At 42.7% G+C, this 144,179-nt stretch overlaps 2 protein-coding genes across 6 annotated transcripts; one reads left to right on the top strand and one right to left on the bottom strand.

Annotated features, from left to right (window-relative positions):
• Positions 1 to 2,958: 2,958 nt before the first annotated feature.
• Positions 2,959 to 57,006, bottom strand: ELMOD1 (ELMO domain containing 1). 3 transcript variants are annotated; one of them, XM_081952016.1, is made up of 12 exons: positions 56,874 to 57,006; positions 37,287 to 37,383; positions 24,450 to 24,595; positions 23,660 to 23,688; positions 22,823 to 22,920; positions 20,403 to 20,532; positions 17,524 to 17,657; positions 15,860 to 15,928; positions 15,584 to 15,607; positions 10,488 to 10,538; positions 9,592 to 9,725; positions 2,959 to 4,978 (listed from the first exon to the last, which is right to left on the bottom strand). In XM_081952016.1, the coding sequence occupies exons 2-12, from the start codon at positions 37,301 to 37,303 to the stop codon at positions 4,806 to 4,808; spliced, it is 1,005 nt and encodes a 334-aa protein (XP_081808142.1). In that variant the 5' UTR covers positions 37,304 to 37,383; positions 56,874 to 57,006; the 3' UTR covers positions 2,959 to 4,805. The 3 variants fall into 3 exon arrangements, with proteins under 3 accessions (XP_081808142.1, XP_081808143.1, XP_081808141.1); XM_081952017.1 differs by lacking the exon at positions 56,874 to 57,006 and adding an exon at positions 56,131 to 56,241; XM_081952015.1 differs by lacking the exons at positions 15,584 to 15,607; positions 37,287 to 37,383; positions 56,874 to 57,006 and having other exon boundaries at positions 24,450 to 26,297.
• Positions 57,007 to 67,111: 10,105 nt separating this feature from the next.
• On the top strand, positions 67,112 to 143,924 carry ALKBH8 (alkB homolog 8, tRNA methyltransferase). 3 transcript variants are annotated; one of them, XM_081952014.1, is made up of 12 exons: positions 67,112 to 67,186; positions 70,411 to 70,546; positions 72,562 to 72,802; positions 74,057 to 74,188; positions 75,857 to 75,952; positions 79,709 to 79,813; positions 81,868 to 81,938; positions 112,406 to 112,512; positions 117,072 to 117,223; positions 122,552 to 122,808; positions 141,603 to 141,752; positions 142,729 to 143,924. In XM_081952014.1, the coding sequence occupies exons 2-12, from the start codon at positions 70,412 to 70,414 to the stop codon at positions 143,281 to 143,283; spliced, it is 2,001 nt and encodes a 666-aa protein (XP_081808140.1). In that variant the 5' UTR covers positions 67,112 to 67,186; position 70,411; the 3' UTR covers positions 143,284 to 143,924. The 3 variants fall into 3 exon arrangements, with proteins under 3 accessions (XP_081808140.1, XP_081808139.1, XP_081808138.1); XM_081952013.1 differs by having other exon boundaries at positions 67,168 to 67,186; positions 70,359 to 70,546; XM_081952012.1 differs by lacking the exon at positions 67,112 to 67,186 and adding an exon at positions 67,913 to 68,022.
• Positions 143,925 to 144,179: the final 255 nt, after the last annotated feature.

The following is a 144,179-nucleotide window of genomic DNA, read 5'->3' as shown; positions in this document are numbered from 1 at the left end:
ATTCAATATTGCAATAATAAAGAATACAGACATGAAATGGGGACTTTCTCTACACCGCATTGCTTGGTAATCCTTAAAGATAACAAAATCCCATCCGCCTCCAATAAGGAAAGACTGGAAGGACTTCGTAAGGCATGACTTGTTTTCCCCATGAAAGGACAGTGAAGAAGAGATGAACACATACTGGTACAACTCCAAAATTTGAAGACTCAATAAATCAGTCCTCACTTTAGCAGCTGTGATGGGTCAGCTCTGCCTTAGGTTAACTTTAGTATGTTTTGCAAAGCCATTCAGCAGAGGTCAAGGATACAAGCCAGCCAGCTCTTTCTCCACAGCTTCAAATATTTTTATCTTCAGAAATCTCAGCAGGCACAAATCTTCACACAGGCTTAGTTTGTCTTTCTCATCCTCATGTATTCATTTTAATTATTTCCACTGAGAAATGTCCAAAAGGGCTCAGTTCTAAGTAAATATGGCATGTTACAACTGGAAGGAGCTAGTTGGGCTGAAGACATGCATAACTATCGTTGATGACTCATAGATGAATGAATGAACAGAATCTGTAAGGGCATATCATAGCTGAAGTGCCCTCGGTGATGTGAAAGTTCTTTCTATGGACCTAATTCTTCAACAGTTCCTTTTCAGGTTGTTGTAATTGTCAAGGTCCATGTAGAATTCTTGGTTTAGAACAGGGGTGTCAAAACTCAATTTCATTGAGGGCCGCATCAGGATTGTGTTTGACCTCGGGTGGCCAGGGTGGATGTGGCCAGGATGGGTGTGGCCAGCCCGACATCACTTGTGTTGGGGGTACCTGTGGTGCAGGCATGAAATGCTCCAATCTTCACTATCGGTTTGCATGCACAGAGCATCCATGATGCCACCTGGGTGGGTGGGTGGAGACTCCTGACACCACCACTACCGGTTTGGGCTTCCGAACTCCATTTTCGGCTGTGATGGCCTCCTGCAACTCTCTGCCTGTGAAAACAGAATTCGCTGAACTCTTGTTTTCACTGCCAGAGGCACTGTGGGGTGGTCCTTCGCTGTTTCCAAGGCGGCCCCATGGGCCAGATCACTCTAAGCACTCTGAAGGCTGGATTCGGTCCCCAGGCCTTGAGTTTGACACCCCAAATGTGTGAGAATGGTTCACATTTGGAGAAGCAAGAACTTCAAAGACGGAGGGATGATGCAAATGGTCATTGTTAAGATTTTCCTTTATTCGTTTTTTTCCTTCCTTCATTTTGTTTTAACTGTGCTAAACGAACAATTTTCATATGCTTCTTGCAAAACAACAAGAAAACAGGATTTGGGCATGCAAATAGATTTTTCAGAGTGTCGGTGTTGATAACATCTTGATAGTTCTCATAGCATTAAGTCTCTTCATGAGTTTCCAAGATCTTTCAGTTACTAAGGTTTTCAGTTTTGCAATGCAGGGCAGACATTATGAAAGTTAACTTTCTTCTTATCTTGTGCGTCAAAAACCAGAACGGTGAGGAACAGAACTACTTGAGCACTACCGATGATAGCAAATTCAGAGATCAAGATGATAGAGGGGGAAAATTCCCTTGGATATCCCTAAAAGTATTACATAAATTACATCTTGCTTTCTACCTTAGAGATCTTACTTATTCTACATGTCAGTCCAGTCCTTTGAATCTATTTTTCAATGCTTAGCATCAATTATGCTATTTATGGTGAGTTTGAACCACTCACTTCACTGCCACTTAAATCCTACAGATACAAAGGGTTGTGATTTTCAAATGCTAACAACCTGCTAGTGCCTGGCAACCATATCATAAAAGAGGGATTCCCCAGATGTTTAATCCTTAGTGGGAACTCAGATTTCCCTTTATCACTCTGTTCCAGAGGTGATATTCAGCAGGTTCTGACCAGTTCTAGAGAACTGATAGCTGAAATGTTGAGTAGTTCGGAGAACCAGTAAATACCACCTCTGACTGGCCTTGCCCCCACCTATTCTCTGCCTCCCGAGTCTCAGCTGATCAGGTGAATATGGGGATTTTGCAGTAACCTTTCCCTGGAGTGCCATGGGAATGGAGATTTTACAGTATGCTTCACCTGCCATGCCCACCAAGCCATGCCCATAGAACCAGTAGTAAAAAAAATTGAATCCCACCACTGCTCTGTTCCAGTTGAACTAAGGACCAACAAGAGACTAGATGGGGTGTTTCCAGACAGAAGACTATTTTTGCATCTACATCAATCTTCATTTCATTGGTTTTTCTCCCTAGGTTAAAAAAGTGGCAATGGGAAATGTAGCAGGAAGATTTACTTATTTAATCCATTGAAATCCTGAAAATATAGGCTCGCTATACCACATCCGAGCTGTAAAATGGGTCAAGCATTAGATGGAAGGACAAAAGAGAAAACTCTCTTTGCTGTCATTCAAAGGAGATCCTTCTGCCTTTAACAACTGCCTGAAATGAACCACATTAAAGCGGGCTACCCAAATTTGGGGGTGGATTTAAAATCAGCTGAATCTGGATTCTACCATATAGTTAGGAAAGAAATTATACACCATTGCTTCTTAGTGAACGGAATTGAATAAGATGGTATCATTTTTCTTCCAAACCTTTCTCTTGAAAATACCTGAGCTAAGATGCTGAGCTTGTCGATCAGAAAGTTTCGAATCCCTAGTGCCTCATAATGGACTGAGCTCCCATTACTTGTCCAGCTTCTGCCGACCTAGCAGTTTGAAAGCATGTAAAAATGCAAGTAGAAAAATAGGGACCACTTTGGTGGGAAAGTAACAACATTCCATGTGCCTTCATCGTTTAATCATGCCGGCCACATGACTATGGAGACGTCCTCAGACAGTGCTGGCTCTTCGGCTTGAAACAGAGATGAGAGTTGAGAACGACTAGCACATATGGGAGAGGGGAACCTTTACATTTGACACTTCACATTGCTTCATTTTAAATAATGAACCACAGGCACTTTTCCTGTTTGGAATGATATCGTTTATTCATATAATTCACAAATAATTAGGCAATACCTCAAATTCAGTCTTGCTATTTAAGCAATTTCATAACCTACCCTATAACAGTCAGAAGGTTTTTTTTTTTAAAAAAAACATAGTACAGTATGAAATACCATGGTAAATACAACTGAGTGTAGATTACCAAGGATGTCAAAGGGAGTTGAAGACAACCGAAATCGACCTGTTCCTCTGAAATCCCACTTTTTTTTATTAAAAAAAAAAGAATATTTGCATGAGCTTCATGGAAAAGGTAATGCATCTAACAGTCATTTCGGTACAATTTCATGAGAATGTTCTATACAGAATGTGCACATTTTCTTCCCTTAAATCACTTTATTGGCTTAATAACGTTTGCTCCTTTCACGCGTCTTTGTTAATTCCTTTCAGCTAGGTAGGAACAAAGCTGATAATCCAAGCCCCAAATTCAGTAATTGAAAAATGAAGAAAATATAGTTTTGTCCCCTTAAAGCAATCAAAAACACACTCGCACACCCAATCCAATTGCAATCAGAGACGCAGAAATACCACCAGTGACTTCTGCACTTTCAAAATTTAGAATAAATCTCCTCTGTTCTTCCTCTCCAAAAGGATACTTTTTTTTTTATAAACATGGTGGTTGGAGATGGGAAGAACAGCACATGTGAATGTCACCAAATGTACATAATGTTGCTGGTCACTTGCTTACATCCATGAATTCTTATCAATTTAATTCAGTGGGACTCAACCTTCCTAATGCCGTGACCCTTTAATACAGTTCCTCGTGTTGTGGTGACCCCCCAACCGTAAAATTATTTTATCTTTTCCGTATTTTTTTGAAAATATGTGTTTTCCAATGGTCTTGGGCGACCCCTGTGAAAGGGTCGTTCGACCCCCAAAGGGGTCCTGACCCACAGGTTGAGAACCACTGGTTTAATTCATTCCCTCAAATTCATTCAACCTCCCTGCCATCATAGCCTCATTATAAATTCTTTATGTATGATAAAATTATTCACACATTTTTTATTACAAATTTTACTATTGTTTTTTTTTTCATGAAGCATGCACGTCTGCATGAGGGAGAAATCGTTACATTTAATTAGGCTGAAGACATGTACACTGCCTTCTAAATAATATTCAAATGCATGAGACCAGTTTAATGCAAGCATTTTTCAGTCCCTTTCACTTCAGTGCCATTCAGTTAAACAGGACTGAAAAAAGTTGGTTTACAACCCATTTTTTAAAAGAAAAGAGTTATCATAAAACAAAATGAATAAGTTAAAAGGTATTCACAGTACAAGTTTCCAACTAAACTATTCTGTCTATAGAAACAAAATAAATATACATCCCCCCCCCCACCCAGCTACAGAATTACAGTTCTTTAATTAAATGAAATATGCAGTAGCAAAGGGAAGAGGCAAGACCTAAAAACTGTGTCCCAATCATGCCAGCTTTCAGATGGGTGAAATCCAACTTCCAGAACTCCCCAAGCGGCAGAGGCAGACTGGGGAATTCTGGGAGTTGAAGTCCACACATCTGAAAGCTGCCAAGGTTGAGACACATTGGCTTAAAAGAAAAGAAAGAAACACAGGACATCAATTCAAAATGTTTTAACACTGCAAGATATTGCAATATGAGCTCTCTTTGACAGTGACCAACCTCTCCATCAGAGCAGTGGGAGGCGGCTCCTGAAAGAGAGCGCGAGAAATGAATACTCCATCAAGAAGCAGGCATGCACTTGCCGTGATCATTCAATGCATTCAGCAATTTATCTCTAGATGGTGGCATAAACACAAGAACCAGGCAGTGTTTCCAAATCAAACCATGGGAATGGCTACAGGTTGATCAAGCTTTCCGAGGCAGCGAAGTGAGGGCATAACGCCATATTCGGATTCTGCAGCTGCCTGATAATCCGTTTGTGGAATTTCTCTCGCACCCGGTTGAACTCCATTATGTCCAGGGGATCCTCTTCAATCCAGAATTTATGAAATTCATGCATCAAGTAGCCTACGGGGACAGAAAGTCAACCGAGTTTTAAATTCAAGTGAATCAGGGTTTTCCTTTGGTGCGTAAACAGTTTTGCTACTCCTCTTCTAAATGTAACCTAATCCAAATGTCATTGAATCAGGGGTGGGCTGCTAGGGGTTTGGGAAAACCTCTAGCTAAGATTCTGTGCAGTTCGGAGAACCGCCAAATCCCACTCCTGGCTGGCCCCGCCCACCCAGCCCCTCCCAGGAGTCCCCACGCGGCCCGTTTTGGATGCAGGTAAGTACAGAGCGTGCGCGGAGGCTTGGGGAGGGCAAAAAAAAAGGCCCTACTGGAAGTTTGTGAAAGCCAATTTCCAGCCTCCAGAGAGCCTCCGGAGCCTGGGGAGGCCGTTTTCGCCCTCTTGGAGGCTCGAGAAAAACCTCCGGAGCCCAGAGAGGGCAAAACTACCCCCCGCTGTGATGCAGGAGGCCAACTAGGCCATGGCCACCCAGCAACTGGGCAGAGAACCCCTTGGTAAAATTTTCGAAGTCCACCCCTGCATTGAATGCTATGACTTTCTTTGGCAATAGTAAGGATGTGGGAGAATGCGAACCACACGGAGAGAAGGAAGCGTGGCTGAAAACAAGTCAGTCCAGGTGGGTTCTCATAAACCAGGGGTGTCCAAACTTGGGAACTTTAAGACTTGTGGACTTCAACTCCCAGAATTCCCCAGCCAGCATAGCTGGCTGGGGAATTCTGGGAGTTGAAGTCCACAAGTCTTAAAGTTCCCAAGTTTGGACACCCCTGTCATAAACCTTTTCTCTCATCCCCACAAGACAGGTGAAAAAGACTAGTTTGGGGAATTTTTTTTTTTTTTAATGCAGGTAGAATTACAGACATGTTAATGATGCCGTATTTTAGTGCACGTAATTACTTTTTCACCTTTTCCAGGTTGCCCCCCCCCTTTTTTTTTTTAAAAAAAAATCAAAGTCCCAAAGGTGCTTTTTTTTCCCCAAAAGGTAACCGGACTTTCTGTTTTTTCTTTGAAGATGTTTCGCTTCTCACCCAAGAAGCTTCTTTTTTTATAAACAGGCACTCTTCTTATACAATAGTAGAGTTGGAAAGGACCTTGGAGGTCTTCTAGTCCAACCCCCTGCCTAGGCAGGAAACCCTATACCGTTTCAGACAAATAGCGATCCAACATCTTCTTAAAGACTTCCAGTGTTGGGGCATTCACAACTTCTGGAGGCAACTTCTGTTCCACTGATTCATTGTTCTAACTGTCAGGAAGTTTCTCCTCAGTTCTAAATTGCTTTTCTCCTTGATTAGTTTCCACCCATTGCTTCTTGTTCTGCTCTCAGGTGCCTTGGAGAATAGTTCGACTCCCTCTTCTTTGTGGCAACCCCTGAGATATTGGAACACTGCTATCAAGTCTTCCCTAGTTCTTCTTTCTTTTAAGCTAGACATACCCAGTTCCTGCAACCGTTCTTCATATGTTTTAGTCTCCAGTCCCCTAATCATCTTTGTTGCTCTTCTCTGCACTCTTTCTAGAGTCTCCACATCTTTTTTACATCGTGGAGACCAAAACTGAATGCAGTATTCCAAGTGTGGCCTTACCAAGGCATTACCAAGACATTTAGCTCTGAAACTCTTTCAGCTTCTTGGATGAGAAGCAAAATTGTCTTCAAAGAAAAACCAGAACGCCCAATTGCCTCTTGAAAAAAAAGAAAGCAACTTTGGGACAATCATGACCTTGGATGACTGAGAACTTCCATAGACTTTTTTTAAAAATCTGAGGTATTGTGTTTCATCCCAAGAAATTTTTTTTTTGGTTATCATTCTTATTATCACTCTTGCTCCAAGAGGCCTTGACTTTTTCTTCAGTGCAATTTTTCCAGGTAAGAACAAAAATCAAAACCAAACAGCAAAGTTATTGTTTTAAACCATTGTTTTAAGCTGTGCATTATAACACTGCATTTGCATGAACCTATAATCCAAGCATATTAATTTGGAAAAAATGAAATACAATACAATACAATACAATAGTAGAGTTAGAAGGGACCTTGGAGGTCTTCTAGTCCAACCCCCTGCCTAGGCAGGAATATATAAGCCTGTGGCTGGAATTCTGAAGGAACAAGCTACGAAGATAATTTAAAAACTTCATTTCTAATAAAATGAGGCTAAGAAAAAACAAAAGCTGCATTCCCCCTCTCAAAGTATGTTTGCAAAGGTATCCCCCAGCTTTATCCAAACAGCATTAAAAAAAACTCTCTAAATTTGAGGCTAACAACATTATCCTTTCAAATTATGTTTCAAGCAGAATCTATATCGAACTAGCAATGTAGGAAGCCTTCAAAAGCAACACAAGAGTCTCGTTTGAATAAACTATATGAAACCAAAGATATGGATGTAAAATGTACATCTCTAGCCAACGGAGAACGGTTGTGCACAGGAATTTTCAATACAGGTATGGCAGCCATTTCAATCGGGGGAAAAGGAAATATAAATGCTGAACCAATAGTTCTTCCAAGAGATCAAGAAGTTCCAAAATATATGATGTATATCGGTGTTTCTCAACCTTGGTAACTTGAAGATGTTTGGACTTCAACTTCCAGAATTTCCCAGCACTGACAGACAGATGGACAGACAGACACACACACACAGAGTCTCTCTCTCTCTCCCTCTCCCTCTCCCTCCCTCCTTTTGGCACATTTATAATTCGTATTTCTTGATTTAGTGACTATTTGAAGTTCTGTCACACCCCCAAAAATCTATTTACAACCCAGATTCAAAGTTCTGATAGCCAGGCCTCCACACAGTCGCATGACCATATTTTGGGTGCTCTGTATCTGGCCCACTTTTGCAGCTATATGCAGGGTCCTGACGTCCCATGACTGTGATTTATGACTTTTTGCTGATGTTTACTTGTGATTTCTGGCAAAAAGCTCCCAGAGTCATTTGGTTAAGATGGGCGACTATAGAAACTGAATGAATGAATGAAAGAATGAAAAACACCCCAGAGTGAGTTATGGGTTCATTTGACAGCAGCTCCATTCATTTAATGACCAAGCCATTTTGCTGCAAAAAAAAAAAAAAAAGATTGCAAACTCAGGTTCAGTCATATGGTGACCTATTTAATGACCGCCATGACTTGCGAGCATAATGGCAGGTTCAATTATAGTCGTTAAGTCAAGGACTACCTATACGCATGTTCCATCTTGAAAGTACTGTATGCATCAACCCTTCGTATCTATCGATTTTAAATACATAGAAACTGGGAGAACCAAAAATTCTTCCTTCAGCTGTTACTGGTGATGGCTAAGCTTCACACAGGAAAACGCAATACAAGCCAGTGGGAATGAATGAATGCAAAATTAATCAGAATTTGACCTGATTACTGCAAAGTAACATTGATGTATTTGGCACTAGTCAAAAGGTACCCAAGGAGACATTTGGAAAAAAAAAGCTCTGAAATGCATGACTTCTTTCTCTTGAAACCTGGCTTTGCTTAGTGAATGGAAGCCATCACAGCTTGGGCTGAAATAACAAAGGAATTATGTGATATGTTGAAATCCTGAGGAAGCCAAAGTCCACGTTATTACAGAAAGAGTAAGGAAGGGGCAGAATTGGAAGACCAGTTAAAAATGAGTGTTTGGTGGTGGCAGAAATAAAACAGCACCATCTGCTGGCCTTGGCAAATCATAACAACGTGTTGTCCCAATGTCACATTTTTATTTATTTCTTTGTTTTGTCAAGCGTGTATAAGATAATAGATATAAGTACTGTATATACAAGATTATGAATACATGAAATGGATACGAATAAATTGGGTTGTTAGGAATGGGACGGTTAGACACGTTGGTGCATTTATGCACGCCCCTTAAATACCTCTTAGGAATGGGGTGAGGTCAACAGTAAACAGTCTAAGGTTAAAGTTATGGGGGTTTGGGGAAGAAACCACAGAGTCCAGTAGTGCATTCCAGGCATTGACCACTCTGTTGCTGAAGTCGTATTTTCTGCAATTGAGTTTGGTACGGTTTTGGTACACAATAGATGCAAACCTTACGTTTGTATCTATTGTGTGGTCGTGTATGGTTGTGGTTGAAGCTGAAGTGGTCATTGACAGGTAGAACACTGTAGTATATAATTTTATGTACTACGCTTAGGTCAGACTGAAGGCGGTGTAGTTCTAAATTGTCTAAGCCCAAAATTTCAAGTCCGGTGGCATAAGGTATTCTGGGCAAGTCGTCCTGAATAATGTTAAAAATTCTCCAACACTCACAAAGGATTTAATCATCAAACAATACACGGAAAAGTGGGATCTGGGGGACATTTCAAAACTGGGCTGGGTTTTTTTTTGAGACAAGTCAACTTTAGCCAACATGGGGAAAATGTTCATTATGAGATTTTGCATAAAACAAATTGGCTTATTTTTGAAACAGATCTACTACTGCCATATATTATTCAGTCTAAGAACTTAATACTAGTTTTAATATAAAGCATATATTTAGTCAATGGAATTCAACGACACTTCATGTAATTAATTCCTTGTGATTGGAAGAAAAATTGTGTGCATGCATGCATACACAAATGCAATCATTCTCTCTTATGCAGAGAAATCCTCCCCCCCCCTCACACACACAAATACTCACAAAATGTTTGCTGGAAATGGGCTAACGTTGGCGCTTCTGGGGCAACATTGTAGAAATGTGTCTTCAGAGCACCACTCACGAGCAGGTTGTATGCAAGTTCTGTTATGTTGATGCCAACAATAGCAAAGGAATATCTGCAAGAAATATAGAAATGGGATTGCAAGGAATGAAACTAAAGCTAAATGGAACTATGACATCTATGAACACTGCAGCATCTCTGCAGTCACAGAGATATGCACACTAGTCTTTTAACCTGGAGGTAGTGTACACAGTTTCCCTTCATTGTATCCCTCCCACAACAGTGGGCTGAGAGTGAGAATAACTAACCCAAAGTCATCCAGTGAATTTCCTTGGTGGAGGATGGACTTGAATTTGTTCTAGTCCATCATGGTAACCACTAGTCCATGGTCACTCCTCAATGGAAGACAGCATGGAGCTTATTAAAATCAACAGCTAAGCAGAGTGTTCTTATCATATTGCACATCTTATCTCATCAATCATCATCATCATCTCCTTTTAACAACACCATAGTCCCTTGTGGGGTGAAGTCTGGCCAGTTGAACGGAGCTGAGTGTTTACTGGCCAGATGCCCTTCCTGCCACCAATGCGGAGTTATATTCAGCAGATATATTCTCAACCCACCCAGAGAGAGAAATATCTGCCTCTATCTAGGATCAAACTCACAACCTCCTGATTGTGAGGTGAGAGCTCCACCTCTAGACCATCATCGTATCTCATCAATGACTTCAAAAAAATGTACTGCACGAAGCAGAGGTATTTCTAGAAGATAAGAAATCTCCCCCTACAATTCTATGAAAAGCAGAGATTTAATTACAAAATTATCAGCAAACAAGGATGATTTCAATGAGATTTCACATTTGGAATGCGGCACTTACCCAATAGCTTTATCAAACTTTTTCTTCTCCCACTCAGACTTGCTATATTTGCTGAAAAAGTTAAATAAAGGAATGGTTTACAAATGAAAAATGGTTTTCTCCCTACAGTATGCCACCACAATGGAAAAGCTAATCAGGTGGTTAGCATTTTATTCTGTCTTTGGAGTTGGGCTTTTAAAATGCTTATCTCTGTAGCCAATTTAACTTGTTTGTCTTATAAACCTATCAGTATAACATACTTCTCCGTGTTAAAATGATTGATCCTCTTTGTGTCAGAGACACTGATCCTTCAGGCAGCCTAAAAATTAGAGTACCCTAAGGAGAGGGGAAAAATGTAAGCTTTCTATATTTCTTTCACATTTTTGCAAGACTGACTGCAGCCTAAGGCAGGTAAGACAAATCATTTGAAAAAGTAAGAGAAAATAACATTTTCTTATTGGAAGGAGAAAAGAGGAAAATGTTTTGCCTTCATGTGGAATAGTTTTTAAATATCTGAAAACTAGTTTACATTTGATGTCCCACATTCCTAATAATGTGTTTATCTGATTTTGAAAAGGTAAAGATTCCCCTCGCACATATGTGTTAGTCGTTTCCGACTCTAGGGGGCGGTGCTCATCTCCGTTTCAAAGCCAAAGAGCCAGCGCTGTCCGAAGACATCTCCGTGGTCATGTGGCCGGCATGGTTAAAAGCCGAAGGCACAAAGGTGGTTCCTATTTTTCTACTTGCATTTTTTATGTGCTTTCGAACTGCTAGGTTGGCAGAAGCTGGGACAAGTAATGGGAGCTCACTCCGTTATGTGGTGCTAGGGATTCGAACTGCCAACCTTTCTGATGGACAAGCTCAGCGTCTTAGCCACTGAGCCACCGCATCCCCTACCTTTTGAAAAGTAAATTCCCCTAAAACTGGATGGGAAATCGCAGTTCTGAGTATCATTAAAAATAGAAAAAAATATGGACAAATAATTATTTGTTTATAATAACCCATAATCCCTTAAATCAGGGGTTTCCAACCCCTGGGGTCACGGCCTACTACCAGGCCATGTCTTATCCACAACTGGGCCATGTGAGCTCAACTATCAATCACACGGCCCGGTTCTCCCCTCCTCCCAGCTGGGTCACTAAACTGCCTTGCGTCCTCAAGCAAGATAGACTACATCTCAGGAGGCTTCTTATGTGAGAAGATTGTTAAAAGAGAAAGGAGTGATTTCGAATCTATTTTACTCCCCCCACCCCATCTTAACCTGCCTAAAAGGAAAATAAACCCAGCTACAGATCTTATAGATTGTAATGTAATGACTTTCTCTCAATTACTACATCTTAGAGGCTGGGCACTAAGATGGAGAATGATGATTATATTATTACAATTTGCATGACAATTATTCAACACCTTCCCGGAAGAAAAAGTAAGTGGGAGTGAATAAAGAAAAGCTTGTCATTGGTGAAATGGTAGAAACACCATTTTAAGACATTTTGGATAGTTAAGAGTTAATATTAGAAATGCTCAGTAGGGCTTCAGCAGGGGGTCGGAGTCCAAAGTCCCTACAACTCTGTTATTCTGTTTCTAGATTACTAAACTTTCAGTTAGAGGAGATGTATTATACAATTTCTTTTAGCTTTTAAACATCAATAACCCCCCAGACTGAAAATAGCTCAGGATTAAACTGTGAGGTCCTTGATGCTCTCTGAACTTGGTTGTTTTCTTTCAGACATTTCATTACCAAACTAGGTAACATCATCAGTAGCTCTGATTGTGTTAAGTCCTCGAGGCTACGACGCCATTGACTATCATTGCCGGCCCCTGATTGGTTGAGATGCGAGCAGCCAGCTGGCGGGAGAATGCAGCCATTCTATTGGTTCAGCGTCTGACAGCTCTAGTATAAAAAGGGCTGTCAGCTGTCAAATGCTGCTGTTTGCCGGGTCGAGGTTTGCCTTACATTTTGCCTTGTTAAGCTGTTAATAAAAGTTGTGTTAGCTTCAAACTGCCTTGCCTCAGTTCTTGTGTGCCTCGTTCTCCCTACAGAACAGATTATATTACTTAGTTTTGTAATGAAATGTCTGCAGGAAAAAAATCAACCTCAGAGAGTACCAAGGACCTCATAGTTCAACCCTGAGCTACATATTTTCTGTCAGTTTGTTTTTAAATCATGAGGTGCCCATAGTCAACTGGAGTTAAATGCTCCACCTAGCTAATCTCTCCTCCCTCCTTCATGGCTGCTTTTTATTGGAGAATCACACACAGGTCTGCAAAACGAATTCCGAGTTAAAATCTCTAGGACAGAGATGTTTAGACAGAATAATAGGAAGATTTGAAGCTCCTATTTGTCTTTTGGAAGATGAAGTATGACTCTGTCTTGTTAGGTGGAAAGGAGTATATTCTGATTTCTAACAAAATCTAATTTGTCCTCTAAAATAGACAAACAGGCCAGCATTTTCCCTTGAAAGCAAAATTAACATTCAATATTCAATATGTTTCTTCAATATAATTTTGGAATCCAGCGTTCTCAGCTATTGCCTTTTTTTTTTTTTTTAACAAAAAAAAGAACTTTATAGTATACTGTGCAAAAGCCATCTTTTGCATTGGGCCTTCAGGACTGCCACATTCAATGCTGTGGGGAAATGGGAGGGTGGATTATATGAAGTATGGGAGATATATAGTCATAATACCATTCCTTTCTCACAGGAGTCAAGGACATCTTGCCCTGCACCTGGAGGGGTATGACTGAGAGGCATCTCCAGTTGGGACAGTGCCTGATTGGGCCATGTGACAGACATGTGGGTGCTGGGCAGGGGATTCGACTTTCACTTGGATGGGGTAAACCTGGAAACTTTCGGATTCAGCTTTTCCCAGATGTGCCAATATGACATCTCTAATAAAATGGAACTTTGAGGAACTTCAAGCCTCGGAGTCTTCTTTCATTGGGGGTGTTACTTGGAACCTTGACAATAGTAGGATTATTAATTGGTATGTTACAATGCAATGTAGTTGTTGTAGGGATATCTGAGGTAGATTCTCTTTCCTGCTTTGAACCTGCTTTATTATTTCTACCAGTAAGAAAGGTACTTTTAAAGATGTCCTCCTGCCCAAAGCTTGCTGATCTAACACATGGAGAAGAGGAGAATCCTTCTCCTGTTTAGCCCTCATCTGATCCTCAGGAAGTGCCCCAGAAGTCAACCCAATGGTAGGAGTTGAAAAAATATATCCCCCCCTTGAGGGGACTTACAAACAGGTATGAGAGGAGACCATGGAATCTACTCAAAACCTCACAGGTGAACAAAATCCTGAAACAGAGAAGAATGTTGAGGCTGTTGAAACTTCCAAGCAGAAGTTTCTCATATGATTAAGGCAAAATGTAGCTTTCCATAACTTAAATCTATTAGAAGAAGACCCTGCCCTCTTAGAAATAAGACTTTGCATTTTTTTTTAAATCTGAGAGATCTTCAGAATATTTACACTTTTAAACTTTTACACTTTTGAGTAGTCTCGCCTGGACTACTGCAATGCTCTCTACATGGGGCTTCCCTTGGGACGCGCCCGAAGACTGCAGCTAGTCCAGAACGCAGCCGCGCGGGCTGTCATGGGGAGTACTAGGTACTCCCACGTAACACCTCTCCTGCGCGAGCTGCACTGGCTGCCTGTGGTTTTTCGGGTGCGTTTCAAGGTTTTGATTACCATCTTTAAAGCGCTCCATGGCACAGGACCTAGCTACTTGCGGGATCGCATCCTCCCACACACATCCCTGCGGCCAATTCGCTCTCACAGGGAGGGACTTCTCCTGGTGCCGTCCACTAGGCAATGCCAACGGGCGGCGCCAAGGAGTAGGGCCTTCTCTGTGATGGGCCCAACCCTCTGGAATGACCTCCCCCCCGACATTAGAACCACCACCGACTTCCGCTCCTGCCGACAAAAATTGAAGACTCACCTGTTCCGATTAGCTGGCCTGGCACAATCATAACTGTTACCTCCTGGCAGACATATTTTTTAACTGGTATTTGAGGGGAATTGCTTTTAAATTTAATTTATGGGATATTTTTTAGGGGTTTTTAAAACTATATTTATATACTTTACTCAGCTGTACAGTTCTTTTTAACCTTCTTTTTAACCTCCTCCACATCCATCTACCTATTTAACAATTTTAACTGTTCAACTATTTAATTATATATATGATGTATTTCTTGTATGGACTGTACACCGCCCCGAGTCCCTTTTGGGAGAGGGGGCGGTCTATAAGCGCAAATAAAAGTAAAGTAAAGTAAAACGCACGCACACACACACACACACACACACCAGAGGTGGGTTGCTACCGGTTTGGGCAAACCGGTAGTGGTAATTAGGTCTGGGTCGCAGAACTGGCAGCGACCCAGGCTGGCCATGCCCCCGAACCGGTTCCCTCAGTGACCACTGCCATTGCTGGCATGTTTTTTAGCTGCACGCATGTGCGCAGTTCACAGTAAATTGTTCTGTGCATGCACACGTGCGCAGCTAAAAAACATGCTGGCAGTCCTAAAAAGTGCGTGCGCAGCGAACCGGCAGAACTGTTGGTAGGAAACACCCCCCCCCCCAGAAACGTCCATCATGTCATCCTCTTCAGCCTTATCTGTGGTAAGGAAAACATATCTCTTTCTTTCAACCGTTCTTTCTTGGTTCTTTTTATTGCTTGACTTTCTTCTTTGTCCTCACTTGCACCCAGAATATGCAATCACTCCTTTCTCCCTCACCAAGGTCTTCTTGCAAGGAAGCCTTTCAGGCTCTCTAATAATATTAACAATAGGCACCTTGGCATTGACATCATTAGTCAATTGCAAAGGCAGCTTTACTTGGAACAGCTTACATCCTGGGATTACACCTTTAACATGATTAAACAAAACGGGAGTGACTCGATAGATGGACAAAAATGGCAAATCCACTCTAAACACCTGGTTGGCTGTGCGACCACCATCACTACCCCCAATAGTAATTAAATTATATAATGTCTGACTTTCAGTGGAGCCCAAGTTCTCGGATTTTGCTTTAGTTTATCCCTCTGGATCTCCTTTATGTCTGTTTCCAAACTTTAGTTCAAAGCTTACAAAATAGAAAAGAAATATATGGATATATACCTTATTTCCTCTTTAGTGATTTCCCTTGATTGTGAAAGATGGGAAAAAAGAAAAGAAAAAAAGTAAAAAAAAAGTCTAAACGTGGATTCATGTTAATGATTTGTTAATGAAATAAATATGTCAACGCAAGGCATTTTATCCCATCCTCGCCCCAACCCCCAAGTAAAAGAATGCAAGAAAAGCAGAGTATTTTACATCAAGGGAAAAAAAGGGATGCAAGCTGATTTTTCAAATGGTTGATTAGATGCTGTTGTTAATTCCAGCTTCAAACATTACCTATATCTGGGCTGAAGAGAGTCTAAGAGAATTTGCTGAGCTGCAGGTCCATCCTGCTCAGCAAAGTATCTAGAAGGGAGAGGGAAAAACATATATACATGACAGGTATATATATATATTTATATATTCAACACCTGGAACATCTGGGTATTCTTAGAATGCACATACAAACCACTCTGGGTGTGTAAGACACTGAGACCTCCTCTTTCCACTGCACCTCACACAATGGAGTAAATAAAGAAACACTCCTGTTAAAAATGATCTAACCGAATGGTTCCCAATCTGTGCTCTGTGGACCTGGAGGGCCACAATGTCGTCACAGTGGTTCTGTGAAGGCTTGAAGAAATGTTATGATTTAAATCTTGGAATTAAATCTTGAGAGTCCATAGCCACAAAAAATGTTAAGAGGATCCATGGTAGTGGTGAGATTCATTTTTTTAAAACTACCAGTTCTGTGGGCGTGGCTTGGTGGGCATGGCAGGAGAAGGATACTGCAAAATACCCATTCCCTCCCCACTCCTGGGGGAAGGATATTGCAACATCTCCATTCCCACCTCACTCTGGGGCCAGCCAGAGGTGGTATTTGCCGGTACTCTGAACTACTCAAAATTTCTGCTACCGGTTTTCCAGAACCTGCTGAATTTCACCCCTGGTCCATGATGAAGAAAAGGCTGAGAACAGCTGATCTAACCAAATATATACCAGGAACTACCCTTAACTGAAGTATCAAATCATTATCTATGAGCACCATGGGTGGAAAAGAGAGATCTGCTATTAAAAAAAACTGCTGACATTGTAATTTGTAAAAAGTTAGCACCCACCCCTCTCCTAGAAAAATGAAATATTTTGAGAAATATTAAAATAGCCAGAATATTATATTTCCATGGATGATAAAAGAATAAACGTATTTTAAAGACAGAAAGCAGATCCCTGCCCCCAACAGATATTTGGTGCCCATTAAGAAAAACCGGGCCAGCCTATCTACAAGGCAAAAGACCTCCAGCTCCAGGGTGATGGGATTAAGACATGACTCATGACATAATAGCATTAATCCGTCTAGCAGCAGAGCTCACCACATGGCACAATCTCCTAAGGACATTGCATCTGCCAATCTTCAACCAAACTGGGAGCTCAGACAACCTCAGCTATGACCTGCATAGCCCCATGGGAATCTGTCAGGAGCCAATAGGATACGTGTTCTTATACAGGAACAGGCAGCTCAAATTCAAAGCCCAAGAGAAGATATAAAAGCCCCTCATTCTCAACTCCATGTGGTCAGCTGCCCAGAACCCATGTGGTTCTGTTTCATTAAACCATCTTTCCCATCAGTCCCCCATGTTTCCAGTGTCTTCCTCCCAGCTTGGAATTGAACCAGATGCATATTTCTCACAACAAATGGTTGTGTTTGAAAACTAAACCCTGTTTTCCTACATTGTAAGCACTATCGTGTTGATTTAAACAAATTATTATCTACATAGGGACAGATAGTTGCAATGAACTGAAGTCAGACTACCCAAGTGTTTGAAGAATAGTTTTCTTGACAAAGGCTGGATTTTTTTTTCCAAAAAAAAAAAAAAAAAGAGAGAGAAAGAAAAAGAGAAAGAAAGAAAAATACAATTTGTACCTTTTAATTCATTATGTGAAAGAAACAAAAATATACTTACAGCAAGTTATACAACCCCAGGAGCCCCATTCCTCTAAAATCTGTTTTAGGATCATCACCTTGGAAACCAATTTCACACCACTGCTTGGAAATCCGAGCTTCCAAAGGAGAATCAGGTTTCAAGCATTTCCATAGCTTTGGAAGTAAAAGAAAAATCACAGGTCTATTATAACACATTGCGTGCAATGATTTTTTTTAATCCACCCTTATTGGCTTTGCCTTCATTGTTATGCGTGGTGTTGCAGGATCCTGGGGCGATGTGCCAGCTAAAAATCAGCAAGGCTTCCTCCTTGACACTGCAAACATTTCAAACATGGCTCCTGGGAAATCTGATTTGCTTTAATACAGAAATGGTGCAAGAATCCTGATCAGGCCTCCATAGTTATTTTCTCTAGCTTGGCACAAACCTCCAGGGCAAAGCTGCAAATCACAGAATGGCTGTAAACACCATTAGCTATAAAGGGAATTTTTGTTTGCTCCCTTATGCTAATTTTGTAAGAGCATATCAGGGCCTGTCATACTGGAGACTCTGCTGTTCAAAAAAAAAAAAAAAGGATATTCATGCTTTAGCCAGGGCTTAAGATTCAGATCTAGAATGTTGCTAGAATACCAGGCAAGTAAATGGCTAGAATGTTTTCAGTTTCAGAGAACTGGTATGAAAAAAAAACAACCATACTTGGTAAGTTTTCATTTACTTTGGAACTTTGTTCAAGCTATTAATTACCAGCATTTGAACTCTGTCCAGGCGCTTGTGGCAACAAATGGACTGGCTGCAAAATAGGTGTTAATCTGCTAAACCAATTAAAGGCAGGCAGGCAGCCACAATCTGTGCCAGTGGGAACCTCTGAGTCATCTTCAAGTCAATCCAGTGCAAGTGGAATTGTAGTTATCTCATTGGGAGACGGCAAGAGTCTCCGCCGTCATCATCTTCCATGCCTTCTTTTGCTTATTTGAAAACTGCCCCGAATAAGCGAGACCCCAGGTAATGTAAAACAAAGTAAGAACAAAACAGAGAAAGCTACATAGCGAAAATAGAATATCATAATAAGGGTTCTCTGTAGTTGTCCAAGGCCAAAGGCACGGTGGGATAAAGGAGATGTAGGAGCTCTCTAGGCTGAGCCTGAGGGCAGGGTCAAATGCATCATCAGCGTCGAATCCCTGAACCCCTGTATGAGAGGTAAATCCAATCCCCCTTGAAATCCGTTGATTCTTATCTGGCACCAATTTGCCTTGATCATTAGTAGATCAGATTCTTGGGTCTAGGTAGCATGACATAAACTTGCAATACTTTTGAACCCTATCCTGGCTCCTGGTTTCTTGCACCTAACAAAAATTCTCTTAATGGCCTTAGGAAATTCAGGGAGGGTTGGGAGCCAAATGTACCCGTGTGGTAGCATGTTCCAAACTGTGGGGCTTACTAATGAAAAGGCCTGCCATTTGACCGTTGCCCTCTCAAAAGGAATGGATCCACAGATGGTCATCTCCAGAAGTTAGAGCTGGACAGGCATTCTAGGTTCTGGTACTGGATATATCCCGGTGCTCTATTGTATAGGGCTGTGATGGCGAACCTACGGCATGCTTGCCGGAAGTGGCATGCAGAGCCATCTCTCCGGGTAAGCCAGCTGTCGCCCGTTCCTCTTCTGGGTTCCAGTACACACATGGTCTTTGCATGTGTGGGAGCATCAGAATCCAGAAGAGCAGATCCCTGGCACGCATGCGCGCCCCGGGAAGCTGAGCTTCCGGTTTCTGGCACGCACATGCGCACCACCCAGCTAATCTTCACGAGTGTATGTGTGCCAGAAACAATGCATGCCATGTGCGCAGATGTGCCTGCCAGAAACCAGAAGCTCAGCTGCTCAACTGCTCTTGCGGTTTCCAGCACTCCCCCCACCCTCCTGTTTCAGCACTTGGTGCCAAAAAGTTTCGCCAACAGTGGTAAAGGGCTTTTCAGGTAATGATCAGCACTCTGGTGAGTAAGGCTACTGGTATTAGAGAAATGACTTTAATATTGGTGTTTTTGTGTGAAAGCAGATTTGATCCATACTAATAAGAGGAATTTAATATACAATACAATACAATACAATAGCAGAGTTGGTAGGGACCTTGGAGGTCTTCTAGTCCAACCCCCTGCCTAGACAGGAAACCCTATATCATTTCAGACAAATGGCTATCCAACATCTTCTTAAAGACTTCCAGTGTTGGGGTATTCACAACTTCTGGAGGCAAGCTGTTCCACTGATTAATTGTTCTAACGGTCAGGAAGTTTCTCCTCAGTTCTAAGTTGCTTCTCTCCTTGATCAGTTTCCACCCATTGCTTCTTGTTCTACACTCAGGTGCCTTGGAGAATAGTTTGATTCCCTCTTCTTTGTGGCAACCCCTGAGATATTGGAACACTGCTTTAAATTAAATTAATCTTTAACTTAAGAGGCAACGTTCTGGCAGTGAAAGTTGATCAGCTGTGGAGTCTCTTTACTATAAAAAGTTGTGTTTTTCTGAGAGATTTTTAAATAAAGGAAGCCAGAATGAATGGAATAGAGTGGAGTGGAATAGAATAGAATAGGTTAGATTAGAATAGAATAGAATAGAATAGAATAGAATGATTTATTGGCCATATTATGCTCTCAAAAATCAGGTTTTCCCCATTTTATCCTTTATTTCCCTATTTCTTATAGTCTTGGTTATACTAATTTTAACAATACCACATCATTGCCTGCAGTCTTTGGAAGCTAAATAAGCAAAATCTTCCCAGTCAGTTTAAAAGCTCTCCTATCACTCAATGAGTTTAGGAAGAACTTTTTATCAATACTCTTGAGTGTGTAACATTATTCAAGGCCTTCTTAAGAGATAAAGCTGGCTTGTAAGCATAGCTCCAGCACATACCTTCAGAAGCATTTCTTCATGCTGACCCTCTTCAGAGTCATACGGCTCTCGACGCAGCTTTTCCACCTCTACAATCAGATTTCTGTAGCCGACAATCTGCAAAAGGCAGGCCTGCAGAGATACACTTAGCCTAAATTGAAAAGATAAGGCGAAGAACATGGCACAGTCAGTAATTTGGCTCTGTGAGATTTGTACTATTTTAGTATAGAATGGTGACCTATTTCTTTTCTTTTTTTCCCTAGATGATCAGCATTTTTTGAGACAATGTGTACTGCTCAAGAATCTGACTTTCTTTGCATTCTGCCTGCTTATTACAGCAGAAAATAAACTTTCCGCGTAAGGAACTTCTGGACATGCCATCCTTCAATTCATCTTTTCTGTTTTCCTTGACGTTTGTTCTCACAGCTACCGTATTGTTTGGTGTATAAGACACACTCCCCCTACTTAAAAGTGGGTGGAAATGTCTTTGTGTCTTATACAGTAAATGTTACTGAAGCCCCGCCCACCTGCTGGCCAACATACACCCTTAGATCTGCCTCCTGGAATACTGTCTGTCAACTGTTCCAGGTTGCAGGGATCACCACTGCCCATCGCAGCCATCACCATCCATTGCTGCCGCCTGGAACAGGCCAAAAATGGGAGGCTTGGAGGTCAAAAATGGAGGTGGCACGGAGGGGGCGATAGGCGGCAATGGCGATGGGTGGTGGCGATGCCGGCAGCCTGGAACAGTTGATAGGTGGTATTCCGGGAGGCTGATCCAATCGCTAATCAGCTGCTCATGCTAATTCAGGCTATGCTGAAACTGACCAGGCTGTTTGCTATTTGCTGCAAGGTGGCAAATTGCTGGGAGGCAGAGGCAGATATTTTTTTTCTTGTTTTCCTCCCCAAAACCTAGGTGCAACTTATAGTCAAAAAAATATGGGTAATTTGTATCCTTCCTGTTTAAGAGGTGGCTTAAAAGAAATATTCTTTTCCTTCTTTTGCTGGGGACAAAAGAATATATTTTGTCTGATTGAAATAAAAACTTACGGCATTGCTTCGCTTCTAAGCGAATAACTAAGAACTGAATGTGCACTCTAAGCATTATATACGAAATGATCATTCAATCGTAAAGTAAAGTGCGATGGTAAAGAATTGGTTCCAGATTAGCACTTGAAATTAAAGACAAGGAATACTTTGAAATATGAAATTTGCTTTATCTATGGTTAAATAACAGAAACAGAAGTTAGAACATTTAAAATTATAAGCGAAGGATTCATTTTATCATGAGAGTTTATTATATGTTTATTATCAATATGATTTAGTATCAACAATTAAGTATTAATATTATGTTGAGAAAATATTGTTATTATATGATCAGGACTAATGAACATGTTGAGGACGACTATTGCTCAAACTAACTGTTGTTACCAGACAACACACTGTTTATAGAGACACTGAAATTGTTGCTCTTTCTTTAAAAATAATATTTTGGGGAAAAAAAATTGGTTCTAGGGAAAGATACAGCTGTGCCCGCTGTTGTGGCGCAATGATTAAAATGCAGTACTGCAGGGCACTTCTGCCGTCTGCCAGCTGTTCGCAGTTCGAGTCTCCCCAGGCTCAAGGTTGACTCATCCTTCCATCCTTCCGAGGTGGGTAAAATGAGGTCCCAGATTGTTGGGGGCAATATGCTGACTCTGTAAAATGCTTAGAGAGGGCTGTAAAGCACTGTGAAGTGGTATATAAGTCTAAGTGCTATTGCTATTGCTGTCCATCAACAACTTTAGTAGAGAAATTATTTACCCAAGATTGTGGTACTAGAGCTCATGAGGGATCATATCAAAGAATTACAGGTAGACTACCTATAATTCTTGTGACTTACAACCACAGTTGGGACCAGAAATCCATTTGCAAGTTGTTGCAGTTGTAAGCAACCAACTTACACGGGACTCCTTTTAGGACATTTTCCATGGTGGTCATTAAGCAAATCACTACTGTGGTCATTAAGTGAATCATCATTTGCTTAAGCAAATGGTTGTTATGAAACCTTCCAAATGGGGTTTTTTTTTTTTTTTACAGAAACTGGCCAAGCCATCAGGATCCAGCAACTGATTGTAAAGGTAGTTTGTTGCTAAACACCCAAAATGCAGTCATAGGACCATAACAGAGGGGAATGACATTTCACAGATCTCGAAAGGATGGAAGGCTGAGTCAACCTTGAGCCTGGTTAGATTTGAACTGCCAAATTGCAGGCAGCCGGCAGTCAGCAGAAGTAGCCTGCAGTACTGTATTCTAACCACCGCGCCTCTTAATACCTGTATGTTTCACAAAATGCTTGTCAAAACCTGCACGGTATTGGGAAATGTGTGGGAAAATCAACTTTAAAAGAAATCCAAGAGCTGAAACATTCTCTCCCCCAATGCCCCTTATTTAAAACTTACTGTGGATTTACATCTGGGTTAATCTTTTTCAAGTCTATGATGGCATCTACTGTTTTTTCAATTGCATCTGGATGAACACTAATGGAATTTTGGAGCAACTGGAACAAAAGAATTTATCATATATCACTTTTCCCATAGTAAGTGAAATGAACCAGAAACAAATGACTGAAACTACTATTAAACGTCGTTAACAGGGATATGACCCTGATTTACTTAGGCTTGTATCATACCAAGTCATGATTAACTCCACACTGAAATATTTGGGGGTGGGGAGAGGCAAGGTAAGTTTTTAAAAAATCAAGATGAGAGCTGTATCATGCAATCAAACTCTCCTGCCCCATTGTAAGCCACGACGGATGTTATAAAAAGGTGGACGCCATTCCTTTTTGTCCTCCTCATCCCTTAGATGCCCATGTACCACGGTGTCCAATAAAGATATCACCTGTGTTTTTTAACTGATTAACATTAAAACAGAATAGTAATGAAAGTCTTTAATGCACAAGGAACTTTCAAATTTCCATCTCATGAATATTTGACAGCTGTCAAAAGGATATGGGTAGAAAGACCGCTATTTGTCAAGGCAAATCAAAGAGCGTTTATTTTAGCAGGCAATCGATTCCTGAACCTCTAAATATGTGAGGTAAATATCTCAAAGCTATTAAGATGTAGAGGTGATATTTTATTTCCTTCCTTTTCACAGTCTCGTGTTTTTCAGTTATCTGAAGGTTTTCCTTCAGTCTTGTTTGCGACTCAGCTTCAATACTGCTTTGGTAATATAGATCACAGACCTAATATTGTTGCACCAAATGAACACAATACAAAGAGAATTTTACCCACCTTGTTGTTTGAATTCCTCAATGATGTCTCTGTTGGGGAAAATATTTTCAAAATGTTACATTTTTATTACACTTTAGCACGCTGAACAACGTGGCCAATAGAGTCTTTATGAGACTCTCATAAAGTGGCAAATTTCATTCAATGCCTTTAATTGGGATTAAGGAGGAAACTTTTTCTTAAATGAACACATCTGGAAAGAGAGCAGGATGAGGAAGTCCAGATGAGAAAAACATGCTTTCCAACCAAACGCAGATAGTCCTCGATGTATGACCACAACTGAGCCTAAAATTTATGTCGTTAAGTGAGTTTTGCCCCATTTTATGGCCTTTCTTGCCACAGTCATTAAATGAAATATTGCAGGGAAGTGAATCTTCATCCCTCATTTGACTTGGCTTGTCAGAAGGTCATAAAAGCTGATCCCACGACCCCAGGACACTACAACCGTCATAAATATGAACCAGTTGCCAAGTTGCTGAATTTTGACCACAGGGATGCCGCAACGGTCGTAAGTGTGAAAAACGGTCATAAGTTGCTTTTCCCCCATGCTGTTGTAATTACTAATGGTCACTAAATGAACTGTTATAAGTTGAGGACTTCCTGTATTCTGAAACATTAGTTTTTTATGATGATGCCTGTATAATAAATCACTTTAAACTAGATTCATATATAATAAATCACTTTAATCAAGGCTTGAGGCAATTAATTAACTGTCAAACAAACAAACAAGTCAACCATTTTATGAGCATGATGAATGAAAATAAAGATTAAGAGTTGCCCTAAAGGTCCTTACCAATTTTCAAGGTTCTTTCGGCTCCAGGCTTGATATTATAGCAGATCCTTTGCAGTTCACAGCGTCCGGTCAGTTTCCGTGCCACAAATTTCAGGCAGCGCCATAAGCATTTGCAATAGAAGTACAGGCATACCTGGACAAGCATTCTGTCAAAAGAATCCTCAAAATGAGAAGCCAGGAAAGTCTTTTTTTTTTGATCAGCAGAATGATCCTTGGTGGCAACAACATGTCTGAACTTCACTGAATTTAAGAACAATATTTTTTTTAGGACACGGCTCTGGTTAAGACTTTTAAAAAAAGGTTTAGCACGGCAAACAAAGAAGCACGAACACAAAATCATCATTCTTGAGAATTGCTAAGGGCTAAAGGGTATGAACAAGGTAATGGTCACCAACGGCAGGGCTTATCACACCCATGACTTAATTTCTGCAGCAATGCAGTTGCTCTATATTCGGGATTGCGAACCTATGGCACCTGTGCCAGAGGTGGCAAGCAGAGCCCTCTCTCTGAGGACACGCACACTGCCGCTAGCTGCTTTCCGGCATGCTGACAACCCGAAGACCCGCTAGCAGGAGCGTGCATGTGCACTGGGCAGCCAATCTTTGGGTTTCCGGCACTCCGGCGCGCACGCGCACACGTTCTGCTTTGAGCACTTGGTGCCGAAAAGATTTGCCATCATTGCTCTATATGATGGAGGAAAACCCTCCGCACATTCTTTATATTTTAGAGCCCATTGGGCAACTCATGAGCCATATGCCTTTTAAAAAAAAAAACCTTTTTTAAAAACTCTAAAAATAATATTTTTGCTGAAATGAAGAGCAAAATAAGACTGTTAAATCTTCAAAAGGAGATGAATAAAACCAGCCCCCTAAAAGCTTCTGCCAAAACTTCATCCTTATCTCCTTTGGTTTTTTTTTCTCCATCAAGCACTCTTAAAAAATCATATAACTGGAAGGGACCCAGTCCAACTTCTTGCAGACTGCAGAATTCTCTACACCTGATTATGTCTGACCTTGGAAACTTGTAAGACTTGTGGCCCCTGACCTAGACTACAGAATGACACCGACTTCCCAGCTATATTTGCATAGCATGTTTCATTTAACCATGAGCCTTTTCAACTCATTGTTCATATGGTACACTGAATTACGTAGTTAGTGGGCTGTGCAAAACATAAGTAATTGATCTACATTTCCCTACCATGCACCCATATTGGATGCGGTCATACAATATACTAATTCAAAGACCACATTTCTGGAGCCCGGCACTGGGCCACGGCATGCCAGAAACCAGGCCACACAAACAAGCCCCATCCGCGCATGTGGGAGATGCAGGCAGCATGTGAACCCCCCCCCTTCAGTCCATGGAAATTCTCTCTCCATGGAACCAGTCCCTGACACCCAAAAGGTTTGGTGTGTGTGTGTGTGTGTGTGTGTGTTGTAATTATCAATGGTTTGCTTAACTACAGTATAGTGATTACACCAGAATGAAAGGGGTTCCTTAAGATATAATTACACTATTTGAGTTTGTCAAAATCCTAACCTTCACAAGGGAGTTCAATTTTGGCTTAGTACATTGTATGGGCATTATGGTTTGATTGGGGAAAAGGAGCATTGTGCCTTAATTTAATGACACTTAGGGCATGTGTGACAGATGATGTATAGAGTTAATGCTATTTAAAAAATGCCGAGTACATATACGATGGTTTCATACTGATTTTTTCCCCCAAACAAACCATGGTTAAGACTAATAACTGTGGTTTCAGACACACACAGTGCATGTAGCCAATGCTTATCCTCGTGCTCTTTTTTGCCCTCTGTGTGCGCGCGCAATGTGTAAATTTAAGATTGGCTGTGGTTCATGGTTTGCAGGTTCAGATGAATTATCATTTGACAAATGAACTCAAGATCTGGGGAACATGGAGATCTGTACATGCAGTTTCTCCATTTGTTAGATCTTTCACTGCATATTGTTTCCACATGCTGTCCTTTAGAAGCACTAAGTGGCCTCTGTCATTTAAAGACGTTATGAAGCTTGCTTACGTAGGAACGCCATGAACTTTAGAAAAGAAGCTTGAGGCAAGGATCCATCATGTTCTGTTATTGCACTACATTTTGCAATACATATGAACTGCACAATCCTAAATACCTTTTCTCACAAGTCTCAGACTTTGTTTGTACAACATATTAGGTTAAAAATAGGGTTTGATCATTTCTGCGCATTGGATGAAGCCAGACAGGGTGGTTAATTTATAAATCAGTGTTTTGGGCATACAGACAATTAGCTAAATTCACTATTGTATGAACAATGCCTTACAGTATTTACTGAGGCTTAATCCCTGGTAAATGCACAAAGGGTTGTAATCTACATAAATTAAAATAATGTGCACACTTTAAAAGGCATGCGCCAACAAGGAATTGGTTTATTCTTCTATCTACCTCCTCTTTTAGCAGAAAAAAGAACTAAGTACGTTGCTTAGTTCTTAAGCATGGGATTCATGTGATAGAATTGATCTGTCTGCAGCTGATTAAGAAACCTATGTGATCAGTGACGCTGTGTTTTTTAAAAAATCTGGTACAAGGATACCATATCCTGTAATTATTATTCCTCAAAATACATATTCCACTGTATACCCAATCACACTTCCTAAGACCATTTTATTTCCAAGCTTAACACTTAACGGACTGGGCTTCTTGGCTTTAGTCAAACTGCAAATTAAACTAAGCAGAATTAGTAGGAAAGACCACATCACAGCCATAACACCAAACTTGATGGTGGAAAATATACCGTATTTTTCGGAGTATAAGACGCTCTGGAGTATAAGACGCACCTTAGTTTTGGGGGAGGAAAATAAGGAAAAAAATATTCTGCCTCTGCCTACCAGCACCATGGTATTCATCTGGCTAGCGCCCTGTAAGTGTGTGAGAGAGTTGAGGGCTGTTTGGAAACAAACAGTATTTGCTGTGTGAGCAACAAGGATGGAGACAGCAAGGAGACAGGGCGTGGCTTGTTCTGTACTAAAGCTGAATGCTGTGCTGATATCTGAAACTAAAACTGAAAGTGAAACTTTCTGCTGAACAACACGTTGGAAAGCCTGCTTTTGGTATTGTATATTTACTTAATGTGTTATATTATATATAAAGAGAAGTTATTGAATCCTGCTGAATCAGTTACTTGTGTGTGCTTTCTGAATGTGATTGCTGCTGCAAACTCTTGACACGTCCTTGCAGCAAATAACAAACAGCCAGGTCAGCTCCAGCACACTGCAGCCTGATTCAGCATGAGCAGCTGATTGGCGGGTGGATCAGCCTCCCAGAATACCCCCAATCAGCTGTTCCAGGCTACATTCGGTGTATAAGACGCACGCAAATTTTCACCCTCTTTTGGGGGGGGGTGCACCTTATACTCTAAAAAATACGGTAACTATATTACAGTGGGGTACTAGAAAGGAAACGCTACGTCTTAGAAAGGTTAACTACAGGAAGTGAACATTCATTTGATGGGTACCTTTAAATGATACACTACTCCTCCATCTTAAACTTATGATCTTGGAGATCTTCTTTAGGAGCAAAATGCCATTGACTTAAGTACAGTTAAAGCTGTTATCATTTCAATGGTTTAGTTATATACAGTATAAATTCTTGCTTGTAGAAATCCTGCAATAAAAGCACACTATGAAATGGATTAGGTTTTTAATATGGTCTGACTTTCCTAATTTTACCAAGATCACAAGATAACGCCCCTCTCTTTAAAGCAAAACAAAACAGGAGTACAATTTTAATGCCAAATAATTATTTTCAGAAAGGGACTCTTACCACCATATGTGCAGGGCAGTGGTGGGTTCCTGCCGGATCGCACCGGATCGCGCGCTCCCTTTCGGCGCTAAACCCGGAAGTACGTTCTGGCCCCGCCCCTGGTGACGCGACGACGCTTGCCTGCGCTCCACCAGCTCGGCTGGGAACGGAGACGTTTCTCTGCTCAGCAATGTCTTCAGTGGAGTGGTGGCAGCCTGGCAGGCTGAGCCTGCGTCCCTTTCAGGCACTCCGCTCCGCTGAGGAAACGTCTCCGTTCCCAGCCGAGCTGGTGGAGCGCAGGCAAGCGTCGTCGCGTCGCCAGGGGCGGGGCAAGACCGTACTTCCGGGTTTAGCGCTGAAAGGGAGCGCGCGATCTGGTGCGATCCGGCAGGAACCCACCACTGGTGCAGGGGTGAAATACTGCCACTTTGGACCGTAAGTAAAAATGCTACTGATTCGCCCGAACCGGTAGTTTAAAAAAATGCTACCAGTTCAGGTGAACTGGTATTTCTGACAATCAGCTGTGACACACGATTTATATTCGCTAGAATCATCGGATTTCCTGCTTTTTAGTTAATCTAAATCGTGTGGCACAGCTGATCGTCGGAAGTACCGCAAGACCCCCCCCCCACTGTTCTACTTACCTTTGCAGGTGCGCTTGGTAACATGCTCTGCCCACCCACCCGGATGTCATCACGTCGTTTTTGACGCTCTGCCCATGCGTGGAAGGTCCTGTGCATGCACAGAGGTGGTAGAGAAGGTAAGTTGATTTCACCCCTGCATGTGTATTTTTGATTTAACTTTTTAGTTGTGTCTGTCTCTTGGCGATTTTATAGGCAAGTGCTCTCCATGTTACCCTGTCATGCGCAGATTCTTTCAATAGCTGGATGTTCACATTAGTATCAGATTTGATGTTATCAAGCCAGCATGTTCTTTGATTGCCACTTTTTCTTGTTCTGTTAGCCATTCCTGGCATCCAGGGGTGAAATCCAGCAGGTTCTGATAGGTTGTGGAGAACCGGTAGCGGAGGTTTTGAGTATTCTGGAGAACCGGCAAATACCACCTCTGGCTGGCCCCACCCCATCTATTCTCTGCCTCCCGAGTCCCAGCTGATCTGGAGGGAATGGGGATTTTGCAGTAACCTTCCCCTGGAATGGAGAGGGAATGGAGATTTTGCAGTATCCTTTCCCTGCCACGTGCACCAATCCACGTGCACCAATCCACACCCACAGAACCAGTAATAATTTTTTTTGAATTTTACCACTGCTGGCATCATTGTCTTCTCCACTGAATGTGAATGCAAGACATGACCAAAGATGGGGAGAGAGCTATAACCAGCCTAATTTTACCTCTTCTATTAACTACATTTGAATCAGTAAGAGTGATAAGGATTTTTCCCCATCAATATTGATTTATTTTTGCCTGGATGCCGTTCCCTAGGAAAAGGATAGTTCTCCCTTTTTTTCTTATTGAAGCAAATCCTAGTGGACAACCACTAGGAATTCTAGTGGACAACCATTTAAATAGGAGTCAGCCGTGTGCAGCAGCTGCCAAAAAACCCACCACAGTTCTAGGCTGCATAAACAGAGGGATAGAATCAAGATCACGTGAAGTGTTAATACCACTTTATAATGCCTTGGTAAGGCCACACTTGGAATACTGCATTCAGTTTTGGTCGCCACAATGTAAAAAAGATGTGGAGACTCTAGAAAGAGTACAGAGAAGAGCAACAAAGATGATTAGGGGACTGGAGACTAAAACATATGAAGAACGGTTGCAGGAACTGGGTATGTCTAGTTTAATGAAAAGAAGGACAAGGGGAGACATGATAGCAGTCTTCCAATATCTCAGGGGTTGCCACAAAGAAAAGGGAGTCAAACTATACTCCAAAGCATCTGAGGGTAGAACAAGAAGCAATGGGGAGGAAACTAATCAAGGAGAGAAGCAACTTAGAATTGAGGAGAAATTTCCTGATAGTTAGAACAATTAATCAGTGGAACAGCTTGCCTCCAGAAGTTGTGAATGCTCCAACACTGGAAGCTTTTAAGAAGATGTTGGATAGCCATTTGTCTGAAACGGTATAGGGTTTCCTGCCTAGGCAGGGAGTTGGACTAGAAGACCTCCAAGGTCCCTTCTAACTCTGCTATTGTATTGTATGGTAAATAAACCTTCAGCCTTACTATTTGAGGAGCTTTTTAACTTGGGGTGTTAGGAGCAAGGTGGTTGTTTCTTTGCAATCCACTTATGTTAAAAATGGATTTTACTAAGTATAAATGTAGTTGTGTTGCAGAGTGGTGCAGTAGCCTTGAGGTGGAGCTCTCACCTCACAATCAGGAGGCTGTGAGTTTGAGCCTAGGTAGCGGCAGATATTTCTCTCACTGGGCACGATGAGTAAAATATCAGCTGTGAACTCCGCATTGGCAACTGGAAGGGCATCCGGCCAGTAAACACTCAGCTTCATTCAGCTGCCCGACTCCATCCCGATGCAAGAGATTACGGGGTCATTAAAAGATTTTTAAAAATATAGTCATGTTGCAAATAGCGTAACTGTCTCCAGCAGTATCTTAATTTATTAAGGCCCTGAAAAACATTCTCAGAATATGTAAATGGTGAACTTGGAAGCATCATGATGCTTCGGAAATGGATCCATTTGTCTCGGAGAGATCTCTAGGACTCAAGCTTGTCTCCGAGGAATTTTTACCTTTTGTGTATCTGTTATGATGTTATTCAGATTGATCCTGATAACGATATTATCCAGCAGTAGATTCTGGATTTTTTCCACCTTCCCTATTTAATTTACATGAAGTCTACCTATAGAAAGAAGCATCTGCTTAGTGTCTAAAGCTCTGAATTGAACAAAGGTATTTGTTATCTCATTACACCAGGGGTGTCCAAACTTGGGAACTTTAAGACTTGTGGACTTCAACTCCCAGAATTTCCCAGCCAGCTTGGCTGGCTGGGGAATTCTGGGAGTTGAAGTCCACAAGTCTTAAAGTTCCCAAGTTTGGACACCCCTGCATTACACCAAGGGTGGGCAACTGTGGGAATTTTACGACCAGCTGGCTCAGGAATTCTGGGAGTTGAAGTCCACAGGTCATAAAATTGCCATAGTAGCCCACCCCTGCATTAGACCCAGCCTTATGGAATACTAACAATAGTTGCTTTTCCACAGTTACCAAAATGCATCATATAAATGCAAGCTTATTGCCCCGCTAATAGAACCACACGTGGGCAGAGACTAGAAACAAAGGAAGTTACCAAGTAAGAGATAATATGCCTGAACATATGTTCAAGCTTGGAGTACATATTTTATAATACTTAACTGACACATAAGCTCAGGGGGAAAAAAAATCTTAACTTGGATCCATTTAAAGGAAACGGCCACCTTTCTCTGTCCTTCACTGAGGCTATTTTCGTGGTCCTTGAATTTTCCCCAATAACAGCTAGATTTTTCAGATTGAAACAAGACTGGTTTTTCATTTTATCCATCTGTTTAAATTAAAAAAAAGCACCATGGCAACCAAAATTATTATCATAATAAGGCGCTAAAAAAAACCCACTGCAGACTCTGCAGATTGGTCTCACGATTCAGCAACAATTTATTTCTCTAGATGTGAGTGGAATAAATATCACCAACTACAGGTATTTGCAGCCCCTTGTAAGGAAGGTATAAAATAAGTATACATAAATATAGTAAGCAATGGGTTCTATGGATTCTAAGCATAGGCAATCACGAAAAAAAAAACCCACATTTAACAAAACCTACCGGTTAACTTGGAATGTATTAATTCCACCTATCAATTCTGTGATGAGCTTAAGTGTCACAAATTTCCCATCTAAAATATGAATAGCGTTGACTGGTAGAATGGATAACTGTTTCCCAGTTTTCTCCAGACATATGAATTAAACTAATCTGGGTCTATATACTCATGAAGCTATGTGTTACCACTCCATCAAAATGGATGTTTTAGGAAACATTTGCTTCTAACCATAACCTAAAAGTGCTTATTTAATTATTGGGCTTCCCCTCTAGATATATCCATAGCATTTCAACTATCATTCCCTTTTAAAATGCTTCATTGGCTAGAATCTGGGTTTTTTCCATGTTTCTTACAACAACAAAGCTCAATTCTCTCCAGAGTAGTCTCTAAAGAATACAACTCCTACACAACCTTAAGACTAAATTCTATTTAAAGCTTTTTGGCACCTGATTATGAGGTAAAGTAAAACTACTGGCTCTTGTATTTTGATTTCCTTCCCTTTTTAGGCAGTTTTGTTCTTCTCTGACTGCTTTTTAAAAATAAATTAAGAGGCCTGATAGAATAGCTCTGATTTGCAGCTAAATAGCTCTTTAGTTGGCAACAGGACCATGGAGAGTACCAGGGAGACTGATCTGCAAAGATTAACTCACTGGGTCTGTTTTGCAAGCAACTCTTAGGAGTTGTAGTTAACACTCTAGAGACAAGGGAAGTATTTTCTTCTGATGATAGATTGGGGTGACCAACTCAAATAGCAACCTCATGCCTTAGGATATATAGCAAATGTATAGCCTTCATTTCCAGTAGTTGGCCATTCCCATATATATCAAATCCAGGATTTATTTCCCTTGCATGGCTTGGATTTTGCTAAAAAAGTACTGAGTTTTCCTGAACTTTTGGTATCAATAGCAATGGAGTTGGTAGTATAATAAGGAGAAAGAGCTTGATTCTAACATGAGCAACTGCGGCAGACTGCAGATTTTATGCGCAATTCTTACACGACAAATGCTAGCTCAATGGGGGAGGAAAATATTCCCCATCCAAGTTCACAAAAAAAAACCCTCCCATTCCAGAATAAAGAATAATTGCAACCATGTTGACCCGTGCAACAGGATTCTCACCACGCTGAATCCTCTCCACACCAACTGTGACCTGCGGAGGGTGGTGTGGCTCTGAGGCACCCAAAGATTTTTATCCCAACGCAGCTTAATACTTTGCTTTTATCATTTAGGTCACAGCATCAAAGGAGAAGATTATGTATGAGCAGATCATTTCAACATGCCAGTACAAAATATTCTTGCTTTGAGACACCTGGGAAGAATGCAGCACAGAGGGGAATGTTCAAAAAAAAGGGGACATTATATAAGTTATTATTATAGGAATAATTCATAGGGACCTTATTTACAGTAATGTCTATGCAAGCCATCCTCAATTTACCATCACCTTTGGTAACACTTTATATCTATTGCTTAGCAGGTAGTTATTAAGTGAGGTGGGTTTTTTTTTTTTGCTATGATCATTACATGAGTTATCAGAGTTGTTAACTAAATGACTTGGTCACTAAGAGAATCTGACTTCCACTATTGAGTTTGCTTGTTAAAAGTCACCTGGAAAGGTTCCAAATAGTGATGGTAGGATCGATCCTACAACTATCATAAATATATGCTGGTTGCCAAGTGCCCAAATTTTAATCACTTGACTGTGGCAGTATGAGGACTGGTCATAAGTCACTTTATGGGTGAGATGGGCAGCATATAGATTTAATAAACAAATATTTTCACAAATGAAAGCAAATCAATTTTTTTTTCAGTACCATTGTCACTTTGAAGAGCAACTGAATGAATAATAAATTGAGTATATTAAAGGTAAAGGTTCCCCTCGCACATATGTGCTAGTCGTTCCCGACTCTAGGGGGCGCTGCTCATCTCCATTTCAAAGCCAAAAAGCCAGCGTTGTCCGAAAAAGTCTCCGTGGTCATGTGGCTGGCATGACTAAATGCTGAAGGTGCATGGAACACTGTTACCTTCCCACCAAAGGTGGTTCCTATTTTTTCTACTTGCATTTTTACATGCTCTTGAACTGCTAGGTTGGCAGAAGCTGGGGCAAGTAATGGGAGCTCACTCCGTTACGTGGCTCAAGAGATTCAAACTGCTGACCTGCTGACCTTTCTGATGGACAAGCTCAGTGTCTTAGCCACTGAGCCACAGCGTCCCCATTTGAGTATATTAGAGATGGTTAAAAGACCACTGAACTGACATTGGGAGACTGACAATAATTTTGTCCTTTTTAGCAATAGCAACGTGAGTTCTTGCTGAAATGAAGGTCAGAGTTACCAGAAATGGGCTTGTTTTAAAAAGCAACAACAATAACCACTGAGTTATGGCACAAAATGTAAATTCCTCAGCTCTAAAATGTCCAGTAATAACAATATGTCTTTTCTATCTTGCCCTGGTCACTGAGTTTTTGCATTCTAGTAAGAATAACCTCAACAACCCAAATTAGATCTGATGCTCGTATTCTTCCCAGCAATTTGAATAGTAACTTTTCTCCAGCTTTATCAAAGATTATAATAGTACCAAAAAAGACCCATAAAAAAACAAAAAGAAAACCCTACTTCACCAGAACAATAAAGTGAGATTCAAGCTCAAAAAAGATTGTATCACCGTATTTCCATTAGTCTAAGACGTGCAAGCTGCTTCTTTTCCTTTCTTTCCTTTTTTTGTGCTTGAACAGACAAATTTGTTATTAATATTGTTTTTCCAAATATTCATGCTTTAAAGGTAAAGGTTCCCCTCACACATATGTGCCAGTTGTTCCCAACTCTAGGGGGCGGTGCTCATCTCTGTTTCAAAGCCGAAGAGCCAGCGCTATCTGAAAATGTCTCCGTGGTCATGTGGCTGGCATGATTAAATGCCGAAGGCACACAGAACGCTGTCACCTTCCCACCAAAGGTGGTCTCTATTTTTCTACTTGCATTTTTACATGCTTTTGAACTGCTAGGTTGGCAGAAGCTGGGACAAGTAACGGGAGCTCATTCCGTTACGCAGCACTAGGGATTCGAACCACTGAACTGCCGACCTTTCTGATCAACAAGCTCAGCATCTTAGCCACTATGTCCCATATGACATTCTTTAGGAATGTCTTAAACTGAGAAATTACATCCTAGGAATTCTGCAAGTCCGCAAACATAACAAATTGCTGTGAACGGAGTAGTTATTTACAATTAACATCTTAAATCAGTGATATGTGCAAATTGTTTATAGACAAGAGAGACAGAAAAAGATTTTACTGTTGTCAATGATCAGCACTATTTTTAAAGACAACTCAAGCTTCAGAATTATACAATCCAACAGGTGCAGAGACACAAAACTTTCAGAAAGATTGAATTATGACACCTAAATATTTCAATTCGAGGACTTTATTCCTACATAATGATACACATCTTTTTCCATTGTTTTTGTTGCTTTCATAATTGTATATTATAATATAATGCAATTTGTATAGTGCAACTTTAATTGTAAACTGCCTGGACGTGTGCCTTTATAGGAAATGGTATAAAATACCATGCCTTAAAAAATAAAACTAGAGAAATCGTGGAGATTTGGAAATCATATAATCAACATGCTAATATCACATAATCACATTTTGCTGCATGCAAAATTCTAAGTAAAAGATACTTGAAATTTTCAGAAATTTGGCCTAAGGAGTAAGACACAATCAGTGCCTTAATTTGATATATTTGCTTTTAATAACTTATAAGAGTTTAAATTAAACAGTAAATTTAGAAATAGGAGCAGTTCTTCTTGAGTTAATCATGATGTCAATCTAATGCTATCTTTGAAGACAGTCATAACTACTAAATCTATGAACATTTTTATTACTTCTAGCAGCATTAAGTCATTTCTCCCCTTCTGGCTCAATCTTAAACTCTTCCTGAGCCCCTCAATCTTTGTTTCTCAATGTTCAAGTTATTAAACCTCAAGGCTGCAAAGTTCCTATTGAAAACAAATAACCAATGCTTATAAGGAACTATCTGATAATCTGGCGTTGCCCGGGTATTTATTTGGATTGGATTTTCCCCCTTATCAGAGGGAGCCCCCTTGTAGACTACTATGAAGCCGTTACCATGGCAACTCCGCTGCGCTGTACAGTAGAAGGCATTTTATGGCAGTACAGTAGGAGCCATTTTAAGGCACAACAGGCTGTATCTTAACAGAACACACACAGTGTTAGGGGTAGGGTTAGGGTTACCTCCACAGTAGATAACGAAATATAGCCAAGCTCACATAGCAGTTACGGTCGCAATCAGTTTAAAATCCTCATTCAGTCATGGCTGACTAAAACTCTCAAAGAGAGAATTGTTTTGAGAATAAAATCAGCAAGTACAGGTAATCCTCGCCTTATGACCACAATTGCAACCAGAATTTCCATTGCTAAGCAAGGCAATTGTTAAGTGAGTCTTACAACCTTTGTTTTGCCATAGTAGTTTACTGAATCACTGCTGCTGCTTTGTGAAACACATGGTTATTAAGGGAATCCAACCCCCCCCCCCCACTGATTTTGCTTGTTGGAAGACGGATGGGGAGGTCACAAATGGTGATCACATGACTGTGGGACATGGCAACCTTCATAAATATACGGTGGTTGCCAGTGGTGGTATTCAGTGGCAACCTGCAGGTGGGCCCATGAGCCCGTCCCATTCCAGTGTTATGCCGTCCTATTTAGCCACGTTTTCTAAGCCAAGTGCATGTGTGCAAGCCGCGCGCACGAGCGTGGAAGGCCGCATGCATGTGCAGAAGGTGCACATGTGAGCAAAGCAAGTGTGTGTGTGCGCGCACGCTCATATTTTTTGGTGTACGGCAAACCAGTGGTAAAATTATGTGAAACCCACCTCTGGTGGTTGCCAGAAATCCAAATTTTCATTATGTGATTGTGCCAATGCTGTGATAGTTATAAGTATGAGGATCAGTCATAAGTCACTTTCTCAGTGCTGTTGCAACTTTTAATGGGTCACTAAATGAATGTTTGCCAATTAAAGATTACCTGTACTGTATGTTGCCTTACACGCTTCACAGAAATGTTGGATGAAAATACAATGAGTACATAAATGAACAAGTAATGAATAAACTAGGGTTGATTATGTAATTTGCTCAATAGCAAACAATTATATAATCCAGCTTTTCTTGAGCAAACTGATTTCCTTGATGAAATATTTTAGAGCAGTATCAAACCCATCTCAGCTGGAACTTGTCTTAATCAAGGTCTTTCAATAAACAAAGGAAAGTTACCTGAGAAAGTGCTTCATGATGGCGATTTTATTTTTCAGTTATAGCAATGATCTTCAGTTAGGGCCCAGGCAAGTAGCTTCTCCAGAAGTAACTGATGCTATGAAGAGAAAGTGAACATATTTGATCAGCGAAAAATAAACAGTGTTCAAGCACAGCTGAATCTTCTTTTCAAACATCATCCTACTACTGAAGATCAAGATGTTTTTACAGAAAATATTTACCTAGAAATGGAGGTACATTACATTAAATGAAGTTCAGTGTCAGATACACAAAGAACCTAACAATTTTGGGTGGCCTTTGAGTCAACTTTGACTCCTGGCAACTAACTGCCCACATAAGTCCCTGAAGTTTTTTCGGCAAGATTTTTGGAAGTGGTTTGCCACTGCCTTCTTCCTAGAGCTGAGAGAGAGTAACTTGTCCAAGGACACTCAGGTGGCTTTGTGCCTAAGGCGGGACTAAAACAGAAGAGGTATTCATCCAGTTCTGACTGGTTCTAGAGAACCAGTAGCGGAAATTCTGAGTAGTTTGGAGAACCGGCAAATAGGCTGGCCCCGCCCCTGCTGCCTCCCCGCCAATCTTCTTTTGTTGCCCTGAACAGGAGAATGGAGCTGGAAAGCAGATTAGTGGGGTGGGGAGGGAATGGGGATTTTGCAGTATCCTTCCTCTGCCACGCCCACAAAGCCACACCACACCCACAAAGCCACGCCTACAATGCAATACAATAGCAGAGTTGGAAGGGATCTTGGAGGTCTTCTAGTCCAACCCTCTGCCTAGGCAGGAAACCCTATATCGTTTCAGACAAATGACTATCCAACATCAGAACCATTAGTAAAACAATTTGAATCCTACCACTGGTCTAAATCTGAGAGTCTCAGCCAATCTCATTGTACATAAGTTGTGCATTGAAAATAAAGATTTGAATTTGAGTCTCCTGGTTTCTAGCCTGTTCCCAGAATCTTTCACTATTGGCTGGACTGATTTATACCATCAGGAGTAGCTGGCCACACATTATTAATCCCTAATGATAAATAGCTGTCAGCTAGGATAGCTAAGTGGAAGCTCCCTAATTTGATCCAGTCCACTTCATGAAAAAGAAATAATGGAAGTCTCTCAATTTTAAGTGCAACTTGTGAACTTGCTTCCCAGAAACATTTAGCTAACCTAGCCCGAAACATAATTACTGTTATATGACCTTACTATTAATCTCACTATTGTTGCTCTTTTCGGCACTCTTTCCAATGACTTAGTGTCCTTCAGATATTATAATGACCAGAACTGGATCTAATATTCTAGATTCAACTCTGAGCAGTGCAACATAGAAAGCATTATCTTTTCCCACAATCTCGACACTACATTCCTGTTGATGCTGCATCCACAGGAGAAAAAAAATGCAAAATTGCATTAGCAGTTGCTATTGCTGTCTTATGCTTAATCCCTGGCCCACCATCACTAGATCCGTGATGGCGAACCTATAGCACCTGTGGCACAGGTGGCACGTGGAGCCATTTGTTAGGCATGCGAGGTGTTGCCCTGTCAGCTCCAGCACGCATGTGTGTGCTGTCCAGCTGACTTCGGCCTTCTTTTTCGCCCTCGTGCTCCCCCTGCTTTTGGCACACGGTGGGGAAAAGGTTAGCCATCACTACACTCGATCCTTCTCACAATTGCTCTTGAGCCAGGTACCTATTAGAGCTGTGGTGGAGCAGTACTGCAGGCTAATTCCGCTGACTGCCAGAAGTTCAATCCTGACTGGCTCAAGGTTGATTCAGCTTTCCATTCTTCTGAGGTTGGTAAAATGCGGACCCAGATTGTTGAGGGCAATAGGCTAACTCTGTAAACTGCTTAGGGAGCACTGTAAAGCAATATATAAGCCTAAGTGCTATCGCTAGAGCTCTCCTATACCTGTGCATCTGGTTTTCGGTGCCTAAGTGCAGAATCCCATAGTTTAAAAATTACTTAAGGTGGTGATCTATAACTTCTACACATGTACAAATAAATGACATGGTTCAAGCCACAGATCTTTCATTTCTTATTCATGACAGAACAGCATCTCCTTCAGGCTTTTCTCTTGTTCTATACATGTAGTCCTTGACTTATGATGTGTCATTTAGTGACTGTTCAAAGTTACGATGCCCCTCCGCCCCAAGTTATTTACAACTCGGTTTTTAAGTTCTCCTGTTGCCTCCCCCCCCCCCCCCAGGGTCACTTGATTGCATTTTGGATGCTTGTCAACCAGCCTGCATTCCCAGGGGTTTAATAATAATAAATTTGAATTTATTAGCCGCTCCCTTTCCAGACAGGACTCGGGGCGGCGTACAATAAAACATATAAAACATAAAACATATGTACAAACACATAAACATACACATATACAAAGACATACATGCATACATGCACGGAGGAGGTAACAAATTACATCACATTTAGACAGTTAAAAATCACCATTAAAATACCCCATTAGTAATAACACAATTTAAAAATTTAAAAAATTTAAATGGACTGTCAGGAAGAATAAGAGAAAAAAAAAAAATTTACGGTTGAGCCAGGCCAGATAATTGAAAGAGGTGGGTCTTCAGCTGTACACGGAAGGAGCGGAGATCGGAAATAATCCTGATGTCACGGGGGAGGTCATTCCACAGGGCTGGGCCCATCACAGAGAAGGCTCTGCTCCTGGGTGTCGCCCCCCGACACTGTTTAGCGGACGGCACCCGAAGAAGTCCCTCTCTGTGTGAGCGGATTGGTCGTAGGGATGTATGGGGCAGGATGCGATCCTGCATGTAACTAGGTCCTGTGCCATGAAGCGCTTTAAAGATCATAATCAAAACCTTGAAACGCACTCGGTAGACTACAGGAAGCCAGTGCAGCTCGCGCAGGAGAGGTGTTACAGGGGAGTATCTAGTCCTCCCCATAATCACCCACGCGGCCGCGTTCTGGACCAACTGCAGTCTCCGAGTGCATCTCAGGGGAAGCCCCATGTAGAGAGCATTGCAGTAGTCCAGGCGAGACGTCACTAGCGCATGGGTGACTGCGCGTAGGGCATCCCGGTCCAATAAGGGGCGCAATTGGCGCATCAGGTGAACCTGATGGAACGCCCCCCTTGCCACGGCTGTTACATGGTCATTCATGGACAGCCGGGCATCCAGGAGGACGCCCAAATTGCGCACCCGTTCCATGGGGGCCAGTTGCTCGCCCCCAATGGCCAGAGATGGAAGCAACTGGTTGAACCGGGAGGCCGGAAGCCACAGCCACTCCGTCTTGGAAGGGTTGAGTTTTAGTCGGTTGCCATCCATCCAGACCCGTACGGCCTCCAAACACCGGGACATCATTTCAACGGCCTCGTTGGGGTGGTTCGGCGTGGAAATGTATAGCTGAGTATCATCAGCATACAGATGATATCCCACCCCAAAACCACGGATGATCTCGCCCAGCGGTTTCATGTATGTGTTGAACAGGAGAGGCGAGAGCACCGACCCCTGAGGCACCCCACATGTGAGGGGGCTCCGGGTCGATCTCTGCTCCCCTGCCAACACACGTTGCGTCCGGCCAGAGAGGTAGGAGCCAAACCACTGTAAAACGGTGCCCCTGACTCCCAGCCCCTCTAGCCGGTGCAACAGGATACCATGGTCGATGGTATCGAACGCCGCCGAGAGATCTAATAGGACCAGGATAGAGGAACAACCCCTATCTCTGGCCCTCCAGAGATCATCAACCAACGCGACCAAGGCCGTCTCCGTGCTGTGCCCGGGTCGGAAGCCGGACTGGCGCGGGTCTAGATAATCATTCTCCTCCAGGTGACGTGGGAACTGTTGTGCCACCACACTCTCTACAACCTTCACTAAAAAAGGAAGGTTGGAGACTGGACGATAATTGACTAGATCCGATGGGTCCAGGGAAGGCTTCTTGAGCAGGGGCCTCACAACCGCCTCTTTCAAGGCGGCCGGCAGAAACCCCTCACCCAACGAAGCGTTCACTAGGCCCAGGAGCCAGTTGCGCGTAACCTCCCAGGATGCCAGTACAAGCCAGGAGGGACACGGGTCCAATAAACATGTGGTAGGTCGCAGACGTCCACGCAACCTGTCCAAATCCTCGATGGCAACCGAGTCAAACTCCTCCCAGAGCGGTCCCTCAAGACTCGCCTCGGGCGTCTCAACTGGACCACTGAAAGGGGCCCATCCCATCCGGATTTGAGCGACTTTGTCCTGTAGATATTTCCCAAACTCCTCTGCTCTGCCCTGTAAAGGGGCTTCCCGCGGTCTCTCAAACAAGAGAGAGCGAGTCACCCGAAACAGGGCGGCAGGGCGGTTATCTGCGGACGCAATAAGAGCGGCGCAATGTTGACGTTTGGCCGCTCTTAATGCCACAAGGTACGTCCTCAAATAGGCTCGTGCCTGTGCTTGGTCAAATTCGGAACGGGAGGATCTCCAACGACTCTCTAGGCGTCTCTTGTGGCGTTTCATCACCCTTAGCTCCTCGGTAAACCAAGGGGCCAGGGTGGTTCGTCGCCGCAGGAGAGGCCGCAAAGGCGCCACCCGGTCTAGGGCCCCGGTAGTCGCACTATTCCATGCGTCTACCAGGTCCTCCACTCGGGGGCGGGTCAGGTCCACAGGAGGTGGCCCAAGCTCCGTCTGGAACCTATCTGGTTCCATCAGGCGCTTGGGGCGGAACCATCTAATACCTTCCGGTTCCGCCTCCCCGCAGCGGGGGGTAGCACCGGGGAAGTCAAGCCGGAGAAGTGAGTGATCTGACCATGATAGGGGAATAATAGTTGGATCCCCTATTCCCAGATCACTCGTCCACTGGCCAGAGACAAAGACAAGGTCCAGCGTGTGGCCTCCCTCGTGAGTAGGGCCCTGAATTAATTGGGTCAGGTCCATGGCTGTCATGGAAGCCATGAACTCCCGAACCCCCTCAGACGCTTCTCCCATCGACGGCAGATTAAAATCGCCCATCACTAAAAGTTTGGGGGTCTCAACCGCCACCGATGAGATCAGCTCGAGGAGTTCAGGCAGGGCCGCTGATGTATAGCGAGGAGCCAGGTATACTATCAGCAGGCCCAACTGCCTCCCTGGGCCCCATCTCACGACAAGGGACTCACACCCGGATGTCTGTGGCACAGTGAACTCTCTCGGCTCCAAGTCTTCCCGGATAATCACTGCTACCCCACCGCCCCTTCCCTGGGCCCGAGGCTGGTGAAATGCTCGATAACCTGGCGGGCACATTTCCACGAGGGGTAAGCCTCCCTCGTGGCCCAGCCAGGTCTCAGTTATTCCTGCGAGGTCCGGCTCCCCCTCCAAAATTAGATCGTGGATGAGGGGGGCCTTATTGACAACGGACCTCGCGTTGCATAACAGCAGTCTCAGGCCTTGGGTCTGTAGATCCTGACCACCTAGTATGCAGGGGTTGGTACAAACGACCGGGTATGACCAAAAACCCCGGTCTCCCAACCAACTACGCGCTCTTGATCTGTCCTCGCACCTGCCCCTCCCCACGACTGTTGGTATCAAAGAGCCCTGCACAGGAATGCTCTCTTCCCTCTCCTCCCCCACTCCGCTCCCTCCTCCTTCGACCACACCTAGATGCCTGGCTCTCCCATCCCTCCTGACCTGTTCCCCCCCCCATCCCTGGAACCCCTTACAATTTTTAAAAAGCAATTAATTAAAAAACCCCTCAATGTGCGCTTCCTCCACCTCTCTGGGTTAATGAACCCGTCCTCAAGGTGGGCCCTCGAAAGGGCAGGAGGCCATAACTGTGAGAGGGGGGACTCTCATAGCTGTAGCAGGTCTAGCCTCGTGTATAACATATTGGACAGGGCCAAGTTCATCAAGTGGGAGCTGTCGATGTTAATATGCATCAGCGGCCGCAATTCCCACTAAGGGGATAGTCCTGGCAAGGGGATAGTCCAGGCAAGGGGATAGGCTGATGAAAATAGTCCACATCTGGATGGAAATGATGGGCTGATGGAAATAAAATAGCCAGCTGGTGGATAAAAGACTGCAGCTAAGAGGTAGTTCGTAATAGGCGGTAGGTCGTAATAGGCGGTAGGGCGGATAGCCCATAATAAGTAGGTGGTAAATGAGTGGGGGGGTAGTAGTGAGCACAGCAAAGCACTGGGTCTGACCTTCTGCATGGGCCTCTGATGTTCCAAAGCCTCCGTTCCATGGCCTGCCATAGTTGTAAATAGTCCTCCGTCCATTTGGCCACCCATAGTCGTTGTTATTGGGCCCGGGAGGGCTGCATCGGCCTCCCTGCGGCCTCCCTGCAGCCCTTCCACCGATCTTTCCACTCTCTACTTCCTCTGGCGCCTCAGGCCTCACTCTCCTTCCCTTCTTCCCTTCGGCGCCTCGGGTCTCTCGGGCCTCCCTCGGGCCTCACACTCCTTCCCACGGCCCTCTCGCCGGTCTAGAATCACAATCGCCAGCCAGTTTGGAGCTCAGCGTCCCCTAGATCGTAATTCGGGCCGCTCGGCTCTCCTGGGTTGCCACCATCTTTCTGAATGTCTTCAGCCAAAATCCGACCAGTCAAACAGACCACCGCCGCCGTCCTCCAACCTCCTCCAGCCTTCTCCGCCCCCTCCGCTCAGGTCTTTACCGCATCGCTGCTCCACTGGCGCTGGCGTTCCGCTGCTCTGCCGCTCCGACTCAAAAAACGCCAGCCGCCATGCCGGCTTAAAAACGCCAGCCGCCATGCCGCACCAACTGGCGCGCTATCCTCCTCCTGCCCGGCTGCCCGGCCGACCTGACGGGCCAGCTTGGAGCTGGGCAGGGTGCCAGAATATTCGGCGCCAGAAATCCCCGACCCTCGAGGTGGAAATGAGGGTCGGCAGCATCCCGCCCGTCAAAGAGCCCTCCGCATCTAGCGGAGCTCAGAGGCAGTCCTCCATTCCCTCCGGAAGCTCCTCCTCCTGGAATAGTGGTCCACAATACTCAACACATAACGTGCACCACCGCTACTTGGTTTCATGGGACCTATCAAATCTGCAAAAAAAAAAAAAAAAAATCGGTGCCCCTCGATCACTAGACCACAATTTTCAATGGTTTTGCAAGAAACCAGCACTTTCTTCTGGTTCTGGCAAAAACCAGCCCACGGCAAACAATGGGTTTTGCTTAATGGCCACAAAGTTTACTCAATAGCTGTCATGAAAAACACTGTAATGTGTGGTCACCCTATTTACAACTATCACAACTATCGTACAAACATAATTGACAATCACAATGATCGTCATAAGGACTACTGTATCCTTCCGACTATAAGATGCACTGGAGTATAAGACGCACCATGATTTTGAAGAGGTAAATTTTAAAAAAGTTTTTGCATTCTGCAGGCCTCCCAAACCCTCTGCACGCCTCGTTTTTTGCAACAAAATGGGGGGGGGGGAAAATGCAGAAGCTTTGGGAGGCTTGTAGAGGGCTCCTGGGAGTTGGGGGGCAAAAATGCCCCATTTTTTGCCCTCCCCAGCCTCCACGAGCACTTTCCAAGCTTCCCAAACCCTCTGCATGTCCATTTTTGCAAAGGAGGCGGGGTTTCAGTAGGCCAAAAATGCTGTATTCAATGTATAAAACGCACCCAGATTTTCACCTTCTTTTTTGGGGGGGAAAGGTGCGTCTTATTCTCTGAAAAAATACGGTACCTCTATATGCTGCTCACAAAGATCCTATTCTATAAAGAATGGCACAGTACTAAATGCAAAACGGGATCCAGGCGAGTGCGACTTGCTGTGCAAATATTATTTAAGTAAGGCATTGAAAATCAAGTTCTAATCTATGCAGCGTTAATCTATTCCTTCTTTTAGAATCAGCGACAAGCACAGATACTTTCTCCTCAGGCACAGTTTTATTTGAAGCAAGCAAGAGGCCAGCTTTTATCTTGAAACAATTCCAAATCCACTAGACTGCATTTCTGTCTCTATCAAATACCTCCATGTGCTTTCTCATTACAATGCTGCAATTGAAAACATTTGAATATGATAACTCATACTCTATAGATACATTTTAAACATCAATGCAGGCACAGAAATATTCGGGCTCAGTGCCCAGTGCCAAGGACCCCATGTCATGAGCTGAAACTCCCATTCATTTTAAGATTGTACAAACCGAATATAACCCATAGCTCAGTGACACATCTCATTTCTCTTTTCAGAGTGTTTTTAAAGGACTCAGTACTCCTGGGGAAATCACACAATCAGACTGGGCAATCCAACGAAGTGGGAGATCAAAGGAAATTCTTTGTTCCACCTACCCATTTCTTTTTCTTTCGTATTTTTTTTTTCTGGAACATCTGTGAATGTATCTATTATAATGTCACCTGCTAAAAGCAAGCATTCAAAAGACACGTTCCTGTTGGCAAGTGGCCATTTAAAAACTAAGCGCCGCATGGGCAGTTTTGAGGACCCCAAGGGTGGCCCATAAATAACCCCATTGCTCTGAGAACTGCACTGGCTGCCAGTTTGCTTCTGGGTGCAATTCAAAGTGTTGGTAATTTACCTTTAAGGTCCTTCATGCAGGGGTGAAATTCAGCAGGTCCTGGAGAACCGGTAGAGGAAATTTTGAGTAGTTTGGAGAACCGGCAGCGGAAATTGTGAGTAGTTCCGAGAACTGGCAAATGCCACCTCTGCTGGTCCCGGAGTGGGGTGGGAATGGAGATTTTGCAGTATCCTTCCCTTGCCACGCCCACAAAGCCACACCCACCAAGCCACACCACACCCACCAAGTAACGCCCACAGAACCGGTAGTAAAAAAATTGAATTTCGCCACTGCCTTCAGGGCCTGCGTCCAGGCGACTTGAGGAAACATCTCATCCCACTGGGATTGGCCTGCCCTACCAGTCCTTCTGCCTTCTCACACAGACGTACAGCAAGAGTTCTACAAGTGTTTATTCAACCCCCACAAATAGGTCCTCAGAAAGCACCCCTGCTGCACAGGTTCGAATTCCAGCACAGCAAGAATCACTGAGTAACCGAGTCCAACGGGCACACACAAAGTCCAGGAAAGCAGTCTATGAGGCATAGACCTGGGTGTTCTGACCCAGGCTTCCCGAGAGCATGAAGCAAACTCCTTCTCCCAACAAAAAACTCTTTTATTAATTTACTGTGAATTCTGCTCATTCCCATCGAGCAAATTATTTCAAGGGAGGATTTACAGTCACAGACCTTCTCTGGCTTGGAGAGCTGATAGGCGATATCTGCAAAATGTGGCAAGGAGTCTCGGAGAGTCACAAACCAATTAAGCGAACTAATTGTCTCCTGCAAACTCAACTCCCCTTTCGCTACTCTTTTATTTCCTCTGGGAGGGGCCATTCATCATTACGACGGTGCAGAAAAAAGTGACTTATCACCATTTTTCACGCTTATGAGCACGGCAGCAGCCCCATGGTCATGTGACCAAAAATTCAGACACTTGGCAACTGACTCATATTTTGGCAACTGACTTGGCAACTGACTCATAATTGCCGTGGCTTGGGGTCACGTGATTACCTTTGGTGACCTTCTGACAAGCAAAGTCAATGGGGAAACAGGATTCACTTAACAACCGGCTTGCTAATTTAACAACTGCAGTGATCCATTTAAGAAATGTGGCAAGAAAAGTCATAAAATGGGACAAACTCACTTAACAAGTGTTTCACTTAGCAACATAAATTTTGGGCTCAGTTGTGGTCATAAACTCGAGGATTACCTGTATTAGTCTACTATTTGCTTTAAGAAATGTAGCTACTATGATTTTATGGTAAAGGCTCCCCTCCCATATGTGATAGTCGTTCCCGACTCTAAGGGCCACAGCTCATCTCCATTTCAAAGCCGAAGAGCCAGCGCTGTCCAAAGACATCTCTGTGGTCATGTGGCTGGCATGACTAAATGCCAAAGGCGCATGGAACACTGTTACCTTCTCACCAAAGGTGGTTCCTATTTTTCTACTCGTATTTTATGTGCTTTCGAACTGCTAGGTTGGCAGAAGCTGGGGCAAGTAAAGGGAGCTCACTCTGTTATGTGGCGCTAGGGATTCGAACTGCCAAATTATTGACCTTTCTGATCGACAAGCTCAGCTTCTTAGCTACTGAGACACTGCATCCCTTTAAGAAATATAGCTATAAAACAATATTTTGTTTGACAATGCCCCTCTCCGCTGCCCCCACCAAAAGGGACAAAGGAATTAGTAGAAGGAGTAAGCATGCTAGCTGAAATCCAGCATTTTTATTCATTACTATATTCATTTTATTCATACCAATAATGCCCTTCTGTTTATTTCAGGGAGGTGGTTTGTCCTAGTTCTAGAACAGTGATGGCGAACCTATGGTACGCATGCCACAAGTGGCACATGGAGCCATTTGTCAGGGCACGCGCACGCTGGCCAGCTGAGTTCACCTTTTTAAAAGCTATTTTTCGCCTTCCCCAGGCTCCAGAGGCTTTATAGGAGCCTGGGGAGGGCGAAAAGAGCCTCCCCTGCCCCCCCCGGAGGCTTCAGGGACCGTCCGGAGGCTTCCCTGAAGCCTTCGGAACGCTTAAAAGCACCCTCCGAGCAAACCGGAAGTGACTTCCGGTTTGCTCAGAGGGTGGTTTTAAGCGTTCCGAAGGCTTCAGGGAAGCCTCCGGATGGTCCCTGAAGCCTCCGGAGGGCCTCCGGGGGGGGGGGCGGGGGATGCTCTTTTTGCCCTCCCCAGGCTCCTATAAAGCCTCTGGATCCTGGGGAGGGCAAAAAAAGCATGTAAAAATGGGGGGGGTCACGTGTTGTGCGCGCATGCGCACTGGGGGTCGCGCGTTGCATTATGGGTGTGGCACGCCTGCACAGGACCCCCCTGCGCTCCCCCCACTTGTGGCACGCGAGCCAAAAAAGGTTCGCCATCGCTGTTCTAGAACATAAATCGGGAGAAGGAAGGAAAGCATTCAAAATCATTCCACCTCTCTCAAAGACCTCGATTTCGCATTCAGCTGTGTTACCCCAGTTTGAGATGGACAATCTAACGGCAGCCCTTGACACACATAGATAAGAGCAAGCAATGCTATTTGGAAATTCCATATTTAGCCAAAAGCAGGAACAACGCCAAATATCTGAACAACTTCTAGACGAGGCCCTGAAGATACTACCAATTGCCAGCTGGAGCAAGGCAAATAATACTGCTCTCCTATAAGCAGAAGGTTTTTGAAAAAGTGACAAAGAGGGGAAAAAATCAGCCAACTTATGTAGCAACCCATTAGCATTTTGCAGCTAGAATGCAGCTTGGCTGTCTAGTCCTATTGTATCTGTCAGCCAACTCCCCAGGCACAAGCAGTAAAGAAAAGGTATCTTGTCATTCAGCAGACTTTATAATTCAAATAAACATACTTCTCTAGATCTTCTGGTGCAGCATTATTTACTGCAGGCTCTGGTTTGTAAAAACCAGGCAGATTTCAATGTAAATCTGTAATTGTAGTTCAATTAAAAAAAGGGGAAAAAAGATTTTTTTCTGTGAATATATATTTCCATGCAGTTCGAAGAAGTTTTAACAATTTTGTGTCTTTCTTTAATAAATAGCACTGAACAATTAAAAAAAAACATATGAATGATCTTTTGGAAGGACACAGTAGTTTCAATGACCTTGAGAGCGATATTATTGGGAATGTAAGTTCCTAAGGGGTTCGTCTTTGTTGGTGAGATCCATTGTTAGCTCTCTGAGAATTGGAGCTTTATCTGTATCCTCAGTGTCACCTGAATTAGAGTGAAAATGGACATGGGATTTTCCTGAGATTACTGAAAGGACTGTGTTATAGGCAGAGGATAGGTAGAGTTGTATTCCTCCCCTCTGTTGTTCAATTTTAATATAGATGGCGTCTTGGACTCTCTTTCAAATCAGCGGTCCTCTCTCTCCAAAATGTGGACCTTGCTGTCTTCAAGAGTTAACCTTGTCTTTCTACAGGGAATTATTGAGTCTGTCGTCTACACCTCTGTAACTGTCTGGTTTGGTTCTGCAACCCAACAAGACAGACACAGACTTCGGAGGATAATTAGAACTGCAGAAAAAACAATTACAACCACCTGCCTTCCGTTGAGGATCTGTATACTGCACGAGTTAAAAAGAGGGCTGTGAAAATATTTACAGGCCCCTCGCATCCTGGGCATAAATGGTTTCAACTCCTATCCTCAATATGACGCTGTAGAGCACTGCACACCAGAACTACTAGACACAAGAACATTTTTTTCCAAAACGCCATCACTCTGCTAAACAAATAATTCCCTCAACAATGTAAAACTATTTACTAAGTCTGCATTACTATTACTGTTAATCTTCTCATTGTTCCTATCACCATTTCCTCCCACCTATGACTGTAACTTTGTTGCTTGTATCCTTACGATTTATATTGATTGTTTCCTAGTATGATTTGATCACTTATTTCTACCCTATGTCTATCATTAAGTGTTGTACCATATGATTCGTGATGAATGTATCTTTTCTTTTATGTACACTGAGAGCATATACAATACAATACAATAGTAGAGTTGGAAGGGACCTTGGAGGTCTTCTAGTCCAACCCCCTGCCTAGGCAGGAAACCCTATACCGTTTCAGACAAATAGCTATCCAACATCTTCTTAAAGACTTCCAGTGTTGGGGCATTCACAACTTCTGGAGGCAAGTTGTTCCACTGATTAATTGTTCTCAATATGCCCCAAATATGCCCCAAAGGCAAATTCCTTGTGTATCCAATCACACTTGGCCAATAAAGAATTCTATATTCTATTCTATTTCAGATGCAGATGGATTGCTGAATCTTGTCCTGATGGCTTTGATCTCTTGTGTCACAAGGGGAAGGGCAAAGCTACCACAATGGAACTGTGGGCAAGTGACTTTGGACAAGCCAACTCACTTAGGACGACAAACTTCAAACTTAAATCCAGAAAAAGGGAATAGTAAACTGCTCGTTTCTCATTTAGTTATGCTACAGATAAGCCTTCCTTAATTTGACATCTTCTAGGGAAAAACAAGTTGCTTTGACAAACACTGATTTGGCAAGAAACCAAGTAGTGGTATCATCTTACTCATCGTAAATGGATGCATGTGTTTTGGGGTGTATAGTTTTCATTCATCCCCTAGAACTAGAAAGAAAATGTATGATCCATCATGGCATCAAACTCTTCCACCTTCTTCTTTTGAATTTTTTGAAAAGGAAATTTAGCAGCTCATAAATTATCAAGAGCTACAGCAAAATGTATAGTTTTTCACAGGATGGAAAAAACTATTCTCGCTCTTAACAACTCTTGCTTTGCTGGCAGCTCTGTGCATGTCTACACTGGGAACAGGCTCCAGCTGTTCCTTTACCTCAGCTCCAAAGGCAGCTAAGATCTGCAAGATGGCCTTGGCCCCATCTCCGCCTCTGACACAGAGCCCGTCTGAGCCTTCCCCAGCTTCCAGGATTGGCCCATGTTCCTCCCCAACGTCCTCACTGTCTGACTCTGCTGCCAGCTCTGCAACACCCTTCCCCTAAATATTGCCAGTGAATGAGGATTGGCAACATGCTTTTTCTGTGGCAGTGCCTGCCTTATGGTCCCCTGAAGTTCGTCATGTCTCCATCTTTTTAGCTTTCTGTAAATTTTGAAGACCTGACTTTTCTCCCAAGGGTTGGGAGAAGATGAGATGATGGCACATTAGCATGACCGCCACCAGTGTTTTGTTGTTTTTAATGTTTTATGTTTTAACTTTATAAATTTTAATGTTATAGTTTTTAAAATGATTTTTGACTGGGAACCACCCAGAGTTGGCCGAAAGTTGGCAGTTTTATAAATGTTACAAATAAATGACATTATAATTCACAGGGTGTGGTGGCCTAGAGGTGAAGATGCTCACCTTCCACTCGGAAGGTTGAGAGTTCTATCCTAGGCAGTGATAGATATTTCTGTAGCATGGCACAAAGAGAAAATATCTGCTGTGATCTCCACATAGGAGTCAGGAAGGGCATCCAGCCAGTAAATGCTCAGCTCCATTCAGTTGCCCTGATTCCACGTTGAATGAAGGGATTACAGGATTGTAGAAAGAACAAAAATGATGTTACAATTTAGTTGCTGCTTGGGGAGCAATATTTCTTCACTATCTTCATCCACAGATCAAGAGAAACTCTGAAGGTCTCATCATCAACAGATGTGTCGGGAAAGCACCTGTCAAAACTCCCTGTGAGAGGGGCAGCCACATCTCTCCTGGGGACATCAGATTGTTATAATTAAAGAATCCACACAGCTTGGTTCCCGGTTTTAAAGAACTGCAATGTAAATTACAATCATTTCCCATTGAGGTTAATGCTGGAATATAAATTATTTAAGAATGGAATGCTTACAGCATCTTAAAAGCTTTGGGGCCAGAAGTACAGTATCCCCTGGTACCCTGCCAATTCCTCAGTCCTTGTCTTTGACAAGTCTGATGTCAACCCTGAAGCTGACCTGACCATTTTGAGGCTTTAGTGTTGCCACACTGGAGCTAAGGGGTAGGGAGGGGGGGAATAGAGATAGAGGGGTTTGTAGTCAAAACAAAACACTTTCTCCTGAGAACCAAGGACATTCCCACAGGTGACCGAAGAGAGGAGCAGCGATGTCACCTGGCAGCTGGACGGGACAGTGATTAGACCATGTGACTGACTGTTTGGGAAGAGGGAGACACTGTTAATTAAGTGAAAACCACGGGAATATTCAGTCGGTTTTCAACAGCCTATGCCCATATGATATGTCCAATAAACCAATTATTTGAGGAACCTCAGAGTTCCGTTTGTTATGGGTGTATTACTTGGAACCCTGACATCTGATTCTGCAGGGCTGGTTGTGGCCTCTGAGCCACAAACATCTGGATAATCACTAGATGACAGCAAAGAGAATTTTCCATTCTTCTGTGTTTCCTCAATGTAATTTTATTGCAATTTTTAAAAACAAAGGCAGAGAAACATGCAAAGGTCCTCAGTCATACAGTAAAAACAGTTCAACACGGTGAACTATATTACTTAATAACAGGTTAATTTCAGAATAATATTGAAACGTTATTCTGGAGATGCATTTTCAGGTTAGACATGTTAAATTTATCATGGTTATATCCCAGAATCAAAGAATCTTGGTTATATCATCCTGTGAGACTGGAAAAAGCACTTTAGCTAAATAGCACAGAGTGTATACCTTACCATTTTTTGAAGAGTTTATTTTTCTACTAATCAAAAAATAATAACCCCATACCTTTTGCCATAGATTTCGTATCTTACAAGCAAAGATACATTTTTATGTGAAATTTGATAGATTGCTATTCAATGATTAAATGAATATATATGGCAAATCTACAGTTTTTCCCAAAATAAGATCTCCCTGGATAATAAGCCCAATCAGGCTTTTTGAGTGCATGAGTGCATGTGTGAAAATAAGCCCTCCCCAAAAATATTGCAACACAGCAGCAGCCATGAGGTGACCACGCTCGTCGCCTCCTGCACCTCAAAAATAATAAGACCTCCCCGAAAATAAGGCCAAGTGCTTATTTCGAGGGTCAAAAGAAAATAAGACCCTGTCTTATTTTTGGGGAAACAAGGCAGGTAATGTACCATAACTTAGTATGTTCATTCTCTAGGCTCCCTTCCCTTTATTTTGTTTTGTTTTTATTTGCTCTGGTATTATGTTACTTCATAAGTAGGTTTTTGCTTCCACATCTGGTAACCGCTTGGATTTCTGCTCATGCTTAGTGCTGGAGTGGATTATGGAGAAAAGGAAACAAGTGGGAGTAAAGTTGCAATTGATATTACTTTGCCCTCCCCAGCTGTTCTCAAGTCAGCTGTTGTTTCAGCATGCAGAGCTCCAGCAGAGGCCCAGGTGACCTTGACATCTTCCCAGAGATCACTATTGGCTACTCTCTCTTTTTGCATTTGTAAGGAGGAGGAAAAAAACACAGCGAAATTGGAATGTTAAGCAAAGAGATATATTTCACACTGCTTTGGGGCCAATGTCAGGCACAAGGAATCAGAATCACATGTGAAGTTCTAGTTCAGAAGATCTATTGCTCAAGCTTCTTCACAAGAATCTAGTCAGCTATTGATCACCAACTAGATTGGTGCTAGATAAGAATGGAATTGAAGGAGTGTTGGACTTGGATTGCTTGTGGCAACGTAAGGATTCCAGACTGATAACTCTCTTAACTCCACTCCCAGGCTCTGTCCAGGGCTGCCGAGAGGATTATTAAGTGCTGGAACAAGACTAATATGCCCCCCCTCACCTACACATGGACACATAAATCAATAATGTCATAATTGTACATTTATTAATTACATTCAAACATACTTGGAAATATATTAAAATATATTTTAATATATACTTAAATATATATATATATTTAAATATATCCCATCCTAAGCATCAACAGCACACTTTTCCCCCTCCATTTTTTTGACATCCTTCCTAAAGATCTACCACTGCCTTTGAATTTAACTCTTCTTTCAAACTTTAATGACACTCAACTAATGCTGAGTTTTCCTCCCCTCTTTTGTTCTTCCTTGTTTACTGTCTATTTAGGATGGTAAGATCCAGATTCCATCCCTGCTACCTGTGAAGTTTTAACAAATGCTTTAAATCAGGGGTGTCCAAACTTGGCAACTTTAAGACTTGTGGACTTCAACTCCCAGAATTCCCCAGCCGGGGAATTCTGGGAGTTGAAGTCCACAAGTCTTAAAGTTGCCAAGTTTGGACACCCCTGCTTTAAATGATCCAATATTGTTTTTCTTTTAAAAAATTTGGTTTTGTAATTTTTTAAATTAAAAAATCCCCTTCATGGGCCCCTTTTAAGTTGCATGAGACCAGGAACCAGCTGCACCCCCCTCTCCTGGCTCTGCCTCTTCTTCTTCTACAACCTCACTGAAGTTTAATTTGTGAGTTAAGTCCCACTGAAATACATAGGAGTAGATATGCAAGTTTGTACTGTGACCAAGGTGGGACTTAACTATGAGTAAACTGCCATAGGATTGAGCTGCAGTCCTACACAAACTTACCTAGAACTAGCTGATTGAACACCATTGAGATAAGATATGCGGGATTTGACTGATTTTGATTTAAGACCTCGAAGGTCCCTTCCAACTCTGCTATTGTATTGTATTGTATTGAACCCAGCCAGTGCAGGTTATGAATTTTGACTTGTAGCATTTTCAACCATGGTTTAGCAAAACAGTGGCTTACTGCAATATGTGAGCTTTTGGTATATTGTGTAAATCCAATCTATGTGGATTACCTTATGGTTAAGTGTGCCTGTATAATTCAACGGCAACCCTTAAAATGGGATAATGTTACTCATCTGTACAACTCATGGGTTACCTTATAGAAAAACGTATTGTAAGAACACAGCCACCATTTCAGTTTTACAACAGAAGGAAATTAGTGAGCTTTTCAGAACCACTGCATAAACAAATCACCCAGAAATCTTGAGATAGCCATTCCATAGCCAGTGATGGTATCAAACTACGTCCCAAGCTTTTCATCCAAGAAGCTTCTTCAGCTCATATCATCAAAAGAAAAAAACAAGAAAGTCCAGTTGCCTCCTGAAAAAGCACCTTTGGGACAACCATGACCTGGATGACTGAGAATCTCTACAGCAGAGGTCCCCAAACTTGGCAACTTTAAGACTTGTGGACTTTTAAGCACAGCTGGCTGGAAAATTCTGGGAGTTGAAGTCCACAAGTCTTCAAGTCGCCAAGTTTGGGGATTTCTGCTCTACAGACTTTGCTATCAAACTATGCTTTGCTTAGAACTCAGATGCAAAATCCAGATTTATTTTGCTACCATCTATTGGTCATCTAGATTTTTGCACCCCAGATCTGGTCCTAGAACCTGTTCAGTGTACTGGCACAACATAAGTGGTCTTTGTCCTAAAGAATTTTATCCAAATGGTGTCTTTTTTTCTCTTATGAGAAACAGAATGAAGAGGAAGAAGAAAAAAATGCTCTCCTTTGAACACGAAAATTGGCCTTTTAAAAATTGGTTGAAACAAATGAAGTCAGGAGTCAGAGAGCATCTTAAATCCACCTGCTTTATATCGTTTTTTCCTGCCCCACTTCTCTGCAATACTGTGTTCTTTCTCCAGATGGGTTTTTAAGTCAGATCTCTCTTTTATTCCTATTTTATTTTGTGGCGCTCAAGCGTCACGGTTATTTGTTTCACAACTCCACATCAGAATTAAGAGGCAATCAATAATAGATGACAAAAACCTATTCATGACACCCTAACCTCCACTGGGCTGAAATAAAATGTTTACTCCACAATGCTAGCACAGTCCTACCATCCACAGCTACCCAGCAACACCTTGCATCGAAATTGGGGGAGGGGGGGGAGGATTTTCTGCCAGGTAAAGCACCCTGAGTAGGACCACCGTCCTAAAATAGTCAGCTCTGACAGTGCCCCAGAAACCCAAACTGTGAATTAAATAATAATAATAAACTACATATAATAAATAAATAATAAACTAGGTACATTATATATTTTAAGAAGGTACTTGGTTGATACCTAGGATGTTTGCAGCAACCCATATCAACCATTAGCACCTGTCAATGGTATCTGAGGTGCATTTTTTAATGTTCAGGTGACCGAGTTTCATGTTCAATGAATAAAGTAAATAATAATAATAATAAACTACATATAATAAATAAATAATAAACCGCACTAACTAGGAGCATCATATATTTTAAGAAGATACTTGGTTGATACCTAGGACGCTGGCAGCAACCCGTATCAACCTTTAGCACCAGTCAATGGTGTTTGTGACACATCTTTAAACGTTCACTTGACTGAATTTCCTGTTTAATGAATGGAAAGAAATAATAATAATAATAACACCCGCAAATAATAATAATAATAAAAGGAAAGTCCGTTTTCTTTCCGTACTCACCTTTCAGGGGGCGCTTCTTTCCCACCTTTGCTAAACGGCAGGGGTGTCTTTGGGGAGGCAGAGTGGAATCCCCCCCTCTCTCTCTTTCCCTCGGGACCCCCCACCCCCGCCTTAAGCCACAGCCACGGCGAATCCGCCAATATCCCGGAATCGACTAGGGGAAAACCACTCCGCCACTGAAGGCCGTGCAGAAACGACGGATGGCCCCCAAACTACAATCAATAACCGCGATGCCGCCGACCCCCTCCTCCTCTCTCTCTCTCTCCCCCCCCCCCCCCCGCTTTTGCAGGCTCGGAGGTGCAACCGTGTGCGCCCCGGGAGAGCTCGCGCAGTTCCCTATGATTAATTGATCGCCGGTCGCTAGGCGACCAGCACTGGGGTTTAAAGCCTCTACCCCCCCCCCACCCTCTTTTCGCCCGTGATCAACCCCACCACCACTACCACCAGCAGCCTGCTCGGCCGCTGGAAAGAAAAGCCCCCCCCCCTCCCTATGCAAGCAACGCAGCCTTGGGGTGGAGAATGAATGAAGCTTGCGCTGGCCGCTGCAACAATAATGCGCGCATCATTTCGACGCAGCGCTGAGATGCAAAGGAAAAGAAGGGCAAGGTTTAAAAGGGGGTGGGGGAGTGAGGGGTTATGCCAAGGGTCGGGGATCCAGGATTTAGATATTTCCGCAGCTGCAACAAGAAATTGGGGAGGGGGGGTATGAAGGCAAAGGGACCCTACCCCAGCCCCTTACTCACCCTCTCCTCAGCCCGCCCGCCGTCTAGGCAAGATTTTTTTTCGCAACGGTATGTGGGTCACCCGCCCCAAGGCTTCGAGGAGGGAAGGCAGCGGCCGTCCCGCAGACAAGAGTCGCCGCGCTGGGCCAGGAGAAGGCGCAATCGCTGCCGGCAGCCTGGAGAACCGGAGCCACCCGCTCGGCCCGCCGCCTGCCGGTCAGCACGGGGAAGTGCGAGGTCAGGGGGGAGCGCGGAGGGGGGCTCCGGAGAGCGAGGGTCGGGCCTGGTCTGGTGGGAAAGGTTAGGTCTGCTAAGGAAACGGTGTTAGTAGCCAAGGGGAAACCGGTTGTGCGAACGCGGCCTTTGGCGACCTGGTTCTGAGAAGAGTCTGAATTTGGGCTTCTTGCGTTTCCGTGCTTCTCCCGCCGGTTGGAAAGCAGCTTGCCTGGGAATACAGCTGTAGTTTTGGTAGTTCTCCAGGCACTGTTTTTGAGCCTAAAAGATAAAGAGCACTTTCCCAGCAGCCCTACATTTCCAAGGATTGAATTGAAAATTCTTTTTCAAGGAAATGCCCTTTTCGTGTATTACTTTACACCATACACTCCTAAAGGTGCTTTTTTTCAAGACGCAATTGGACTTTCTGGTTTTTTTTCTTAGAAGACGTTTCAGTTCTCATCCAAGACGTGAGAAGATGAGAAGCGAAAAGTCTTCAAAGAAAAACCAGAAAGTCCAGTTGCCTCTTGAAAAGGCACCTTTGAGATAACCATGACCTGGATGACTGAGAATCTCCATTGACATTTACACCATACAAGTTGCCCTGTTGGATTTACATTCCTTTTAAAGCAGGATAAAACGTGAATTAAAATATAAAAGTAAGACGTGGCAGAAGGGAGAGATAAAAACCTGCTTGTAAGATGGGTACAAAAACAGGAAAATGTCATAAGCCCTAAACCACAGAAGTCCAATAAAAGTTCAAGTAAAAGTTCTTATGTCAAATGTCCAAAACCACAGAGTTCAGCTAAAGTTCGTACAGAGAGACGTAGTCAGTACCTATGGCCCAAGACAAAAGGAGAAGTAAGACAATATCTACTTATAAGGCTTTTTTCCTCAAGGTAACCAATAAGAAATGAGTTAAGTGTTTCTGTATTACGCTGCCTTTGAGAATATATAAGAATGCCTGCTTCGATGATAAGGTTGTTGAGAACTTTTAATATTAGCCTTTGACTAGTTTTCTGAACCTGGCTGCCAATAAATTTCTCCTTGAATCCCGAGACGTCTAAGCCCTGTCATTTTCTGCAACAATTCCCCTGAGTACATGTACCTTAAAATGCTCCTATAGGCAAGAATAAGGGACGCAGTGGCTCAGAAGCTGAGCTTGTTGATCAGAAATGTTGGCAGTTTGACAGTTTGAAACCCTAGTGCCGCGCAACGGAGTGAGCTCCCGTTACTTCTCCCAGCTTCTGCCAACCTAGCAGTTTGAAAGCATGCAAACATGCAAGTAGAAAAATAGGAACCACCTTTGGTGGGAAGGTAACACCATTTTGTGCCCCTTCGGCGTTTAGTCATGCTGTCCACATGACCACAGAGACTTCTTCGGACAGTGCTGGCTCTTCAGTTTTGAAACTGAGATGAGCACTGTGCCCTAAAGTCGGGAATGACTAGCACATATGTGCGAGGGGAACCTTTACCTTATAGTCTGTTGCGGGATAAGAGATTTTACTTCTACAAAAAAACTGAACTTGGCAGACTTCTCACTGAACTTGGAATGGTAAAAACCGTTGACTAAATTCACACATGACACATCTGCAACCACCATGTGAATGGTTTACTTATTATTACCAATGCTGGTGCAGTGATCAAAGCTCTAAAGGACTTACAGCTGCAACATAGTGCACAATAAAGCAGTATCCATGCGAACCATAATATCTAATGAATGGCACAATTAAGCAATCATAATATTTTGATCATAAAACCACAGAACATGAATGGTGAGAACCTAGAACTCCTTAAATACCCAGATGTATACTTCTGTATGATCTCTGAATGCCCTTCAAGAGTCTTAAAAAAAACTAAATTCCAGTAGTAAGAGTGAGAAGCGTCTATCCAGTGGTGTTGCTGTTTGGGCGCAGTTAATGTTTACTATGGCGTGTGAGCAGAGTGATGGTTAATGCAATGTGTGAATCCAACACTCTGTTCCTGCAGCAGTGAATATGAGTGCATTACGAGTAGTTCTCAACTTATAATCACAATTGCTACCGGAATTTTGAGTGTCACATGATGCCTTTATTAAGCAAGTCATCGATATGATGACTGCAGTTGTTAAGCATGTCACATTAAGTGAATCACGTGGTTGTTAAGTGAATCCAGCTTCCTCAATTGACTTTGTTGGAAGCTGACTGGGAACATCATAAATCCTGATTACGTGACTGCAAGATGTTGCAACCATTGTAAATGTGAGCCTGTTGCCACACATTCAGATTGCAATCATTAGGCTGTAGGGTTGTGTGATAATTATCACTTCAAGAATAGGTCACTTTTTGTAAGTCTGTTATAACTTCAAAATTTCTATCCCAATTTTAATTGTAACTTGAGCACTACCTATATGTGCTCACGTTCACTGCTGTAGAACAGAATATTGGATTCAATGGTTGGGTTCACACATTGCATTAAGCTTTCATTCTGTTCATACATCATACTAAACATTACTGAGCCATGGTGGCACAGTGATTACAGTGCAGAACTGAACGCTACTTCTGCTGACTGCCGGCTATCTGCAATTTGGCAGTTCAAATCTCACCAGGCTCAAGATTGACTACGTCTTCCATCCTTATCAGGTCGGTAAAATGAGGACCCAAATTGCTGACTCTGTAAACCGCTTAGAGAGGGCTACAAAGCACTGTAAATGGTATATAAGTCTAAGTGCTATTGCTATTGCTATCACATGGGTCTACAAAGCAAGCTCCTCTCAGCGTATGCTCCACAACAATCGGAATTCAGAAATTTTCTTGTTAATATCTGTAGCATTCTTCTGTTGAGAAATCTAACTTACATGTGCACATTTTGCTAAGCCATAATGTAGTTTATCTAGGCTTAATGCTGTCTGTTTATGTTATATCTTTGCATATTGTAGGGTCAACCCAGTTATCCTATTCCACAAATCATGGTTTAGTTTAATGTAGCATGGTGTATGAATGCAGGCTTATCCTCCATCAATTCACAACCTTGCAAAGCTGGATGCCTGTCCCATATACCCACTGTTTTCCTTTTAGTTGGGAAATGTCATTCTGGTCTTAAGAATCAACAAGACATTTACCACCCATTGCAGTATTTAAGTTGGAATGCCCCAGTCATTTAAGTGCTTCATTTATTTGTGCAAAGCTTCTGCCAATAGAACAGTTCAAGGACTGGGCAACCAATATTGCACCTTAGAAGAAAAAAGCAACTAGGGACTGCTTAAATTCTTAATTAAACTTGTAAGTAAATTAAACTTAAATGCTGCTGTGGACTATAGCCAAAAAATACATTGCTTCAATCAATGGGATCTAAGCCAAAAGCCATCTAGGCTTTCAGAATATTCAGCACTTTACAGTGCCTTAACAAGACACACAGATGCAGCAACACAGGATGGGAAGGGCTTTTGCTGAAATCCACTTGATTACTTGTGGTACCCATGATGTTGTCTCTTGTGACCTCCATGAAATCCTTGATCTCCAACTACAGCAAGGAATCAGCTGCTAAGGGGAAAGTGATAAATGTTGCTATGATCCTTCAAACACAATGTTTCTTGGAGTTTCCAGAGAGGTGGTTGTGTTAGTCTTTCACGCCAGAAACAAAATAAACATGAGCAAGAATAGATCAATTACTCCTTTATGTTATCATAAAGGTATTTATCGGCGTTCTTTTGAAGACACTCTGTGGGTGAATTTTGCTACAAAGTGAAGGATATAGGGAAGGATCTGACCACTTATTCTATCTCAAGATGATCTAAGATTCTGAGGCAAGAACTATACAGTAATGTAAGCCCTAAAATACCTTTAAAAAAAGAACATTCAGAAAAGAACAACAAAAAACTAGAACTTCCTAGTCTCATCCATTTTGTACCTCACCCTGATTTCTGTGGCCTTCACCTTCCCCAGATATGTTGTATGAAGCAAATTGCCCATCTCTTTGTGAAGGAAGAGCCATTTGATGTCATTTGACTAAGGAAGTTGTTTTGGATAACAGAAGGTAGGGCACAGAGAAGGAATGCAAAGTGTTTAAAGGCTCCTCCTCCTTCCTAACACATTCCTGCAGGTGCAGGATCCACTTTCCAGATCATTGAATACCACTTTGCAGTCAGCTGCATCTCCAGGGAGAAGGCCAGCACCTTGCATATCTTTTTGGATGGTGTTTTGCCATCTCTGTTTTGGATGCCCGTGCGGTCCCCAGCCATTGACTTATATATGGTAGGCAGTCTTGATAACAGTGGAAGGTGCTGCTCTCTGGACATGTCCATACCAGTGGAACCGGTCTTCTTTCATCTTCTCTATAATTGGCGCCACACCGAAATGCTGTTGAATGGTGTCATTTGTGATGTGCTCAAAAAGGGAGATGCCCGATATCCAATGGAGCATTTGCATTTCCATGGCATGGAGATATCTTTCAGTCCCTGTTGTTGCTGCTCAGCATCCAGTGCTATACAGTGCAACAGGGTGGATGATTCTCTTGTAAATCTTAGATTTAAGACTGGTTGGCATTCGTCTGTCAAATAGCATACCAGGGAGTTCTCACCAACGCATCCAAGCTACATTCACCCTTGCTTGCACCTCACCATTGCCTTGGAATTGAAATCCCAGATAATGAAAAACGTCCACCTTCTTTAGATTTTCTTGATTGATTTGGAGCGTTCCAGGAATGTTAACAGTCTCTAAGTACTCAAAAAAGGCATAAAAGGCATGTGTAATGTAGGATTTGATTTGCTATATGTTCCCATCAAGATGTCAGATTTTTGAGATTGGCCAGGTCAAGAAACAGATACACAGGGATTTCAGGAATGCTATTTTATTTCAAAATAGCCTTTAAAAGAATTTTAAAATGACACCTAGGTCAAGCTGGGGCTGTTCTGAATCTTTTTCTCATGCTTTCTACTTTTCCATGATTAATTAGTTTCACTCTCCCATCTCCTTTTCAAGGCCCAGAGCCAAATTCCCCCATGCAGGTGTAATTCTTTTGCTAGTATTGAAGTAAAATTCACTCATCATTTTGACTAGTTTTTACACATGGAATTGGGAAAAGTCATGTGTTTTGTTTTTCATAAATATTGGGTTGGTCTTCATTGTCCCTAAAAGTTTTTCCTTCATTATACTTTTTAATATCACAGAAGAAGGTATTAAAAAAAAACTTTACCAGAGTATATTTTTAATACTGTAATTACATTTGAAATAAACCAAAACAATTTTTTATCCAGTAAAATTTGGTATATATTTATATATCTGTTACTGTGAAAGTCCGAAATCTGGTGAATGTCGACATTCACCGGTGACATATCCATAAGCTTAGAAAAGTTGCACATCTCGATTCCATAAAAATGATAAGCTTTTGACTTTTCATCTTGTGTGGGTATTAAACACAAACCATTGTGGTTGCCTAGTATCACTAAAGTGCTCTGAAACAATACTAGTTAATTTACTTCCAGAAAGTAAGGAAAACTGGAGCCACACATACTTCTTAGAATAAGATGTTTCCTAGTGTAGAATCCACCATCAAAAGTCCTGTTGACTTGAGTATATCCAATCATTTACTCTATGCATGCTTGTCTTATTCATATTTTTGTACCTAATGTTATTAATATTATTTTAATTGTTATCCAGAGTTGTTTTGTAGAGTGAGATGGGTAGCATATAAATTTAATAAATTAATAAAGTACCTTGAGAGAAAAGGTGTCTTCAACAACTCTTCTAGATGTCTGTAATAGCCAAATTTTGTTTTGGCAAACAATAATGTGCCACTTTGAATACAATTTTAAAAAAAAACCTTTCTTGTAACTTTAAAGATACACTAATCAGCATACACTAATCAGCATACATTAAAATGAAATTTTGTTAACATTCACCTCTCAAAAGATAATAATTATGCACTTATAAGCAGTATCCTGAATAACAGGACACAAGTTTCCTATAATCTCTGCTTTCCTCACCACTCTCTGTATGGACTTTCTATGCCACCAAACCAAAGAGTAATGCAGTTTGTTAAAACACTCTCAATCGTACCTCAATTGATTCAAAGAAATCTAGGTTTGATAGATTCTTAGCCCTGAAATTCTTTATTGTCACCATAACAAAAAGGGAGACTATATTGGGCTGCAAATGTAGTCTGGTTGATGCCAGAAAACATGCCAGTTACGATCCATGTCCATATCCTGAGGTGGACATGGGGGGGGGGGGGGGAAACAAGGTTGGAAGGAGGCAATGGGTGAAAGAAGGTTAAAAAAAAACCACTGAGCTAAAAAATACATATTGTTCCTTGCTCTTCCTTATTGTGAGAGAATGTGACACCTTGTTTCTATGATTAAAGAAGGTGAGAGACTTCTTCAAAATCCCATACAGTTCTTAGATAATCTTGAAATGTGAAAGACAGCACAATGAAAATGTAAAATCAGGTGCTTTATTAGAATGGAAATCATTGGTATTATTCTTTCTGGTATTCATTTTTCTTTTATCTCTGTGGAATTTGCTAGGGAGAATTGGTCTTTCTTTCTTTCCTCCCTTCCTGGAAGCAGAAATATAATTTAAATAGGTCACTGCATATTTATTAGACCTGCTTTCTGCCTAGAACAGTGTTTCTCAACCTTGGCGATTTTAAGTCCTGTGGACTTCAACTCCCAGAATCCCCTAGCCAGCTGGCTGGGGAATTCTGGGAGTTGAAGTCCACAGGACTTAAAGTCGCCAAGGTTGAGAAACACTGACCTAGAACGTAACTGTACTCCATAAAGAATTCCGTTACTTCCCATAATTTACATAATCCTGTAATTTACATATCCCCCCACGTAGTTCAGGGAACTATTGATTTTAATGAACTGTACCTCACATTGCCTTTCCTATTTAAATTAATTTAAACCAGTGGGTTTAAAATAAATCATCTGAGGTAAATCATGCAGGGAATTCAACTGTTTTTGCAATCACGTTGTTTTAATGCAAAGTTTTAATGAGGAAGAATATGCTGTAAACATTGCTATTGTATACACATATATAAGTAGACTGTATTTTTAGAACATTCTTACGAGGCTAAAGCAGGTTTTGTGGTTCATAGAAAAAAAAGGGCCTTTAGTTTAAAATTCAGTAGTATCCCCATATTGTTTGTTCAGACTTCTAATCATAGTTTTCTTTTCTGGCAGTGTTCACTCATCCTTAAAATGTGATGCCCAGAACTACTCGGTGTATTCAGGATAGGGTCTGAATAATGCAAGATATAGTGGAGTTCTGCATAATTATTTTTGGTTTGGGGTTATAACTCAATGCAGCCTAAAATGAACATTTCGGTTTTAGCAGGGATATCACTTTTGACACATATTAGCCACAGATTGGCCACAATTCCAAGACCTTCTTTACACGAAGGTGGGATAACACCATCCTGTACCTATACATTTTGACTCCCATCCCCACATTAAGAAGTTCACATTTATATATGGCAATTTCATTGTTATTTTTCATCCTAGTCTTTTGATTTATCAGACTCACTCTTTGTTTACCTGACAAAGATCTAAAGTTCTCTGTTATCTGAATATACTGTGGGTTTTGGTTCTCCTTTCACCTCTGGCCATCTATTGCCAGTAAGGTATTTGACAAGGTAGACCATAACCTACTACTAGATAAAGTAGAAGAATGTGGGTTAGACAGCATCATCACCAGATGGATTCGTAACTGACTGACCAACCACACTCAACGTGTAGTCCTCAATGGAACTGCATCTACATGGAGGGAAGTATGCAGTGGAGTGCCCCAAGGCTCTGTTTTAGGCCCAGTACTCTTCAACATCTTCATCAATGATTTGGATGAGGGAATAAATGGGGAACTCATCAAATTTGCAGATGACACCAAGCTGGCAGGAATAGCCAACACTCCAGAAGACAGGCTTAAGATACAGAAGGATCTTGACAAACTTGAACATTGGGCACTCTCTAATGAAATGAAATTCAATAGTGAAAAGAGTAAGGTTCTACATTTAGGCAAGAAAAATGAAATGCACAGGTACAGTATAGATGATACCTTGCTCAATAGTAGTAACTGTGAGAGGGATCTTGGAGTCCTAGTGGACAACCATTTAAATATGAGCCAGCAGTGTGCAGCAGCTGCCAAAAAAGCCAACACAGTTCTAGGCTACATAAACAGAGGGATAGAATCAAGATCACGTGAAGTGTTAATACCACTTTATAATACCTTGGTAAGGCCACACTTGGAATAGTGCATTCAGTTTTGGTCGCCACGATGTAGAAAAGATGTGGAGACTCTAGAAAGAGTGCAGAAAAGAGCAATAAAGATGATTAGGGGACTGGAGGCTAAAACATATGAAGAACGGTTGCAGGAACTGGGTATGTCTAGTTTAATGAAAAGAAGGACTAGGGGAGACATGATAGCAGTGTTCCAATATCTCAGGGGTTGCCACAAAGAAGGAAGGATGAGAAGGATAATAGTAATACAGACCTATTACATGGGTAAACATCCTTACAGTGCTGTAGGAATTAAGTGCTAAATGTTAAAAAAAAGTTTGAAAGTGAGTCTGGGCAATGCAGGAAAATATAGATTTACTGTGTATAAAAACCTAACAGTAAATATAAAAACAGAGATACAAACCTCAGGCTAGGAGGAATTAAAAACAGCTGGCTCAGCAATGGAGTTATCTAACAAAATAATTTTATTTCTTTGCTGTGGAAATATGCAATTTCATTTCCAAAACCTGACATCTGAACACTGGATGTGTTTAAATTCAAGCTGAACATCCATCTCTTCAGGGATGCTTTCATTAGCATTCCTACACTGATTTGGACTCAGGGACTTTCCAGTTCTGTGATTTTAATTTTAATTGGAGATAAACTCTGTTCTGTAGCAACATCCACAGTTTGGGTATGATGTGGAATGTGGTAGCTAGTGCGTTCATAGTTTTATTGCTACACATAGGCAAGGGGTTGGCAGTGTTTATTAAATTATGGCTATATGAGCTGGAAAAAATAAGATGAGCAATAGATGTAGTAGAGCAGGGGTGTCAAACTTGATTTCACTGAGGGTCACATCAGGGATGTGTTTTGGTGGGCATGGCTAGGGATGCCATGGCCAGCTTGACGTCACTTATATTGGGGGCACCTGTGGTGGTCCAGGTGGGGCTGGAGGGGGATCCATTGTCTCCAGCGGAGGAAGGCGAGACGAGGAAGAAAAGTCTTGCTGTCCCTCTTAGGGCACGTGGAGGACCCCCGGACGGCGGTGCAGGCTGTCCAGAGCTCTAGGCAGCAGAGGGCAAGTGCCCAGCCCAACACTTGAGCTCTCAGGGCACCGGGACCCCACAACCCAACCCAGCCCATCTTCCCCTAGGGGTGCCCTGTTGCACTTACCTCCTCCTCAAGGCTGCTGTTGTTGTTCTCACTCCACTTAGCCAGGTTGCTCATGGTGTGTGTGGAAGGGCAAAGTATGTGGGTTAGAGGACACCCACATTTGTAACCAAAGCATCCTCAGCGATAGCATGGGAGACAACCAGGAGAGGTCAGGAGGAGGAAATAAGGGGATGGAGGAAGGGAGCAGGGCTGCTGGTGGCCAAGTGATACAACAATGCTAAACCCTTTCTTCCTTCCCTCCCTCTTCATTCTCCTTTCTTCTTCCTTTTCCTCTTTCCTTCCTTGCTCTTTTCCCATCTTTCCTTCTTTGTCTTTGTCTTTTCTCTTTCCCTTTCTCCTTTCCTGCCCCTTCTTGGATGCTCAAATGCAAAACAGGAAACATTTTTCCTTTTGTATTGCTTTTAGTTTCTTTTGCTAGCTCTCCGCCAGTGAAATCAATTTAATTGATTATGGCACATAATCAATTAAAATCAATATTTCGATTGCAACTTAAAAATTGATATACAGGAGAAGTTTAAGGAAGGGTAATATCTTATTTTTCTCTATTAAAAGGTTACCTGTAAGTCCATAGAAAAGAAACCAGTGTTAATACGTTTTAAAATTCGGGAATGCAATGAGTATCGTACAGTATAGCTTTATGAGACTTCTACTAAGGGGTTAAATAGATGAGCATTCATAAGCATGATGGGAAATGTAGGCAACGAGGTTCATGGGAATTGCAGTTCTGCCCTCCAACATGGTTGCCATCTGCTAGGTAAGGGGATAGTTATCCGTTGTGCTCCTTCTTGAATATTTAAAAATAACAGAGAAAAGTTACTTTTTGCAGGGGAAGGGGGTAGAATTATTTTAGTCTAGGGAGATTTCTGTCTCTGACTTAAAGCCTCTATTTGCATCGGAGCTTTTGCACAATACACATTGCATTTCATTTACTGGAAATAGAAATATTTTCATGGCCAAAGCAGGTCCTCCAGATATCTGTCCACATTTCTTAACTCATCTGACTGGCATGGTTCAAAATTGTAATCCACTGGATCTGGACTAAGTAGAAATAATCTTAACAATAGTGATTCTATTGGTACTGTGCTTGTTACAATAGTTGCACCAAGCATTTTTATTGAGAGTAGTTAAAGGAAAATGTTTCTCTGGTTTTCTTTCCTTCTTTCTCTGTTAATGCCCTTAAATAAGGATATGGTAAGACACAAAAATTGAGAATCCTTATTAGCAAGCATAGAAAGCTTGCAACACAACTTATAATCATGTGTTGAGGAAACATGCAAATAAATCCCAGGGATGTGTGGAGGAGCCCCTTGGGTTTATATATGTTTTCTGTCATTGGCTAGATTTATCATACGTTAAATTTTTTAACTTGTTCTTTAGCTTGCTTCTTTATTCATAGCATACTATTTTGTCTGTTTTATTGAACGCTGCCCAAAGTAATTGAAAAGTTAAAAGTAAAGGTTTCCCTCGCACATATGAGCTAGTCGTTCCCAACTCTAGGGGGCGATGCTCATCTCCGTTTCAAAACTGAAGAGCAAGCGCTGTCCAAAGACATTTCCGTGGTCATGTGGCAGGCATGACTAAATGCTTAAGGTATGCGGAATGCTGTTACTTTCCCACCAAAGGTGGTCCCTATTTTTCTACTTGCATTTTTACCTGCTTTCGAACTGCTAGTCACTTCCGGTTTGCTCGGAGGGTGGTTTTAAGCGTTCCGAAGGCTTCAGAGGTCCCTGAAGCCTCCGGGGGGTCGGGGGAGGCTCCTATAAAGCCCCTGGAACCTGGGGAGGGCGAAAAAAGCATGTAAAAATGGGGGGGGGTCGTGCGTTGTGCGCGCATGCACACTGGGAGGTCGCGCGTTGCATTATGGGTGCGGCATGCCTGAACTCAACCCCCCTGTGCTCCCCCCACTTGTGGCACACGAGCCAAAAAAGGTTCGCCATCACTGCTCTAGCCTGATCCTAATTGTGTCTCCCTAAAGATGTAGTTAATGAACAGTAGCAGAAGTCTCAATTTCTTTCCCTCACTGTAAAGATGTTACTGATATGATATATAAAGAGTTGGTCTTTTCCCCAGGAGAAAAAAATCCTGACATTCAACAGTGGCATTCTTTGATTAAAATATGTTATTTAGGAGCAGCATGTACTTTAAATTTAAAATCTTTTGTTCAATATGCACAAATAACACTTTTGATCCAGATGTAAAAGAATGCAAGTTGTATTTTTCATCCCTGTCAGAAAAGGGATCAGTTAAATTTTATAACCAATATTTGCTCTAGCCACATTGAAAATAAGTTTTTAAAACTCTGATAAAAGTTAATAAAAGGCTGTGTTTATATTGAATTGTTTGTTCTTTCCAATTGTTAATTTCCTCTTCATTGTTTTGTTCTGTTCCAGATCTGCTACTGGAAACAATAGTGCTATGTTATATGTTTGTGTTATGTTTCTATATAAGGTTCTAAATTCTAGATACATTTTCCACTGAAAAATACCCATTTATTCAACTACACTTGCCTTACTAATTAAATACTAGTGAAGGTAGTGAATAGTAAATTAAAGAAAAAGTAAAGCTCGAATTATTGCTTACAGCAAAGCTACAGAGCTATGTGTATTTATCTTTAACTATTATCTGTAGTCTCGAAACTAAACATGCATAAATGAAATTGAAAATGGTTAGGTGAGAAATGATAAATAGTGGCATTGCACCATCTGCTGGTACACAAAAACAGTCTTTTAAAGTGCTTTGAAGAAAAAAAAGTTTTTTTCCTAGTATGAAGCCTAACCATATACATATTTGTTTAGTTTCAAATTATATGTTCAATGAGTCTTTCTCACAGGTAAATGACCTATTTTATTATAAAATATCAATTTTATAATAGAAATGGCATAAAAGGAACTAGCCTAAATATTTCTATAACAAAAATTGATTTTGCATTCAGAACACATTGCATAAATTAAATTGATTTGATTCTTTGAATGATTTATTGAGCATTCATAATTTGTGATCAGGGAGAAAGCAAGGAACTGGCATTTTAATTCATCTGCAAAAAAAGTTGTTCAAAGCTAATATTTTAGTTTCTTTTAATAGACTTGTAAGCATATATTTTTGTATGTTTTATGTCTTCAGTCTTGAAAGACTCCCAAAGAGAAGAGTTTGTTTGTTGCAGAATATATTAAGTTGCAATAAATCCTAAGGTGTAAAATTCCTTAATAATACTAATTTATAATACATGTATGTGCACATCAATCCTTATAACAATCTAAAAAGTATGCTATTATTTTTAAATATGAAACTTAAGCAGTGGTGAATCTTGTAAGAAGGTAACATATTTGAATCAACTTTGATTTCTAGTCACTTCAGGAACAAATCACTTTATTTTCTTGAAAACAATACAATCATTTGCCATTATTTTCTGGGATGATTTTTATATTTTCCAATCTAGGAGATAACTGTAGGATTTCCAGGGGTCTTCCATTCTAATGCTAAGCAGATAAAACTCTACTTGACTCTTCAGAATTAGCCATGGTCAAACCTGCTTCATTTTTCCAGGTAGATTCCTGGTCTGTTTGATCTTACATAATTGTTTAGGTGTTACCAATAAAGGCGAATAATTGTAGTTCAGTGTTGAAATGAGATTTTTATTTGGATTTTAGAGAGCACCAAGGACCTCTTATTGTTTAGGTGTCTTGGCTATAATCTATATCTTGAGTGGGGCCGTCATATACATATTCTGATGATTACAAATTCTGCTTCAGGTGGAAAAAGGTAGCTCTTGAGCTATTCTGATCCCAAAATAGTTAGCTGTTTGTAAATCAAAACTGGTATTACAGTACATGGAAACTTGTGTTCTTGGTATAGTTCTGAGTTTTCAGTAAAAATAGAAATTGGAATTCTGTTTTTTTCCTGTGCTGTTTCATTTTTTTTTTTTACAGGAATCCCATTTTTGACACTTTCTTCTGATAAATTCCTACTTGTTCCTTTCAGTATGGAGCTAGATGACATCACTCTGCAGAACAAGAAAATAAGCAAATCAGAAAAGAAGTTGCGGCAAAAACAGATGAAAGCCAGATATACCTTACTAAAGCATGAGGGTATTGAATGTGTATCATACCCTACTAAGGTGATTAGAAACTGTACTTTTTATGAGAGTGTGCATTCACATACTGTGTTAAGCATAGCTTATATCAGCGATGGCAAACCTTTTTTGGCTCGCGTGCCACAAGTGGGGGGAACGCAGGGGGGTCGTGTGCGGGCGTGCCGCACCCATAATGCAAAGCGCGACCCACCCAGTGTGCATGCGCGCACAACGCGTGACCCACCCCCATTTTTACATGCTTTTTTCGCCCTCCCCAGGCTCCAGAGGCTTTATAGGAGCCTGGGGAGGGCGAAAAGAGCCTCCCCCACCCCCCCGGAGGCCCTCCGGAGGCTTCAGGGACCTTCAGGAGGCTTCCCTGAAGCCTCCAGAGGGCTTAAACCAACCCTACGAGTAATCTGGTTGTTCGTGGCATCATTTTTAGTCCTCCAGAGACTTCAGGGAAGCCGCCTGAAGGTCCCTGAAGCCTCCGGAGGGCTTAAACCTACCCTAAGAGCAAACCGTAAGTCCATTCCCGAACTTCCAGTTTGCCTATAGGGACAGTTTTTTTCGCCCTCCCCAGGCTCCTATAAAGCCTCTGGAGCCTGGGGAAGGCGAAAAATGGCTTTTAAAAAGGTGAACTCAGCTGGCCAGCGCGCGCATGTGCGCTGGCCAGCTGACAGGGCAGCCCGTCGCGTGCCCTGACAAATGGCTCCGCGTGCCACAGGTTCGACATCACTGGCTTATATGATCTTACACAAAATAGGATTAAAACATAGCTGTCTAGTTTTGTATAGCATCCTAAACCAAAAAACTCAACAAATCACATTACTGTACTTCTTAGTAAGTTCCATGAACCAAGATTGGAGCATGGTTTTAATTGACTATGGGCCATTATCTTGATATCAACTCTTATCAAACATGGTAAATCTCCAGAATTATTTCTCTGGTCTGATTCTTAAGGCCTTTCGGTGCCCATCACCACTGTAAACAAGTCCATCCTCCCGTCCTATGGTGATTTATCCAACAAACTATGGCTTACACATTGATATGTGATCCAGTTGATAGTTCAAATTGATGCATATCCTAAGCCATGCTTTTTAATTGAACAAGTGTGATGATCTTGTTTGCACAGAACACTAGGCTGGAAAATATGAGTTTGTGAATCAGTAAGTCACTGTCTGAGAACCAGTATGGTATAGTGCAGTGATGGCTAACCTTTTTGTCCCCATGTGCCGAACGCACATGTGTGTGCACGACAGCATGTGTGCGTGCCCACACCCATAATACAATGCACCCGTGATACCCCCACCCCCCTGTGCATGCATATACGACCTCTCTCCATGCATGCACATGTGGGTGCGACTTCCGTGCCCTGTTTTGGGCCTAGTATGCCTCCCTGAAGCCGCCTGGGACCAACAATGCCCCATAGGGGCACCAGCCCCTCCGTGCATGCACGCGCATCTCCTGCATATGCGGCAGAGATCTGAAAATCAGTTGGGCGGTTGGAGGTGTGCGCACATACGCAGTGGAGCTGAGGTGGAGTGACAGCTTGCGTGTCCACAGTGAGGGCTCCGTGTGCCACCTGTGGAACACGTTCCATAGGTTTGTCATCACGGGTATAGTGATTTTGGACCAGAGGTTATTGGCTGACTTTGGCTGATTTGAAATGATTCTCTCTCAAGCAAATCTATATTCTAGGGTGGTTTTTGTGGGGAAAAACGTAGGAAGGACAGTTGTACATGCTTCCTTAGACTCTTGAAAAGTGGGATACAAATCTAGAAGCCAGAAACCAAGAAATCATATTGTGATAATGTTCTCCATGAAGAAGGCCAGTAACTTAAATAATGCTATATATTGAGTGCATGAATATTAATTGTAGCACAATATTACTTCAAGTCCAAAGATTTTATATATAGATTTAGAATTGATCAAAACAGAAATTCTGGGACAATGGTCTCTTTTTCATTTTTAATTACTGTGTATACAGAATGCTATTTCCAGATGAACAAGGCAATGTTGATTATTGATATCTATGTCTCTTTTGTTCTCTCCTTCATTAGAGTCTGGTTATTGCCAATGGAGGTCTGGGTAACGGTGTTGGTAGATGCCAGTTGCACTCTGTAGTAGAAGAATGTGGACAAGTAGAAAGCCTCTTAATGCCTCCAAATAAACCCTATTCATTTGTGCAATATGGAAGGACAGCTGACTCCAAGCAAGCCTATGACTCCCTCAATGGAAAGGAACTAATGTTAGACAACTCCACCCAAAAGGTTGTTCTGTACTTCAACTATGTAGAAAAAGGTATTACTGAAGAAGCTTGTTTTTCTACTCTGTTTTTCCTCAACATACTGTTAGAGAACTCAGTTCATACCTCACGAGTCCCTTTTTGGGAGAGGGGGCGGTTTAGAAATCCAAGAAATAAATAAAATAAATAAATAAATGAAGCTCAGAGAGGCATGGATCAATTTTGAAAAATTGGCCTGATGGAGCCAACATGAACACTTCTTTTTTTTTTGAAAGAAAACCTGAAAATGTAAAACATTAAAATACAAATACCTTTAAAAATAATTTTGTATAAGTTACGATCCTTTTTGACAGTACTAACATAACCATTTGTTATTCAAATACATTTTATACATTCCTAATTATTCCTGTATCTGTACATCTATGCTTCTAAGCTATACATTTCATGTTCCTATTATTTATCCATTGATAACAGTTTTCCCAAACTCTATAATATTCTGAGTCTTCCTTGTCCCTTAACTCCAGTGTGAGTTTATCCATCTCTGCGCAATCAAGAATCTTTTGGATTATCAAACAGTCTGTCGGCATGGTATCACTTTTCTAGCATTGTGCGAGTGCTATTCTCGCTGCTGTAATTATGTGCAAAATTAAATATTTTATCTCTTTTGTATACTTTTCCTTAATAATCCCCAGAAGGAACAATCCTGCTTTGAGCTCTATTTGAGTGCAACGTGAACACTTCTAAGGGCCATTTTATCATCAGATTTTCTGCAAAGCAGATCATAGATTTTCTTCACAATGAACAGTGAAGTAATGAAAATTAACTTTGGCCAGCTTTCTTAACTTTTCTCCTGCAGATGTGTTGGATTGCAATGCCTATAGCATGGGCACTGGCAAGGAATGATAGGTCTTGTAGTCTTCCAAGTTTGACTCACCTTGGGCTTAGTTAATGTTATAATCTTGCTTTAAATTGATATTTTTTTTCTTTCTACCTGCATTATTTCATGAGATTCGTTGTCTGTTAGCCACAGACAATTAACAAATGTTACGTGCAACAGAGACAATTGATTACAGTTAACTTCACGTCTGAAACAAATGCCTCAAGTAAAGAACTCTGATTTGAAAGAATGATCAGAAAAGCAATGACATCTTTGAGTCGTAAACGGAGAATATTTTGTGTAGACAGCAGTGGAAACCAGTTTTGTTTCTTGGAGACCTTTAGTATCTGTCAAAATTGTTTGGGATATTACTATTTAATTCACATAGAATTTTTAAAAACATAAATGTTTTCCATATTTCCTATGCTACTAGTTCCTTGGGAAGAAATGAGCCCGCCAGTCTTGCCCCCTGGTTTGAAAGTAATCAAAGAATTGGTTTCACCTGAAGAAGAAAAAATGCTGCTGGAAAACATTAATTGGACAGAGGATGAGGTCATTCCCCATGGTATGCTAATCTAGCAGTACGTAAACCATGTATGTATGTATGTATGTATGTATGTATGTATGTATGTATACTTAGGCAGAGCAGAATACCTCCATAAACAATTCACATGATTTGTTTTAAAGTCCCTACATAAAAAAACCAGACTTGGGCATTAAACAGACCCCTCTCATCCTGGACATAAATTGTTTCAATTCCTACCCTCAAAACGACGCTGTAGAGCACTACACACCAAGAAAATTACACACAAGAACAGTTTTTTCCAAAACGCCATCACTCTGCTAAACAAATAAATGCTTCAACACTGTCATACCATTCACTAAGGCTGCATTACTATTACTATTAATCTTCTCATCATTCCTATCACCCATCTTCTCCAAGGACTGCAGGACTGTAGGACTGTAACTTTGTTGCTTGTATCCTTACGATATATATTGATATTGATTGTTTCCTGATTGCTTATTTGTACCCTATGACTATCATTAAGTGTTCTACCTTATGATTCTTGACGAACGTATCTTGTCTTTATGTACACTGAGCATATGCACCAAAGACAAATTCCTTGTGTGTCCAATCACACTTGGCCAATAAAGAGTTCTGTTCTATTCTATTCTAGTCCTAGTCCTAGTCCTAGTCCTAGTCCTCTCCTACTCTACTCTACTCTACTCTACTCTACTCTACTCTACTCTAAACCATCCAAAAAAAGAGGTGGAATCAGTGTTTTCTAATCTATTTAAATTGCTTTAATATGACTTTCAGGTGCAGTCAATAATTTGGAATAGTTGATCCCAGCCAATTGGAGAGTTCTGATATGTAGGCAGCTTAGGTGGCCAGGTGCAAGAAACGTTCCTTGGGGACAAGGAAAGACTTTTTGCTGGAGAAATCAGAAAAGAGGAATCTGTAGTCCTCCAGCTGAACTATAGCTGCCAATGATCTTAATTCACCTACCCAATAGAGGGGGAAACTGCAAGTAACACCTGAAGAGCTGTTGGTTACCCTTACGGGTGTTGAGAGTATACAACTCCAAGGATAGAGCAATCAGCACAGAATTCCACTTTTGGGCTTTTTACTATAATAGACAAGGGTGGCTCAGTTGCTAAGATGCTGAGCTTGTTGGCAATTCAGAGGTTCGAATCCCTAGCGTTGCATAACAGAGTGGGTTCCCATTAATTGTCCCAGCTTCTGCCAACCTAGCGGTTCAAAAGCATGTAAAAAATGCAAGTAGAAAAATAGGGACCACCTTTGCTGGGAAGGTAACAGTGTTCCATGCACCTTCGGTGTTTAGTCATGCCTGCCACATGACCACGGAGACATCTTCGGACAGCACTGGCTCTTTGGCGTTGAAACGGCTTTAAACAGAGATGAGTACTGCCCCCGAGAGTCAGGAACGACTAGCACATATGTGCGAGGGGAACCTTTATCTTTACCTTACTATAATAGTAATGTTTACCAACAGTGTAATACTTTCAAATGTTCAAAGCATCAGTTCAGTTTCCTTGCACATGTTGGAAGTAGGAAAGCATGACCTTCCTGAGACTACATTGTGAGCTTATGGCAGAAGCAGGATTTGAACTGAGCACTGATTCATAAACATGGCTTATAACACAGACTCATAACCAATATTGTATTAAGAATTATATTTTTAATCCCTTCTTTCTTTCTATTTCATAGCTCAGAAGTGCTTAAAACATAGGAGGGTAAAACATTTTGGATACGAATTTCGATATGATAACAACAATGTTGATCGAGACAGACCATTACCCGGAGGTGGGTATTTAATCAGAATCTCTTTATCAGTCTTCCTGTTTCTGTGAAATGATTTTCATACCAATGAGCTATAATTTCATTATACGTATACAAATATGGGTGCATTTCTTTACAATACCATTCAAATTGGTACCATGAAACTTACAGATAGACCTTGACGTCTGACTGTAATTATTCCCAGGATTACGGTTGTAAATTGTGCTGGTTGTTAAGGGGATTACCACATGTCCACATAACTTCATGACCTATTTTGTGGTAGTCGTTAAGTGAATCCATGGTCTACAATGGGCGTTATTTGTCGTAAACAGGAAGTACCGTATTTTTCGCCCTATAAGACGCACTTTTTTACTCCAAAAAAGAGGGTGAAAATCTGGGTGCGTCTTATAGGCTGAATGTAGCCACCTGGGCAGTGGTGGGTTTCTGCTGGTTGGTCAATGAACCCGGAAGCCCCGCCCCTGTCACTCACTCGCAAGTCCTTGGCGTTTTTTTGCATCGGGGCTTGCTGCAAGAGAGAGGGAGCAAAGACCTTTTCCGGATTGGTGGTGGTGGAGGTGCGGGCCCGTACTCACTAAAGCAAGTCCGGGGAAGTCCTTTGCGCCAGCTGGAAAAGGTCTTCACTCCCCCCCCCCCCCCTTGCAGCATGTCCCGATGCAAAAAATGGCGAGATCTCTTCTTAGAAATGTCTTCTCGGGCTGGCCGGATCTCTCTCCAGATCTTGCGGCTTTTTCAGGGTTTTCTTTTTTAAAAAACACCTGTCCGAACTATCTTGAAAACCTGCGATGTTGCTTTGGGAGGGGGCAGGCGGCAGCATTTGCCCCTGCCGCCCTCCCTGGGCACCTGCAGCCTTGGAGCCTGCAGCTTTAAAACAAGCCTTTGCACAGCTGCCCGTCTTTCCCCTCCGAAAGCAACCTCGCAGGTTTTCAAGATCGTCTGCAGAGGCGTTTGGCGCGAACTCCTCTCCTGTTCCTTCTTCTGCGGGTCTTCTGTGGGGGGGGGGCTGCCTTGTTTGTGTGTCTGTCTCCCTCTCTCCCTCCCTCCCTCCCTCTCTCTCTCTCTCTGTTTCTCTCTTCTCCCTTCCTCTCTGTCTGTCACTCTGTGTGTATATATGTGTGTGTGTGTGTGTGTGTGTGTGTGTCTGTCTGTCTGTCTGTCACTCACTTACTCACTCACTTTGTGTGTCTGTGTGTCTGTGTGTCTGTCTGTCTGTCCCTCTCTCCGTCCCAACTGGAGAACAACCTTTTCTGTCCCCTTACCAGCCCATCCGGGAAGATGACCCCCCCCCCCCCCCGTGGTTGGGCTCCGAACTAGCGGAGCCTCGTCCTTCTTTTTAAGCAGGCGATCTTTAAGCAGGCGATCTTCGGCTGCTGCACAAGCCACGCTGCCTTCTTCTCTCTGATAACTGCCTGCTTAAAAAGAAGGACAAGGCTCCGCTGGTTTGGAGCCCATCCGCGGGGGAGGGGAGGGATCCCCCTCGCGTTCCTCATCTTCCCGGATGGGCTGGTAAGGGGACAGAAAAGGTTGTTCTCCAGTTGGGACGGAGAGAGGGGCAGACAGACAGAGACACACAGAGAGAGAGAGACACACACACACACACAGAGTGAGTGATTGAGTGAGTGACAGACAGACAGACACACACATATATACACACAGAATGACAGACAGAGAGGAAGGGAGGAGAGAGAAACACACAGAGAGAGAGGGAGGGAGGGAGGGAGAGTGAAAGACAGACAGACACACACATACAGAGTGACAGATGGAGGAGGGAGGAGAGAGAGAGACAGAGATACAGAGACAGACAGACAGACACACAGAAAGAATGACAGAGAGAGACAGAGAGGGGGGGAGGGAGAGAGAGACAAAGAGCTACACACAGAGAGAGAGACAGACAGACAGACACACAGAGAAACAAAGAGAGAGAAAGAAAGAAAGGCAGAAAAAATGAAAAAAGAAAAAAAAAGAAAGTGAGAGAGAGAGATGAAAGAAACAAACAAAGAAAGAAAACTTATGACCACAATTGAGCCCAAAATTGAGTGGCAATTGAGCCCCAAAATCTTTTTTTTCTAGATTTTCCTCCTTTAAAATTGGGTGTGTCTTATATTCCAGAGCGTTTTATAGGGCGAAAAATACGTAAATGCTAGTCTCTGGAAGAACATCGTAAATCGTGGTCTTGTGATTGTGGCGCATTGCAAGTGGCCATAAATGTGGGTTGGTTGCCAATGTGATCATGTGAATGTGTGCATGTATGTATGGGTGGCTATTGGAACTTTGAATCTGGGTTTTAAGTAGTACTGGGATAATCTGATCATAAATCAAGGACTACTGTACTTAAATCCATATAAAAAACTAGAACTAGAGGAGACATGATAGCAGTGTTCCAATATCTCAGGGGTTGCCACAAAGAAGAGGGAGTCAAACTTCTCCAAAGCACCTGAGGGTAGAACAAGAAGCAATGGGTGGAAACTAATCAAGGAGAGAAGCAACTTAGAGCTGAGGAGAAATTTCCTGAGAGAACAATTAATCAGTGGAACAGAAATTGCCTCCAGATGTTGTGAATGCCCCAACACTGGAAGTCTTTAAGAAGATGTTGGATAGCCATTTGTCTGAAATGGTGTAGGGTTTCCTGCCTAGACAGGGGGTTGGACTAGAAGACCTCCAAGGTCCCTTCCAACTCTGTTATTCTATTTTAAAAAACGGGTTGTGTGCACAATTCCCATTTAAGTTAATGAGGATATGCCTCGTTAGAGGTCAATCTAAGTAGGGTGTTTCTTGACCAAACTTTAGAATTTGGAATAGAAATGTTATATGGTACATAATTTCAAGGGATCATACAAATTCATGGAGGATAGGAGTGGTCCGGTGGCCTAGAGGTGGAGCTCTCGCCTCACAAACAGGAGGCTGTGAGTTCGATCCTAGGGAGAGGCAGATATTTCTCTCTCTGGGCACATTGAGAATATATCTGCTGAACAAAACTCCGCATTGGCGACAGGAAGGGCATCCGGCTATTAAAACACTCTGCTAGCTACATTCAGTTGTCCAGACTCCACCCCGCAAAGGATTATGGGGTTGTTAAGAGGAGATGATGATACAAATTCATGGAGGATATGATTATCCTGGGGAGCAACAATGAGAAGGTGTTGAACAGTGCTACCTTGTTTGTGGACTTTTTAAAAAATCTAGTAATTGTGAAAGCAAAATCCTAAAGTAGAGCAGTGTTTGGTCTAACCCAGCTTGAGTGCTCTGATTAAAATAATCCACACTTTATCAATTCCCAAGAAGCTTTGGGGGAAATCGTGGCAGTTTAAATATTTTAAAGGTAAAGGTAAACGTTTCCCTATCCAGTCATATCCGATGCTAAGGAGTGATACTCATCTCCGTTTCTTAGCTGAGGAAGACATTTCTGTGGTTATGTGGCCAGCAGGGCTACGCAACAAAGGTGCACAGAGCACTTGTTAACGTTTTATTTGCCTTTCCATGCTTTTGAACTGCTAGGTTGGCAGAGCTGGAGCACGTAATGGGAGCTCACCCCATCGTGCAAGGGTCTCGAACCTGGGCTGTCAAGCTTTCCAACTCACAAGCTCAGCGTCTTTAACCACCGATCCACCGCGTTATAAAAATCTGCAAATAGTACTGGAATCTATTCTGTTTGTCAATTCAAACTTTATTACATGGTTCTTAAATTATATATAGTCTCTCTTATGAAGAATTTCTGAGGGGACGAAAAAGAGGCAAACTTTTATCTTTGCTTTGAAATATCAGGTCTGCCGGATTTTTGTACCACAATTCTTGCAAAATGTCTGAAAATGGAATACATTAACCAGAAACCTGATCAACTGACTATAAATCAGTATGAACCTGGACAAGGTATGTACCTGGGTTCTATATCATTCTCACCTGATCTTCTGGGATCAGATTTTCAAGTATTGTAAATCCAGCATTGGGGGAAATTGTTCAGTATGGAGATGTGAGAAGACTGAGGAGAATTGGCAGTCCTTAGGACAGTGATGGCAAACCTATGGCACGCATGCCACAGGTGGCACGCGGAGCCATTTGTCAGGGCACGCAAGGCGTTGCCCTGTCAGCTGGCCAGCGCACATGCGCGTGCTGGCCAGCTGAGTTCACCCTTTTTAAAAGCCATTTTTCGCCCTCCCCAGGCTCGAGAGGCTTTATAGGAGCCTGGGGAGGGCGAAAAGAGCCTCCCCCTCTCCCCTTAAGCCCTCCGGAGGCTTCATGAGCTTCAATGAAGCTTCTGGAGCGCAAAAAAACAGCCCTACGGGCAAATCAAAAGTTCGGGAACGGACTTCCGGTTTGCTCGGAGGGTCGTTTTGACTGCTCCAGAGGCTTCAGGGAAGCCTCTTGAAGGTCCCTGAAGCCTTCGAAGCGCTTAAAATGACCCTCCGAGCAAACCGGAAGTGACTTCCGGTTTGTTCGGAGGGTCGTTTTGAGCACTCCGAAGGCGTCAGGGAAGCCTCCTGATGTTCCCTAAAGCTTCCGGAGGGCACGGACACAACCCCCCTGCGCTCCCCCCACTTATGGTACGCGAGCCAAAAAAGGTTAGCCATCGCTGCCTTAGGATAAGGATACCGTATTTTTTGGAGTATAAGACGCACCTTTTTCCATAAAAAAAGAGGCTGAAAGTCTGGGTGCGTCTTATACACCGAATACAGCATTTGTTGCCTCCTGAAGCCCCCCCCCCTTCACCCAAATGGCCGTGCACAGTCTTTAGGAGGCTTTCAGAGACTTCCTGAGTGCTGGGGAGGGCAAAAATGAGCGAAAAATGGACCGTTTTTTGCTCAATTTTGCCCCCCCCCCAGCGCCCAGGAGCACTCTACAAGCACTCTAAAGGCTATCCATGCTCTTTTTTTTGACAAAAAATGTTCATGAAAAAACAGCCTTTTTTGCTCATTTTTGCCCCCCCCCCCCCCCCCCCCGAGGAGCACTCTACAAGCCTCCAAAGGGCTATTCATGCCCTTTTGGGGGAAAACAAACAGGTCATTTTCATGAAAAATGGGCCGTTTTGGGGAGGTTTGCAAAGTGCAAAAACTTTTTTTTTTTGCCTCTTCAAAACCTTGGTGTGTCTTATACTCCGAAAAATACGGTAAGTGCCCGTGACTGTAACATAAAAGCAAGTATTCTGTATTAATAAGATCATAGCAGTGCTGCCTTTTATCAGTTTAGATCAGCCAACTTGAACAGTTATAATGCTGCCCATTCATATCAGACTTCATATTTTTTACAAGCCTGCACATTCTTTACTGCCGAGCTAGAGTTCGTGACCCTATAGAACTGGCCTGTTAATTGGTGGCCCATGGGGCGGATGTGTCACGCGCAGGCCACGCCCATGCCAGCTCCACAAAGGCAAAAGCTGCGATACGTCATGATACATCATGTGACACGATCGAGTTTGACACCCGTGCTATAGAAGGAAGAAAATAAAACAAGCATATGTTCTGCATTACGGCATTCGAAACATACCGAGATGGCGCAGTGGTTAGAGTGCAGTACTGCAGGCTACTTCAGCTGACTGCTGGCTGCAGTGTGGCAGTTCAAATCTTACCGGCTCAAGGTTCACTCAGCCTTTCATCCTTCCGAGGTTGATTGTTGGGGGCAATATGCTGACTGTAAACCACTTAGAGAGGACTGTAAAAGCCTTATGAAGTGGTATAGCGGAAGTCTAAGTGCTATTGCTATATGACCATATAATCACAATAATGCGCCAGTTTGGGTGAGAAATCCACATCTGCTTTATAAGAACTATTTCCCACCATTTTGTGTACCTTTGTTCCCCAAATAAATGTCATCAGAGGGTTGTAGGGAATTGCAGTATATTTTCTACACTAAAAAGTAGGACTAGTGATGAATAAAAGCTGATTGATTTCACTTATTCTTTATGTGTCTGTTTTTATTTGATGTTATAGGAATCCCTCCTCATATTGATACTCATTCTGCTTTCGAAGATGAAATAATATCTCTAAGTTTAGGAGCTGAGGTAATTTTTTTTTAAAAAAATCTTTCAAATATTTCTTCTAGAAGTTAAAAGCATGTTAATTTGTATTTGCTTTATTATTATTATTATTATTATTATTATTATTATTATTATTATTATTATTATTATTATTTCTTAGCGCTTATAGACCGCCCCCTCTCCCGAAAGGGACTCGGGGCGGTGTACAGTCCGTATCAAAAATACAACAAATTAAAATTATTAAATAAATAGATACAAATATACGTATATGTGAGGAGGATAAAAAGATATGCAAAACTGTACGGCTAAGTAAATAAATCAGAATATACAAAATTTAAAATCCCAATATCCTGTAAGATTAAATTTAAAAGAGACAATCCCTCTAAAAACCAATAAAAATGTGTATGCCAGGAGGTAGACGTTATAATTACGCCAGACCAGCCAGTTGGAACAGGTGAGTCTTCAATTTCTATCGGAAGGAGCGGAGGTCAGTAGTGGTTCTAATGTCGGGGGGGAGATCATTCCAGAGGGTTGGGCCCATCACAGAGAAGGCCCTACTCCTCGGTGTCGCCCGTTGGCATTGCCTAGTGGACGGCACCAGGAGAAGCCCCTCCCTGTGAGAGCGAATTGGCCGCAGGGATGTGTGTGGGAGGATGCGATCCCGCAGGTAGCTAGGCCCTATGCCATGGAGCGCTTTAAAGATGGTAACCAGAACCTTGAAACGCACCCGAAAGACCACAGGCAGCCAGTGCAGCTCGCGCAGGAGAGGTGTTACGTGGGAGTACCTGGTACTCCCCATGACTACCCGCGCGGCTGCGTTCTGGACTAGCTGCAGTCTTCGGGCGCATCCCAAGGGAAGCCCCATGTAGAGAGCGTTACAGTAGTCCAGGCGAGACGTCACCAGTGCATGAGTGACCGTGCGTAGGGCATCCCGGTCCAGAAGGGGGCGCAATTGGCGCACCAGGCGCACCTGGTGGAACGCCCCCCTTGCCACGGCTGCCACATGGTCATCCATTGACAGCCGGGCATCTAGGAGGACGCCCAAATTGCGCGCCCGTTCCACAGGGGGCAATTGCTCGCCCCCTATGGCCAGTGGTGGGATCAGCTGGCTGAACCAAGGTGCCGGTAGCCACAGCCACTCGGTCTTGGAGGGGTTGAGTTTGAGTCTGTTGTCCCCCATCCAGACCCCGACGGCTTCCAAACACCGGGACATCACTTCGACAGCCTCGTTGGGGTGGCTTGGGGTTGAGATGTACAACTGAGTATCGTCAGCGTAAAGATGGTACTCAACCCCAAAACCACGAATGATCTCACCCAGCGGCTTCACATATGCGTTGAACAAAAGGGGCGAGAGGACCGACCCTTGCGGCACCCCACAAGAGAGTGGCCTCAGGGTCGACCTCTGCCCCCCAGTCAACACACATTGCATCCGGCCGGAGAGGTAGGAGCCGAACCACCGTAAAACGGTGCCTCCGACTCCCATCCCCTCCAGCCGGCGCAATAGGATACCATGGTCGATGGTATCAAAAGCCGCTGAGAGGTCTAATAGGACCAGGATAGAGGAACAACCCCTATCTCTGGCCCTCCAGAGATCATCAACCAACGCGACCAAGGCTGTCTTTGTGCTGTGCCCGGGTCGGAAGCCAGACTGGCGTGGGTCTAGATATACGGATTCATCAAGGCGACGTGGAAATTGCTGCGCCACCACATTCTCAACAACCTTCGCTAAAAAGGGGAGGTTGGAGACTGGACGATAATTAGCTAGCTCCGTTGGGTCAAGTGAAGGCCTCTTTCAAGGCAGTCGGTAAGGAACCCTCAATCAATGAGGCGTTCACCAGGCCAAGGAGCCAGCCTCGTGTCACCTCCCAGGATGCCAGTACCAACCAGGAGGGACACGGGTCCATTGAACATGTGGTGGGTCGCAGCCGTCCACGCAACCCGTCTAAATCCTCGGGGGCAACAGAGTCAAACTCCTCCCAGAGTGGACTCACAAGACTCACTGTTGATGGCTCGTCCGGCCCACTGGCGGGGGGGGCATCCACTCCGGATCTGAGCGACTTTGTCCTGCAGATATTCCCCAAACTCCTCTGCTCTTCCCTGCAAGGGTGCCCCCCGCGTCTCCTGCGACAAGAGAGAGCGGGTCACCCTAAACAGGGCGGCAGGGCGGTTATCCGCAGACGAAATGAGAGCGGCACAATGTCTATGTTTGACCGCTCTCAATGCCACAAGGTAGGTCCGTAAATAGGCTCTTACCTGTGTTCGGTCAGACTCGGAGCGTGAGGACCTCCACCTGCTCTCTAGACGTCTCCTATGGCGCTTCATCACCCTTAGCTCCTCGGTGTACCAGGGAGCCCGGGTGGGTCGCTGCCGTAGGAGACGTCGCAAAGGCGCAACCCGGTCCAAGGCCCCCACCGTCGCCCTATTCCAGGCGTCGACTAGGTCCTCCGACCGAGCGCGGGTCAGGGCTACAGGTAGTGGCCCAAGCTCCGTCTGGAACCTGTCCGGTTCCATCAAGTGCTTGGGGCGGTACCAGCTTGAGCAAACTGGCTCCGCCTCCTCGCGGTGGAGGGTAGCGCCAGGGAAGTCCAGCCGGAGACATGAGTGATCTGACCATGACAGGGGAGTAATATCTAAATCCTATTCCCAGATCACTCGTCCACTGCTCAGATACAAAGACAAGGTCCAGTGTGTGGCCACCTTCGTGTGTGGGGCCCTGAATTAATTGGGTCAGGCCCATGGCTGTCATGGAAGCCATGAACTCCCGAGCCACCTCAGACGCTGCTCCCGTCGACGGCAGGTTGAAATCCCCCATAACCAAAAGTTTGGGGATCTCAACCGCCGTCTCCGAGACCAGCTCGAGGAGCTCGGGCAGGGCCGCTGACGTATAGCGAGGAGCCAAGTATACAATCAGCAGACCCCACTGCCTCCCTGGGCCCCATTTCATACCTAGTGACTCACACCCGGGTATCTGAGGAACAGTGAACTCCCTCGGCTCTAGACAATCCCGTATGACCACCGCCACCCCACCACCCTTACCCAGGGCCCGAGGCTGATGGAATGCACGGAAACCCGGTGGGCACATTTCCACGAGGGGTAAACCACCCTCGTGGCCCAACCAGGTCTCCGTTTTCCCTGCAAGGTCCAGCTCCCCCTCTGAGATCAACTCATTAATGAGGGGGGCCTTGTTGGTCACGGACCTTGCATTGCAGAGCATCAGCCTCAGGCCCTGGCTCTGTAGGTCCTGGCCACCTAGGTTGCGGGGGTTGGTACAAACGACCGGGCGTAGCCAGCAGCCACGGTCTCCCAACCGACCTTGCGATCTTTTCTTGTCCTCGCATCCCCCCCTCCCCGCGACCGTTGTAATAAAACAACCCTCTGCTGGAATAACTTGTTCCCTCTCCCCCCTCACCCCGCTCACTTCCTTCCTGGACTCACCCGTTTGTCTGGCGCTGGCTTCCCTCCCGGCGTGGTTGTCCCCCTCCCCTTCCCAGAACCCCCTAAAAACAGTACAAAACATTTTGATAAAAAGCCCCTCAGCTTCCTTTTCTTCCACCTCTCGGGGTTCGCAAACCCATCATCAAGGCTGGCCCTTGAAAGAGCCAAGGGCCATACCTGCGAGAGAGGGGCTTCTCGCAGGTGGAGCAGGTCTAACCTCGAGTAGATTGTTGAATGTTAAAAGTCCCAGTAGGGTAAGGGTGCTGATGAAACAAAGTTAATAGTTAATAGCCGGTAGGGCTAGAGTCTCAATGGAGGACCAGGAGTTTTAATGTCCAGATGGTAATTTGGTAATGTCCAGATGGTAATGTCCAGATGGTAATTTGGAAGAAGGTGGGGGGAAGGTGGGAGGTATTTAAGTGTCCCAAATGGTGGAGAGAGGCAAAGATGGTAAATGAGAGGGAGATGGTTCAGATGGTCCCAGATGGATATATGTTCCTTAATGGGGGACAGCTTTGTGCAGTGGCAGTATCGTAGCCGATGAGGTTTATCCGAGGCACGATTTTTACTAATTGAAACTTTGCTGCTTTATCTTGTACCTGTTCTTTGCAGTGCTTGTACTTCTAGTAGGTAAGACATTTTTCTTGAAAAGGCACTTTCTTCTAGGTTTGATTTTTCTAGAGTGAACGCGGCAACTAGAGAAATAATTTACTGTAAGGGCCTTTATGATAACTCAGGAACGTCCTTCCCCAATGCGGTATCTTCTGCAAATTGTAGCCCCAGCGCATCTGGAAAGGGCAGGTTTGGGAAGGCTGCTGTGAAGATAGATAATGATTTCACGCCTCTTATTTCACCATGGTTTCTTCAGCTATTCTATAATATTACATCATCATTTTTACTAATGTCAATAGCATTTTTAAAGTAGGATTTGGATACCCACATATATGGAAGTTAACCCCTTTTTCAGTGGGATCTTCTTATAATGTTACTAGTTGATGACCCGGCGTTGCGCGGGTATTTATAGACGTCAAAGCGTTTGTCTGACGGGGGGCCGTTGAGTGGGGGGGGGCTTTCTTCCCCCTACTGCCATACCCATCATCCCTTCCCTCTCCCATGCACTCCTCTTTCCCACCCTGTCTTCGATCCTGGCACTTTGCCCCAAATCCATCAGACGCTTCCCCATTGGATCCACTGGAGGGCGAACATCATGGCTGGCTTTCCAGAGGAAGCTGCAAAGGAACTGACATCACAAACAATTGCCATTCTAGGATGCAGCACTCACTCTCCTTAATGGCCAGGCTCTTCCTTCTCCCATGACATCACAAACAATTGCCACTCTAGGACACCGCACTCGGTCTCCTTAATGGGCCAGGCGTTCCAGAGTTATGCTGGAACACACACACACACATACATACATACATACATACATACATACATACATACATACATAATTGCATATTTATCCATCCATCCATCCATCCATCCATCCATCCATCCATGGAATCTATATTTGGAAATCTTACCAATGTCTGGAAAGGCCTGGACTAAAAGACAGTCCTGAGGCATTGATTATACCAGCACAGGAACAGGCCCTAAGCACCAGATCCATAGAAGCAGGGGTCTACCACACTAGAAAGGACCAAAAGGGGCTGAACAGACAGACTTCAGATAAAACCCAATACATAGTGGCAGAGTGTAAGATGTAGGCCGGAACAGCATACACTGAAGGGTACAATCAAGTGGCTGGCATTGTGCACTTTTCCTGAACTTTCTTATTGTCTTAGTTTGAAATGAGAGAGCAAACCCAGATTGCAGTTCTTAGCTTTGCTTTTGGGACATCAAAGACTATACAGTTTTCTTAGCTTAGCTGCTAAGTTACCTTAGTCCCATAGCAGATTAGGAATTCCTCAAGTTGCAGCCGTTAGCATACAGTATATATTGTGTATTCTATTGAGGCAATATATTTCTATTTCATACATCTGCTGACAGCTCCTTTCTGAGGAGGGAAAAAAGTCCTGCTGTTCTTAAAAATAAGTTGCCTTAAGGAGGAAGGAAGATTTTGCTTTCTCTTGTCTTCACCCAGGAGCCATCCTGCCTCTCTATCTGTTGAATTTTTAATGCCAGAAGAGAATTTCATAGAAGTATTTCTGCTGCCAGCAGAGCTCCTGGAGGGAGCCATGCCTAAGAAGCCTTTGTAAATGAGAAGTTATTTTATTCTGCTATTTTATACGTTATTTATAAAATGTTCCTGGCATTGAAGTATTTCCCCCTCATCTTTTGTTCACCCTGGTCAGAAACTTTTGGCTTCTTGTCTTTCTACTTCAGTTACGAAGGCTGACAACTGATGTATAGAAAAGAAAACTTGAAGTGCAAAAGAAGGAGAATCTGAATTATTTCAAAGATGAGGTACACTGCAGACAAGCATTAAGTTGAGTAGGTAAATCAAGTCCCATTTTATCCTGTCTTCAACCTTCCCTTTTGGGGGATGGTTGTTGAGAAGGTACACTGTAGCTTCAAAGGATCCTGGAGGAAATGGATTATCTAGATCCCTTTCAATTGGGCTTCAGGCCCTAATATGGGACAGAAATGGCATCGCTTATGCTTTTTGATGATCTCTGATGGGAATAAGACAGGGGTGATGTGGTTTACTCCCTTCTTGATCTATTCGTCCTTTCAGTGGCTTTTGATAACATTAACCATGGTCTGGCTTCAGGAGCGAAGAGCACAGTTGTACTAGAGTAGAGTAGAATAGAATAGAATAGAATAGAATAACAGAGTTGGTAGGGACCTTGGAGGTCTTCTAATCCAACCCCCTGCCTAGGCAGGAAACCCTATACTGTTTCAGACAAATGGCTATCCAACATCTTCTTAAAGACTTCCAGTGTTGGGGCATTCACAACTTCTGGAGGCAAGCTGTTCCACTGATTAATTGTTCTAACTGTCAGGAAGTTTCTCCTCAGTTCTAAGTTGCTTCTCTCCTTGATTAATTGTTGTAACGGTCAGAAAATGTCTCCACAGTTCTAAGTTGCTTCTCTCTTTAATTAGTTTCCACCCATTGCTTCTTGTTCTACCTTCAGGAGCCTTGGAGAATAGTTTGACTCTCTCTTCTTTGTGGCAATCCCTGAGATATTGGAACATTGCTATCATGTCTCCCCTAGCCCTTCTTTGCATTAAACTAGACATACCCAGTTCCTGCAACCGTTCTTCATATGTTTTAGCCTTCAGTCCCCTAATCATCTTTGTTGCTCTTCTCTGCACTCTTTCTAGAGTCTCCACATCTTTTTTACATCGTGGCGACCAAAACTGAATGCAGTATTCCAAGTATGGCCTTACCGAGGCATTCTAAAGTAGTATTAACACTTCACGTGATCTTGATTCCCTCTGTTTATGCAGCCTAGAACTGTGTTGGCTTTTTTGGCAACTGATGCACACTGCTGACTCATATTTAAATGGTTGTCCACTAGGACTCCCAAGATCCCTCTCACAGTTACTACTATCCCTCTCACAGTTACTACCACCTATCCTGTACCTGTGCATTTTGTTTTTCTTGCCTAAATGTAGAACCTTACTCTGTTCACCATTGAATTTCATTTTATTAGATAGTGCCCAATGTTCAAGTTTGTCAAGATCCTTCTGCATCTTAAGCCTATCTAGCCTACTAGTTTGCCTCTTTCTCCATGGCTGGTCCAGTCAGTGTTGATCGGGAGTGACAGGTCCAGCCCTTGGCTCTTGCTTTGGGCATTTCCATAGGAATTGGTGCTTTCTCTGATCCTGTTCAATATACACCTAAAACTGCTGGGTGAGATATCATCAGTATGCTAACGATTCTCAGCTATACATCTCTGGTGAGTTAAGTGATGACGTGATTGCCCTTTCCCAGTGTCTGGAGGCTGTTGAGATCTGAATGGAGAACATCAGTTTAAAATCTGAATCCTATAAGGCCGGAGTAACTTTGGGTGTGGGGCTCTCTGGTTCTTGAAGAATTACCGTCTTTGATCATGTATGGGGTTACATTGCCCCAGATGGATCAGGTGCATGTGCAACTCCTACTTGAGAAGCAGGTGGCATTCGTGTGCATTGTGCTCCAGCTACACCCATTCCTGGACCACCGCAGCCTAGTCTCCTCCCAGTTGAACTATATTGAAATGTGTTTTACATGGGGCTGCCCTTACAGGGTATCTGGAGGCGTCAATTGTTCCAAAATGCAGTTGCTCACACAGTTCTGCCCAAGCCTGGATCTGTGCATGTTCATCTCTTCTGCAGTAGATGCCCCGGTTTTTTATATCACTTCCAGGTGCAAAGCACTTGTTTATTACCTTTAAAAGTCTGTACAGCTTGGGGTGAGGGCATTTGGAGGGCAACTGCTCCTCGGTTACGTCTGCCTAGCACAGGGGTCTGCAAACTGTGGCTCTGGAGCTACATATGGCTCTTTCTTCCCTCTGCTGCGGCTCCGTCACTGGTTGGCACCACAATTTTGAGAGGGGCGTCTGGTTGGGGGGGGGGGAGAGAAGCACAGTGCACCAGGAGAAGACTCTATGGCAAGGGGGGGGTTTCCAGTTGTCTCCACAATTGATAGGGCTTTCGGTTATGACAGGCAGAGGAAAAAATACTCCGCACTAGGAGGAGACTCTATGGTGGGAGAACTGAACTTCCGGTCAGCTCCAGAATTGAGCAGGGAACTTCCGGTTAGGACCTTTGTGGCTCCCGGTGTTTTCTTTTCTGTGGGAAATGGGTCCAAATGGCTCTTTGAGTGTTCAAGTTTGCCGACTCCTGGCCTAGCGCACCAGAGTAGAAAGACTGAGTATGTTGCAGGTCCCATCAATTAAGGAAATACACCTGGTGGGACCTAGAAAAAGGACCTTCTCTGTAGTGGTTCCCTCCCTTTGGAATATCATTTCCCTGGACATAAAGTTAGCCCCCTCCTTGCTACTTTTCTGAAAGGCCCTGAAGACATGGTTTTGTCAGTGAGCCCGAGGACCCCAGGTTGATTTGGAGCTGAACAAGAGGCTTGTATGATTGTGTTTGTCGCTGCTGTAGGGTGAGGGATGGAAGTCAGATGTCTTTATATTGTTGCTTTTTAATGTTGTAGGCCAGAGTTGGTGAACCTTTTCGGCACCAAGTGCCCAAACCAGAATGTGCCTGCATATGCACACTGGCCGGCTACTCTTTGCGGCTGCCGGAGTGCCGGAAAACGGCTCGAAAACCAGCCTGAGTACAGCCCGAAAAACAGCCTGAAAACGGTCCAAAAAACAGCTTGTACAGTACAGGTTGTAAGTTGACCTGTAATGGATAGTTTTAACTGAGTTTAAATAAAATCACGTAGAACTGTATTCAACCCTTAATTTTGGCTCCTGGGTGCAAAGTCAAATAGAAAGCAACCTTAGACCAGGTTAAACTGTTGATCCATCTGCTTTGGATGAAGTTCCGGTTTTTAACCCGACTTCCACCTATGATGGTAAACAAGCCCTTCCATTAAAAGGTGGCAAAAAGCACTATTCATCTTCACGTCAGAGAAAAGGAACACGAGAGTAGTTCAATAACTTTGAAGAAGTCTTTAGGAAAATAGCATATTATGTAGCTAGACTTGTCTAGCTGGTCATTATGGCACCACCAGCAAAAGCAATTCAGGTGGAAAGGGAATAGCATTTAAAAAAAGCCTCCAACTTTAAATTAGTGGTTTTCAGACCCTTTGCCTTTAGGAAAGCCTTTATAGATTCATTGGCCTGTCAAATCAAATAACCTCTTGAAGCCACAGTCTGTTCTTAGCTCGACTGCTCTGGCATTTCAGGCTGATGATTATCATCGGGGAATTGGGATTGTCACTGATGAGCAGGGGTTTAGGTGCCCTTGTCCAAATTATTTGCAGTGGGACATCTTTTGTAAAGGGATTAGAACATGCTGGTTAAGAGTTCTTGCATGCTTCCAGCTAGCCGCCTGTAGGCTGCATGAAAAAAAAAATAAGCCCCTTCAACAGTTTTCAGAGTACAGTGTGTACTTCATCTCAGCAGTCTATAAAACTGGCTTTGAAGATGAGATTCAAGATTAGTTGCATGGAATATTTTTCTCTAAGGTGAAAGTTCCCCTCACACATATGTGCTAGTCGTTCCCGACTCTAAGGGGTGGTGCTCATCTTTGTTTCAAAGCCAAAGAGCCAGTGGTGTCTGAAGATATCTCCGTGGTCATGAATAAACATCAAAGGCGCACAGAACGCTGTTACCTTCACAACCAAAGGGGGTCCCTATTTTTCTACTTGCATTTTTACATGCTTTTGAACTGGTAGGTTGGCAGAAGCTGGGAGAAGTAACGGGAGCTCACTCCATTAAGCGGCACTAGGGATTCGAACCACTGAACTGTCGACCTTTCTGATCGACAAGCTCAGCCTCTTAGCCACTGAGCCACTGCATCACATAAAGTCTGTGACTGGAGCATATGAAGTCCCTGAAAACCTTGCTTGAACATAGTGCTTAGAAACCTCTGAAATATGTTATCAAACTAATTTTAATACAGCAGAGGAAGATACATAACCGGAGAGTTACCACATTGGCCACATTTAATTTTAATTACTTTTAAAGGTCTGTTAAATTAATGTTAAGTTTTGCTAATTGTTGGGCCACAGAAGGTAGTTCCAGACAAGGCACTCAATGCTGGATGCCTCCCTCGGTCCAGAAAAAGCATCCCTTTTTGTAAGAGTTAGTCAACCTTTCAAGTTGATAAATCTTTTATATTACATAAAGTAACTTCAGGAGTTGTCATTTCATGTGCCAAAAAGCAAGATGCAAAATAATTATTTAAGTTATTAGGAAGGCAGATTTTGGTAGCACGTTAATAGATTTTTTTTTTTCTAATAGTAAGAACAACAAAAGTGCGTATAGTCAAGGCTGTGGATTTCCTAGTTGCAATGTATGGCTGTGAAAGTTGGACCATAAAAAAGGCTGAGCGCCAAAGAATTGAGGCCTTTGAACTATGGTGAATGGAGAAGACTCCCGCGATCAAATCGGTCATTCCTATAGGAGTTCAATCCTGACTGCTCTTTAGAAGGCCAGATCCTGAAGATGAAACTCATATATTTTGGCCACGTAATGAGAAAGAAGGACTCACTGGAGAAAAGCCTAATGCTGGGAACGATTGAGGGCAAAAGAAGAAGGGGAGGACAGAAAATGAGGTGGCTGGATGGAGTCACTGAAGCAGTAAGCGTGAGCTTAAAGGGACTCCGGGGGGTGGGTGGGGTAGAGGAACATTGTCCATGGGGTCACGATGGTCGGACACGACTTCATGACTAACAACAACAAAGAAGAATTCATTAATAGTATCAATTACCCAGAAATGTAATGGGTTTCTTTTCATTGGATATGCCCAAGTAAAAGTTAGACAACCAGTTAGGAACTTCAAGATAGGTGGATTTCAACTCCCAGAATTCTCCACCCCCACAAGCAGCAGTTGAAGTCCAACCTTCTTAAACTTCCTGAGGTTGAGAAATATTGATATAGTTACTCGCTTTCTTCTTTATTTGTAATGTTTTCCACGATGCTACAGAATTGTAGAATTAATTAAGATTAAGAAAACAAATGAAAATACTGTATTTTTCTTCCAGAATTTCAATTTTATTTTGCTACATATTTTTATTATTTTTATTACAGTGTAGGTAAAAAGGAAAGAGGTTCAGTGGTTAAAGATGCTGAACTTGTCAGCTTGACAGGGTGACCTCCTGTTCTTGCCCCAGCTCTTGCCATCCTAGCAGTTCAAAAACATCCAGATGTGAGTAGATAAATAGGTACCACTTTGGTGGGAAGGTACATGTATTCTGTGTTTGTGGGAAATCCATAGATTGTTCTTCGCATGTCTCCAATCGCACATTTTTCACAAGGCCAGAATTATTCAGCAAACTCTCAGATTAATGCAACATTACTGACTGAATTCATTAAATCTTTTAGCATGCTATAATTAGAAAGTCTACTTTTTAATTCATGTCCCAAACCAGAATACCAAATATGAAGTACATTTTTTTCAAAAAAGAAAAGAAAAGAAAAAAAAAATCTTGTAGCATTTTGAAATATTTTAATAGTGGGTAACGTTCTGGGACTGAGAGGGCTTTTTGTCTTTTTCTTTTCCTCCCTGCCTTGAAGCTGAATAAATGTTAAATAAATATTTACAGATTAATTGACCGGCTATATCCATGATTGCGAACCTATGGCATGCGTGCCACAAGTGGCAAGCAGAGCACTCTCTGCAGGCTGTCACCCCAGCTCAGCTCCACCACGCATGTGCGCATGCCTCCCGCTGGCCGCTGGTTTTTGGGTCTCTGCTGTGCATGTGTGGGACGGCAAGGCACATGTGAGAGACACACACACACACGGATGGGGAGTATACATGGGGTCATGCGTATGGCCGTGTGTGGGGGTGGGGCACATGCATGGGGTCGTGCACGCATGCAGGGCGGCAGGGGAGTACAGGCTGATGCATGCAAGTGCAGAGGCAGAGTGCATGCAGGGTGGTCACTTATGCATTGTGTTGTGGGTGCTGGCGCACACTTTTGGAACAAAAAGGTTAGCCATCACTGTATAATAGCTTAATGTTACCTTTCACACACCTTGGATCTATTTCTGTTGTCCACCTCCACTTACTACCCCACTGTTTGTCATCTTGCTGATTTGTTCTTAAAAATAGGGGGCTTTATATAACATTCATCCGGTGTGCGCCTTCACCCTCGGTGACGCTAGCTGTATCTAATGAACGTACATCATATGCTAATTACAAGCTTTTCTGCTGCCCGTGTTGGGGGAAAGGAGCAGAAAACATTTCCAGTTTTGCAAAGATACCGATATTAAAATAATGGACTACATCCTCGTTCACACTTGTCACTTTAGCTCCAGTGGTGGGTTTTTATGAGGAATCGCATCTTCTCTTTGACTGAGATCTATCCTGGGGTAGAAGAAAAGCAGGTATCAGTTGCTAGGCAACTACTGGATTCTAGAGTAAAGATGGGTATCAAATGTTTCCTAGCAACCATGATGTGATTTCTCCTCCCCTCCATCAAAGACATGTGCTACCTTTATTTGTTATCTCTATTTTGTTCTTCAGAGTGATTTCTAAAAGTATTTCTAACTTGGGTTGGGCAATCCAAGACCTGCAGATGTTGGTACAGCTGATGGGACTTTTTAAAGCACCAACTGAATGACCCACCAATTCTCCATAGCGAGGGGAGGGTTGACCTTGTCCTCTCATTCATTGGGCTGAGTCAGATAAGCTCTTTGAGCCACGCCCTGGTTACCAGGTACCACCCAGTTATCGACTCAGCCCCTTAATGGGCGGCTGTGATCATCCCAAGCTCCTGGAAAATTTTGAAGAAAGGATTGAACTCACTGTTTACTTGATTGCATTTGCTGCCTCCCTGCCTGAGTGAGTAACTGGCTCTTGGCTGAGTCCCTGGCCGGGAAGAGAGAGCGAGAGCATGCACAGCAAGCCCTTCAGGGCAACGTGCAGCCCAAGTCATAAAGAGATACCTAGGGCACTAATCGAGACTGCAGGTGAAGGGACGCTCCCCCGGAAGCCCTGGGAAGGCAGTCACGTCAGAGAGGCTCAGCCGGTGCCGGAGCGTTCCGCCGCTCCCCCCCAGGGGTCAAGCGGCAAACCACAGCATTTTTAAATGCAGTGGAGCGCCCGCACCTGCCTGCGAGTCCCGGAAAGAGATAGCAGCCCGCAGGAGCTCGCAAAGCTTGGAAGAGAGCGGAGGAAGTGAGAGAGAGAGAGCTCCAGCAGCAGCAGAAGCCGTGCGGCAGCCCCAAAGGCACAAGCCGCTTCCATGTGTTCCCAGGGAGAGGAACTTTTTGAATTTGGAGTCAGTGGCCATTTTGGAATCACGTGATCCAAGATGGTGGCGCCCAGCAGCACAGAGGATGCCGGCAGGACTCAATCCTCAAGCCCAGCAGCCCCACTGGAGGAGCAGAGGAGCAGCTAACCAGGTGAGAGACTGCTGCAGAGGCTGCTAAGGGAAGAGGAGGATGCAAGGCAAAGGCAAAGAGAAAGCATGTCTCCTCCAAGGGGGCCAAAGAGGCAGGCTGCAGTTCCAAGCCTCTAAAGTCTGGCTCCAAATACGAAAGGCAGAAGTACCGAGCCTTGGAGCGGGGAAGGATTTCCAGGGATTCTTTCTCCTGGCAGGACTGCAGATGGGGAACTCCCCCCACAGGTGAGGATTCCCTTTGATACTTTGGGCATCTGGGGGGCAGCATAAGGATGGCAATCACCCCCACAGCAGCGGGACCCTCGCCACAGCCCTTCCCGTCCACACCTGCTGGCACAGGGGCGAGAATACCACCCACATCAGGGATGCCCAACTTCCAGGATATGATGATGCGGGCCTTCCAGCAGTGCATGGCAGCAACCTTTCAGCAGCCATGGATGCAGACCCAGGCAGCCCCCATGCCTAGGGTGTCAGAAGGGCTAGAGACTCAGGAGGAAGGTTTTCCAGAATCACCTGCCTCCTCCCAGGGGGACAGCGATTCGGATTCCGAAGAGGGCGAAATCAGAGAGGATACCTAGGGCACCACTTCCAGTATCGAGCCCTGCCTTTCGGGTTGTCGTCCGCCCCTCGAGTTTTCACGAAGGCAATGGCGGCATTGGCAGCTCAGCTGAGGCAGGTTCCTGTTCGAATTCAATGTTATTTAGATGACCTGCTGTTGCAGTTGTCCTCCTTCAAGGGTGCGCTACGGGGTCTAGACACTACTATGGCAGTCCTGAGAGACCACAGGTTTTCAGTAAACCTGGCCAAAAGCCACCTTCACCCCTCCACTAGGAGCCCTGATAGATACAGAGGCAGGCACAGTTTCTCTGTCATCAGAAAGACAGCTCTCTCTTAGGCAGCTAGCCGCTCAGGTAGCCAGGGGGCATAGGGTATCTGTAGCCACACAGTCCAAGCTGCTTGGCACCATGGTGTCTGCCATTGGCATTGTCCCTTGGGCTCGGTTCCACACCAGAGACCTCCAATGGTTCCTTTTGACTTTCCAGCGAAGGTGCATGAGCTGCTCCCAGACCAAGGTTCTTCTGCCCACAGAAGTATCCCACTCACTGACTTGGTGGACGCCCGGCAATCTCCAAGGGCGAGATCTTCAGAACGCCAGACAGGGTGACGGTAACAACGCATGCAAGCCTGTTCGGATGGGGCGCCCATCTGCAGGCTCAGATGGCACAAGGACAATGGAACCAGGCAGAACTGACTCACAACATAAACTGGTTGGAGCTCAGGGCGGTCCGCTGGGCCCTCCTTCAATTTCGTCACCTTGTCAGGGCCAGCCACATCCTAGTCCTCACAGACAACATCACCACCAAGGCTCATATAAACAGACAGCCCTCATGAAGGAGGTCAAACAACTGGGGCAATGGGCCGAAAGGAACCTTCTGTCATTGACTGTGGACCATATAGCGAGGGTGGACAACATCAGAGCCGTCTGCCTCAGCTGGACCGAGGTGGACAATTCATAGTGGAGGCTGCAGCCAGTGATATTCGAGGAAGTGGCAAGGCACTTCGGATGCCCGGAGGTCGACCTATTCGCCACCCTCTCAACGCCCAGGTCCCGAGGTTTTATTCCAGGTATCAGACACGGGGGGCGGAGGGGGTGGACGCTCTCTGATGCCCATGGCCCCGGGGAATATCTATGCCTATCCACCATTACCCCTGATTCCCAAGGTCATACAGAAAATCCTGGGGGCGGAGGTGGTGGTGATTGCCCCACACTGGCCCCGGAGGTCTTGGTTTGCCAATCTCCAATCTCTCTCGGTGGACAGGCCCTGGAGGATCCCCCAGAAGAGGATCTCCCTCAGCCAGGGATCGCTGGAGCACCCAGACTCTCAGTGGTTTCAGTTGACCGCTTGGCACTTGAGCGGAGCATCCTGAGGGAAGGCCACTTCTCCTCCAGGGTGATACAGCCTATTCAGGCGGCTTGCAGACCTTCCACGAACGCATTTCCGGTGCTACATGGCATGCCTTTTCAACATGGTGCAGCTCCAGGGGCCACAATCCGGTTTGAGCCACAATCCCGCAGGTTCTGGAATTCCTTCAGGTGGGCCTGGACAGAGGGTTAGCTCCCAACATGATTAGGAGACAGATCTCTGCCATCTCATCGGTACTTCTGTGTGGTAGGTCTCAGACCTTGACTCACCACCCTATGGGCAGGCAATTCCTCAAGGGGGCATCCAATCTTAAGCCACCTACGGTACACAGGTACCCCTCCTGGGACTTGCATGAGGTGTTGGACGCTCTGACAGGTTCTCCTTTTGAACCCTTGCGAACTGTGTCTCTTAAGTTTTTGACTCTTAAAGTGGCCTTTCTGGTGACCATCACCTCAGCCAGGCGGATATCCGAACTACAGGCTCTGTCAACCAGGGAGGATCTCTGCATGTTCCACCAGGACAGGGTGGTATTAAGGTTGGACCCCTCCTTCATCCCTAAGGTGTGCTCCTGCTTCCATCGCTCGCAAGAATTGATATTGTCCAATTTCTGCCCAGTCCCCTCTCACCCGTTAGAGAGGAAGTGGCACACCCTAGACGTAAGGAGGGCTCTGAGGATTTACCTCAGAAGAACCCGGCCGAACAGGAAGTCTGAAGACCTGTTTGTCTCTTTCCAGCCGGGATCCCTGGGGAACAAGGTGACATCCACCACAATAGGCAGGTGGTTATGAGCCTGTATTGTTACCACCTACCAAGCACGGGGTCTGCAAACATCGAGCTCTATTACAGCGCATTCCATACGAAGCGCGGACACCTCAACGGCCTGGGCCACCCAGGCCTCATTGACTGAGATCTGTAGGGCAGCTATATGGTCTTCCCCCTCACCATTCGTGAGGAACTACAAACTGGACTCTTTTGCCTCTGCAGAGGCTTCATTCGGGCGTAGGGTGTTGCAGGCTGTGCACAGGGCGGAGGTGACGCCTCACCAGGCATAAGGTTTGTGCGAGCTCTTAACATGGGTAACCCTTCCTAGGGACGTGTAAGCTTTGGTACGTCCCATCCTGAATACTCCTCCCCTCACTATGGAGAAAGGGCATTGGTACTTACCTGATAAGCCTCTTCTCATAGTGGGGGAGGAGTATCCAGCCCCTCCCTGATATGGTTATGTAACATGAGCGTTATGTTTGATGGTTGAGCTGTTCTGTTGAAGAAATAAATAAAGGTTGAAACTAAGATAAAGTCTGGAGTGGATGACACAGCGAGTCGGATAAGGTTCTTCGCCGATAACTGGGTGGTACCTGGTGACCAGGGCAAGGCCCAAAGAGCTTATCTGACTCAGCCCAATCAATGAGAGGACAAGGTCAACCCATCCTGGATACTCCTCCCCCACTATGAGAAGAAGCATATCAGGTAAGTACCAACACCCTTTCTCCAGGCTTGGTCTAATACTTCACCAATTAACATCTAATGGCCTTCTTTTTCTTCCCTTGGATTTATTTGACATTCTAAATCTGTTTTTCATTATCTCTTTCCACACAATTACTGTGTTTGCTTTATTCTTTAAATAAAAGACTGAAAGTTCTGGTACCTTATAACGGGTGTCAAACTTGCATCGTCACGTCATCATGTGACGTATCGCGACCCTCCCTTTGCTAAACAGGAGGTGGGTGCGGCCAGCGTGTGATGTATCCCGGCTGCAGGCCACGAGTTTGACACCCCTGCCTTATAATCTTATTTTTAATGGATAACATTTTCATTTCTTTGTCCTTCCATTTAAGTCCCAAAAGTTCTATACACAATGCCTCTTCCATTGTGTAAACTTTTTTTTTTTTTTTTTACAAATTAAGGTTTTTTTTTTTTAAAAAAATTAAAATACATTTTAAATCCAAATCCCTTTTTGCTATCTATTTTTGGAAGATCAATACGTGGAGCATGAAATGAGACTGCTGGTGCTTGTCAGAAATTAACAGCTGCCAAGGTGAACTGTGGTGCTTTAGCAAGGAATTGTTGTCTCTCACTAATGTCTCTGCTTGGGAGTTCAATAAAGGGGGAGTAATTTCATTTACCCTGTGATGTCATTCCCCTTTTGTTCTAGGAGTCTATTTTAAGGCTCGCAAGTCTCAGTCGCAAAGTTTTCTGCCTGTAGATGAATCTGTGGTATTAAAAATGCCAGCAGGAGGCACAGTTGGTCTTTCAAACGATGAAAATTCAGAAACCAACCAATTATTGCAGTTCACTGATACTCTCTCCTCTGGATACAAAATAAACCTTGTTGATATCTTAGTCCCCAAACTGGCTGTGCCTATTAATGCATGATAGAGAGTTCCATTTTTTTTTTTAAAAAAAATGTCTATTACTATATTTGGGAACTAGCCCGTCAACAAATTTGCATATGTAACTAATTGTTCTACTTTCTTGGAAGTACTTCTCTACCTCAAACTGCTATTGTATTTTCTCATTTTTCAATATGCCATCACTTTGACTTGTATTAATTGAGAAAAGGAGCTGATATATATACACTAGCTGGATACACGTGCTTTGTGACAAAACAATGTGATTGGGCAATGCAGGAAAAATCCGGTTCAATCCGGTTCAATCTGTTGGCTCAGTGGTGGTTGGTGATTGAAACACATAAGGGAACATCGCTTCCACCACCTTGAGTCTGGAAGCAGTTCCATAGGTGGAAGGCATAGACATATTGGTGAGGTACCAATGTTTAGTCCACTCCTGAATGAAGGAGTGGAACATCTGTCAGTTTGAACTGAAGTAGCGTAATGTGAGGCAATTGGCAGTTGGAACAGAGTTCTTTTCAGATGGGGAGGGGAATTAGAATGTTTAACTCCTTAGCATCACAGCGTGTTAATTACTATAGAAGAAATACTAATAATCTGATGGTCATTTTGAAAAATCCTTTCTTAGCAAGTACCTAGAAGCCAAGAGGAACATACATGCCAAATTTCAAGTTTGTAGGCTTTACGGTTCTGGAGATTTTGTCATCAGTGGAGTGGCATATGTATACGTGTGTGTGTGTGTGTATGTATATATATGCAGGCTGGTCTTGTTGTATTTAGGTCTTTTCCCATGTAAGATTGTCTTGGCAACGTTTCAGCGAGGTCTCACTTGCCATCTTCAGGCTGATGTTTTCGTAGATTTTCACGAGTATAGGTATGCTGGTCTTGTTGTATTTGGGACTTTTCCCATGTAAGATTGAGATTGTCTTGGCAACGTTTCGGCGAAGACTCACTCGCCATCTTCAGGCTGGTGTTTTCGGCTTAAAGCGTGGTCAGATTTTGCATGGTATTAATCCAAAGGGAGACTCCCCCCCCCAAGAACCGAGATGCAGAACAGGACAACGGTATCGCCCTCCTCCCTTACATCAAAGGCACCACAGATAAGATCAGCAAAATTCTCCACAAACACAATATCAAGACAGCCTTCAACACTGCCTTCAACATTGACCAAAAAATAGCCAACATGTTAAGAAACCCCAAAGACAAAATCCAGCTAGAAAACCAAGGAGTCTAAGAAATACCATGCAAAATCTGCCCTGCAACGTACATAGGACAAACGAACAGGAGCATAAATGCATGCATTGCAGAACACAAGAACACAACAAGAAAAAAAAAAGAAAAAACGTCCTCCCTTTTCCAGCACCTTAAAGCTACAGGACATGAAATTAATTTTGAAGGAACCAGGTTAATCTCCAAAACAGAACATTTCAACAAGAGAATAATTATGGAAACTATTGAAATAGAGAAACACTCCCACAACATGAATAAACATGATGATCCCTCCCACCTGCCAGACATCTGGAAACCAGCCCTAGTCAACAAACGACCCCCACCCCCCACCCAGGCCGTTACAACACAAAACAACAACGGACACACAGCCAGCACCAATCAGCACCAATCTACCAATCATGATACAACCACATAGCCAATCAATCCACTTACTGAAACAAAGCCAGCACTCCACACACCCCACCAAGATTTATAGAAAGACGGCAGGTCCGACCATGCTTTAAGCCGAAAACACCAGTTTCAGACCTCGCTGAAACATTGCCAAGACAATCTCAATCTGGGAAAAGACCCGAATACGCCAAGCCCAGCATACCTGTACCCGTGAAATATACGAAAACAATATCTTACCTCTACGGGGAGAAAACCTTCCTGCTGACCAGGACCTACGAGAAACTTGAAGTCCGAAGATCCACCATGTTATGTGACCTCACATTCCTACGCAACTCTGAGACAAAAACGTGATCACCACATGATCACCACCACTTCCAACTAAAATTCCATTCTAAAACCTCAGCCGCCAAAAGGATCCTGAAAAGAACTGAATTAGCCCTAATCAGAAACGAACTCCACAGGAAAAGTTTCCTACTAGACCAAACCAACAGGGACCTACTCACTCTTCACCTCAGATTCAGTAACAAAATCCACCCAGCACTCTGGGACAAATCCAAACAACTAGCCCTCTGGAGAGCCGAAACAGAAATCTCCCACAAGACAGACACACACACCAACAAACTCCACAGACTAGAAAAACACCAGAAGCCCAACCCCCTCCACAGCAACTCATGAAACAAACAGTACACAACATGTCAGACAGAACCCTCACCACAGCTGAAACCAATGTCCTTTCCAGAGGATTCAACTTTGCAGTCGTCCCTAAACACATCCTCACTGAAGACATCATATGTGGAGTTGAAGCTACCCTTACCAAAATCAACCCAGATGAAGCCAATAAAATCAGACTTGAAGTCATCAACGTCCTCTGCTCCAGCAATCCAGTAAGAAGCAATTTACATAAAGAAGAACAAAAAGCACTCACCAACTTGAGGAAAGACAACAACATAATCATTCTCCCAACAGACAAAGGTAACGCCACTGTGGTGATGAACACATCTGACTACCAAGCCAAACTATCCAACCTACTCCAAGACCCCACCACCTACCTGGAAAACACCACCAAATCCGAAATAAAAGCCTCTCCCATCAGTGAAGAGATCCAGCAAAGAATCATCCCCAGAGAGAAATCTTCCAGATGCCCCAAACTCTATGGCCTTCCCAAGATACACAAAGAAGGAACACCAGTCAGACCCACAATCAGCTCCATAGGCTCACCTCTACAGAATCTTGCCAAATTCCTCGTCAAACAACTCCAACCCTACGCAGAATCCATCACCTCACACGTACAAAACTCACTCCACTTCATAGAAACAATAAAGAAACAAAACCTACAACCCAGCGACCTACTCGTGAGCTTTGATGTTATATCCCTCTTCATCCAAGTGCCTATAAAAGAAGCTTTGACACCTATCCAGAACAAACACAACCCCCCTAAACACATCCTGGACCTGACCAACCACTGCCTAACCAACACATACTTCATCCATAATGGACAAAGATACAAACAGATAGAAGGAGCACCCATGGGATCACCCCTCTCATCCGTCATCGCAAACTTATATATGGAACATTTTGAAACTAACGCCTTAGATAAATCTGAACCCAAACCCAAACTCTGGCTTAGATATGTTGATGGCACTTTCGTGATTTGGCCACACGGGAAAGAAAAACTGGACAACTTCCTCACACATTTCAACAACCTACACCCCAAAATACAATTTACCATGGAAATAGAAGCAAACAACCGACTTCCCTTTCTGGACGTCTGAATATCTATATCTATATCTATATCTATATCTATATCTATATCTATATCTATATCTATATCTATATCTATATCTATATCTATATCTATCTATCTATCTATCTATCTATCTATCTATCTATCTATATATCTATCTATCTATCTATCGTCTGTCTGTCTGTCTGTCTGTCTGTCTGTCTGTCTGTCTGTCTAAATTTATTTATATATAGTGGAACACAGTGCCCAGTTCCAGTACTCATTTTACAATACCTTATGAAGGCTATAATTGCTGAGACCATTTTGTACCTTCATGATCGTTACAATCAATGGTGGGACTCTACTATCAATGTACCAAGATTGAACATGAGTATTGTTAGGGGTATCTCCGTTGGGAGACAGAAAATAGCGCAGCAGAATGTACAGCTAGAGAGAAAGAATGTTGCTAGTAGAAAAAACACACGAATAGTGTTTCAGACACTGCTAGTAAAAAACAAGTAGCTTTACTAATAATAATTGCTTCACAAGCAGTGATAGTAGAAATATGTCCAAACACAATTCAAAGAACAAACAATTGCTTACAGTCGCAGTTCACGTTCCAGTCATCAAGCGAGCAAGGAGTTATCAAGCATAGGACAAGCAGAGAGAGAGAGTGAGCTCTCCTGACTCCCTCTTATTGTAGAGTTAATTACATCTGATAAATACATTCAACCATTTAAAGCAACAACCACCATTTGTTATTGTATATAGATATATATTGGCTACCCAACACTAGGAGTATACTCCCAACAAGTACTTTGTCTAATCTTCATTTTTGTGAAATTTATTTGATGCAGGTCTGTGGGAATGGTATTTTTTTCTGAAGGAATTCTGATGTGCTGATTTTGTTTTATATTTTCAAATATAGATCCTGTCCTTATGCCATCTATACACTATTGAGAGTAGATTGCAGTGATTTTAAATCATATGAACAATATAAACCATGTATTTAATTGTTAGAGTCAGTAAGTATACAGTATATAGAAGTATACATAAAGAAAAACAACCTTTAACTATAACAACGCCTCTAAGAATAGAATGGTCTTCACCATTCAGCATAAAATGAAGAGAAGAAACCACTAGTAGCAATGTGGAAATTATTGCGTTGTGTTGTTCAGATCCCGAAGACATTTGGTTTCATGTTATTATCAGCTGTTTTCCTATCCCCACCCCACGCAAGACTGAAGTATTGCACAGGATTTTTCCTTCTGATCCCAGAAAGTAGGGCTTCATGACAGGAGACAATATCTTTGACACTTTTTCGAAATGTTTGGGTACAAGTAGATTTGTCTACCTGCTGTGTCTTGGAATTGATCTGAAACCTTTCATGAAAACCACAAAGCAAAGTAATAAGTAGAGATTCTGGTGACTAGTTTGTTCTAGCAAACCTTTTATGTCTTTTGATCCAAACTGCAGTCCTCAGGACTTTCGCTTCCTGAAGAATTAGAAGCCAAAGTTCAGTTGCATGAACCTTTTGGATTAAAAAAACTGGGATAGCTAAGCTTCAGCAGCAAAAAAAACAATGTTGGTATTAATAAGAAGTAGAGTTATTTCAGTGTATCTTTTCTTGCATTACAAAACTTTGCAGAATCTCCATAATTTGAAAAGACAGAATAGTTTGACCTCATCCCTCATTGTGAATTTGTTTTATTTATGAGCTTTGGATATAGTTTTTGCAAAGGTAACACCCAGGCCGTGCCATGAGAAGATTGTTTATTCTTCATTTCTGGGCTGGAGCTTTATAGTTGTTGGGAGAAATATCCACCTGGTTCAGTTCCAAGCTGGGTGAAAGACACTGGAAACATGGAAGCTGATAGAGTTGAGAGTGAGGGTTATTTATACCTTCTTTGAACTTGAGCTTCCTGTTCCTGTGCAAGAACATGTATTATATTGGCTGTTGTAGGGTTTATACAGGGCTCTGTAGGTTGTTCCAGGTTTGGTTGACGTTTGGAGGATGTGGTGCAACTGAGACGATGCAATGAAGGAGCTTGTGTTCTGAAAGGTGCTGGGCAATTCCTGTCTATTATAGCTGAGGGCTAATCCTACCTTTGTTCAGAATTTGCTGCAGGCAATTTGCTTATGAATAGAGCTAGCTATCTCTTTAACTCTGAAGTGTTAACATCTGCTGATCGGCTGTTAAGAAAGGTGGAGGGGGGACTATTAAGAGTGAGTCTGCTTCCTGCCTGTAAAAAGAAACATGTTTCCAGGAAAATATAATATTCTGCCTTTTCAATATTTCTACATCCTCTTTGTGGATTTTGCCTTTGCCATTGTTCAATCTTTGACAAGAAGCAACAGACTAGGGCTTATGTTTGATGTATATGGCCTCTAGAAACCTTTTACAAACCTGATCAAGGAATTCTGGTTAAATAAATCCCTCCCCTGCATTCTGCTTCTGATGTGAAGTGTGTGAACATTCTTCCTTATCCAGATCTGAATCTGTATTTAAACTACCCCCCTCGATAGAGGCCCATCAATTATCCCACTCAAATAGTACATATAACTTAATTTTTGCATTCAAAGGTATGATTGACATTTCTGTGTTAATTCACTTTCATAAGATGCAGAAGATATTCACTCACAGATTGGATACTTTCCCTGGATGAAACTTTTGGTAGTTGCCTACAACTAAAAGTGATTTCTTTTGAAGGACAATTCGTAGAATTCTCTTTCTATGACACGACTAGATGAACCAATTCTACTTAATTGTAAAGTTACGTGACAGAATCTGGCAACTATCCTGTTTCCCTGAAAATAAGACCTCCCCAGATAATCAGCCCAATCGAGCTCTTGAGCACATGTGCTAAAATAAGCCCTCCCCCTAAAATAAGCCCTCCCTGATAATATTGCAACACAGCAGCAGCCATGAGGTGATCCCGCTTGCGGCCTCCTGCACTGCAAAAATAATAAGACCAAGTGCTTATTTCGGGGGTCAAAAGAAAATAAAAACCGGTTTTATTTTTGGGGAAACACGCTACAAAATGCAAATTTCCCATTGCCACTTTTAACTGCATGAACCATTTGGATGGGTCCTTCCTACGTTTCTTTTTGTGTCCATTAAGCCACCAGGGGCTTCTGCCTCTCTTATCTGAGTTTCTCCTTTTTCTTTCCCTTATTTCCCCAAGTCCTCCACCCATTGCACTGCAATACCACACTTTAAGAGCAAAAACAGGCCTGTTGTTTCAAACGTGGCATGATAAGGGATGTGGAAATGAAGTCTGATGAATAGGGACGAACTGGAATTTGATATATTTATCTTTGAAAAAAAGGCAACTGAAGAGCAATATAGTAGCACTGAAAGAGTGCCACATAGGAGATCAAGACCTGTTATTTATGACCTGGAAGGCAGGATATAGAATAAAGATCTTAAGTTGCTGGAAGCTTCCTAATAGTAAGATCTATTGGATGGTGGAACTAATTGTTGCTGCCAGTGTAGTTAATTAATATTTCAAGAACTATGGTAGGATTATTTCTCTTTTGTGGCTTTTTGTAGCTGTTTCTGTTACATGTACCACTATGGGGATTAAGTAGTTATTAAATAAAATCAATTATCGAAAGGATTGGTGAACTCCCATTCAAAAGCTGATTGGTGTTGGATATGCTTTAATTGGGGTTCTTGTAGTGAGTAGGTGGCTGGGTGGTCTGTATAATCTCTCCTAACATTCTGATTCTATGATTCATCTAATATTTAATCAAAATCTGTTTCCCTGCAGTTTCTGCATTGTTTTTAATCCTGCTCTTAACGATAAAAGCCAAGAGGTCCGTTTCATTTTTGTGTGAAACTCTTTTCACATTTTTAAAATCGTAAGTTTAGCTTGTTCTTTTTTTACCCAACTATGCATAATAATTAAATAAATTTATTTCTAGAGGTTTAGCAATATCCGTTTCATAAATCATAAAAGGAGTGTTGTGAGATTATAAACAGCAATAGATTTATTGTTTCTTTTTGGATGGTATGCTAGTCACGCTGATAGGAAGGGGTAGGAGTTATGGTTCCTATACAGATTTGTTGAAACCTTTCAAATATCAGGTCAACTGAGAGGTTTCCTATCTCTGTGCTTAATTTACAACTCAAATATGTGTTCCAGTATTGTTAAAGACATCAGCCAAAAAAGAGAGAGACTAAACTGCATTAAATAGTTCTTGCTTGTAGAAATAAAGTGAGTTAGACAACTATGAGAGTCTTTTATCTGGAGCAGAACATGGGCAGTTAGTGAAATCTAATAAACCAGGCTATGCTGGAAGCCTAAGTGAATCATTGGTCTTGAAATCATAAAAGGTGGCCACGATCTACATTACTTTTCTTAGAGGGATTAAGTTCTTGATATACCAGTCAGCCTGAAAGATCAAGAGACATTAAGTTCTCTGCCCCAGGAGCCGAAAGTTCTTGGCAAAAAGCTTGCAATAACAAATATTTTGCATGATAGGGGAACTAAACGCATTCTAAATAAGTTGAGAAGGGAAGAAGGAATAACTCTTAGCCTTGGCTAATGGAAATTTTGGACAATGAACTAGTAAACTGTGTTGAAGTCATGTGGAGGATTACATTCTGTTGGCAATTTTATCCTTTCAACTATTACTTAATCAGAAGGAATGTGATAGTATTTACAAAATACATAACTATGGAACTTTCCCAAAATGACTGTGTTGCTATGAAACCCATTTGGTTAGATTTTTCTACCTAAGGAATTTCGATTGTGCCTTGGAACTTGTAATCCTAATTATCTGATTTATTGCTTTTACGTATATCCATCTTTTTTTTGGAGCACAAGGAAACATTCAAGTAGGTAATACAAGCATGCTAAATTTCCTCTTTTAGGTTGGACTGGGATAGGCCCAGAATCACTCTGTAAGATAGATGGTCGGATGGAGTCTTGAAATTGTATCTCCCCAATTCATATCCAATTCCATATTCACTCCACTTCATTCTGCTGGATCTCAGAAGCATCATGTGTTACTGGGTATTGAACTTAACACCTTCAAGAATATTTTTTGACCTCCAAGTACTTTAAACCCCCGGCCTTTCCTGGAGTTAGCACAACAGTTAAAACAAAGTTAATGGGAAAAGATAAGTTGAGTTATATTTTTCTCTTGATCAAGATGAATATGTAGTGCAATTTCCTGGAGCAAGAACATCTTTATAGAAATGATCTACGGTATATAAGATATTAGACTACGGTTGAATCATGGATTCCATCCTCTATTTTAAGCTCATTGCAATAAGTGTTCTTTCTCTGGGCTGCCACGGGTACCTGAGACAAAATATAATTTGGAATTATATTTTATATATAATAGCATTATGATAGAAAATTGTGAAGATATGGTAATGAAAAAGAATTGGAGAAAATTTGGATAGTTAGCTCATTTTGAGGCCAATCTAAAAGCAATAATAAATGATGATAGAAAATGGAAAGATTTGCATATTTTCTGGGTTTGTGTGTATTTTAAACTATCTAAAAGTTATTTTAAGGCTCATGTATATTTCCTGATTCAAAATGGTTTGAAAAATATGCTGCTGTATTTCAGAGGCAGGTGTAGTTCTCATTTGGTGACCATATTTAGGAATGGTCATTAAGTGAAATGTAAAACCATGACTGTGCTTATGATCTTACTTCAATTTTCTGTTGCTTTGCATATTTGCAAAAGTCATAATAAATATGAGGGTTGGTTGCAAAGTTACTTTTTCATGACTGTGATAACTGTGAACGGTTCCTGTGTGATTACCTGTCACTACCTGTATTAAACCTGTCATTGTATGGGTTATTTTTTTAAAAAAATATTCACGTTGTAGCTGGATAAACAAATGCTATAAAAACTCTACCAAACGTATAAAAAATGTGAAAGAGCATTGCATCTAACTAAACTAAACTAAACTAAACTAAACCCTTAAGTTACATTTAGCTTGTCATCATTTAGTGTAATTTATTTGTTAGATTTATTCCTGGCCTTTCTTCCAGAGTTTAAAGTGATTTACATAATTTTCCTACTCTGTGAAAAAGGCTTTGCTGAAAGAGAATAACTGGCCTAAAGCCATCTAGTGATCTTTAATGGCTATCATGGACTTGAACCCTGGGCATCCCTAACTCTAGTTCAACTCTTCAGTTACTATACCGCCTTGGTATTATTCCTAGTCTTATTTGTTATTTCACTGCTTTTGTAGGAAGGAAGAAGGCTGCATACATGCATTGTGTGTAAGGTAGGGATGAGAATCAGGCTCTAGTTCCGTGATGGCACGCGGAGTCCCCTCTGTGGGCATGCGAGCTGTCACCCAGCTCAGCTCCATCGTGCATGCATGCATGGCTCCCGCTGGCCAGCTGACTTTCAGGGCTCTGCCGTGCATGCGGGAGGCACGCGTTATTGTGCGTGGGGGGAATGTGTGCATGTGCATGGGGGGGTTGTGGGGCATGCATGGGGGGTTACACACGCATTGCATTGTGGGTGTAGGCACGCACACACACCCTGTTGCAAGCATGTCGTCGTGCGCTCGCTTTCGGCACGCGAGGACAAAAAGGTTAGCCATCACTGCTCTTGTTCTACGCTTGAAAAATTCAATTCAGCATTACTGTATTTTCTATAAATTCTGTTGTTGCAGGAGTTCAGAAGCATTTGAGCACGATCTGGATAGCAATAGCATTTGGCTTATATACTGCTTTACAGTACTTTGCAGCCCTCTCTAAGCGGTTTGCAAAGTCAGCCTCTTGCCCCCAACAATCTGGGCCCTCCTTTTACCCACCTCGGAAGGATGGAAGGCTGAGTCAACCTTGAGCCCGGTGCGATTTGAACTGCCAAATTGCAGGCAGCCGGCAGGCAGCAGAAGGAGCCTGCAGTGCTGCACTCTAACCACTGCGCCAGCGGGGCTGATAGGATGTTGCAGTGTTTCCCAGAATTTAAATGTTTTTCTTTTGCAAGTTCTTCATATTTGTTTTAGAGGCTTTGTATCGCTTGTTCTCTGTGCTAATAGCTCAGCGACTGTGAACATCATTAAACAATGACTCACTTTATATAGCGTCTTTATAGCCTCTTCAACAATTATTTCTCTGCCGTCTCTTCTATGGCTCACCAGATCTAATTTCATCTCTGAGAAAGCAGCCTTGCCCAACTTTCATACCTTTACGAAATACCTCTTGCTCCCTCTGCTCTCGTTTGTAACGTCTCTCCCCCACACCCCACACCAACTGATGCTCACACTTTTTGGCATTATTTGGGCTGTTGTCTCACGCAGCATGAGCCGCATTCAAAATGAGAGTGGTGGCTTATAGCTGTCTGAGCATCTCTGAAAGATCCATCAGAGTCCCTCGTCACAAACGTTGGCTCCAGCGTCATGTTTTTTCCCTGCAGAGCGATATTATTAGCTTCATGTGTGTTTCTCTCCTAACTTATAGTTGCAAAAAGAAAAAAAAACATGGCAAAGCAGATCAACACATCAAGCCTCTTACTCTTTTCAATGTTTTGTCCCCCTCTTTTAACAAAAATTATTATTGACTGCAGTCCCTGATGATGTATTATGGGCAAGGTAGAAATTTGATCTTTATTGACTTTGCCACCTCGGGGAATAAAGAAAATGGATAAGAACAAAAATAGTAATTGGAAATAGCTCTAGTGGAGGGAACCTGTCATGAGATGAATTGATTCAGCAGTGGCAGAAGTAGCGCTATTGATTGGGAGCCTTTAGTGAATTAAAAAGAGGGCCAGGCATCTAATATGCCTCTTTCTTTTCTTTGGAAACTATGGAACGTGTGAGGGAATGAAACGTGTGAGGGAATGAAAGAGCAGGGGTGTCCAAACTTGGGAACTTTAAGACTTGTGGACTTCAACTCCCAGAATTCCCCAGCCAGCCATGCTGGCTGGGGAATTCTGGGAGTTGAAGTCCACAAGTCTTAAAGTTCCCAAGTTTGGACACCCCTGACAAAGAGGCACAACAAGGCGATCTCTGTCTCCTTTGGCATCTGGTTTTTAATAGTGAATGGGATCAGGACTTTTCCATGTGGAGGCAAGATGATGATGAGCAGAGGTGGTATTCAGCCGGTTTGGACCAGTTCACCCAAACCGGTGATGGAAATCGCGGGTAGACCCGCTCACCCGGCTCTATGGCGTCCTATTTAGGCACGTTTTCAAGCCGCACGAATGTGTGCAAGCTGCACGCGCGATCAAAGCACATGCATGGAAGGTCAAGCACCTGCATGATGAATTAGGGGCAGACGTTGTTTGAAGATGAATGTAGAAGCTGCAAATGCTGGTTTTCAATTAGATATTCTTTTAAAAAAATGTTTCAAAGGGGATGTGGGTGGGATTAAAGAAAACAGAAAAGTTTTAGGTCAAGAGCATACAACTGGAGATCTTGGGGCCACTTACAACTGTGAAAGCTTAGAACTGTAGGGTTGGAAAATTGGAAAGGACTACAAGGAGAATATAATTTATCGCTCTGCAGGAAACCAATTAAAACTATCCACGAGAGATGGCTTTCTATCTTCTTCTTCAAAGCCTCCAATGATGGAGAACCTACACTATCCACAAGACTATTCCATTATTATGACAGTCTAAACAACAGTTACACAGATTTTACATCGTAAAGCTTTTCCTTAAACTTTAATGAAATGTAGGCCGTTGCAACTTAAACCTGTTATAATAATAATAATAATAATAATAATAATAATAATAATAATAATAATATTTAATGCTTCTAGACCGCCCTCTCTCCCGAAAGGGACTCGGGGCGGTGTACAGTTCATACAAAATATAACAAGATACAATAAAATTAAATATGTACAGTTGACAATTGACATGGAGGAGGTTAAAATGCAGTTAAAAGAACTGTACAAAGCAGATATAAAATAAATTCAAACCCCTAAAAACAAATACAGTGAATTAAAAAACCCCTAAAATAACCAGATATAATACATTTGCCAGGAGGGACAGTTGAATTATGCCAGGCCTGCTAATCGGAACAGGTGGGTCTTCAGTTTTTGCCGGAAGGAGCGGAGGTCAGAAGTGGTTCTAATGTTGGGGGGGAGGTCATTCCAGAGGGTTGGGCCCATCACAGAGAAGGCCCTACTCCTCGGTGTCGCCCGCTGGCATTGCCTAGTGGACGGCACCAGGAGAAGTCCCTCCCTGTGTGAGCGTATTGGCCGCAGGGATGTATGTGGGAGGATGCGATCCCGCAAGTAACTGTTAACTTTTGGTTCTTGTTTCTTTGGCCGTGGACAATCGTTCTTGATCATCTTCTTTGTTTTTGTACCAGCGCATGGATATCTTGTGGATACCAATGTGCCTCTCAGGGCCATTAACTTATGATACGATGCAGAAAGGAAATTAGCGTGTCTCTCCTCACGTGATCTGAATAGTAAACCTTGCATCTTGCAAGTGCACATCTTGACAACTTTCAACAGCACAAAATAACTGTGTATTCCATTCCTTTTCTGCAGATTGTTATGGATTTTAAACATCCTGATGGACGCACCGTTGCAGTGTTGCTGCCTCAGCGTAGTTTGCTAGTGATGTCTGGCGAATCCAGATACCTCTGGACCCATGGGTAAGAGCTGGCATTCACCTTGCAGTCAAATTATAAATTGGCAGTGTATTGTAGTAAGCTTTTTTTTTTAGCAGTCAGAAACATAAACAGTCTATTTATCCTGTTAGTAATATACATAAAAGACAAGTCACCACCTTAAGGTACCTATCATCTGAATTCTGATTGACTGTGAGAGCAATTATGAAAGAAGAGGTCTTATACATATTTGTTCTGACCTAGGCTTCCCAAGAGCATGAAGCAAAGTCCTGGTCCCAACAAAAAACCCTTTTATTAATTTACTTTGAATTCTGCTCATTCACATCCAGCGAAGTCTTTCACGGGAGGATTTACAGTCACAGATCTTATCTGGCTTAGAGAGCTGACAGGCTGATAGCTGCAAAACTTGGCAAAGGAGTCTCGGAGAGTCACAAACCAATCAAGCAAACTCCACTCCCCTTTCGCTCCTCTTTTATTTCCTCTGGGAGGGGCCATTCACCGTCCATCTGTGGCCTTACTCCCAAGTTGACCCTTGTTCTTTAGCTGTTCCCTTTGTCTGGCAACTCTGTGCATGCGCACACAGGCTCCAGCTGTTCATCTGCCTAACTGATGTATGACTTGGAAGGCAGCTGATAACTGGCTGATAATATGGCTTTAGTTCCCTCTCTGAAACAGAGCCCTCATCAGAGCCTTCCCCAGACTACAGGACTGGCCCATGTTCCTCCCCAACCTCCTCACTGTCTGAATCTGCTGCCCTCTCCGCTGGCTGCTGGTGGGCCACAACAATATTAAGCTCAGTTTTCTGTTCAATTGACATCTAAAGAATTAAAGTTTTCATACAGGACTTATTTGTTGAAGGAGAAAACGGTGATGCCACATGGGTGAAGGTGAAAGTATTTATGATGGATGACATTTCTTAACCCTACCCTTCCTTCAAGGAGCCTCCCCAGATGTACATTTTCACATTAACTCTGTGAGGTTGTGACTTTAATCATCTGCAAAGCTTTATGGCCGATGAATGATTTGAATTTGAATTTCCTTCAACCTAATTGAATCTATTAATCAGTAGAACACCTGGATTCCAGAGGGCATCAGAAAGAGAGCAGGGTATGTTAACAGTTCCTGGAAACTTTAAGAAGTAGAAAACTGATAGAATTAAAGCAACCTTCCTCAGTTTAGTGTGAATAGTCATGCTAGCTGGGAACTTTGGAGTTCTAATTTCAACATTTAAAAAGCAGGTTAGAAATTATGATTCTGGTAAAACTGCATTTAAAAACAAGCTTGGGATTTGCAAACTAACAAAAAATCAGGGCTTTAAGTTCCTTTTTAATTGCTCATACATCACATCAAATTAGAACAAAGTAATCACTTTGTGGCTTAATAAAATCTATGAATTTAGAATGTAGCAAATCTCATTGAAATCTAACCTATAGGTCTGGGATGGCAAACCTATGGCACGCATGCCACAGGTGGCATGCGGAGCCATTTGTCAGGGCATGGGCCGTTTTTTGCTCAAGTTTGCCCTCCCAGCCCCCAGGAGCACTCTATAAGCTTCCTAATGCCCTTTTTTTTTGACGAAAAACGGGCTCGTTTTTGCAAAACACGGGCCGTTTTTGCTCATTTTTGGACACCGACCCCCCCCCCGGAACACTCTACAAGCCTCCTAAGGGCTATTCATGCCCTTTTTTTGGAAAAAAGACCACACCAGTTTTAACGGAAAACGGGCTCTTTTGGGGAGGTTTGCAGAGTGCAAAAACTTTTTTTAAAATTTGCCTCTTCAAAACCTTGGTGCATCTTATCCTCCGGTGCATCTTATACTCCGAAAAATATGGTATGTAATAAGCTTTTTTCTGCTGCTTGCTTCCTGCCACCTCATCATCTATGTATTGCCCTCTCAAGATTGTCTTCTTTTCATGATGCTCTCCTAAATTCATACATTATTTGCTGTTCAGCATCTATATATGCCTGTGAACATATTCCTATGAGGGGAGCCGTTTTATTTTTATTATATTAAAGAACTATTTTTGAAAATAAATCCAATATTATATTAAAATGCTATATAAGAGCTATTTACCAAACAGGATTAAAGAGAAAAAAATAGCCAAAAAGAAATCTAAAATCAATAAATCTAAGATATAAGTAAAGGTCCCCCTTGCACATATGTGCTAATCGTTCCTGACTCTAGGAGGCAGTACACATCTTCGTTTCAAAGCCGAAGAGCCAGTGCTGTGTGAAGACGTCTCCGTGGTCATATGGCCAACATGACTAAACGCCAAAGGTGCACAGAACTCTGTTAGCTTCCCACCAAAGGTGGTTCCTATTTTTCTACTTGCATTTTTACATGCTTTCGAACTGCTAGGTTGGCAGAAGCTGGGGCAAATAATGGGAGCTCACTCCGTTATGCGGTGCTAGAGATTCGAACCGCCAAATTGCCGGCCTTTTGGATTGACAAGCTCAGGGTCTTAGCCACTGAGCCACTGCATCCCCCTAAATCTAAGATATAAGCAAGAACAACAAAAAAGGAAGAAAAGCAGGACACACCTGGACAATTAGGTTGACCTTCAATTTGTTGTGTGTTCTCGGAATTGCTTTACTTATGAGAAATTCCACTGGGGAGAGTACTGCAATATAAACCTTGTTCTTCTGATCCTAGAGACATCTAGGTGTTTTTTTTGCCTGCCTACCTTTTTCCTCCCCATGCCGGCTCTTTTGATTCTTCTCTTGACTCTTGGTCTGCTCTGCAGAAACATGAAGGGTACTAGCAGGAATGCCTTTTCGAGTGTTTTGCTTTTAATAGAAAGGCCCCGATCTCCTAACTCTTTTTAAACACCCGGATGAACGTACAACTGAAGTTATGCTGCCTCGATACAGTTTGCTAGTGATGTCTGGAGAATCCAAATAACTTTTAAAGGCTTTAGCTTTAGATCTGTATGTGTGTGGACTTGTTTGGTCATGTCATTGATTGTCAGAAATACCGTATTTTTCAGAATATAAGACGCACCTTTTTTCCTCAAAAAAGAGGCTGAAAAAATGGGTGCGTCTTATACATTGAATACAGCATTTTTTGCCTCCCGAAACCCCGCCCCTTCACCAAAATGGCCGTGCATAGCTTGTGGGAGGCTTTCAGAGAGCTCCTGGGGGCTGGGGAGGGCAGAATTCCCCCCCCCCAGCCCCCAGGAGCACTATATAAACTTCCTAAAGGCTACCCATGCCCTTTTATTTGCCAAAAAATGGGCCTGTTTTTGCGAAAAACGGTCAGTTTTTTGCTTGTTTTTGGCCCCCCACACCCTTTCAGGAGCACTCTATAAGCCTCCTAAGGGCTATTCATGCCCTTTTTAAAAAAAAAACGGGCCCATTTTCGCAAAAAAGGGCCATTTTTGGGAGGTTTGCAGAACGCAAAAACTTTTTTTAAAAAAAGTTGCCCTTTTCAAAACCTTGGTGCGTCTTATACCGCGGTGCATCTTATACTCCGAAAATTATGGTATGTATTTTTCTGAGAGGGAGAGAGAGAAAAAGAGAGAGAGGGGGGGGGAGAGAAACATCCTTTACTGAATGAGTTTCAAGCACAGGGCGTGTCATAGGCTGGTCTCAAGGTGCATCACAAGTGACAAAATATAGATGGAAGCAGTGGTGGGATTCAAATAATTTAACAACTGATTCTTAAAATGTGTGCCAAAATGTGATATTTATGAAATGCTAGCTGATAACCCTGTGTTGCCTGGGTATCTATTTATTCTAATCCTGTATTAGACAGGAAAAGCCCTGATTTTGGCGACAATTAAATTAGTTACACATTTTTTTCCCTGTGCCCCCAGAAGCGTCAAGAAAAGTGATATCACCTTAATTTCTAATGTTGGATTTTCCCTCTTACCAGAGGGAGCCCCCTTGTGGAGTACTGTGAAGCCGTTACCACGACGACTCCGCTGTGCTGCACAGTAGAAGCCATTTTATGGCAGTACGGTAGAAGCCATTGTAAGGCAGAACAGGGTGTATCTTAGCCGAACACCCCCCCCGAGGGGCGTTTGGGGTGTCTTCCCTCCCTCCCCCCGTAATTGTTTCCAGAGGGTAAGTCATCTGTGTACCAAGTTTGGTTGAAATTGCTTGAGGCGTCCAGAGTTATGCTGGAACATGTATGCACGTATACACACACGCGCACACACACACGTGTGTGTGTGTGTGTGTGTGTATGTGTGTGCATATATATATATATATGTTGTATTTGTACTGATAAATAAATAAAGGGAGACTAGTATAGATCTATTTCGAGCTAATTAGCTCTCATCAGCTAGCCATACCATTACTGGGATTCGAACCTGGGCTGTATTATATCTTAGGCAGAAGTCTTAGCCACTAAGCCACAGGCTCGCCTCCTTATCAGTAGAGCCAGGGAAATAGGTATGTAATTGTGTTACAACCCCTGGTATGCCTAAATATATATATGATAGATAGATAGATAGATAGATAGATAGATAGATAGATAGATAGACAGACAGACAGACAGACAGACAGACAGACAGACGACATAGATATAGATATAGATAATAAAAAAGGGAATGAAATCATGACTCATGTTTTTTTTAAAGTATTACACCAAGGAAATTTGACGTTGTTCAAGCATCAGAAGGAGAGAATGTTGGAAGCATCACTGCTGACATCAGAAAGTTAACCTTAAACAAAAGGGGAACGAGAATATCTTTCACTTTCCGGAAAATAAAGAGAAGCCCTTGTTGCTGCTGTAAGTAATGTGCTGCATGTAATTTGAGCCTCTTTCATTGGGAATCTTTTTCAAAAGAGTGTGATTTTCACTAATCGTTTTATCTTTTGAAAACAGCAATTATAAGTCCCTATTGCAGAATTGTATTTTTTTTTAAAAAATTCCACCCATCTAATCCTAGAACCGATATTGAATTGAGACATGTCTGATTATTTGTGAGTTACATCATAGCTTATCTTTACTACAGTATGCTACTTATATAGTCATCCATCCCAGAGGTGACTTTAGACCGGGGGGGGGGCAAACTCGCAGCCCGCGGGCCAGATGCGTCACACACTGGCCATGCCCACCCCCTTTTAGCGAAAGGAGGAAAAGTCGTAATACGTCACGTGACGACAACATGGCAATGCGAGTTTGACACCCCTGCTTTAGACAGTCTTCAGAGGGTTAAAATGAAACAACATGATTATTAAAATAATAATCCAAAATAGTAACTGAAGAGTTCAGTAATAATATAATACAGATCCAGGGCCTAAAAGTCATCATTCCTTTTCCAATCAGTGATGATAAGAATAAGACAGATCTACACACAAAGCTAGTTTAAAATCTCATCAGCTGATACACCTGAGAGAACATTCAGAACTTTTAATACCTTACAAAAGGCCAAGAGATCTAAAATTCTGGAGAACTAGAAAGCTACTTTTCTATTTTATTAGTTCTTAGCTCAGGAGTTCCTACGCTCTTTGTCCTGAGGGTCTCATTTGGAGTTACAAGCATTTTTACTTATTATTAAATTTATATCTTGTTTTTTTAATTTTAGGGTGTTCATAAGACTGTGTGTATCTTCCTCATAACAGCAACTTTATGAGATGGGTTGGTCTGAGAGAGAGTGCCTGGCTGAAAATCACACAGCCAGCTTCCATACCTAGGAGTGAACAAGAACAGATAATTTTGGTTTCAACATCTTAGGTAGAGATAAAGGTTCCCCTCACACATATGTGCTAGTTGTTCCCGACTCTAGGGGGAGGTGCTCATTTCCATTTCAAAGCCAAAGAGCCAGTGCTATCCGAAGACGTCTCCATAGCCATGTGGCCAGCATGACTAAATGCCGAAGGCGCATGGAATGCTGTTACCTTCCCACCAAAGGTGGTTCCTATTTTTCTACTTGCATTTTTTACATGCTTTCAAACTGCTAGGTTGGCAGAAGCTGGGACGAATAATGAGAGCTCACTCTGTTATGTGGTGCTAGGGATTCGAACCGCCAAATTACCGACCTTTCTGTTTGACAAGCTCAGCATCATAGCCACTGACTCACCACGTCAGCATCTTAATCTCTCTAATATATTGTGAATATGTAGGAAGTCCTCAATTTGTGACTGTTTGCTTCACAAAGTTACAACCTATTTGATAAAGGGGAACTTACGACCCTAATATGAAGTTCCGATGGTCGCTCTCCAACCCCAATGGTCAAGTGACCGCACATTGCTCAGCAATGTGGCCTCATTTATGGCTGTTTGCAGCATCCCAAGCTCAAGTGACCACATTTTACGATGATTTCTCTGAAAACCGGCACTTACCTCCAGTTTTTGGCAAAGCCATGCCATGAGTTATGGCAAAGCAAACAATGGGTTATGACTTACGATCGAAATGATCAGGAACCATTGTGGCCGTAACGTGAGGACTACCTGTATAAAGGAGAATATATTGTAAAGCAATGCTTCTGCTGGCTGATGGCTGCCTGCAATTTGGCAGTTCAAATCTCACCAGGCTCAAGGTTTGACTCAATCTTCCATCCTTCCGATGTGGGTAAAATTAGGACCCAGATTGTTGGGGGCAATAGGATGACTCTGTAAACCACTTAGAGGCGACTGTAAATCACTGTAAAGCAGTATATAAGTCTAAGTGCTATTGCTATTGCTATCTCAACCTTGGCAAGATGAAGAGATATCTGGACTTCAACTCCCAGAATTGCCCAGCCAGTCAGGCAGGCTGGGGAATTCTGGAAGTTGAAGTCCAGACATCTTCATTTTGCCAAGGTTGAGAAACACTGTAATGTTCTCAGAGAAAAGCTGCCAGGGAGAGATCTCCGAACTTGCTTTAAGATTATGGACTTCAAGTCCCACAATTCCCTAGCCAGCCTGGGCAGCTGCCTTGTGGGAAATTACCAAGCACCACACATCGAAAGTTTCCATTGCCCTTTTTCTACTCGGCACATTTCCAACGAACCTGTAAGGCCAACTATCCATCCTTTCTATCTCCCAAGAAATGTAGATGAGGCTGTAGGCTGGTGCTTTGCTTCCCAGCATATTAACACCCTATAATAGAAGTTAAATGGATTCTATATGAATGTAAAAAAAAAAAAATCAATTTGTTTAGCACGGTCACTTGTAACAAGTGTCTCGGGATAATAGCTTTGTTTTCCTCTTTCAAATTATGTACATGAGATTCACAGCCAGATTTCTTATGTTTATTTTTGCGATGGTACATTAGGCTACTGATGAAAAATTTTGTCTGGAAATAAATGGGTTATGTTGAAATCCACTGTATAGAGTCTGGGCCATTAAGACTGGTGTCACTGTGGTGTCATTATACATAATTATTAGCCTAGACAATAAAGGTCAGCTTTCCCCCCCACATAATTCTGGCTCTGTTGTTCGGCCTTGTATAAGATGATTAGAGGAGGGACCTGGTGGCTCAGTGGCTAAGACGCTGAGCATGTCGATCAGAAAGGTCGACAGTTCAGTGGTTTGAATCCCTAGCGCCACATAACGGAGTGAGCTCCTGTTTACTTGTCCCAACCTAGCAGTTCTAAAGCATGTAAAAAATGCAAGTAGAAAAATAGGGACCACCTTCGGTAACAACGTTCTGTGCGCCTTTGACGTTTACTCATGCCGACCACATGACCATGGAGACATCTTCGGACAGCGCTGGGTCTTCGGTTTTGAAATGGAGATCAGCACCGCCCCCTAGAGTCGGGAACTGTTATATTCCTTTCCTCCCCGACATACGACCGGGGATTCCCTCTGTTGACAGCTAGCAACAGCCATGCCGCGCCTTAGCCAATCAGGCGCGGCTTGGCTGAAGGCGGGCTGTTCTGCTATCCTGATTGGTTTCTCTGCCTGACAGCTCTTCGTATAAATAGCTGTCAGGCAGAGGAACGAGCGATTCTCTCCTGTATTAGTTGCTGCTGTTCTATTCAATAAAATTGTGTTGGACGTTCCTCAGCGTGCCAAGCCTCGTCTTTCCCCACACTTCTTCAGGAACGACTATCACATATGTGTGAGGGGAACCTTTACCTTACCTTTACCTTAAGTTGACAAGGAATTCTGGGTGTTAAAATCCTAAGATGGCTGATTCAGTACCAGGTTACAAAAACCAAAGAAAAACATGGCTTGCCTTCATTGTGGCTTTCTCTCTTCCTTCTGTTTCGATTAGTCTGAAAGCTCTGAAAACCTTGGATGAAATGCAAGGAATAAATAATCCCCTTATCTCATTGACCATTTTTTTTCTAATTAACCTTTTTTTAAAAAAAAAACAGAGTGCACGCGTAACTAAACTATGATTAATATTGTCATTTACAAGTGCTAGGAATCAGAGAAAATGAACAGGCAGGCCGAGGGAATTCTTTGCGGTCTCAGAGAAGGGGCTTCTCTTCTAATGAAACCCTTTGATGTCTCCAGAAAGGCCATTCCAGAAGGTTCTAGGATGCTAAAAGATGACAAGGAAGTAGAAAAGAGGAAGGAGCTCCAACATATAAGTGTCCAGTAGATGGCAGCACCAAACTAACTTTGGCCATTCTCAAACAGGCTAAAAAGTTGGATCTGTCTAGTGTTTGGGCAGGGAACCAACAGAAGATACTAAGAGTTGTAGTCTAGGCTGAGAAGTTGAAAAATATCTTGAGGAACATAATGACAATCATCCATATTTTTGGATGGATAAATGTGTGAGTGTCACCATCTGCCAGCCTGACTTTTTTATTTGCTACTATATCAATCAAAGTGGCTCAGTGGCTAAGGCGCTGAGCTTGTCGATCAGAAAGGTCGGCAGTTTGGCGGTTCAAATCCCTAGCGCGACGTAACAGAGTGAGCTCCCAGCTTCTGTCAACCTAGCAGTTCAAAAGCATGTAAAAATGCAAGTAGAAAAACAGGGACCACCTTTGGTGGGAAGGTAACAGCGTTCCGTGCACCTTTGACGTTTAGTCATGCCAGCCACAAGACCACGGAGTCATCTTCGGACAGCGCTGGCTTTTCGGCTTTGAAACGGAGATGAGCACCGCCCCCTAGAGTCAGGAACGACTAGCACATATGTGCGAGGGGAACCTTTACCTTTATATTAATAGAGAAACGCTTGAGGTACGTTGGATCCTGGCCATACCAGCATATCATTCCTGGAATATGATTTTCATAGCAGCCAATTCACAGTAAATCATTTATTTACTTTTACAGCATGACTAGACATATTTGTAATTTTGGGATTTGCTGTATACACTTTCCCTAAAAGGTGAGGTCAATTTCATTACCAATTGCCCAGAATAACAATCTGGTGAGATTATTCTCTAATTTCCTCTTCATCTCCTACATTTGTATGTCCTGAAATACTTTCAGTTTCTAAAAATGTCTACGGCATTTATTTGAGGCTCAGAGGCAAATAAAAAGATTTTAGCCCATATATATTGTGTTTCACTTATAAAAGAATATTAGGTGGGACATGAAGTTTGTTAGCTGCCAAGAGAGTTATCTACAGTCTCGTTGCTTACTCCAATCCTGTTTCATAATGTCCCGGTTAGTGATGACTACCTTTTGAACATGGCACAATTTCTTATTTAAGAGGAGGAGGCCTGTTCATAAGCAACAGACCGGGGGCCTCTCTTAACAACTGTTCAAATTTATTGTGGTTCTGAGCAATTGGTAGTTACAACTGGTCCTCATTCACATATTGCTTGCAGTGTCCTGCAGTCACGTGGTCACCATTTATGACGTCTTTTCTGGCTTCCTACGAGCAAAACCAATGGGGAAGACAGCAGGAGCTTGCAAATAGCAAGCACGTTATGTCGTCACTTAACAACGGTGCAGGCTTCACTTAATGTCAGCAATGCCTTAATTTCTTTGCAAAGCAGCACAGTTATGTGATGTCACGCTTTACAAATGCATCACTTAGCTGTTGTTAAATCAGGACTATCTGTAATTAAATTTTGCAATAAAAATTAACATTGAAAGTTGTAGTTCAATTTGCAACAGTCTATATTCTCTCCATTAAGAAAATAAAATAAAATAAAATGATTGTTCTGGGTCTAAAACTTCACAGTTAAACCTATCTTCTGCCTTTCTTCTCCCAATTTCCTTCCTCCAGCATTTGCTTCCGTATGCGACAGTCGGCATAAAGAGAGGGCGCCTTTGTTTCACAATAGTGATAAAGATGCCTCTGTGCTAGAGCAGAAGTACGTCCATGAAGTGTATGAAGACATTGCCAGGCATTTTAGCAACACCAGGCATAGTCCGTGGCCACGAGTGATGGAGTTCCTTAAAGGCTTGCCGTGTGGGGCTATTGTGGCTGATGTTGGCTGTGGCAATGGAAAGTACTTAGGCCTCTGCAAAGAGTTGTATATGGTAAGATGATATATGGTTTGCATTTCTGTAAGCTTTGTTTATGTGAATGAAGGCAAATAATACATGTCCTAGGATAATGTTGCAAGTTCCAATCTGGGTCGGTCGCCGGGACCAAAGGTTTACCATATTTTGGGGAGTATAAGACACTCCGAAGTATAAGACACATCTAGTTTTTGGGCAGGAAAACAAGAAAAAAAAATCTGCCTCTGCCTCCCAGCAATTTGCCTCCTTGCAGCAAACAGCAAACAGCCTGTTTCAGTTTCAGCAAAGCCTGATAAGCACAAGTAGCTGATTATCAGTTGGATCGGCCTCCCGACTCTCAGCTGTTTTAGGCTGCAGGGATTGCCATAGCCTATTGCCGCCTCTGCCTGCCCCATTTTTGGCCTGCGCATCCTGTTTTCAGCCTCCACACGCCCCGTTTTCAGCCTCCACACACCCCATTTTCCGGCTGTTTCAGATGGCGGGGATTGGAATGGGCGGAAAATGGGGCGTGTGGAGGCCAGAAACGGGAGGCCAAAAATGGGATGTGGAGGCTGAAAATGGGGCATGTGGAGGCAGCAATAGGCAATCACAATCTCTGCAGCCTGAAACACCTGATGGTTGGAAGGCCGATCCAACCGACAATCAGCTGCTTGTGCTAATCAGGCTGTGCTGAAGCTGAAACAGGCTGTTTGCTGCAAGGAGGCAAATTGCTGGGAGGCAGAGGCCAAAAGGTGGGGGCTAGCAGGTGGGCGAAGCTACATTTAGTGTATAAGACACACCCATATTTTCACCTTTTAGTGGTGGGGGGGAGGGAGGAAGTGTGTCTTTTATACTCTGAAAAATACGGTAGTCTTCTGAGATAATGGAAGTTCTCCCTACCAGAATGCATTTATTTATATACTACATTTAAATAATCTTTTAAAATTTAAAACAGGTAATCTCTTTTAGTTGTTGCTGTCCTTACAGACATCCCACCAAATTATAGCAGTTTACTCTTTTGCTTTAGAGGCAAGAAGCAGATAAATATTTATAGCTAAATCCATAAATAATCAAAACACATCTAAACTTAATAAATATTCAGAGAATCTTTACAAGTTGTTTCAGTGCTTAAACCAACTCAGCTGCAAAATAATTTTGGGTAAGTTAAATATATAAAAAGTCCCCCAAATCTTTTATTGGGGGCGGCTGTAAGAGAAGACAGGTAGTTCCCAATTTACATCCATTTGATTAGTGACCAAACTTACAACAGCAAAGAAAAGTGACTTATGACATTTTTGACATTTAGGACTGTTGCAGATAATGTGGTAATATTATCAAAATTTGGATTCTTGGCAACTTGGCAACTGACAAGGATCATAAGGGTATATGATCACCTTTTACAACCTTCTGACAAGCAACTGGGGAAGCTAGATTTATTTAACAACTGCAGTGATTCACTTAATTGTTAAGTTAAGAAAGGTCATAAAATGGGGCAAAACTCACTTAGCAAATGTCTTGCTTAACAACTAGAAATTTTGAGCTTAATTGTGGTTGAAAGTTGAGGACTAACTGTATTGAGTTGGCCTTGAAGAAGGTTTCAGCAACTATTAAATAGACATAGTTTAGCCCCAGAAGGTAAGGGGTGTGTGAAAAAGAAGCTGATTGTTGATCAGCCTTGATTCTCTTTGGTACATGATCAGGAAAATATAATATTTGCCAGGCCTTTAAGATTATATGATTATAACCTTTAGCAATAAAATGGAATTCCATAGTTGTTATAGTTTCTGTCTCCTGACCTGGCTGACTTGACTGATACATACCTGAACTATGCTTTTAAATCTAACCATACATAGTACTGGATAGGATTTTAGGCCTATTCTTAGTATTAGATTGCACAGTTCCTAGCAAGAAATTTTCTAATTATATTTACCAATCCCATTTGTTTTCTTTCTATGGCAGGGGTGTCAAGCACAAGGCCTATGGGCCCTATCAAGCCCACGGGGTACTTAGATCTGGCCAGTGGGGCTGTCTTGGAAACAGAGAAGGACCTGCCTGCGGTGCCTCTGCCAGCAAAAATGGAGCTTGGGAAGGCCTCATGCGGCCCTTCCCAGCTCCATTTTCACTGGCAGAGGATTGCAGGAGACAGTCTCAGCCGAAAACAGAGCTCATGAGCCTGTTTTCACTGGCAGACGGCTTGGGCCATCACATCACAGGCGCCCCTGACAAAAGTGATGTCAAGATGGCCACGCCCCCCCTGCCCCCCCCTGAGGTCAAACAAAACCCTGATGTAGTCCTCAATAAAATTGAGTTTGACATCCCTGTTCTATGGCTTTCACATTTTCCCTTTGAGTGTGTCTGAAACAGCTACCTTCCATTTTCATAGAATAAATCAGGCCACTACAAAAAGAATAGATAACAGAATAAATCAAACCACAGTCTGGTTCACTTTGTCCAGATTCATATTACCGTATTTTTCAGAGTATAAAATGCACCCTTTTCCCTCAAAAAAAAGGCTGAAAATCTGGGTGTGTCTTATACACTGAATACAGCATTTTTTTTGCCTCCTGAAACCCCGCCCCTTCACCAAAATAGCCGTGCGTAGCTTGTAGGAGGCTTTCAGAGAGCTCCTGGAGGCTAGGGAGGGCAGAAATAGGGAGAAATGGGCCGTTTTCTGCTCAATTCTGCCTCCCCCAGCCCCCAGGAGCACTCTATAAGCTTCCTAATGCCCTTTTGTGGACAAAAAAATGGGCCCATTTTTGCGAAAAACTGGTTGTTTTTTGCTCTCCCCCCCCCCCCCCCCGAACACTCTACAAGCCTCCTAAGGGCTATTCATGCCCTTTTTTTGAAAACAAAATGGGCCAATTTTTGCGAAAAATGGACTGTTTTGGGGAGGTTTGCAGAGAGCAAAAAAATTTTTTTTTTATAATTTGCCTCTTCAATACCTAGGTGCGTCTTACACTCCGGTGCGTCTTATACTATGAAAAATACGGTAGTTGTAATAGCAAGTAATGTTTGCTGGAAGCATCAAGCATCATGTAATCATATCTTTAAAAAAGTCAAGAATATATGAGACATAGATAGTGAAGCAATAGGTTTTCAATCTACATCCAAAGATGAAAACCATAGGAGAATTTGCTTTGCTTCAGACTAATTGTTTTTTTACAATTGCTGTTCAAAGTCTTAGGCTTGATGGATTGTAATCTGTAAAGCAAACATATTACCCTTCCTGGCTTCTCTTAAGTTTATCCTGCCTATCAGATCATAGTTTAAAAGTTTTAGTTGTGTGTTGCCACAACTATTGATTGTGGGGCCATTTGTTAAACTCATTACCATCTAGGTATAAGAGGTTAGGACCATGTGGTGGGTATAATCAGGAAATTACATCGTTCTCAGAAGCATATACAATTAATTAATGTGAATTAATTAAAGCTGGATAGCATTTTAGGAGCTAGATGAAATTACTTTCAGTTAGGGGCTGCTGGAGCTGAATAATTGTTTCGCTGAACTGCAGGTTGCAACTCTCTTAAGTCATTTTCCATAAAGCCTCTGCCAATTTTAGATGATTATTGGATCTTTTTCAGATAGGAAGAGTTATGCATAAAGGACTTCTTGTTGCAGCTGAACATTTTCTGATCATCGGGTTCTACTGACTTTAAATCAATAGAAAAAACCAGATACCTTGAAATGTAATTAAAAAGGCACAATAATTATTTTGCTTTTGATGTTTCAGGCTTAACATGGTTACCAAATTAGAATTCTTTGGGTTTTTTGTTTGTGAAAATTATATCTACCAGGATTTCTTGGATCATCATTTACATTAGCAGGAACATGGAGTATTGTCTATAAAATGGGGTGACAGGAGATGTGAAAATAAGTTCTGAAAGAAATAAAGCGTAGGAGATCCAAAGAGTGAGGTGTATAGGAGAGAGTTTACACTGTCAGTCCATAAAGCGGTTGTGAGTATAGCACAACCTTTCTTGCTTGGTGATTAATGCAGTGTGATAAATGTCCTTTGGGTCCATATAATCCATTGGGACAAGAATGAAAGAATTAGTTGACTTTTAGTACAGCTGTTTCAAGAGGAAATGTACCTTTGTAGCTATTTTTCTCAAGAATGGCCATCTTGAGGTGGTTTGTAGGGACTTTCTTAGAAGAAAAAACTTATTGTGTGAGAATCTAAGTTTTCTCTCTGTCTATTCTTTTTTCTTTGAAGGTACCATGTTTCCCTGAAAACAAGACAGAATCTTATTTTCTTTTGACCCCCGAAATAAGCACTTTTAGTGCATGCTCTCAAAGGCCTGATTGGGCTTATTATCGAGGGAGGTCTTATTTTCAGGGAAACAGGGTAACTTTAGGAAATGGGATTATTTTTGCCTAATGAATAATAAATCTAGGTTGCTTGTTTTATTTGAGGAAAAAACCATAGGGAATTTTAAGCTACAATCCAGTGGGTTCTTACCTGACAGTCAAAAACAGCAAAACATATTTGTTAGTGAATATACACTGAATTTTACTGTCAGTCAAGCATTGTTCTCTCCTCAGGTATTGAGACTATAATAAACAACTGGCTGTATTCTTACAAAACCTGCTGCACGTCATAGTCTATGGATGATGGCAAGCTTACAATCGCGGCTGAATCAGAGGTCATGGCCTGAAATATGGGTACATCCTCGTGCATATACAGGTGAAACTCGAAAAATTAGAATATCGTGCAAAAGTTCATTTATTTCAGTATTGCAACTTAAAAGGTGAAACTAATATATGAGATAGACTCATTACATGCAAAGCAAGATAGTTCAAGCTGTGATTTGTCATAATTGTTATGATTATGGCTTACAACTCATGAAAACCCCAAATCCACCATCTCAGAAAATTAGAATATTTCATGCAATCAATAAAACAAGGATTGTACATAGAACAATATCGGATCTCTGAAAAGTATAAGCATGCATATGTATTCAGTACTTGGTTTGGGCCCCTTTTGCAGCAATTACTGCCTCAATGTGGCGTGGCATGGAAGCTATCAGCCTGTGGCACTGCTGAGGTGTTATGGAAGACCAGGATGCTTCAATAGCGGCCTTCAGCTCTTCTGCATTGTTTGGTCTCATGTTTCTCATCTTTCTCTTGGCAATGCCCCATAGATTCTCTATGGGGTTTGGATCAGGTGAGTTTGCTGGCCAATCAAGCACAGTAATCCCACGGTCATTGAACCAGGTTTTGGTGCTTTTGGCAGTGTGGGCAGGTGCCAAGTCCTGCTGGAAAAAAAGTCAGCATCCCCATAAAGCTCATCTGTGGAAGGAAGCATGAAGTGCTCCAAAATCTCCTGGTAGATGGCTGCATTGACCCTGGACTTAATGAAGCACAGTGGACCAACACCAGCAGATGACATAGCTCTCCAAATCAACACAGACTGTGGAAACTTCACACTGGACTTCAAGCATCTTGCAGTGTGTGCCTCTCCATTCTTCCTCCATACTCTGGGTCCTTGGTTTGCAAATGAGATGCAGAAGTTGCTCTCATCAGAAAAGAGGACTTTGGACCACTGAGCAACAGACCAGGTTTTTCTTTAGCCCAGGTAAGACGCTTCTGACATCATTTGTTGTTCAGGAGCAGCTTGACAAGAGGAATACGACATTTGAAGCCCATGTCCAGGATCCATCTGTGTGTGGTGGCTCTTGATGCACTGGCTCCAGCCTCAGTCCACTCCTTGTGAAAGTCCCCAACACTTTTGAATGGCCTTTTCCTGACAATCCTCTCCAGGCTGCGGTCATCCCTGCTGCTTGTGCACCTTTTTCTTCCACACTTTTCTCTTCCACATAACTTTCTATTAATACAGCACTTTGGGAACATCCAAGTTCTTTTGCAATTATCTTTTGAGGCTTTCCCTCCTTATAGAGGGTGTCAATGATGGTTTTCTGCACAACTGTCAGGTCAGCAGTCTTTCCCATGATTGTGATTCCTACTGAACCAGCCTGACAGACCATTTAAAGGCTCAGGAACCCTCTGCAGGTGTTATGGCTTAAGTAGCTGATTAGAGTGGAACGCTTTGAGCCTAGAATATTGCACCTTTTCACAATATTCTAATTTTCTGAGATTGTGGATTTGGGGGTTCATGAGCTGTAAGGCATAATCATCACAATTATGATAAATCACGGCTTGAACTATCTTGCTTTGCGTGTAATGAGTCTAATCTCATATATTAGTTTCACCTTTTAAGTTGCATTCCTGGAATAAATGAACTTTTGCACGATATTCTAATTTTTCGAGTTTTACCTGTATAACCCTATATATTACACATAACATACGTATGTTATACATAAGCAGGAAATGAGTGTTCTGGGTCTCAAATGATCAGGTACCTGGTTTGAGCTACATTGCTAGGAATCTCTCCTTATGCAGCTGATAATGTTGATCAAGTGACCTACCTGAGAGTGGATGGTCTCCTTTCCAAGTCCAAATTCAAGAACTGCATTATTTTATTCAACTCCTGGGTCTTTAACAAAATTGGAAGGATTGGAAGGGCCACTTGAGGTCCTCCAATCCAACCTCCTGAACAAGCAGGAGACCCTATACCATTTCAAGTGGCTGTCTGGTCTTTTCTTTAAAATCTCCATTGATGGAGCACCCATCACTTTGGAAGGCAAGCTATTCCCACTGGTTAATTGTGCTCACTGTTAGGAAGTTTTTCCTTAGTTCTAGGTTGCTTTTCTCCTTGGTTAGTTTCCATCCCTTGTTTCTGGTGCTTTGGAAAATAGGTTGACCGCCTCTTTGTGGAATCCTCTAAACTAAATCTTTGTTTTCTTGGTTAGATCTTTCTTAATCTTTGTTAAATCCTTGAAACCAAAAAAAAAAACACCTTATTATTCATTTCTATAGATACTTATTATCAGAAAAACAATTTTATATGGAGGTGCCAAGAAATGAAAGGAATAATTAGAGATTCCTATATTACGTAGACAGTGGGAGAGTGTCAGAGTCTCAGGTTAACTTCTCATATTTACTTCTATGTCCCTATTTTTTCAGTGAATAACTCTAATCAAAGGGTGTGCAGGGGAAAAAATTGACATTATCATGCGAGCAACACCAGTTACACACCTGCTTTTGATGTCATGATGCACAATTGCACAATTGCATAGTTTATGCAGCAGTGCCCTGATGCTCACAATATTTTAATATTGTAGCTTGTTATGGTTATGCCTGCGGCCTGGGGTTTTATGGTATTTGCAGTGAATCTTACATTCGGTCATAAGAGCAATCAACAAACCCAACATTTACAGGCAAAGAGCATCATTGTATGATATTGCAGTAGCCAAAATTCCAAATCAAAATAATGTATAGATTGAAATCTTGTAAGAACAAAAAGGCAGATGTTGTAAAATCCCACTAGAAGATAAAGATCATTAAAAAGGATATAATACTTTTTAAAATGAGTACATCAGTTGTCAGTTTTCATATGTAGGTATTGTCAAAGACAGATTGCCACAGATGAAAAATTACTGTCTCCCAAAGCAAAAAACAGCAACAAATGGTCAATCTTAATATCAATTTATTTTTGGAGGAAACAAGAAAATATTACATTTTGTAACTTTCTTTTTGTGGGAGTCTTGTCATTAAGAGGCTCTGATTTTTCTGTCCAGTAGGTCTTGCTCAAAGATTGGAGTCTGCAATGTAACTAATAATTATTTCCAAGCTACATCGTTCAGGCATAAATATGCCTGTTTATAATTCAATAGATTCCTCATGATTTAAAATGAATTGCTGAAAGCAGATGCATTGTAATAGCGGAGATTTTAATATTAACTTACATTTTGTAATTGAATAGAAATGAGATAAATGTGTCTGCCAAGGATGATGATGATGATAATAATAATAACAGACCTTTACTTTGAAAGACTCCAATATTTTTATAATGTCAATAGAGGAAAAAGTGAAAGAGGGGAAAAGAAAGTCATACCTAAACTTCTGCTGATGCAAAATGTGGCAGCCATTAATTGTACACTTCTTAGAACCTCGTTAGTCTAAAGCAGTATATAATTATCCATTTCAGACAAATGGTTGTCAAATCTTTCTGGAGACAAGTCACTGATTAATTGGTCTCTCTGTCAGGAAATTTCTCCTTAGTTGTAGGTTGCTTCCCTCCTTGATTAGTTTCCATCCATTGATTTTTGTCCTGCCTTCTGGTGCCTTGGAGAATAGTTTAACTCCCTCTTCTTTGTGGCCAACCCCTGAGATATCGGAACACTGCTATCAGGTCACCCCTAGTCCTTCTTTTCATCAAACTAGACATACCCAGTTCCTACAATCGTTCCTCATATATTTTATCCTCCAGTCCCCTAAGCACACAGACTTCAACTCCCAAATTCTGGGAGTTGAAGTCCACTCATCTTATGGTCAACAAGGTCCATAAAGAGACTGTGTCTCTTTATCAGGAGTTCCATTTTTTCCCCTAACAAACAAGTTGTGTGGTCTGAAAAACTTTGCAAATCCATAAAGTAAAGATCCACCATGTTCAGAATGATTCTGGCAGGCCTGTGAAATGACCCCAGCCATTTGTGATTTATTTAATAAACCATGGGTTAGTGCAATATGTGAATTAGTTCTGTATCAGCAACATACTGTTGAGATCCTTCAGCAAGATTGTTTCACTTCCCTGTCCGGGAGCTGATTCACCACCACCATCATCTCTCTCTCTCTGTTGCTACTGAATGTTCAGGGATCCTTTCCCTGTGAGCTGATTTTGAATTGATTTGCAGTGGGAAAGGTCAAGGCAATTATAGCTCCTTCTCCTTGTTCCCTTACAAGACAGTGAACAGGAGAGAGCAGAAGAAGGGGGAGAATAGCAATAGCAACAGCACTTAGACTTATATACCGCTTTCCAGGGCTTTCCAACCCTCTCTAAGCGGTTTACAGAGTCAGCCTCTTGCCCCCCAAAATCTGGGTCCTCATTTTACCCACCTCGGAAGGGTGGAAGGCTGAGTCAACCTTGAGCCTGGTGAGATTCGATCAGTCAAACTGCTGGCAGTCGGTGATCAGCAGAAGTAGCTTGCAGTACTGCACTCTAACCACTGGGCCAAAATGGTGGCTCCTCCTGGAACACCCTTACCTGACAGCCTTGTCAGGTGCCCAATTTTACCCAATTCTCTGGTGATGCCTTTCTAAGAACCTTGGAACACCTCACTTTTCAGATTTGATGAAATAAATCTGGATTGCCCCCCCCTCCCCATTGGTAGATCATGGAAAATGGTTCTGTGAAATGCCTTGAAGTGCCTTGGAGGCATTCCAGGCAGCTATTTGTAGTAAAAACCACTGATGGATTTCATTTTTGCTCCACAGAAGGGCTTGCTTATAGGAAGCTTGGATACTCAGATTTTATTAGCAGCCAAGAAGCTAAAATATCTTGGAGATTAAAGACTAGAAACAGCAAACGCGAAAGCTTAAAAGTATAATGCAAGTTGCCGGAAACGCACCTGCCAGCGAGAGATAGGTGTTGTGGCTTGCCAGCGGAGCTGGCAGCAGATTCGGACAGCGAGGAGGTTGGGGAGGAACACTGGCCAGTCCTGGAGTCTGGGGAAGGCTCTGACGAGTGCTCTGTGTCAGAGGCAGAGATGGGGCCAGGGCTGTCTGACTGTTACCAGCTGCCTTCGGAGTCAGACATCAGTGAGGCAGAAGAACAGCTGGAGCCTGTTCCCAATGTGCGCAGGGGAATGGCCCCTCCCATAGGGAATAAAAAAGGAGCAAAAGGAGAGGGGTGTTTGCAGGAGACAATTAGTTCATTCCTGCATTCTTGCCAAGTATTGCGGCATCCGAAAGATATCGGCCTGGCCACTCTCCAAGCCTGATAAAGGTCAGTAATTGTGAACTATCTTGAAAGGCTGTGGGTCAGGACTTTGCTGGAGAGGAATTTACCGTAAATTAAATAAAAGGGGTTTATCGAGACGAGGATTCTTGGCTTCGTGCTGCTGGGGAAGCCTAGGTCAGAACAATAGGTTTCTTATTTTCAGCATAGCATCTTTTCCCAAAAAAAGACGGTATACGGTTTTCTCTGTCGTGGAAAACAAAGCTTTACATGAAGCAATTATTAAAGGGCCTTTAACAGTTTCAGAAGAAGTAGACCAACGGAATTTCTCTCTTTTTCTCTGTATGCTGTCATCCTTCTTGCTGTGTTTGTATGCATTTGCCAGAATTTAATTTGCTTTCTCAAGACTCTCATGCTATTAGTTATAGCTGAGATATTTCTCTGGGGAGCCACATAATTTCATTTGGTGGCTGGATTTCAAAATTAGATGTAGTTCTCTGTCCATTAGCTTTCTGATACATTACATCAATCAGATTTCAATGGACTTAAATGATTTAATTCCACCTGGTGGAGTTAGTTATTATGAAGTGGAGCTAAATGCCCACAGCATCTCATGTTCCTTTTTGTTCCCTGAACTTGGATAAGTAATTAATCTCTCCTGGGTTGCGTGCTCCCTTATAATTGTTCTCTTCTGCATTTTCTATCTTAATTGCTACTTTGATAATAGAAATAAATGGGGCTACCGCTGAAATATGGCTACAGTCTAGGATGAAACCATCACATTTGACTTCTTTGTTTTCTGGTCTAAAGAAATGCAGTCACTCGATGCAGAGACCAAAAATGGGACAGAAGCATATTCTTTTGTATATTCTATCCTCTATTTTATTGCAGAAAATCTAAGGAAAGGGGCTTTTTCATTTAATTTTTCTGACGGATACTTTTTGTGAAGTAAAAACCATCCAATTATTTTTAATAGTCGTTATCATGTAGGAGCATGAGTTCCAAAAGCATTTTTTTTTTATTCATGAGGTTCATCCTCTGAAAAGTGACTGAAAATGGCTCTTTACTGCTATTTAGTAAATGCCACTTCCGTCATCTGAAGGGTAAAGTAGAAGTCAGTTTCTCCTCAAGATTGTGTTTCAATGTTGTTGTAGTTTTCGATGGTCATTTTAGAGCCAACTTCTATATAGATAAAATACAGATAATCTTTGACTTAACAACAGTTCATTTAGTGACCGTCCATTGCACTGAAAAATGTGATTTACGACCATTTTTCATAGTTGCGACTTTTGTAGTATCCCCAGGGTCATGTGATCCAAATTTTGCTGCTTGGTATCTGGTTCATATTTGTGACTTTTGCTGTGTCCCAAGGTCATGTGATCACCTTTTCTGACCTTCTGACAAAGGCAACGGGGAAGCCAGATTCACCTACCGAGTTACTAACTTATTAACTCCAGTGATTCACTTAACAACCGTGGCAGGGAAAGTCATAAACTGGGGCAAAACTCACTTATCAAATGTCTCACTTAACAACAGAAATTTTAGGCTCAATTGTGGTCGTAAGTTGAGGACCACCTGTACATGAATAGGATTCAAATGTGAGCCATAAAGTAACAATGACATAACAATGAAGCAGTAGTATTACTCATATCAGGGGCCAGCCCAAAATATCGGTACAAATGAAAACAGATTAGAGCAGTGGGTCTCAACCTTCCTAATGCCACGACCCTTTAATACAGTTCCTCATGTTGTGGTGACCCCCAACCATAAAATTATTTTATGTTTTCCGTATTGTTTCAAAAATATGTGTTTTCTGATGGTCTTAGTCGACCCCTGTGAAAGGGTCGTTCGACCCCCCAAAGGGGTCCCGACCCACAGGTTGAGAAGCATTGGATTAGAGGAACACCTGTCTATTTCAGGATTCTTAGCACAGACAGTAATGTAACACCTGGAAGCAGGTGTTAAGATACACCCTCAAATATTCACACTATCATGTGGGTTCCGGCAGTCACTACTGCCGGTTCGCTTGTGGTTGCCCCGTGTGGGCGCACATGCTCAGTGTAATAAAAATTGTTCTGTGCATACACAGAACCAAAAACAAGATGGCAGCACCTGTAGTGCCCCTGGAGAACCAGTTCGGGAGCATGGCAGGCCTGGGTTACTGCCAGTTCTAGCGACCCAGGCCACCAAACCACTACCGGTTCGCCCAAACCAGTTCGAAGCGGTAGGAGCCCACCACTGCACGCTATGTAGTTGACATTTTCGCCATGATCAAAAAAGAACACACACAAAGGAATGACGAATATATTTCAGGAATTAAATTCACAAGAGAAGGAAATAAGAGCCTACGCTTCCTGGACATACTCTTAACTGAAGGGTGAGCAACTATGGTCGCTTTGTGACTTGTGGACATGGTTGGTTCAGGAATTCTGGGAGTTGAAGTCCATGGGCGTCTATACCTCCTTGTCTGAACAACAAAATTCTCCGCTATCCTTTCATCAGTTGTAGTGTGACCTTTTTCAGCTCCTGGTTTCCTCTGTCCCCATTACATGTGGCACTGCTTTCTCGCTGCATCTTCTTTAATCTCACAGCGGAAGCTCTTCAGCATTCTCTAGATTTCCTGCTTTTCTGTTCCCATTTGTTCGTATGGGCTGCTACAGGGCTCAAGGTTGCATCTCTCCCTTCTGTCTTTGCCATATATCCAGGGCATGAATACAAATAGCACATCGAGTGCAGAACATCTTGTTGGCAAGCTGGGTGTTTGTACCACTGTCGGGGAAAGAAGCTCATCGGTATTCATCAGCATTATTGCCCATGCTCTGACGTTCAGCCCTGGCATTCCAAGTCGGCTGCTGGACTGAAGTGCGTCTCTGAATAAATCCTGATTGCAGAAGCATGTTGAGAGTGAAGAAAGTTAATTAGTTAGAAAAATGTTTAAATAACCTCTGATAATCTGAATGAGATCAGAGCGTTAGTTGGGGGAATGGTAAAATAATATTTTTTTTTGCAGTAATCATCTCTTTCCAATTTCCATAGATGTCTTCATCACATTTATGCCAAAGGGAAATTTCCTCTGGAGCTGCTGGCATGTCCTTTGTATTTTTTATCACACTTGAAATAATGGATGCTCCAAAGTATTTTTATTTTTATTGCAAGATCTAATCTTTTTATTTGGGGCAGTGGATTCACTTTGCTACATAGGATATTACAATGAAGCCTGACTTTGCAATTATTTGATATAATTTAGATGCAAATTAGGATTTTGTATTCTGGCTGTCACATGCTTTATTCCTCTTGGTTAGCTAAGCTATAGCTCATTACATTTCATCACACTACAGTGTTGTTGCCTCTTGCAAGGTCATCTTAGGGTTGTCTTTTTTGATTGAATTCCTGCTTCTCTGTCCATTTTTACTGTTCTTAACTTGGGACAGGCAGAAAGTGATTAAACTGAATGGAGTTTTGTCTCTTTAGAAGAAACCAGGGACGCAGTGGCTCAGTGGCTAAGATGCTGAGCGTGTTGATCAGAAGGTTGGCGGTTCGAATCCCTAGCGCCGCGTAACGGAGTGAGCTCCCGTTACTTGCCCCAGCTTCTGCCAACCTAGCAGTTCGAATGCATGTAAAAATGCAAGTAGAAAAATAGGAACCACCTTTGGTGGGAAGGTAACAGCGTTCCGTGTGTCTTCGGCATCTAGTCATGCTGGCCACATGACCACGGAGGCGTCTTCGGACAGTGCTGGCTCTTCGGCTTTGAAATAGAGATGAGCATCATCCCCCTAGAGTCGGGTACGACTAGCACAGAGGTCCTTGTTAGAAATTCTTTTCATCACTTTTTTAACATTCTCTTTTTCACCAAGTCATGAAAAATACTTTTAGACTTTGTAAACAACAGAATGGACCAATTTGTTTGTTTGGAGCGCAATCTGTTCTGCAGATGGTGGGCTCTGGTGCTGTAAATGTTCTTAATTAAAATCAAAGTCTTTATGATCATATCCAGTAATGAAATTGGCACCATCAGCAATAAAGATTTCCCAGTTACGGCAAATCTATGATATGAATAGCACTATGTACATTTGGCTTGCACTTTACATTTACCCTAATCCAACAAAACTGAAATGTGGAATATTGTCCCCCCCCCCCCTCCCTACAGCTTTTTCCCTTTAATGAAATGGAGCAAATCTGCTTTGAGAATTAGATCTGGTGTATATTCTGTCAATAAACCACTTTGTAACTGGCAGCTAAACCTGACTAAATTGAGAATTTAATCTGTCTTGGCTGGAAAGACTAAAATAAATAACCTGTTGTTAAAACATTCTATTTATGTTAAAATAAATGAGTAAATTGTTAGAGTTACCAAAGGAAACTATTTATTGGTTTTTGCATGTCCCATCTTTTGACTTTACATGGCATTGTTTTCGTTTGATCTATGCAAGTGCATGAATCAAACCTAGTTTATAGCTTTTGCATTCTGTTTTTATTGTCTTCTAGCAGCTAATCCATCAACTAAAATTAGTCTTGTAGAGCAACATTTATATTCATAGCAAGCAATCCGTGGTACAGATTTACATGATTCCCTGCGTTGTTGTTGGTTTTTTTTTTACTGTAATAAACTTTTTATATGTAATTTATTTCCTCTTTGCAAATATAATACCTTGCCTGTAAACAGACTGATTCCTGGATTGCCATGATGATTATGAATAACCATAAGATTATATAATCTATGAATAAAAAATTCATAGGTTTATTTCACTCATAAAGTGGGGCTTTACTTGCTCACCTTAAATTGGCAACCTTTGAAACATCACCGAAAGGTGTGCATGTGTGTTTTATATATTACTTTTCTGTTCAGAAAGCATTGTGGGATTTTGGGGAATAGTGTAATGTATTGAAGGAGAGTATAAATCAGGAGTCGCAACTCATGGAGGTTTAGTGGGTGTTCTTAAATTTTGAGAGCGTGCTAGGGGATGTACTTAGTCACAAAATACCTATTTATCCAAAGGCAAAATATTAAAGTTTCCAGTCTCCCTTTCAGCTTTTATAGGTCCACGGAGAAGTAACATTATTTGAAATAAAGGAAATGCTTGAGCCTGACAGTTTGCTTTGCCATGCAATGTTAGCTTTCTGTCTTTTTTGAAAAAGAATCTAAAAAGTAATGAAACCAGGAGTGGGCTTCAAAATTTTTACCAAGGGGTTCTCTGCCCAGTTGCTGGGTGAACGTGGGCATGGTGGGCATGGCCTCCTGCACCATGCCGGGGGGGGGATTTTTGCCCTCCCCCGGCTCCGGAAGTTTTTCTCAACCTCCGGGAGGGCAAAAATGGCCCTCTAGGCTCCAAAGGCTCTCTGGAGGGCAGAAACTCGCTGTTTTCTGGTCTTCCCAAACTTCCAATAGGCCCGTTTTTCATCTCCCTGAGCCTCCACACGTGCACTGCACTTATCTGCATCCAAAACGGGCCGCGTGGAGACTCCTGGGAGGGACAGGCAGGGTGGGGTGGGCTAGCGGCATGGGATTTGGAGGTTCTCCAAAATGGCCATAACGTTAGCTACAGGTTCTCCCGAACCCGGGCGAACCCGTAGCAGCCCACCCCTGCTGAGGACCCTACTAGAGTTTTAGGCTACAAGCGTGGGGCAAATTGCCAAGCTTGCTTGTTTCTTGCACCAATGGGAAAAAAAGCTACTTAGATTCAGTCCGGTGCTTCCTTTTCAGGTCTCTGTCGTTCTATAGCTGCTGCTCTCAAGTTGATAGCAATAATACAATAGAAGTGTTTCTGCTACAATGCTGCCGGCCTTCCAAAGCTATCCACAAAGCCATTTGGCTGGTTGTTTGATGCAATCTGAAGGTCAAATGAGAGTGCGCCAGTGCCCCTTTTCTTGAGATTGAAAATTAAAGTCATCTCTCCTGCTGTGTGTTTCTGTGCTATTTGAACTGGGCTGTGATAGGAAACCTACAGTTGGTAGTAAATTAATAAACCCAATTCAGACTGCCTCTGCACTTCTTACTGATTGGAAGAAAGGGAGGGATACAACTATATAGCTGTCTAACAGCAACAAGTATAAATGCCTTTTTCATGCCATAGATTTTTTAAAAACAACAACAACAACAACAACTCGGATTTCATACCAAAAGCAGATGTCTCATCTGGACTGCTCTGACTGTTGAGACTAGCTTGATCCAAAATTTAGATAAATCTACTTGAATAAGAGGGACACGGTGGCTCAGTGACTAAGACACTGAGCTTGTAGATCAAAAGGTTGGCAGTTCGGCAGTTCGAGTCCAGTGGTGAAATTCAAATTATTTTACAACTGGTTCTGTGAGTGTGGCTTGGTGAGTGTGGTGTGGCTTGGTGTGAAGTGGCGTGGCGGGCTTGGCAAGGGAAGGATACTGCAAAATCTCCATTCCCATCCCACTCCGGGGCCAGCCAGAGGTAGCATTTGCCAGTTCTCTGAACTACTCAAAATTTTCGCTACTGGTTCTCCAGAAGCTGTCAGAACTTGCTGAATTTCACCCCTGTTCGAGTCCCTAGTGCTACATAACGAAGTGAGCTGCTGTTACTTGTCCCAGCTTTTGCCAACCTAGCAGTTCGAAAGCATGCAAAAATGCAAGTAGAAAAAATAGGAACCACCTTTGGTGGGAAGGTAACAGCGTTCTGTGCGCTTTTGGCATTTAGTCATGCCGGCCACATGACCACACGGAGACATCTTTGGACAGCTCTTCGGCTTTGAAACGGAGATGAGCACCGCCCCCTAGAGTCGGGAACAACTAACACACATGTCCGAGGTAAAGTAAACCTTTACCTTTACTTTACCTTTACTTTACCTTTACTTGAATAAGAACAAGTTTATTAGAGGTAGTTCTTCAGTATTTACAATCACTGCCATAAATTGCTCTTAGTAGTTGTTAGAACCATAGTTTATATTCCTCATAAGCCTGAGTACCACCCTACCCTGATGAAGATAGTCTGGAGGAATTCGTGGTTTGGGACAGCCTGAAGCAAAGAGAACAGCTTTGTACATATGCTTTACCAGTAACAAATAGACTCAATCTGAAGTTGTCTCCTATTGCCCGTCTGGTCGCTAATTATTATATTTTCAGTTATAAAATAGTCAAATTGTCAAAAGTCAAATTGGAAGGTAGGCAATAAGAGCAACTAAACGGCTCCAGTTAAAAGGTAAACCTCGACCCTTTTCAGAGTCCTGTTCTTATGAAGGATGTGTTCTTAAGGCCATCTCTAGTGGAAATTGGATAGATGGTGGGTGGTGCTCAGCCTAGTCCAGTGTTGGTGAACCTTTTCAGCACCGAGTGCTGAAATGGGCACGCCGGAAACCAGAAGAGCAGCTCTCCGGGGTGCACGTGCGGGAGTGCCAGAAACCAGAAGAGTAGTTCCCCAGCGAGCATGTGCACGCAGAAAAGCTGAGCTTCCGGTTTCCAGCATGCATGGTTCCAGTTTCTGGCATGCATGTGTGCATGAAGATCAGCAGGCTGGCATGCGCCGGAAAACCAGAAGCTCAGCTTCCAAGCTTGTGCATGTGTGCCAGGAAGCTGTTCTTCTTGTTTCCGGTGCTCCCATGTGCGCGAAGACCAGCTGGCGGCACGCATGTGTGCACCGGAACCCAGAAGAGCAATGGGCGATGGATGGCATGCCTGGAGAGATGGCTTTGCATGCCACTTCTGGCACGTGTGCCATAGGTTCGCAATCATAGGCCTAGGCTTTGCATTCAGCCTAGCCTACTATGCCTTGTATTCATTGTAGTTTTGATGTCCTCTGCTGAATAACTGTATGTGTATTGATTTTATTCCAAGCTGCTTTGAGGGTCTTACAGAGGAGAAGTGGGGCAGCAGGATGTATTTCAAATAAACAAGGTCAGAGCTAATATTGCTGCAAGCATTCCTAAGTGAATTGTCTAACTGGAGAAAAAAGACATTTTTTTAAAAAAAAAGGGCATAGGCTGTTTGATCTCTTTGCTATCCTTCCCCCCCCACTTCTTTTTTTAATTTGGCAAATTGACAGAACATATAGCAGGAATGCAATTGGTGGAAGAGGTAAGAAAATATTCCCTTTCCCTGGGGGAAACATGGAGCACAGGATGAGTCAGGATCCATTATCTGTTGCTTCTGTGAATATCACATGATAATGGAAAATGGAATTAAAATGTAAACCCTATTTTTAGTTACGTCAATTGGATCCCAGATGGGGTGTCTTGATGGCAGGAATGAGAAAGAGAACTGCTTTCTTAATGGTACTGGGTGTTGGTAAGCTCACATTCTATAAGGTAAAGGTAAAGGTTCTCCTTGCACATATATGCTAGTTGTTCCCGACTCTAGGGGGCGGTGCTCATCTCTGTTTCAAAGCGAAGAGCCAATGCTGTCCGAAGACATCTCTGTGGTTATGTGGCCGGCATGACTAAACGCCGAAGGTGCACGGAACACTGTTACCTTCCCACCAAAGTGGTTCCTATTTTTCTACTTGCATTTTTACATGCTTTTGAACTGCTAGGTTGGCAGAAGCTGGGACAAGTAACGGGAGCTCACTCCGTTACACAGCACTAGGAATTCAAACCGCCAAACTGACAACCTTTCTGATCAACAAGCTCAGAGTCTTAGCCACTGAGCCACCACTCCCCACCTTCTATAAAATGCAGCTAATGTTGAACTATCCCATAAGTCTTGATGGGGGGGAAAAGCAGACTTCTAAATTAAGGCAATCAGTGTGGTGCATTGTGTTAAAAGAACAGCATAAAAGAGAGAAACATAAAAGCTTTGATACCTGCAGGTGTAATTTGGAGTTTACAGTCTTTCACATCTGGGCAGCCAGCTGTTACTGTTCCTTTCATTGAAGAAGCATGCGTGCACGCTGTTAATCCAGCACTTAGATCATTATTTTGGTTCTTCCCTAAAGAGATAAAAGTTAACCACATTTCAATATTGGATCTAGGAAACTGGGTCTTTGACTATTGCTTGTTTCTGAAAAGCTACATATTTTTAATGTTCACTCCTAGTTTGTGTACAGACTCCTCACACTTTTTTTTTTTTTAATTTCAACAGTTGGGCTGCGACCGTAGTAAGACTCTGGTAGACATCTGTGGAGAGAAGGCATTTCAGGCTTTTGTGTGCGATGCGCTCGCTGTGCCAATACGGAGTGGTTCTTGTGATGCTTGCATATCCATTGCAGTCATCCATCATTTTTCAACAGTGGTAGGTTAAAACTACCTAAAAGTAGAACAATTGTAATATAGTTTATCCTTCCGTTTCATGGTTGTTCTTGTTGTCGTTTTCATTCCAGGGAGCTGTGATTCCCAGTTCCATTTTTGAAGCTCCCAAAGAACTTCCAGATTGCTCCTTTGATTTTTACATCACAGTTATTGGTGCCATTGAATTAAGGCTTACCGTGCTCATTTTTTTGGTCTATAACTATTTTCTGGGGTGGGATTAGGGGTAAGAAAGAAAATAGAAAAGAAATTCTGGGGAGCCTTTCCATCCAACCTTTACTGTACCAGTAAAGTTTTTCTAAGTTTCTTAATATCCCGTAAGGTAAAAGTAAAGGTTGCCCTCGCACTTATGTGCTAGTCGTTCCCGACTCTAGAGGGCAGTGTTCATCTCTGTTTCAAAGCCAAAGAGCCAGCGCTGTCCGAAGACGTCTCCGTGGTCATGTGGCTGGCATGACTAACTGCAGTTCCTGAGCAGTTCCTGGGCTCCCAAAATGCAGTCATGTGACCGCAGGGCATGGACAATTCTCAGAATGTGGTCATAACTCTGTCATGACTTCAAATGGTCGCTAAGCAACAACCGGTTGTAAGTTGAGGACTACCTGTAATTAAAATAGTTCTTGGTTCTTTCTTTCAATTAAGTTGTTCACGTGTTACATGTTATGGTAGCTGTTCCTTGTTCTGTGGGTTTGTTTATTTTATTGTTGGCTGAATTTTTAAAAATAAATATTTAATGGTATGTTCATTATATTATGTTAATTTCATTGATATATAATTCTATTAAATAGCTGAAAAACATGAAAGATGTATAATTTAAAAAGTAGAAGTAAACAGGCTACAGAATAGTACAGTGTTCTTAATTCTCTGAGCTTGGCCTTGTATTTTGTTTTTGTTCTGAGTACAGTTTTTTACTTTGTTATATTTTACCTTTAAGATGAGCGTCTGTGTTTCTCTCCCTTGATTAGGAGAGGAGGCTGGCTGTGCTCTGTGAACTGACTCGGCTGCTGAGACCTGGTGGGAAAGCACTTGTTTACGTTTGGGCCATGGAACAGGAGTACAAGGAGCAGAAGTCGAAGTATCTGAAAGGGGAAAAAGCTACTGATAAAAGGCTTGGCAAAGCTATCAGTGGCACGCTGAATAATACAGGCAGCACCGAATGCCAAGGTTTGGCACAGCCCAGCAAGGACTGTAATGAGCCTAAGGGGACAAGCAATAGCCCAAGCCAGGTGGTTCCTGCCAGTCTTCCGGTTCATACAAATAGAACTTCCTTTGAAACTCAAGATGTCTTGGTCCCTTGGCACCTGAAAGATGAGATGAAGAAGAAGACAAGGCATCCTGAACTTTGTCAGCCTCTGGATGGCTCTACATCTGCTCCAGAACCCAACCCTGTTTTTCACCGCTATTACCACGTCTTCTGTGAGGGTGAACTGGAACGGCTGTGTAAACAGTTAGACTCCATAAAGGTGGAAGGAAGTTATTATGACCAGGGAAACTGGTGTGTGGTTCTTGAAAAGCAGTGATGGCTTCACAGTTCCATGGAGGCAGCTGCGTCTTTGATGGATTTATTGATACAATTAATTCCATGGGTATTTCTAAAACATGGTTGGTTACCCTGGCATTTGGCTTTTGGTGGTTGGGTTTATATGTAAAAAAATAAACAAATATCACTTTTACATGCTGCGAGAAGAGAGAGCTGTTTTTCTTCCCCTGTTTATGAAATTCTAGCCTGATGATCAGATTTCACACACATCTTTGTAATTTACAGATGTGTTGGTTCCAGGATAGTGATGGCCAACCTTTTCAGCATCAAATGCTGAAACGGGAGCATGCACATGGGGGAGTGCCAGAAACTGGAAGAGCAGCTCCCCCGGTTTGCATGTGCGCGCCGGGAAGTTGAGCTTCCGGTTTCCGGTGCGTGCCGGCTACCTAGTCTTTCTGTTTCTGGCATGCAGGTGTGCACAAATACCAGCTGGTCAGTGTGCATGCGCATGCCAGAAACCAGAAGTTCAGCCTCCTGGTGCGCGCATGCGCACTGAGGAGCTGCTTTTCCCATTTCTGGCACTCCCGTACACCGAATACCAACTGGCCAGCGTGCATGCACACACCAGAAGCTGAGCTTCCTGTGCATGCATGCGCACTGTGAGGCTGCTCTTCCCATTTCCGGCACTCACATGCATGCGAAGACAAGCTGGCTGGCACATATGCGTGCAGCAGAACCCAGAAGAGCAATGGGCGACGGCTGGCATGCCCAGAGAGATGGCCCTGTGTGTTACTTCTGGCATGCGTGCCATAGGTTCAACATCACGGTTCTAGGAGATGTGATCAAATACTGAAACCTGCTGATTTGATGCACTCATATGCAGTGGAACAATTGAGAAATGTCAAACTTATGGAAGGATATAAATGACTATTTTAT

The sequence above is a fragment of the Natrix helvetica genome (assembly GCF_964273705.1).
Source record: "Natrix helvetica genome assembly, chromosome: 4".
Classification (NCBI taxonomy): domain Eukaryota; kingdom Metazoa; phylum Chordata; class Lepidosauria; order Squamata; family Natricidae; genus Natrix; species Natrix helvetica.
Note: the sequence above shows the minus strand (reverse complement) of the source record. Positions and strands in the feature narration are given on the sequence as shown.

What these genes read in the sequence shown, in the direction of transcription:
- ELMOD1 (XM_081952015.1), bottom strand. Translation starts at nt 24,792, where the DNA reads ATGATGATTTTGTGTTCGTGCTTCTTTGTTTGCCGTGCTAAACCTTTT. An exon ending in TGAGGAATTCAAACAACAAG is followed by an intron (nt 22,921 to 23,659) that starts GTGGGTAAAATT and finishes CTTTTGTTCCAG; the next exon opens with TTGCTCCAAAATTCCATTAG. An exon ending in AAGTTTGATAAAGCTATTGG is followed by an intron (nt 9,726 to 10,487) that starts GTAAGTGCCGCA and finishes TATTTCTTGCAG; the next exon opens with ATATTCCTTTGCTATTGTTG.
- ALKBH8 (XM_081952012.1), top strand. An exon ending in AGACAGACCATTACCCGGAG is followed by an intron (nt 75,953 to 79,708) that starts GTGGGTATTTAA and finishes TTGAAATATCAG; the next exon opens with GTCTGCCGGATTTTTGTACC. An exon ending in CTCTAAGTTTAGGAGCTGAG is followed by an intron (nt 81,939 to 112,405) that starts GTAATTTTTTTT and finishes CCTTTTCTGCAG; the next exon opens with ATTGTTATGGATTTTAAACA.